This window comes from Nycticebus coucang, chromosome 8 (assembly GCF_027406575.1).
Source record: "Nycticebus coucang isolate mNycCou1 chromosome 8, mNycCou1.pri, whole genome shotgun sequence".
Taxonomy (NCBI): Eukaryota; Metazoa; Chordata; class Mammalia; order Primates; family Lorisidae; genus Nycticebus; species Nycticebus coucang.
The window spans coordinates 70,405,527-70,549,705 of record NC_069787.1 but is presented as its reverse complement, the minus strand read 5'-3'; the positions used below and the strand labels follow the sequence as shown (position 1 = coordinate 70,549,705).

Below are 144,179 nucleotides of genomic sequence, written 5' to 3'. Positions count from 1 at the left end.
TCTAGCCTGTTGAAGCTTCCTGATGTATTTTGTAGCTCCCTAAATGATTATTTTATTTCTTTAAGTTTTTTTAATTGTTTCTTATACTTCTAGTCTGACATCTTTGCGGTCAGAGGTGTGATGTTATATTTTTAGGGAACAACACTGACCTAAAATGATTATCAAATTATCTGTCTTGGTTAACTTTGGGACTGTGCTGTCATTCAACAAAGTAAAAATGACAGATGGAGGAAAGTTCTGGGGGGATGACTAAGTGTGCTATTTCTGTCATGTCAACTTTGAAGAGTATTGGACTTCCATATGGAGCTATCTACTGTGTTTACATGTTAAACATGTTTGTTAAAGAGGCTTAGGATAGATCTTGGCTGGAGAGAGTAGATTTAGAATGGTGTGGTCACCCTAAAACTACAGTCAGTGAGTATGTACCATGGACCAGTCATCATACACTGTACTTTACATGTATTTAATTCTCTGAGCAGTCTTGAGTCTTGTAATAATATAGTGATCTCTACTTTTAATATGAGGAGACTGAGGTTAGTGTAAATAAGGTTCCAAATCTATTAGGTACAGTGATAATGATGCTTATTCTTTAGGGCCCTGATCTTGCAAGGACACATTTCAAAGCTTAGTGTGTTTCTAATAATGAAAGCAGAAATTACTACCTCCAGCCATGTTTCCTGAGGGTCACTTCTGTGCCCTGGAAGTGATCCTCGGGTGGCCACTTTACCTATGCATTCAGTTAACTATGCTGTCATCCTTTGTCTGACACATGTATCGAGTATCAGTTCTCTACCTTGACTCCAAAGAGAAGGATCTCAGACAGACACTACTCCAGCAGGACCTGCCACTCAGGCTTCATGGTTACCTGCAGGAATGGAGAACTGAAGAGCAGAAGCCACTGAAGACCTGGCTGAGCTGGGCCAACTGCTGAGTGGTCATCAGGGGCCATGCCAAAGGACATCAAATGTCTAAAGATGATTAAGTTTCTTCTGGGCAAGAAGCACCTCTTTAACAAAAACAGTATAAGAATTTACAAATGTGACATCTCCAAGAGCATTCAAGAAGCTGAAAGGACATCTTTCTAAATTATCAGAAATGAGAAAGAAAATTTCATGCATTCATGTCAGAGGAAATATTGAAATTAACTTCTAATTTTTCTAGAGATAAATTATAATGCTTTTGCTGTGTGAGAGTGCAGTCAAAGGTACAAGTGTGATGAAAATGTGTCAAACTGTTCATAAAACCAGTGTATGGTGCCCCACGATCACATTAATGTACACAGCTATGATTTAATAATAATAAAAAAAAGACTGAACCCTAGTAACAGATAAAGGGCATGCAGAATAGTGGGAAAATGTAAAAAATAGGTTGAAGTGTCTCAGAGGCTATCAAGTTATAAGTTGGCTTTTTCAAAATGCCTGATATTGGGGATATTAAATAATAAATAAACTTTTCTTAATTGCTTTAAAAAAAAGAACATAAGAAGATAATGTATTAGAGAGCTATGTCAAATAAAATGATGATGATAATATATTTTCTGGATTTGAACATATTTATATTTCACAGCTTTAAATGTGACCTATTTCCTAGGATTTCTAAATTAATTCTAAATAAATATGTGCTTTTACACTTGTTTTCTAGTTTCACTTATATACACTTTATTGAGAAATACTTTGTACAAAATGAAACGTATACCTTTTTTTTTTGGAGACAGAGTCTCACTCTGTGGCTCTTTGTAGAGTGGCCACCTTGGTTGAGTGTGGCCCTTGGCATCATAACTCATATCAATCTCAAACTCTTGAGCTCAAGAGATTCTCTTGCCTCAGCCTCCCAAGAAGCTGGGACAACAGGAGCTCACCACAACACCCAGCTATTTTCAGGCTGATCTTACACCTGTGAGCTCAAACAATCCACCCACCCAGGCCTCCCACAGTCTTAGAACTACAGGCATGAGCCACTGTGCTTGGCCTACATTTTAGATGTATTATATCATGAGTTGGACAAAATTGACAAGTGTTACCCTTTTTGTAGTCAACCTTTATTCCCTTCTGTCCTTCTGAAGTAAGTCACTTCCCATCTCCAGCCCTGTGTAACTAATGGTCTGCTTTCACTATAGATTAGTTTTACCTATTTTAGAGTTTCATGTAAGTGAAATAATATACTATGTACTCTTTATATTTGGATTTTTTCACTCAGCATAATCTTTTTTAAGTTCAGGCATGTTTTTATGTGTATTAGAAATTCTTTCCTTTGCATTGTTGGGTTGTATTCCATTGTGTGAATACAACATCTGCTAAAAATACAACAACATTTTTAATACATCTGCTTTTCAATGGACATTTGGGTTGTTTTCAATTTAGGTCTATTATGAATACAGTATCTGTGAGATTCTTATGCAGTCTTTTTGTGAATATTAGTTTTCATTTTAGGGAAAATTGCTTTGTCATATGGTTATCTTTACAAGAAACTCTCTGTCTGGAGCAGCACCTGTGGCTGAAAGGACTAGGGCACTGGCCCCATATGCCGGAGGTGGCGGCTTCAAACCCAGCCCTGGCCAAAAAAGGCAAAAAAAAAAAGAAAGAAACTCTCTGTCTGATCTTCAAAGTGTTTATTTCTCCCTTCCCATATACCAGTGGTTCTCAACCTTCCCAATACTGCGGCCCTCTAATATAGTTCCTGTGGGTCATGACCCACAGGTTGAGAACTGTTACTATATATAAAATCTGAGATAAAAAGTAAATATTTCATATGTTTTTATTCTTTCTTAAAGAGGCCATTCAAATTACACAAGCATAGGACCTCCCAAAATGTGGCCTCCTTTGTTAGGGTAGTAGAGTCAGATTCCAGATTCCAGATACCCAGACTGTGGGGAGAAAAACAGGGGAAACATAACTTCTTGTTTTTTTTTTTTTTTTGGTTTTGGCCGGGGCTGGGTTTGAACCCGCCACCTCCGGCATATGGGGCCAGAGCCCTACTCCATTGAGCCAGCCTTATGGGTAAATCTCACAGAAGTACTTTGATATGGTTAGTTTTGGGTGTTAATGTAGCATGGTGCTCAGATGTTTGGCCAAACATTGTTAGATGTTTCTATGAAGGTATTGTTTAGATGAGATTTACATTGTACTTTGAGTAAAACAGATTATCCTTCATAATGGGAGTAGACCTCATTTAATTGGTCAAAGACAAGAATAGAAAAAAGACTGGCCTCCCTTGGAAGAGGGAATTCTGCCAAGAGACAGCCTTCAGACTTGATCAGCAGCATCAACTCATCCCAGGGTCTCCAGCCTGCTGTCCTTCTCTGAAGATTGTGAGGCAATCTTTGAAATAGTGAGCAAATCTTTAAAATTTCTCCCCACACACCCCTGGGATCCTGAAGGTCTACTAGCATTTAGAACAAACTTCTCTCTAATTTCCTCTCTTCCCTAACTCCAAGTTATTACCCAGTTAAAAAACAAAAAAAAACAAAAAAAACAAAAAAACAAAAAAAAAGAAAACGTTTTGTGTTTTGAACACTCCTAGAATAGTAAAACTTTTTGTACCTCAGAACAACCTTTCTTCCCCACAGAGGAAATTCTTTTAGTTGATCACATGAAGAACCTTTGCCGCCTTGGACATATTAATGTACTTTCTAAATAGGACAGACTCTCTTGCTTTACACCCTGCCCCTATCCTTTCTTCATCAGCTTTTAAATTAGCCTCCTCTTGTCACTACACTGACCATAAGGTATAGTTGATATAGGCAGCTATTAAAGAAAGAAAAATAGGAAATACTGTTGCCATTCTGTACAAGAAGCCACTGTATACATTGGGTCCAAATACAAAATTGCTACTTACTACTCTGCTCCTAGAAATGGGGCCTGGGACACAGGAAAATACAAAGAGCTCCAGTGCTATTAGACATCAGCTAAAATGAGCTCTGCCTATGGGTAAGAGCTACTGAAATCTTCCCTGAGAGGGTGACTTTTAGGAAGGGAAAAGCCTTTCCCTGCTCTGCAGCTGGCCTCTGAGCACTACAGAATTAGCCACCCACCCAACTCCTATCCTTACCCCACCACAGAATGGGACTCATATTATTTTTGCCTTACTACTAATATGAATGCTCTCATAACTGTGATCTGTAAAATCAGTAAAGCTATTCCATTAGTATTTTCTTGTTATACTAATGAAAATTATTATTCTCCTGTGTCTTCCATTATAATTATCCTCCTCCTCCTCCCCATCACCATCATCGTCAAGCTTCCTAACAGCAGTATTTATGCCAACATGTTTTGTCTGTGCAAAACTACATCCAGTTTTCTTTCTCTAAAAGGTAAGAGTCAAGCTACACAATAGGTGAGAACTGTGGATTCTTTTGGCTTCTTTTCTGGGGACATAGCAAAGGGGAAGCCTGTGGGGAGCCATGTGACTTTCCAACCTTGCTGTGAGGGAGAAGTGGAAGCAAACTGCTAAGGAACTGTTTGTATCTGGATTGATTTTTATCTTCCAGTATTAAAACTTCCTCATGTTTTAAATTCCCAGGGAGAATGTAGACAATGTGAAGGCTGTGGTAGGACGTAAATTGGAGATGGAGCTTCTCCAACAGCATCCTGTTGTTAGGAAGGAACAAGTTGTCTTGGAAGGGAGGAGTAGAGGGAGAGGAAGAAGCATTCCTTTCCCATTGCAAATGAAGCATCTAGGCAGTCTTGCTTTGGCCATTTCTGTTCTCTAAAGACTCTGGAAATGCGCTTAATGAAGGTAAAGTGGATCTGTCTTTGCATAAACAAGTTAGGTGCTAATCCCTTTTCCATTTCAGTTTTTTTTGTTGTTGTTAGTTTACTTAATTTTTAGGTTTTGCTATGTTATACTGTACAAGTTCTCAGGGTATGCATCTGAAAACTTCCTTGAATCCTGGCTTTTCCACCACAGTGTCTGCACGACCTCATTAGTTAACCTTTCTGAGACTTATTTTTCTTATATGTAAATTAGGTCAAATAACTATCTCAAAGTGTTTCTCTGAGATTAAATGATAAAATTCTTCTAAAGCCGTTGCCTGCTGATCTCTGGTGGAAATGGCTTTCACAAGACCATTCTCAGTGTGTGCTTCCCTCACACAGTAATTGAAGGGAAGTTACAATTCATCCAGGAACTCTATTTCTTAGCTCTCTTTCATCTAAAGAGGGTCATGTGCCTAGTTCTAGCTATGATTTGTGAGTGGAAGGGCCCTGTCCCACCTTGGATCCTAACAGGGTAAACATACTTGAATGTTTACTTCCCTCATACTTTCCTTCACTCCATCTTTTGATAGGATGACCTCAATGGATCTTGGAGTGGTATAAGATGAAAGAAAATACTTCGCTAAGTCAAATATCGCCTGAGTTACCCAAAAGATCCTAACCTCACAGGACTTCACAGGAGTGAGTAGAAAGAATAATATTTCATTTCATTAAAGCACTGAGATGTTTAAATTATTTTTTAAATAAAATTAGCATAGTCTAATTAATAAGTGAAATTATTCTTATTTCTGCAGGTGGGTCACTAATGTATTATTGATGTAATCACTAACATCACTTCACATTTTTATTTATACACAATTATCGCCACACAGTTGATAGGCCTTAACATTATTTAGTGTTAATAAAGGCTGGCGAAAGATTTTTTATTAAGTAGGCAGAAACATACCTAAGAACACTAAACTTTTTGAGGGTAGAAATTATGTCTATCTCTTTTTCGTCATTTTATTAGTGCCTAGTATAGTGTAGGTGCTTAATAAATATTTAATGATTGAATGATATGTTAGGCAGGGTTAGATAATTACTGCATAACAAACATACTTAAAATCTCAGTGGCTTAACACATTAGAGTTTTATTGTTTGCTTATATAGAAGTTCATTGTGGTTCTCTGGTATGCCACTTTCCCTGAGGAGATTCAAGGGAGCAAGACCCTTCTACATTCTGACACTATCCTCTCATAGAGTCGTGAAGTTCTCTGCTGCATTATTTTTACTTTTCTAGTGAAAGAAGAAAGATACACAGGATCATGAAAAAATATTTTAGTAGCCTGGTCTGGAAGTGATACATTTTACTTCTGCCACATCCCATTGACTAGAACTTAGCCATGTGGTCACATCTAGCTGCAAGGGAAGTTGGGAAAAGTAGTTCAACTATCTATTAGTATACTGTTGTTGCTGTAACAAATTGCCACAAATGTAGTGGATTGAAATAGCACAACTTATTCCCTTTGCTTTCTGTTTGCATTCTGGTTGTCCGAAATCTTAAAATGAGAGTTGAGAGGACTACATTCTTTTGGAGATTCTAGCAGAGAATTCGTTTCTTTTATTTTGCAGCTTTAAGAAGCTGCCTGCATTCACTAGCTCATGGTCCCTTCTTTCATCTTGAACCCAGCAATATAGCATCTTTGATCTCTCACTCTCTCTCTCATTCTCTCCCTCCCCACCCTGGCTTCTATGGTCACATCTCCTTCTCTTACCCTGACCCTGTAGCTTTCCTCTTACTTTAAGCTCACCCCAAAAATCTAGGATAAAGTTCTCATCTCAAGATCCTTAACTTCAATACATTTGCAAATTTCCTTTGTCTAAGTAAGTCCACATATTCATGGGTTCTAGGAATTAGCATGTGAATGTCTTAGACATCTTTGGGGGAAGCCTTATTCTGTCAACCACAAGAGAGAAACCATGCAGAAAAGAGAAACAGTTTGTGGTAAATATTCAGCAGTCTCCACCCATTGCAGATGAATTAATAAAATATGATATGATAACAAGCATTGCTCTGAGTAGACAGGGAGATCATCTTTAACTTTCTCTAACAGATTATAGTGCCCTAGCAAAGTGGGTAAAATTTTAAAAAGATCTACAGTCTAGTAAATTCACCCTTAATTAGGTAGGGCTTCAACTTGGAAGAGATGTAACAAATGTCCAACTTTTAGAACTAAAAAGTAATACGAGGGTTTATTTTTTTTTATTTTTAATTATTTGGGTACAAAATAATTGTGATATTTTGGTACAATCAAACAATGTAAAAGAGGCCAAGAACAAAAAGACAAATTTAGCTTGTTCTTACTCATATGTGAAAGCTAAAAATTAAAACAATTGATCTCATGGTGACAAAAAGGAGAATGATAATTTTTAACAAGAATGAGGCAGTAACAGCCAGTGGCTAGATGACTTTTGGCTGGCTCTTTTTTTTTTTTTTTTTTTGTAGAGACAGAGTCTCATTGTACCGCCCTCGGGTAGAGTGCCGTGGTGTCACACGGCTCACAGCAACCTCTTAACTCTTGGGCTTACGCGATTCTCTTGCCTCAGCTTCCCGAGCAGCTGGGACTACAGGCGCCTGCCACAACGCCCGGCTATTTTTTTGTTGCAGTTTGGCCGGGGCTGGGTTTGAACCCGCCACCCTCGGCATGTGGGGCTGGCACCCTACTCACTGAGCCACAGGCGCCACCTTGGCTGGCTCTTTTATCTAAAATAAATACAGGCGTGTCTGCCTTAAAATTTCTTCATAGATACAGGCCATGTTTCACATGTAATGCCTCAAGGTCCTGAACCTAAAAAATCAACAGTTTATTTAATCAACATTCCCAGAAGGGCAAACTGTGTTTAACATTGTGTTAATTTTACAAATCATAATTTATAAATACCTGTGTTAGACTTTCCTGACATAAAATAAAGTATCCTTATTAACTTTTGGCATACAACTGCTGTTCTTTATTTGAGGAAAACAGACCTAGAAGAAAGGCTTTGAAATATTAAAGGGGAAAATAGACTTTACAAAGAAAACTACAGAAACTTTATGAATTCTTCAACATTGCATATATATAGCAGCAAATTTACTACAATCATAGGAATAAAAGCTCTAATTATTTCTCAATTTCATAATATTAGAGATATTACATGGAACTAATTTTATAAAAATAATACTTCTTTTTATTCTTTCTAAATATTCATTTCAATATGAATTCAGAGAATTCTTTTTTATTCTCATAAGAATGCCTTATGTGGTACTCTTAGTTGAGCTTCTTAGTCACTGACAACAGAATCCACTGCAGCTATTAATCAGAAAGATGTATGAAATTATATTAAATATTTCACAGGGATTCAGGCTTAGATACTACTCAGTGAAAAATGATGTAGCCTAAATGAACCAGAATAGCCCATGAAGCTCTTTACTCAAAACATTGCTGTTGATACCACCTACCTCTCAGCAATGGACCTGGACTGGACGTGGACTTGGACTTCTCTTCCAAGTCCTGGAACTTACAGTTCTACCTATGGTCCAGAATAACCAAACACATGCTTGCAAAAGTTGCATCTTCTCATGTGGGGAACTCAATTTACACCCTTCTCCTTTAGAAAATGTGGTAGAGTGTCTGTGTGATAAAACTTATTTGCCTATGGATTTTAGCTTCATGAGAGTTTTAAAATGTAATTTTTTGTTTGACAGACTATAGTTTAGGGAGGTATGCTATAATGTGTGCTGAGTCTGGCAATCTACAGGAGATACCATAAATATAGTCAGCCCTCTGCATCTGCAAGTTCTACATCCACAGATTTAACCAACATGAACCAAAAGACAATTAAAAAATAAAAATTAAAAATAATAATACAACCTAAAAAGTAATACAAATAAAAACAATGCAGTATAATAACTATTTACATAGGCTGTACATTGCATTAGGTATTATAAGTAATCTAGAGATGATTTAAGGTATTAAATGCATGGGCAGATGTTCATAGATCATATAAAAATACTGCTTAATTTTGGTATCTAAAGGGGATCCTAGGACCAATCCCCATGGACACCAATCAAGGGACAACTATATTAGACTTCCCTCTATGGAGTCTCCCTCTCTGAAGAAATAATGACTTCACTGGACATGTAGAGACACTTATCTGATACTGCATGCTGTTACCATAAGTTAGTAACAAAAATTACATGGACCTGGACACACTTGACCATTACCAGGCCCATAATAATTTTGTGTCATTTCAGTAAAACCTGGGAACTTGCTACTAGCCTATCCTAAAAAAGTCTATTTTCATGTCAGTACAGTGCAACATTTATCTCAGGACTGAGTTTTAAAAATCAGGAAAGAGTTTAAGTCTTGAATAGTGTAGAATCTATCTATGTGTTACAGGATGGGTAAAGCTAGCAACCCATGGCAGTCTGGGTACTGGGAATCCAGGTGTGTCCTTTTCCCCTCCAGTCCTTATTATGAGTGAAACCTGTCAAGGGAATGGAGGAAAAAAGAAATCCCATTAACACACATCCATAGAATACTTAGGCATTTACAAAGCACTTCTTTAGGTAGCTGTAAGCAAAAAGAGATATAACTATCTCCATTTTACAGACAGTTGCACTGAGGCATTGATTAAGTTGTCCAAGTTCATCTAGTTTAAACAAAAAACTAACACCAAAATTCATGTCTTCAGACTATAAGCCTGTCTTTGGACCACCCAATTTGAATAATGCTGGAAAGAAGGAAAAATACTTGAAATGTTTAGTTAGAATTGTCTATATGATAGGTACCTCACATTAAAAACTTTTCATTTATTATCTCACATTTCCTTGAAGCAGTCCCTGGAATAGGTATTATGACAGATAAGAACACAGGCTCAGGTAAATTCCAGAGTCAGCTTCAGACCCAGTTGTTTTTTTTCCAAATGTTTTGATCTGTTCAAAGAAATTTGCTCCCATTTTTGTAAAAATTAAAAATTAATAGTAATTTATGAAATGGGATCCTAGGACCAATCCCCATGGACACCAATCAAGGGAAAACTATATTAGACTTCCCTCTTTGGAGTCTAATAGACTCCAAAGAAAAGCAGAAGTTCTAAGAAAATGAAGAGGAAAAGAGAGGAAGGAAGAAATTCTGGCCAGGTGTCCAAAGACAGCTCACTGCCCGTGTGATGCATATTAAATTCAGGACTCATCTCATAGATAGCTCCTTTCTTTGCTGAAATTTCCTTCCCCACTGGTTTATGGAAACTGGCATTATTGTCTCAACATGTGAGTGGGGGAAGACTTGGTTATGACGAGGCTTTCTCCATCTGTATTAGTTATTTTGCTCACAACTCAAGCTAATTTCCTCCTCGGTGCACCTGCTATTGATCAAATATGTCATTAAGTTGCATGATTTAAAAAGTGGAAGACTAAGCTGGAACATATCATTTAGGAACAATATAATTAAAATCTGAGTGATTAATCATATACCTACATATACCCCAATATTTCTGTTTTGGCAGTTCTCCAAAGAATTAGAGTTGCCATTTGACCCCCCAATTCCCTTCCTACGTATATACTCACAGAAGTAAAAACAAATGTTTGCACAAAAACCTATCCATGTTCATAGCAGCATTTTTCCTAATAGCCAAAAAGTAGGGAAAAATACCTATCATATCAACAGATGGACTAATAAGAAAAATGGTATAGCAGACAATGGAACATTATTTAGTCATAAAAAATGAAGTACTGATATATGCTACAAATAGTTGAACTTGAAAATATGCAAGTGAAAGAAGCCAGAAACAAAAGGCCACATATTGCATGATTCCATTTTATAAAATGCCCCAAATAGAAAACTCATAGTGACATAAAGCAGTTAGCTATTTGTCAGAGGCTGGGGGAAGGGATAATGAGGATTGCCTGCAAAGTGTTTGAGGCTTTATTTGGAGGTAACAAAAATTCCTGAAATTAGTAAGTGGTGATGGATCCATAATTATATGAATATCCTTTTAAACACTAAATTCTATACTTAAATAGGATAAATTTTATGATACGTAATTGTATCGCAATAAAAATCTTGTTTAAAAAGTTAAAAATAAATGTTGCATGCAAAAGAAAAACAAAAGAAAAAAAGTCTCAATTACCTAGTTATATAGAATTTATCAAACATATGGCTATAAGCCTCCACTGGCATTTAGGAGGAAGTTATGCTCACATTGGATATATAGAATTCTTTCCAGAGAAACCCACATTTTAAGTCTCAGAGTAGTGAAGTAAAAATAAACTCTCGCAAATTTATGCTTTGGAAAGAAATCTATACATTTCTTTCAATGTGATTTAATTGGCTGCTTTCAAAAATTTTTTTGGTTTAAGTATTCATTTATTCATTGAAAATATCTTAAAGCAGCTACTATGTGCAGGATACAAAGTTAGGGCTGTATATCGCGCAGAGAAATGTGAAACGAGGATAATATTTAGACTATATAAACGAGGAAACGTGTGCCCATGCACTCCTAAAATAGTCCTGAGTCTGGAGCTGGGATTCCATTCCAGCTAATGCTCATTAGACCCTTTCCCATTGATCCTGAAATTTGCCTTCAAAATTTTACAGATCCTGCTCCCAACAAGCCCTATTAACCCCTAAACACAAAAATTGAAACTTATTTCTGGGCCAGTTTCATCAAATCCCCTCATAAGATCCAGTATGGTAAAGACTTCTTCCAAATATCAGAGCTTGTCAGTGCCGATTTAGGACTAGAATTTAGGTCTTTTGATGCCATGCTCTGTGCTTTCTTCTGTGAAATATTAATGTTAAATACTAATGCATAAGAAGTAGATGAATGGTAGGAGATGTGTTAAGTGGTCTAGAAGATTAGGAGAGGAAGGGTGAATATGGGCCAACAGACTGAGACTCCTTGGGTGGTATAGGGTTTGAAAAGGTGGGAGGCAGAGAAGGAGCCATGCCAGGCTATAGAAAGTGCATGAGTACAGGGCCTACGGTGAGAATGACCACAGCCATGGAGATACAGTTGTATGCCCAGGAGACACACCTTCACAAAATACTTCCCTATCTTTATAAATGGCAATTGGTACTACTGGCACTTGAAAATCAGGAATTTTAACCTCTGTGCATCTTAATATAATACACAAATGACTTTGATAGAAGTAATGCATTATGTCCCTTCATTTTACAGGTATTTATGGAGCACTTGTAATGTTCCATGTTCTGGACTAGCCTGGGCATTCAAAGAAGAAAAGACTTAATATGGGGACAGGCCAATAGCTGTCATTGGTTGTGTGACTCTCAGGATGAGTATTGTTGTCTTCTGCCTTCTTGAGAATGAATTTTTGTGGAGATATGGGTGGAGGAAAGGGAAAGGAAATATAAACTGGGATCAAATTGTTGAGGCTCTATAAAGCCAATATGATAAATGTCAATTTTATTTCATAAACAAGAAGATAGGGCTCATTAACAAATGACCTGCATTAAGGAAGGAGACTCTAGAATGATCAAGCACTAGTCTCTTTTGTTCATTGAGTGAACTAATTGACAGAGAAGGCAGTAATTTGTCTGGGGCCACACTGCCAGGTCATAACTATAAGTGAAATCCCAGGGCTCTGATTCCTGGGCTTGTTTATGCCACTGTCTCCACATTACTTCCCAAGAGTCTTCATGGATTGGAGCTAGAATTGCAGTGAGGGACATGTGTTTTAGACCTAGCTGGGTCTTCATTTCTCACCATTGTGGCTGTTTATTTGCATAAAGTTTGTGGACAAACACCACACAGAACCACCTCAAACTTGCACTTCCCTTTGCTTCAGAGAACTATTTGATTGGCAGTGTGCCAGGCCTGGACTTTAAGGAACCCAGCTGGATACAGCATATTTGATGATGTTGTTTATAATTAATATCAAGAAGCTATTCCACAGTGGAGGAGTGAGGACACTCCTTAGCAGACAAGTGCTGCATTTCTGCTGAAATTCATGAGAAGGGCAATTCCTATGGCTATAGCCACTTCTTCAGTTTGAAAGAAGAGGCTTTTGTGGCCTGTGTAATGTTGGGCTCTTCTATTCTTCCAGGAGTTTGGATCCCACTGATCACCTGATCATCCAGCATCTACTTCAATAAGAATGAATTAAAAATGGAACCTCCTGAAATCCCAACCAGAAAACTTCAGACAGAAATGAGAAACAGTAATGAGATACAGGAGACTAATTAACATAATTTAACACAATTAGAAAATTTCCTCCAAGGGAGAGGAAAGTTAATTATTTTTTTTAAATCAGGGACAAGAATTCCGATGTGTGCATTAAGACGCAGGTAGGTGTTAGCATCAGTGTGTCAAGTGTAGGAAGGCCCTGAGTGGATTCCAAATCGTAAGGTTCATGCGGCAATCTTTCAGAATGCCTCCTATTTGTGGACAGAAGACACAGGAGTAGTGCTGAAATGCATGATATGAGTAGGGCAAATATGGAGTAGAGGGAAGGTAGGCAGAGGGTGGCTTGCTATGGCTCTCCAACTCTATGGAACCCCGATGTCACTTGTGCCCTTTCTTCCATTGAGATTTTTTAAAGTGTGGTGCTCCTTGACATCCCTGCAACTTCCCGGTCACAATTCCTGATAGCACCTTCCACTTTGATCCTGTCTTAGGGAAATCTTCAATTTAGCCACTATCTAAATCTAGCTTGTAACTCAAGCCCACCCTATTCCCATCCTAACGTCTCCTTAGAAAAATCCAGGCCATGTTGATTAGAGTTTTATGGCATCGGAGGAAAGGGGGGCTCATTTTATTCTCCCCAACTCACCAGTCCCCATGCACAGCTGTGAGATAGGGTGCTGCTTGGCTGTAACAGGATGCCACATGAGATAGAAAACTGATGGAGCTGCCTTTTCCATAAAGGAGCCGCATTGTAGCCTCATTTATATGATGTACAGTGTTTACACTCCTTTCCTCCTGCCCATCTTTGGGAGCTATCACTCTTGAGTGACGGTAAATGACTTCACTCAGTCATTTCTCTGCAGTGATTGACCCCAAAAGTAAGTTATTAAACAGTGAAACCTGCCTGTTCTATATTATTTCAATGTTTTCAAGAGACCTTAAAATGACTTTTGAAATAAAAGATGGTAGGAATGAATGAAAGGTACATAAAATAATGAATACATGTTATGAAATCAAAAAGGAGTATTTCACTCCTCTTCCTTTACCTGCCAAATGACTCTGTAATTAAATATACAAAATATTTTTAAAGTGAGGTTAGTGTAATGTTTATTTTTATTTCTATTGCCTTTTTTCCTCCCCCATCTCCAAAAACACTCAAGGATGCATGATAAATGTTGACAAGCTCCATATGAAAAAGTTAGTCCCAAGAATCACAGATGATATTTTTGTTTGTGGTTTGTTTGTGGTTGTTGATTTTCTTTCTGTCAATACTCTTTGAGAGCTTTAACCTTTTCAAAACTGACATTCTACCCACAATCCTGCGTATGTAAAAGTTTTTCTTTTCTTGGCATTCTACATTCTTGAAGTGCTTTTATATAATTTGAATCTTAAATAAGTTTCTATTTTACAAAGCCATCAGAAAGCGACTCTTCTATCCTGGCGGATGATGAGGATACTACTACATGCCCCACCTATGTAGTCTGTTTCAGAGACTGAGACCTTACAAGAGTCGAGTGTCCTGCTAAAACACGTTTTTGGTGTCTTCAAAGAGTTGTTCTTGAGTTGGGCCTTAGATCACTAAAGCTAATGTCACTGCCATAAAGGCCAGCAGAATTTCTATTTATATGAATTGTGTTTCTTTATTCCTTCACAATTGAGTGGGCCCCAATAATTCTTTCCTCAGGAAAGATTTGTTCATTCTGTGAAAAAATTGTTCAGAGGCTAGTTTGAACCAGGCTGTAGGTCAGCAAGTGGGGATATAAGAATGAGTGACAGTGAAGTTTTGTAGGATCGTTAGAAATTCATGAGGAGAAAAGCAGGAAAACAATATCTCAAGTGGTAAGAGAGGCTGTTTAGTCCTTTGCAAGTATCACTTTACTTGATCCAGAATCAACTCTCTTCTGTCTTGCAAAGATGCTTTCAATCATGCAGGAACATACATGGTTGTGGAGGTACCTTCCAGAAGAAAGACGTGTTTCAGTCTTTCTCCCACAGATGCATGTCTTATAAACCTTGTCTCTTTGGAATATCTTTATCCACTGTTAAGGGCTTCCAAACATCAGATGAATATTTGAAAATATTTGTGGCTGGGTTTTAAGCCCTTTTCCAATCATATAACTCAAGACAACTGATTATTTTTCATTTGGCACCACAGGCCATGCACCTATGGAAGAAATACAGACTGTTGAGTAATTTTTTACATGCCTTTTAACTTTATTAAAATACCAAGAGTGCAAGGCACTTGAAGACATACCTTCATTGCTTCTGGATAAAGTGTCAGTATTACCTCTAGATTGTTCAGATTCCCTTTACTCTGTAAGCCAAGTTAAGTCACATTTTTCACTTCTTGCCACATTTAAAAAATGCCTAATTCATGCCTGTGTCTCCCACACACTGGGTATGTGCCAAGAAAGATAAATATAACATAGTCCTTGACTTTAAATAGTGAACAGCTATTTGCAGGAGAGAGAAAAGCAGAAAGTGATGCTTACAATACAATGTGGTAAGTATTGGTGTAGAATTGATTTATTGCATCTGGAATAACTCAGTTAACATGTTTAATAGACCAGAATAATTGCTTCTGAGATCATCTACATAAAAGGGAGATTGGCTGAATCTTGACCTAGGGCTGAGCTATATAGCTCTTGGCTAAGTTGATCACAATGCTAAATTTCATCATGATAGTTGCTCTTGGACCCAACCACTCATTTTCCTGGGTGGATTAACTCCAGCTAAATTACAATAATTCCCATCTTTGGACACTAAGCTCTTCTTCCAGAAGAGTGCTGTAGAATGCTAAAACATCCAAAATAAAGGTGGTTTGTCCTTGAAAAAACATTATTTCTACAGTACCATCACAATTGCTCTAGTTTTTTTTTTCTCGAGAAAGGAAATGGATCAATCTTTGTCCTCCTTCAACTTCTAAAGTGATAAAAATCACCTACAAGCAGAACTATCAACTAAAACTTTGCAGATAAAAATAGAAAACTTCCTGCCAGTCACAAGTTTTCATTCTTCCCTTCATCTTCAGCTCCAAAGAAGCTGGGAAGTCTTGAATCATTCTATAAGCCAAATACCACATTCCATTGCAAAGGAGATAGAATTGTGTGCAAAGCAACTGTGTCTTTGAAAATTCAGGAAGAAATATATTTCTTTAGACATTTCGTATGTTATATATTCTAGGAAGCTCTGCAGTCAAAGGGGAGAAGAAAGAAAGGGCTGAAAGAAAGCAAAAGAATGACAGCTGAAAAGAGAAAGAGAAAGATAACCGTAAGCATAAAGAAAGAAAGTAATAGGATAAAATAGGCAATTTCAGGGATAAGACAATTTTCTAAATTGTGTGTACCTGCTGTTACTGTGACACCTACAATCCATGGATCTTATTTTTTTCTTTTTTATGCCCAATAAAGCAAAGGTAAACCTTGATCTTACTGATCTTATTTTTTAATGTGGCAAAACCTTAGATAGGATAAAGCTAAATCATGTAGTGTGTTAGCTATCTTGTAGGAAAAGCCTACTTTTTAAAAACAAGAGGGCAAAACATTATGTGGCCAAGAGAGCTTTTTATGAAAGGCTCCTTTTGTGTTTACTGAGGCTTTTCAAATCTGCCCCTAACTGGAGGATTTGAAATCTTCTTTAAAAATGGACCTAATGTTTAAACTCTAAGTCTAGAATACGCAAGTATAATTTGTTGACTGGTAATTTAAGGAGACTACATCAATGGCTTGGACTCAAAATTGATCTCTACTTAAGAATAAAAAATGCTGGTGGGATGGGTGAGGGGATTTGTTATAACTTTAAAAGAATTTTCATATTAATATGAGGGTATGAACGATTAGGCTACATCGTTTGTGTTTGTTCCGTAAAGTCCAAGTTGTAGTTGAGCCCTTTACCCAGGAGGTGTGCCATATACCATTACATTGTGCCCATTAGTTGGGAGCTCACTAGTCCTGGTTTTTATTCTCCCTCCCTTTCCCCCCTCCCCCACTTGAATTTAATTGCATTAGAAAAGTAACTTTTTCATAAATGGTTCTTAGTATCACTAGGGACCCACATATAATAATAATGAAAAACATAGGTTTGGAATGTCTTTCTTAAAAAATAATAATGAAAAAGAAAATGGAGTAGAATATCAGTAGGAAACAATAGCAGCTTTGCTTGTAGGGAATAAGTACAGTATTAAAATAATAGTGAAGTTTAAAATGTTTTTTTCTCTGGGTCAGCAAAATGCTACTTATAAAACAGGTACTTTTGAAATAGGAGAAAACTTGATTATTTTGCTCACTTACATCTCTGTAAGCCAGAGATGTAATTATCCTGCTCACTTACATCAGTACCAACTATTGTTTGTGGTGGAACATGAAGATAAATTCCTAGTTATCTGGTCATTTCAACGAGATAAGTAGAAATTTTTATACCTTGTTATTTGGTTGAAATTCATCAGGGCTGTGAATAACTAAAGAAAGAATTGCCCCAGCTAGACATAATCTATGAACTTTTGCTTCAGCTGAGATAATGCAGAAAGACCACCTCACCTTAGTCATCTTTGCATGAACATAAGGCCCACCTGAAAATTCTGGGACCTGGGCTAAGGCCGTATGTCTGACTTTCCATGATCATCAGACATCTTTAATTCAGTCTTGCTTTTCTTTCTTTGGTTCTGACTGCAGTCTCCTCTTGTCAGTCTTGCTATGATGTGTGGGACATTTTGCCTTCAAGGCTCTTGGTGACTCCTATTAGTAGTACTCCAGTCTTCCATTGGGACCTGGAGTGCATTCAGAGCCTGCCTCTGATTAGATCTGCAGGGACGCCTTTAAAATGTTCTTTCCATCTACTGACAAGACAATGACCTTGTAGTAAGCAATGTAGTCACAGGTTTTCAGAGTCAAAAGTTCTAGGTATCACTGCCTACTGATTCCCATAGCCAATGCATGACCTCTCCTACATCCTTCCTAGTGGAGTCACGTGGTGGCTGCTTGATGTGTATGGGAAGACTATCCGGACAGAGTGGATACTCAACAAGCACACAATAGATTGTTTTCTAAGTGACAAATTCCCATTTGGGCTATTTTTTTTCTGATCCAGAGCTTCCTCACAGGAAGTGTCACCCACTGGTGCAGACCCATATTTCTAGAACTTTCCAAAATGAGCTCTGACCCATTTCTGAATAATCACTCTCCCCATGTCCTAAAATAACAACAAAATTTCCCATAGGTGCCCTTCTTTCTTAAACTTTTCTTTAATACTGAACGTGTTCCATGCGAGCACCAACCTGTGATGGAGAGGGGGACAAATGCACACGGCAGTACCGGCTCCGGAGTCTGCACTGCGTCTGCGGATGATAGCATCAGCTGCAGCTTCCTCGCTCCTAGATCATAAATTGGTCAAGGCTAGAAATCCTGCCTCACTTTCCATACGTGCAGTTCCAGCACTGACTTATTCTAATATTTCTGAGTAATTGAAAGAATAAATGGAAGCAGCGTTACCTATTGACTTAATTCACTCTTCCTCTTAGTTGTAGTATGTACTCTTTTATATTCATTACTGCTATTATAGCAGATCTTCCTATACCTGTAAACAATCACTTGTGCAATTGATTTTCTGAGTCTAAGATGTAGAACATGACATTTATTTATGTTAGAGCTTATAATTTCATTTGATTTCTTAAAATGAATTTTATTGTATATATTTAAGGTTTACGGCATGAGGTTCTGGATATATATAGATGTATAGATACCTAGTACATATGAGAGTAAAATGGTTGCTATAATAAAGCAAATTGACTTATCTATCATTAATTTTAGTCTTAATGTACAACATTTTTAGGATGATTTATCTTTCACACATGTATCTGCTGTTCTGCATATTTTGACCTACATTTCCATTTCCTTTCCTTCCTCACCACCTATGGTAACCATTATTTTATTCTCTATCTCTGGGTATCTGAGCTCTCTTTAAAATATTCTTATATTTTTAATATAAGTGAGATCATGTAATATTTTTCTTTCTGTGTCTGGTTTACTTCACATAGCATAAAGTCCTCTAGGCCCATCCATGTTATGGTAAATTTCAGGGCCTCCTTTTAAAAGGCTAAATAATCTCTCTCCCCTCTCTCTCTCTCCATATGTGTGTTGCCATTCATATGTCCTCTTAAAAAAGATTCAGTTTCATACAGAACCCCCAAACACCCTAAGTAGTCAATGCAAGTCTACAAAATAAAAACAAATCTGGAGGCATGATGTTATTAGACTGCAGATTATAGACTAGTCTATAGTGATCAAAACAGCATGGTACTGGCATAAAAATATAGACATTGATCTATAGAGCAGATTTGAGAACCTAGATGTGAAACCAGACTCATTCACCATCTGATTGTCAATAAACCAAAGGAAAGTATATTCTTGGGAAAAGAACACCTATTTAATAAATGGTGTTGGGAGAATTTGTTAGAACTTGTTCACATGTAAAAGAATGAAACTGGGACCTGCACCTCTTTCCACTTACAAGAATTAACCCATGCTGAGTAAAAGATTTAAATATAAGGCATGAAATGATTAAAAACTCTGGAAGAATGTACCACATTTTCTTTATTGATTTGCCCATCCATGAGAATTTAGGCTGTATCTATTTCTTGGCTATCACTAATAATATTGCAGTGAATGTGGGAGTGCGAGTATCTTTAAGAGGTGGTGATTTAATCTCTTTGGGTGTTTATGCAGAAGAGGGATTGCTGGATTGTATGGTAGTTATATTTTTAATTTTTGGGGGAGCCTCCGTGATGTTTTCCACAATGGCTATACCAATCTACATTTTCAGTAGTGTACTTGTGTTCCCTTTTCTCCATACTCTTGCCAACATCATCATCTCTGGTCATTTTTATAATGGTCATCCTGACTCCCATGAAGCGTTATCTAGTAGTGGTTTTAGATTTGATCTAACATACTATATGTTTTAATTCAAATTTTCTAACCCTTTTCATTGGCTTAAACATTTCTAGACCATCTATTTGCGGTGTCTCTCTTCAATGCCAACAAAGGAAGCAGAAGACGCTATCTGATATGTTTGGGTGTGTTTGTGGGGAGATTTGACAGCTAGAGAACTGTGGACGGCCTTTTAGTTTCCCTTTTATCAGCCACATCTTCACTCTTGCTCTATCCATTTGTTTTCTTTGTACAGATACAAACATATACCTACTAAAAGATGACTTTTAAACTCACTTCTAAGAGTCTATCTGGTCTTTCAGAGAGGAGTTTATTCCAATGGCCAGAGAATAAATAGTAAAAGTAGAAACTAAGGCAAACATGTTACAAAAACCCACCGAGCACAAAATTGTGGGCGCATTTTGTCTCATATGAGCAAGAGTTTCGAACTGTGAATAGGGGGTGTAAGTGTTTTTGTTTGTTTTTTTCATTCGTTATGGGAAAGAAAACAGGGCCTTTCCCTTAACTTCCAAAGCAGCTGCTAATTTGGGATTATGTTCTCCAGTGGCTTTTTGACAAGAAATTAGAGGAAACCCAAGTTACTCGAAGTGTGGTACATTGGCTGGCAGCATCAGCATCACCTGGGAGTTGGTTAGAGACTCTTCGGCTCCATCCTAGACTTAACTGAATCTAAGTCTGCATTTTTATCAGCCTTCACAGGTAATTAAGCTAGGAGAAGCACCAAAGTTATAGATACGGAGCTTGAAATGACCCATCAATCTAAAAGAATACTAATGTTGGTGTTCTACCATAAATGTTGTCAGTTTGGCTTGTGACCTAGTATTTTTTTAAGCACCCTGGGTGGTTCTGATGTACAGCGAAGCTTGAGAAGCACTGCCATCAATAGCATAGTCTCTGTAGATCTGCATGTTACCACAGGAATTTCCTCAAACTCCAAAGATGGCTGAGGAATTAAAATTTCACCCCAGTGATTCACAGTGTTCATTACATATTGGAATCACTTGGGCACCTACTGTGAGATACTCTATAAACCCAAATTACAAATCCCCCCAATCCCTGGAAAAGGCTGGTCAACACTAGACAATGTTAGCTATACAGAGTTTCTAAGCATTATACTCTTCAGATTTTTTTTAATGATTGTGAGATATTGAAACAAATTCATCGGACATAAACAGATAGCATTGTTTGGTTTAGAAATGAAGTTTCTATTCCAAAATAATAAATAGTGGACGGTGTTTGTGTATGTGTGCACATATGAATGTGCATTAAAAATCGATACTTAGAAGCTATTTACATCAGTCCTAAAACCTTTGAAAAGTATCAGTAAATATCCTGTATCTTTTCTATTCACAATGGAGTCGAGATAATTTCTCGAGATACAACAATTTATTTTATTCTGAAGGTTAGCTACTTTTTTTAGACGACTAATGTGATTTTGTCCATTAATCTAGGCTTTTAAAGACTATATTTCAATTTATAATTCTAATATTTTGACATAGAACCACACCCCCACAGTAGGAGAGAGAGAATTTGGCTTCATACCTTTTCCTACAAGCATGACTCCTGGTTTCCTATTTCTATGGTGGGGATTTTTTATAAAGTTTGAAAGGTACCATTATTTTCCTTTAGTGATCATATTTTATGTCACATTTCAACTTCTATGCCTCAGATATTTGTCACTTCAACATTGCTTTGTCAAGTCTTCATTATACCATGGCTCTCTTTTTATTCTGTGCATAATGAATGAGAGCATCAAGGGAAAACTGACACTTTTCATGAGTTTATTTCTGAGGTAGTAATTCACTTATGTTGTATCAATGATATTTTAGTATTACACTGGGTACACTACATTTCATAGATGAGACCATTCAGATTGAGAATATTGCTGTTCAAAAGAAAGCTAAATGGGACAAAATTGCTCTCTCTTTTCATAAACTCTTTAATTTGCATACTTTAAGGATGACACATAAAAGATAATTTATTTGGAAGGCTCATAGGCATTACCTGCAGGACATGTGTCTCTGCACCTGCATTTTTGCTTCTTTCTTGAACTAGGGGGGAAAACACATAGGGTATTCTCAAATGGGAAAGCACAGGCCCACCCTGGTCCCACTCTCAGCTGACTCCTTGTTTTCTTATTCTCTTTTCAGATCTTTTCAGACTCCGTTTAGTCCTCCACCTTCTTTAAGGAGCCAGCAATAACTCTTTTTTCACACACTGAGTTCCTCCTTGATTCATATGTATTTTTTTAATTTTTGGCTTTTGTCTTCTTAAAAATACTGTAATTTCTTTAAGTTTAGGGACTATGTTTTATAATTCTTACACTTTTATTAGGCATAGTGCATAGTAAATTCATTTCACTTTTGCACTCATTCAATCAATAATTCATTCAACACATGGTCGACAGTCCTCTTAATATGAGGCATCATATTAAGTGCTGTGATAACTACAGGGAATAAGACAGTCAGTACGTTTTATTTAGTGTAATGATTGAAACTTCAAGAAGTAGTATTCCTCAGGAAGCATGTGCTGTCTCCATCGCTAACCTTCTAGGAACTCTCATAGGTCTTCTCTGAACTCAGGCTTCTCCTTATCCACTTGGGACTTATGTCCAGCCTCACAGGCCAGGAAGTTCCCTGTATGCTAAGATACTGGCAACAACTCTGACATGCTTCTGGGGCTTTCTCATAAGATCACAGTGGACAGAAAGATGCTAGAGATGCTGTGATAATTATGGTCACTATGAAACCTGGCTTTTTATTCTTGCTTCCTGTATATTTTGGGTCACACTGAACAGGAATCATGTAAGTTCAAAGACTGCTTGGATTCTCCCCAGTTGTAGCCCTGGAGCACTTCTTTGTTCTACCCCCAGGATCCAAATGTCAGCTTTTGAGGAGCAAAACAATAGAGGCTAGCAACCTCTCACTTTGGGGAAAAGCAACTAAAGGGTTTTCTGAGAATCTGGAGAGCAGTATTATTTTTCTTGAAAATTATAACATCCTTTATGATTATTATTCATAATATGGAGGGTATTTGTGTGATGATTTCTTCTTCATGTTATTAAGAAAGGAATTCTTGCCTTAGAGTTATGGGATGGCCAAAGGACACCTTACACTGGACAAGTGAGATTGACAGCCATTTACTAGTCACATGTATTCACATCTTAGAGGAGGAGAACATTGCACACCATGTGGGGTTACACCGGGTGGCACTCAGGACCAAAGTAAGCAATGAGTAGCTGTGGAAGTTAGGCTTTGTAGTATCAAGAAGGTGAGATGCCTCCTGGTTTCCACAGGAGGACGTGACTGGCTTGTTTGAATAATTTTGTGAGCTTACAGGAAGCTGAAGCCCACTCACAGGCATAAGTTAGGGCCATGCTTAGTCACCATGACACACGGGGGTGTGTAGACCTTATTCATGGGAACAGATGGAGGGTAATAGACCTTTCTGCCCCTCTCAATTTCACCAGATGTCAAGGCAGCACATAATGCTAAATCTTAAGCTATATTTATCTTAAATCACTATATTGTACTATTCCTTTCTGTAAATTACATCCACATTATATACAGTATCTCATTTAACCTTCTTAGTAACTCCACCGAAGAGTTATTATTACCTCTTGTTTTATAGTCAAGAAAACTGAAGTTTATATTTATTAAGAATAGAGTATAAATGTCTTAACACAATAATTAAGTAAATGAGATGAGGGATATATTAACCTGTACGATGTAAGCATTCCAAATTGTATATGAAATCAGCACATTGTATCCCCTAAATGCATTAATGTATACCTGATCTACTTCTGTATGATTTAATAAAAAAATCCTGATGTTTAAAGAATTTAATCACCTAGTTCTCAACTTCAGCAGTTCCATCGCGTGGAGATACCAGTTGTCTCAGTAGCAGTCTCTGTCACACTGTGACCTGTAGGTACTGGGAGATCTGTAGGGAGGACACCGGGAAATCTCTGAAGCTGGGAAATGCCACTACAGAAAAATTTACAAAAATGTATTCAAAGAAAGTTAAATTGGAGGCGGAGCAAGATGGCGGCCGAGTAACAGCTTCCTTGCATCTGGGCACCGTGAGTCTGGGGAGATAGGACTCCAGGCATCTCTGGCTGGTGGGATCTGCCTATCATCACCCCTGTGAGGATACAGAGAGTCAGCGAGAGACTTCTGGACCCCAAGAGGAGGACTAAAACAGTGGAAAAACGGCAAGTGGTCGCATGTGTTCAATCCGTCTAAACCCACCCGCAACTGTAAGTTCAGTAGCAGCGAGACTGCCAACCAGAAAGGCCTTACCTGCGAACTGTTTTGGTGTCTTTGGACTTGGCACTCAGTTGAACTGCCTTGGGGACAGCCTGAGCGGGAGTGTGGAGAACTTTGGCCGTTGTCTAGGGCCCCAGTCTGAGCTGCTGAGCCACACGGAGCTAATAGTGTTTGGCTGTGGGTCACAGGGAGCCATTGTGAGTGATCTTCCCCGGCAAGCTCAGCCCTCAGGGTTGCAGAGCTAAAATCGGGTGGGAGCTGGTAACCCAGTGACCAAGTAGCCTAAGGGTGGGGTCTGAGCCACCTTACAGCCCTAACCCTCAGGGGCAGAGTGAGACCGGTTTTGGCACACTGGGTAAGTGGATAGCCACTTTAGCAGTGATTCCAGCGACAAGCACTTTCCAGGGAAAGCTTATGCTCAGCAAGTTTATAAGTTCAAAATGCCTTTTAAGTGGGCTGAAGAGAGATTTAGGGTATCTACCTGCTGGGGTTTGAGAAATCAGCAGCCTCCAATCGTATCAGAACTGTGATTAACATCTCATACCCCAGAAGACCACGTGTTGCCCAGACAATATTCAACAAAATATACATACTGCTTTGTTTTTGGTTGTGTTTTTTTTTTGTTTGTTTTTTTGTTTGTTTTGTTGTTGTTTTTTGTTTATTTTGATGTTGTTGATGTTGTTTTGTTTTTTAATATCAACCTTTTCCATACAGATCCTTTTTCTTTCTCAATTTTTCTAGTTTAATGATAATTTTCCATTAATGCCTTTTTCAATAACTAGAACTTCATTTTTGCTAGTGTTTCTACCGCTATTATTTGGTATTTCCCCCAATTTTATCCCCGTAAAGTTTTCTGTTTGCTTGTTTTGGTTTGATTTATAGCATTTTTGTCTTTCCTCTCTACTTGGTGGAGGTGGGGTACTGTGTCTGATCAGGTTAGCAAAGAGCTGCTGACGTCAAGGGAACCACCCAACTGGGTACCCCCAGAAGGTGGTTTTTTTTTTAAGGTTGTGTCAAAGTACCCTACTGTACACCTATATTTCTCTGTCTCCCTCTTTCTGTGCCTCTCTTCTTTTTGTCAATATTCCTTTTACCCAACCCCTCTCCTTTCTCTATTTTTCTTATCACTCTGTCCTCCTTTCTTTCATCCCTTTTTTGCTCTTCAAGCTTCTCACCCTTCTGGTCCTGTAACCCTTAGTCCACAGGCACGAGAACTTAAAGAGCAAGAGGAAGTGAAAGGAAAATTAGGGCAAGGAAACGGATAAAAGAAATCACTCATGAGAAAGAATCAGCAGAAAACTCCAGGCAACATGAAGAACCAGTCCAGAACAACCCCGCCAAGGGACCATGAGGTAGCTACTGCAGAGGATTCCACCTATAAAGAAATGTTAGGAATGACAGAAAGGGAATTTAGAATACACATGTTGAAAACAATGAAAGAAATGATGGAAACAATGAAGGAAACTGCTAATAAAGTGGAACATAACCAAAAGGAAATCCAAAAACAGAATCAAATAAGAAATGAACGATATGAAGAATATAAAAAGGATATAGCAGAGCTGAAGGAACTGAAACAGTCAATTAGGGAACTTAAAGATGCAATGGAAAGTATCAGCAACAGGTTCGACCATGCAGAAGAAAGAATTTCAGAGGTAGAAGACAAAGTTCTTGAGATAACTCAAATAGTGTAAGAGGCAGAAAAGAAGAGAGAGAAAGCAGAACGTTCACTGTCAGAATTACGGGACTTTATAAAGCGTTCCAACATATGAGTTATAGGAATTCCAGAAGGGGAAGAAGAATGCCCCAGAGGAATGGAAGCCATACTAGAGAATATTATAAAAGAAAATTTCCCAAATATCACCAAAGATTCTGACACACTGCTTTCAGAGGGATATCGGACCCCAGATCACCTCAACTCTAACCGAGCTTCTCCAAGACACATTGTGATGAACCTGTCCAAAGTCAAGACGAAGGAAAAGATTCTGCAAGTTGCCAGGAGTAAGCGCCAGTTGACCTACAGGGGAAAATCCATCAGAGTGAACTCAGAATGAAACTCTCTAATGAAACTTTCTAAGCAAGTTTAGAAAGTTAGATCATCTAAAGGTAGATGGTCATCTACCTTTAATCTTCTTAAACAGAACAATTTCCAGCCCAGAATTCTGTACCCTGCTAAGCTTCAAAATTGGCGGAGAAATCAAATCATTTACGGATATACAAACATTGAGGAAATTTGCCACAACCAGACCACCTCTACAGGAAATACTTCAACCTGTTCTGCACACTGACCACCACAATGGATCAGCAGCAAAGTAAGAACTCAGAAATCAAAGGACAGAACCTAACCTCCACACTGATGCAAGAGATAAAACTAAGCAATGGACTCCCACCAAATAAGACGAATACAATACTACCACACTTATCAATTATCTCAATAAATGTTAGTGGCTTGAATTCCCCACTGAAGAGACATAGATTGGCTGACTGGATTAAAAAACACAAGCCATCCATTTGCTGTCTGCAAGAAACACACCTGGCTTCAAAAGACAAATTAAAGCTCTGAATCAAGAGTTGGAAGACAATTTTTCAGGCAAATGGCATTCAGAAGAAAAGAGGAGTTACAATCTTATTTTCAGATACATGTGGATTTACAGCAACTAAAGTCAAAAAAGACAAAGATGGTCACTTTATCTTGGTCAAGGGAAAAATACAACAAGAAGACATTTCAATTCTAAATACTTATGCACCCAATTTAAATGCTCCCAGATTCTTGAAACAGACCTTACTCAGTCTGAGCAATATGATATCTGATAATACCATCATAACAGGGGACTTTAACACTCCTCTTACAGAGCTGGACAGATCCTCTAAACAGAAATTAAACAAAGATATAAGAGATTTAAATGAGACCCTAGAACAACTGTGCTTGATAGACGCATATAAAACACTCCACCCCAAAGATAAAGAATATACATTCTTCTCATCACCCCATGAAACATTCTCCAAAATTGATCATATCCTTGGACACAAAACAAATATCAACAGAATCAAAAGAATTGAATTTTTACCTTGTATCATCTCGGACCATAAGGCACTAAAGGTGGAACTCAACTCTAACAAAAATGCTCGAACCCACACAAAGAGCATGGAAATTAAACAATCTTCTGTTGAATAACAGATGGGTGCAGGAAGAAATAAAACAGGAAATCATTAACTTCCTTGAGCATAACAACAATGAAGACACAAGCTACCAAAACCTGTGGGATACTGCAAAAGCAGTTTTGAGAGGAAAATTCATTGCTTTAGATGCCTACATTCAAAAAACAGAAACAGAGCGCATCAACAATCTCACAACAGATCTTATGGAATTGGAAAAAGAAGAACAATCTAAGCCTAAACTCAGTAGAAGAAAAGAAATATCCAAAATCAAATCAGAGATCAATGAAATTGAAAACAAAAAATCATTCAGAAAATTAATGAAACAAGAAGTTGGTTTTTTGAAAAAATAAATAAAATAGATAAACCATTGGCCAGACTAACGAGGAATAGAAAAGGAAAATCTCTAGTAACCTCAATAAGAAATGATAAAGGGGAAATAACAACTGATCCCACAGACATACAAGAGATCATCTCTGAATACTACCAGAAACTGTATGCCCAGAAATTTGACAATGTGAAGGAAATGGATCAATATTTGGAATCACACCCTGTCCCTAGACTCAGCCAGGAAGAAATAGAGCTCCTAAACAGACGAATTTCAAGGACTGAGATCAAAGAAACAATAAAAAATCTTCCAACCAAAAAATGCCCTGGTCCAGATGGCTTCACTCCACAATTCTATCAAACTTTCGAGGAAGAGCTGATTCCTGTACTGCAGAAATTATTCCAAAAAACTGAGGAAGAAGGAATCTTCCCCAACACATTCTATGAAGCAAACATCACCCTGATACCAAAACCAGGAAAAGACCCAAACAAAAAGGAGAATTTCAGACCAATCTCACTCATGAATATAGATGCAAAAATTCTCAACAAAATCCTAGCCAATAGATTACAGCTTATCATCAAAAAAGTCATTCATCATGATCAAGTAGGCTTCATCCCAGGGATGCAAGGCTGGTTTAACATACGCAAGTCCATAAATGTTATCCACCGTATTAACAGAGGCAAAAATAAAGATCACATGATCCTCTCAATAGATGAAAAAAAGCATTTGATAAAATCCAGCATCCTTTTCTAATTAGAACACTGAAGAGTATAGGCATAGGTGGCACATTTATAAAACTGATTGAAGCTATCTCTGACAAACCCACAGCCAATATTTTACTGAATGGAGTAAAACTGAGAGCTTTTCCTCTTAGAACTGGAACCAGACAAGGTTGTCCTCTGTCACCTTTACTATTCAACATAGTGCTGGAAGTTCTAGCCAATACAATTAGGCAAGACAAGGAAATAAAGGGAATCCAAATGGGAGCAGAGGAGGTCAAACTCTCCCTCTTTGCTGACGACATGATCTTATACTTAGAGAACCCCAAAGACTCAACCACAAGACTCCTAGAAGTCATCAAAAATACAGTAATGTTTCAGGATATAAAATCATTGTCCACAAGTCAGTAGCCTTTGTATACACCAATAACACTCAAGATGAGAAGCAAATTGAGGACACAACTCCTTTCACCATAGTTTCAAAGAAAATGAAATACCTAGGAATATACCTAACAAAGGAGGTGAAGGACCTCTATAAAGAAAACTATGAAATCCTCAGAAAGGAAATAGCAGAGGATATTAACAAATGGAGGAACATACCATGCTCATGGATGGGAAGAATCAACATTGTTAAAATGTCTATACTTCCCAAAGCAATCTACCTATTCAATGCCATTCCTATCAATATACCAACATTGTACTTTCAAGATTTGGAAAAAATGATTCTGCGTTTTGTATGGAACCAGAAAAAAACCTGTATAGCTAAGGCAGTTCTTAGTAACAAAAATAAAGCTGGGGGCATCGCATACCAGATTTTAGTCTGTACTACAAAGCCATAGTGGTCAAGACAGCATGGTACTGGCACAAAAACAGAGACATAGACACTTGGAATCGAATTGAAAACCAAGAAATGAAACTAACATCTTACAACCACCTAATCTTTGATAAACCAAACAAGAACATACCTTGGGGGAAATACTCCCTATTCAATAAATGGTGTTGGGAGAACTGGATGTCTACATGTAAAAGACTGAAACTGGACCCACAACTTTCCCCACTCACAAAAATTGATTCAAGATGGATAAAGGACTTAAATTTAAGGCATGAAACAATAAAAATCCTCCAAGAAAGCATAGGAAAAACACTGGGAGATATTGGCCTGTGGAAAGACTTTGTGAAGAAGACTGCCATGGCAATTGCAACAACAGCAAATATAAAGAAATGGGACTTCATTAAACTGAAAAGCTTCTGTACAGCTAAGGAGACAATAACCAAAGCAAAGAGACAACCTACACAATGGGAAAGGATATTTGCATATTTTCAATCAGACAAAAGCTTGATAACTAGGATCTATAGAGAACTCAAATTAATCCACATGAAAAAAGCCAACAATCCCATATATCAATGGGCAAGAGACATGAATAGAACTTTCTCTAAAGATGACAGACGAATGGCTAACAAACACATGAAAAAATGTTCATCATCTCTATATATTAGAGAAATGCAAATCAAAACAACCCTGAGATATCATCTAACCCCAGTGAGAATGGCTCACATCACAAAATCTCAAAACTGTAGATGCTGGCATGGATGTGGAGAGAAGGGAACACTTTTACACGGCTGGTGGGACTGCAAACTAGTACAACCTTTCTGGAAGGAAGTATGGAGAAACCTCAAAGCACTCAAGCTAGACCTCCCATTGATCCTGCAATCCCATTACTGGGCATCTACCCAGAAGGAAAAAAATCCTTTTATCATAAGGACACTTGTACTAGACTGTTTATTGCAGCTCAATTTACAATCGCCAAAATGTGGAAACAGCCTAAATGCCCACCAACCCAGGAATGGATTAACAAGCTGTGGTATATGTATACCATGGAATACTATTCAGCCATTAAAAAAAATGGAGACTTTACATCCTTCGTATTAACCTGGATGGACGTGGAAGACATTATTCTTAGTAAAGCATCACGAGAATGGAGCAGCATGAATCCTATGTACTCAATTTTGATATGAGGACAATTAATGACAATTAAGGTTATGGTGGGGGGAAACAGAAAGAGGGAAGGAGGGAGGGGTGTGGGGCCTTGGTGTGTGTCACACTTTATGGGGGCAAGATATGATTGCAAGAGGGACTTTACCTAACAATTGCAATCAGTGTAACCTGGCTTATTGTACCCTCAATGAATCCCCAACTATAAAAAAAAAAAAAAAGAATTTAATCACCTATGTAATTTCCCAATAATTCCCAGATTCAAACCTGCATCACTCTCATTTTATAGTTGTAACATTGACAGTGACACAGATTGTGAGGTATTCACCATGAACTATAGCAGGACATTCTTTGAATTAATAATGCATTTTGACACCAGGATGTGAATGAGAATGTGTAGTGGAAATTTTTGGTGACCCTACTACCTCCTCTTCTTAATGAGCTGCAGCTCAACTGAGTTGAATACAGTGAATACCTTGGTCCTAAAGCAAAGTACTAATCATCTTGTGAAACCTTGACAGCTTCCATTTCCCACAGATTGTATTTTGCTTGAGTTTTATAAAGTTTTCAGGACAATCTCAGGGAGATATTTTAGATTAAAATTTAGTCACATGACTTGGAATTGTTCTAATTAAACTTATTTATGGCCATTTTAAAAAGTGAGCTATAGGATTGAATGGAAGATCTATTTTTAGATCTCTAAGTGTTCTCCAAACATCCTTCCGAAAGGAATATATTAATTTGCATTCCCACCAGCAGTGTAGAAGTGATCCAATCCTATAATTCCTCTACTAGGTCCTAGAAGACCAAAAATCACATTATAACAAAGATATTTTTAATATGTTTATTGCAGCCCAATTCATAATTGCTAAGTCATGGAAAAAGCCCAAGTGCCCATTAATCCACAAATGGATTAATAAATTGTGGTATATGTACACCATGGAATGTTATGAAGCCTTAAAGAAAGATGGAGACTTTACCTCTTTCATGTTTACATGGATGGAGCTGGAACATATTCTTCTTAGTAAAGTATCTCAAGAATGGACGAAAAAATATCCAATGTACGCAGCCCTACTATGAAACTAATTTATGGCTTTCATATAAAAGCTATAACCCAGTTATAACCTAAGAATATGGGGAAGGGGGGGAGGGAGGGAAGGAGGATGGGCGGAGGGAGAGTGATTGGTGGGATTACACCTGTGGTGCATCTTAAAAGGGTATATGTGAAACTTAGTAAAAGTAGAATATAAATGTCTTAACACAATAACTAAGAAAATGCCAGGAAGGCTATGTTAACCAGTGTGATGAAAATGTGTCAAACGGTCTATAAAGCCAGTGTGTGGTGCGCCATGATCGCATTAATGTGCACAGCTATGATTTAATAATAAAAAAATAAATAAAAGTGAGTTAAACATTAACAGAGATTCATGCCTACCACTACCTTTTATGTCAGAATCATACTGAACACATAAAAGCATTTTAATACTAATGGTTCACCTGAAGAATTTTATGAAGTAGAAGCATAGGTTATTTTTACACACATCACATACATAATGTATTTCCTTTTAAAATAAAGTGGTTGTGCCCTCTGGGCTCAGAATGCAGTAGCCTTGATTGATTTCTCCTCATTGATGTTGGGGATCATTATAGTAGCAGACAGAAACCTTGAGGATACACTTTTGCTTATCTCTTTACCTGTAGGAGTACTTTTAAGGTTATTCCTTATGGATTGCAGCAGTCAGCTACTGCTGCCATAATGCTATATAACAAAAACCCCAAACATCTTAATGGCTTAACCAAGGAAGTAGTTATTTCTCTTGCTCACCGTTCTGGAGGTTATCAGGGGTGACTCTACTTCAAACTTTTTGATTGTGCAATTCAGGGGCCTCAGGAAGTCTGTTTCCTGAGTTTTTCATCCTTCTTAGATCAGTGTCTACCTGATGTATAGATGAATAGCAGGGGTATAGGAGGGTGAGTGGAAGCATTTGACATCTAGGCTCTGAATTGACACATGGTTACTTTTGTCCAGAGAGAGGTACTGCAAGTCTCCTGGCACTGGGTAAGAAGTGATGGGAGCAGGATCCAATCAACTACAGGGGTACGTGTTCTCCTTCTCTTGAAACTTACCTGCCTAATCCTTTTTCTATACATCTCTATTGATGACCATATATAAAATCACAGTAAACAGCTATATGTAAAGACTCTTTAAAATATCATTTAATTTAAGCAAGGCTAAACCCTCAGGAAAGAAGATTAAAATTATAGAGAGGATGCCCTCAAAGCTGGTATTTTTCTTATCCTTGACGTATTTCCAGGATGAACCAAAAAGTCATTTTTGGAGATCTTTCTCTTGTTTAGGACAAATTGGAAACTAAATTTATTGCGTACTTTCTCAAAAAATGTGTGTGTATGTGTAAATGTATGTGTATATTGGGTAAAGCACCCAATTTGTATTAGAGAAGAGTAATACCAGTATTCATGAACTGGAATTCAGCATTTGCCCAGAATATGAAACATTCTGATTTATTGTCTTGAGTAAGACCTTTTACTTTGATTTCAGCTGTCAGCTCTTAAATGGTTGATAGATTCTCAGTATTTGTAATGTACTGTAATATAGGTGAAAATCAGATGTACATGTGGTTATTAAATTGTTTATTCCATTACTTAGGATGAAAAAAGCAAGAGTTCATGTCAAAACATATAAATGATTGACTCTGATAAAGTCAAAAGGCCTTACGATGCCCAGCTACTCTTCCCCATGACAGGCAGGAGCTAAATTTAGGATTGACAGCACAGCCTTGGAATGAGATTATGTGACACTGGCACAGGACAGAGAGCACAGCACACTGTGAAAACTGAGGTTCGTGGTGTTACTCACTTGTAAAATCTAGTGAGACACTAAAAATTGGGGGTCATAGAGGATAACAGTAGCATATAATATCTGTTCTCAGGCTTAAATGAATTAGAGCAAGTGCTATCTAAAGGTCTGGTACACAATGGTTATAGGTACACAATGCTGCCCATGCTAGGAGATGCCATGCAGACCTGGGATCTCCTAGCATGGGCAGCATTGTGTACCTATAACTTGGCAATGTAGCCTCTGGTATCAGACTGCTTGAACTGAGATCCCTGCTCTACCATTTGAAGGTGGCATGACCTTAGGTGGGTTTATCTTGCTCTGCAAGCTTCAGTTTTCTCATCTGTAAAATGTGAATTGAAACAGTATCTATTTCAGAGGGTTACTGTGAAGAGTAATCAAGGGAGGCATAATAAATGCTAAGCATGATACCTGGCATATAAATTGCTTAATAAATGTTAGTAGCTGAAAATTATCATTTCTGTTATTTTTCAGTGTGTGTTAAATCTATGCAATGCAAAAGAGTCTCAGAGAGGATTTTATTATATTGATTCTTAAAAAAAATACACTTCTTGATTAAATGACTTCTTTTCCTTTGGGTAGCTAGCCAGCAGTGGGATTGCTGGATTGAATGGCAGGTCTACTTTTAGTTCTTTGATTGTGTGTTATTTTCATCAGCAACCTCATAATCATTAAACTTAAGGGCAGAGCACACCAACAGTAAACTGTCAAAATTATGATAGATAGATATAGATAGATAAATAGCATCTAACACAGTAAACTATCAAAATGATGACAGATATAGGAGATAAATAGCATCTAACACTTGTCTATTGCATCTTTCAAGCATCTCTCAAGTTCACCTACTTTCTGTCTCCACTGATATAACTCTAGTTAGGTCATTAGCTTCCCCACCCCCTGGATATAGTGCCACAAATATTTGGGCTTCTCATCTCCAACTTTTCCACTACCCCTGACAAATACAAAGTTGACCAACCTCCCATCCTAGCTTAGAACTCTGCAAATGATTGTAGTGGGTGGGGAAAGAGAGGGGCGATGTGAGTGTTGTTTCCAGGAATTCAAGGTAGGAGAGTCAAGAACCTAGTGGTTTATAGGGATAGAAATAAGATATTATTCTGGAAAACAGGATAGGGTTGTTCAGGTAGGGATTTATTAGCATTAAGAGGTCTGGCCTGAACATGATTGAGAGGAAAGGTGGGAGTCATTATACATATCTGAACAGTGTGCTTATTATTTCCAAGTCTCTTTCATATGAAATTTTATAGATGCATGTACACAGAGACAGAGAAGTCTAGGAGAAAGTTTAGAATAGGAAAAAGTAGTTGCTTCTGAATTGTGGGCTTTGGAATCATTTCTTTCTCCTTTGTGTCTTTTAATATTGCTGTCATTTTCTAAATAATTCTATTTCCTTATATTTTTAAACATTGAAGTTATTTTTACTTTGCAAGCAAAATAAAACAAGTTCTGTGCGGTACCTGTGGCTCAAGGAGTAGGGCGCTGGCCCCATGTACTGGTGGTGGTGGATTCAAACCGGGTCCCGGCCAAAAACTGCCAACAACAACAAAAAATAATAAAAAATAAAAATTAAAACAAGTTTTGTGCTCTTTTTTTTAACCACGTGACAAGGCAAATTAAAACCCTTTAATTGAGACTCTTTGCACTTGTGTCTCTCAACATAGCTGAATCTGTGGCACAAAAAAAAAACAAAAAACAGTTTTCTAATAGGCTTCCTACTGTCTCTGGCTTCAAAGTTCCTTGCCTACAGGAGTCTTTTGAGCCTCTTACTGGCAGAACCATAGCTCCTGCTAGTTAAGCTGAGCCGGCCATATGGATCTTTGACCAAATGATTAGCTGATTCTAATTATAGTGTTTTTGTTACTCTTTGAAAGGGCAGAGACAAGAACCATCATTTAAAATCCTGGTCAGAGATTTTAGAGCCCCTAATCAGAGAAGTGATCATTGGTATTACAAACTGAATCAATCTACTGTGAAAATTGCTGGAAGGGAACTGATAAAGTCTTCTTCTTTTAAAGCCCCTGTTTTTAAGAAAAACTACATTAACAGAGTAGACAGGATTTTTAGCTCTGAGGAAAATTCCTAATGAAGCTGGGACAGGAATGGAGTTAGAATTTGGGTGTAATTAAATATGGAGCAGGAAGATAATTGTATCATTCTCCCAACTGAGATATTTTATTACCTATGGCCATCTTCCCCTTGAAAATAGTTATCTGGAAATGAAGGCAGCATAATCTGATTATTTATTCATTTGGTCTTATTTGCTTTTAGAGCTATATGAAAGTGCTTATTTCTCAGAGTTACTATACTTCTCAGCACAATGCATTTCCAGAAGGCTGAAGTAGATCCATTTCAGAAGCAAAAGTTGCCCCTAAAAACTAAGGGTAACATCAAAAGATCCAGATATAGCACCAAAATGTGATGGAGTTGACTGATTTTATTTCCTAAAATATTCACCTATTATCTTCCAAGAAAACCTTTTAAAATGCTAGCTGGAGATCAAGGGTAAATATGGTGTATTAGTTTGCTAGGAATGTAGACAGACCATGTGGCTGAAATATTAGAAATTCATTTTCTCACAGCTGTAGATACTAGAAGTTCAGGATAAAGATGCCAGCAGGTTTGCTTTCTTTGGAGGGCTCTCTCTTTGGTTTCCTTCTCACAGACTTCACATTGTCTTTCCTTTTACTCAGATATCATTGGTGTCTTTGTGTCCTATTCAGCTGCTCTTATTGAGATACTAGAGAGATTGGATCAGGGCCAGCCTATTTCAATTTATCTCTCTAAAGGCCCCCTGCCTTTAAATGCAGTCACATTCTAAGGCCCTGGGGGTTAGGGCTTCAATATATGAGGTTTGAGGGTCAAAATCCAGTCCATAATAGGTCCCACAAGTTGGAAAGATTAAATTGAGAAAACAAAACAATGAAACAACTAAGATATTACTTGTTCTCTCATAATACCAGCAATAATGATGAAATAATCTGAATATGGGCCTTTTCATACCTTTTGCCAAAAAAATCCCAAGGACTTGCTCAAACCAGATCATTACCCTTCTCTTTGCAATTGCCCGGAAGCCTCTCCAAAAGTGTTCATAGCTCACAAAGGAGAAGTGGATGGTGTGTGAGCTTTGATGTCTAACAACCTCCCTAAAAATCCTAATTCTCTCACTTATTTCCTGAGGACAGCTTGGGCAGGTCGTTTTGTATCCCTGGGTCTCAGTTTTCTCATTTGGAAAATGATACTCTCATTCACTCTACCTTTCTCCTTGTGAGGTGGGTGTGGGATTGGGAGGCTCGAGCTTGTGTTTGATCTGGAATGATGGTGGTTCAGTCATAGCATCATGGCAAACGTGGTTGGATATATGACATTTCTGGAGCATGAAACCAAGTTTGTGGAAACAAATTATAAGAAATAAGAATATAAGCAATACAATATGTGAAATAAAGAAAATGTAAAAGGCAGCAAATAAACAATTTTTCCCTATCTCATTACATAAAGGTCTTGAGAGATCTTAAATACTTATAATAAAATGGAAACATGCAAATGATAAATTTAAAACTGTCAGAGGAACTAATGACATGTATAATATAAATGGTCAAAAGTAATGGAAATTAGACTGTAGCTAGATGGGCTATGAGATCATATATACTAACCATATTTGAAGCACAGGTTATTTTTCCTCTGAATTTCCCAGTATGCAAGGCAAAACTAGAAACATTACTATGGGCACAAAACTTCAAAGGAGAAGAGAATCAATAGAAAAGAGAGGTCTGAACCCAACCTCCAGAGTTTTCCAGTTTGGTAGATCTAGGTAGAAATTTATATTTTTCTAAGGCTGTCTTAATCTGTCTGATCATTAGCTAGGTCTGGAAAACATTGATAGAAAGTATAATCAGATAGCTTAGTTTGGGTTCCCCTAATAAGTGGGCGTTGAGACAAGATTTGAATGCAAGGTGTTTATTTGGGAACACAGCAGTAAGGGAGTGGAAAAGCGAAAGAAGGGAAGGAAGGTGGTAATACTGATGCCTCCCAAGCCCATTCCCCTGGCGTGTGGGCAGAGTTTTGGCGTGCTGGGGAAACTGCCCTGAAGAGTTGAACGCTGCTAAAAGTGAGGGATCTGGGTGTTTATACACCAACTTCTCAGCAGTCGTCAGTTGAAGGCTGCCCACAGAAGGTGACAGCTTTTCAGCATTCCCAACCTACTGTGTGAGTGGCAAAGGGTGTTATGGTACCAGCTGAAATTTTGCTTGTGTTCACTGAAATGGAAGGAGTGAGGGCATGAGGGCAGATGTGGCTGGCCAAAGCAATGCATTGACACCACCCTCACCACTATCCCAGAAGCAACCTTGGAACTAAGGGCTGGAATTCCCATGAGTAAGAGGTATATATACATCTGTCCAGCCCAAGAGCCTGGCTTACATTGGAAATATACGAGATTTCAGAGTTGGGCCTAGTGGGATGGGTGTATAAAAGGAATAAATATCGTGGTCCCCAAATGCAAACTCTACTAACTATTACAGCAGATGGAGCTAATGCTCCCTTTGTTCACCTAAACCTCATTTCTCTCTTAACCCAAACTAAGGAAAACATTTTTCCCTATCCTCTTCCACTTATTTTTATAAGCCTTAAGATGAAACATGATAAAACTAAAGGATGATGCCTACACTAGGCGATGTGATATAGATGGAGCAAAGGACTGGGAAGATAGCTGGACTCCACTATTGCATACTGGCTGTGTGATCCTGGGCTTTCTGACTCTTAGTTTCCTCATCTGTAAAATGGAATAATAATATCTACTTGATAGTAAATATTGTGAAAATTACGATAGGTAGGAATAGAAACTTGTACCATGCCAAGTAAGTGCTGATAGCTTTTAGGGAGAGGTAAAACTATTTAGTAAAAGCTTCTTAGTGTGACTTCTGCCCAGGGATTCCTTACTTTGTGTTTTAATGTGAATATGAAAGGTCTTGTCAATGGTAAAATATTGAAACTGTCAGTTTGGATAGATCCTCGTTGCCCCTCCCCCAAAGCCTTGCTTCAGGTCTACTTTACCGAGATTTCCTCCTTGTTTTCTCATCTTACATTTGCCTTTTGTCACTACAGCTGGCTCCTACAAGAGGCCCGGTGTTGGCAAGTTGTCTGTACGGATAAAAGGCTTTGAGAAAAGACCAGCATCTTTCAGATACTTCCCTTCAGAAGAAATGTAGACAGTTCCAAGGAAGAGGGATTTGTATGAATTAACCCCATCCCACTCCCTATGGGCCATTTTATTTAAAAATCTATTCAACCGTCAATGCCATTAGCTCAGCAGATTGCTTGTTAATCCTTAGGCCAATAGCCAGGTTTCATATTGCCTTCCATTTTATAAACTCTGCTTTGAAAGAAAAAATAAAATAAAAATAGAAGAAGCAGCATGGGGGTTTTGGTCCCAACCCCAGAGAGACCCACTATGTATTCATTTTAGGCCTACCTTCTAAAGTCAAATTCACAGAACTTCCATCATTTGGATCCCTGGACATCCACAGGGCAAGAAAGTAAATGCAATGATTCTGTTGTGAAAGTGGTGAGCAAATTCAGAACATTGATCAGCCAAATGAGGAACACAGCTCATGAAGCTGATCAATTCAGTTGCCATTAGTGACAAGTATAAATATTTTCTTTAAACTTGGAGACAATCTTAAAAATATATCTAATAATTTCCCAAGAAATCTGACACTTAGGCTATCTCTACCCAAATTATGAGCAGGTATGCTTTCTTTTCAGTGTTCCTACAATCTCTTTTCCCTGTGTTTTCAGAACCTAATTCCCTATGTCACCCCAACATACATGTGGACAAACACACATATACTCATGGGGATACTTCTTAAGTGGTTCACAAGAACTCTGGCTCTTTTAATGTTGAAGTTATGGCTATAAAAATTGGTGAATTTCCTTTTGTCACCCACTGAATGAATTCATGGCACTCTATGTCCACCTTGTTGCCTCAACAACATAATTTCCCTGAGTTGGAAAGAAAAAGTCTTAGGCCTGGAGTAGTGTATGTGCCGGATGGGTCTCTGTGATTCACTAAGTCATTAGGTGCTTTTTTGGGGACTATCCATGTAATGAGTGTGGGCAAATATAAAATAAAGAATGCAGGTCTTCCTTTTTCTCAAATTCTGATTCACCTATTCAGATTTGCAAAAAACTGGACAGGGCATGTCCAAATGTGTAGTAATTGAGTCTATCTCTGATTTGCTTTGTCTGGGTCAGACCCAGCCAATTTGATGAATCAGTGATACTATTTTGAGAAGCCATGCTGAAAAAAAGCTCTGGAAATAGAGAAGAGCAGAATTTAAAGCTATCACCCTCCTCCTGCCGACACTGCTGTACTCATGGTTTATGTTGTTACTCAAGCAAACAAATGCTAATCAAGTCTCCCTTTCTCCATGATCACTTTCTCTATCTCTCTCCTTGGAAGCCAGGACATGCTCTGCATTCAGCGTGTTATCTGGGGCTATTTGTAAAGGCAAACAGATTCCTTCATCATGTCCTGAAGGAACAAGAAAGCTTTTCAAATCATACGTACTCTTTATTATGATTCTGTGTTAATGTAGGAGCCTTACATGCCTTCTGAATCTAAAAGGAAATTTGCTGATAATCAGTGACATTTTCATGGTGTTATTCTATTTCTTTGATAACTAGGAAACAATTTATCAGGAAAGGCAAGTGGTGTCCTGTTAGGGACATTGGAGAGGAGATATGGATGCTAATACCCAAGCCAAAGGTTTCAATTGCAACACCTGTAAAACAGGTACCCTGTTTCCCCGAAAATAAGACATTCTCCGAAAATAAAACCTACTTACAGGAAAGATAAGACGTCCCCTGAAAATAAGACCTAGCGCATCTTTGGGAGCACACCTTAAAATAAGACACTGTCTTATTTTCGGGGAAACAGGGTAGGTGAGATCATCCTTAGGACTTTTCCAGTGCTCACAATGAGCCCACCTATCTTTAGTAAAGAACATTTAATTAAGCAGAATTTTCCATTTCCAACTCTTCCAGATAGATGAAATAACTTACTATATGAATTGATAGTCTTGAGCCAATAAGGAAAACCTACCCACATCCCAGACTGCCTTATGCTATTAAAGTTGACAAAAATTGCTGTGAGGAATCAGAAAAGGATGTAAAAAAGAACAACGCATACCTGGCAGAAGTTGTATATCAGTATGTTATATTTTGCCAAAGTGTTCTTGAAACTTAAATCTTCCATTACATAACTTTTCATCACTTTGTTAAAAATGTTCCAGTTGGGTTGGCTGTTTTATTATTTTCCTTGCATCAAAGATAAGCATGTTGTCAAAAATTAGACTAACATTCCCAGGTATTTTTTAATTTAAAAGTTGGTGGTAAGCAAAGAAGGTTGGAATAAGGAAGTTATTAAGATATTTAGAAAGTAAGATGGCATGTGCCTCAAAGAGATGATAGCTAATTTCAAAACCCTTACAGTCTGAAATTGGCTAGCTCTCCATGAATACAAACACATGCAAGGGTTTGGAAAATTAAGGAACAATAGGGGAACAAACTGGAGTGTGCATGTTGGATCCTTTTCTGTACAGAAATGAACCTCAGTAAGTTTTTCTACTGAATGGCAGAATATATGGTTGGTCTGCTGGGATAGAATATTTCTACAAGCCAACAGGAAGAGTACTTTCCTCCAGTTCCGGTCAAGAATGGGCCCAATAACCTGTTATTTGTTTTAGATCAAACACAGAGAAAATTAATTTTCTCCTCTAATGGCTTAGACACAATTCACAGCAAACTAACTTAAAGTTTCCTTTTTTATAAAAGACTTCAGGCACTGTTGACTGGTAATTTATGCACAGAATTCAGGCACGGGGATCATTAATCTATGACACATCTCTCAACTCTCTGTATATGGAGAATTTCAAACTAAATATGTGAAAATTTAACTTTCCTACATCCGAACAGGATATGATTATACTTTCAAAACTCTTAAGAGATTGATTCCTTGAGTACTTTTACTTGACTGATGCTATTGGCCATTAGGAAAATAAGCTCTTATTTGTATGGATACAAAGATTATTTGGAAAGAAGCAGCCAAGAATGGGTTATCTAATTTGTGAAAGCTTTTACAAAACGAAAGTGACTCATACACTCAATAAACGCAATCAATTTAACTTTTTAAAAGGTTGTCTGAGCAAAGACTCAATTTTTCCTATTCTTTGGGGGAAAAAGTATGTGTACTCAGTTTAGTTAGGCATCACTCTATGGTAGTACTTACAGAGATATATTATTATAACATTCTCCTCCAGGGGGCGTTAAATCTTCAGCAAAGCTTCAATTGCACTGGAAAGACATTCAAATTCAGTTAGCAAAAGCAGACACTCTGGTTTCCTTTTTTTACTGGGAAGCAGGAGTTCTAGGGCCAACATCCCGAATTTTACACATGCAAGTCATCTTCTAGATTGGGTCTTACACTTTTTAGTAAGTCTACAGTGGGTGAGCAAAGCCCATGGCCCTGGGGGGATGTGCTGGGAGCCTGGCGTAGCCTCCTTACTCTGTGTGCCTTGTGATGGGTCTTGGATGGACTGATTATTCTTTCCTGCAAACCTTTAAAGAGACTCAGGTTTGAGGGCTTTCCCAGGGCAGACATGGATGCCTGGTGATCCAAAGGTAACCTAAAATAGGTTAGAGAAAGTCATGTGCTTCAAAATGGCAGAGAATCCCTCCTCCCTACATCAGTCATACAAAGGGTTATTTTTTCAATGAAATCATCACTTAGGTTGGTACCAGCAACTTTAGATAGTAAAGTCTATGACTTTAAGTGCAGTGGGTAAGAGGTCCATAGGTTCTGGAGTTCACTGACCAAATTTCATCATTTGGAATATTTCTTATAAACTTGAGGGTCCTGAGCTAATATCTTCACTCTATGTCTCTGATTCCTCATTCACAAAAGATTATCTCCTAGGGTGGTTGTAAGGACTGAGGCAATTCCCAGTAAGTATTTACTACTTGGTACATAGTAAATGTTCCATAAGTGCTGCCTGTTCCTATTATAGGCAGTCCCTGGGTTAAAATTGAGATAGGTTTTGTAAGTTGTTCTTGAGTTGAATTTGTATGTAAGCTGGAAAGGGCATATTTACCTGTTGCATATAATAGCTCCTATTCACAAGTGTGAGTCATATGTCAGTCCGATGTTTGTAAGTTGGGGACTTACTGCAACACCCTCCATTCATAAGTGTGAGCTGTACATAAGTTGGATATTTGTAACTTGCGGACTGCCTGTATTCTTTGGTCTGGAACTGACATCCTCACCATATGCCTCCAGCCTTGTCTCACTTCTTCCCTGCACGGACTCCTTCATCCCAATCACCTTCCTATACTTGTATTTATTTCTTTGCTGCTTCTGCTTCTTCCTTCCCTGCCTGCCTCATCGCCTCACGAGATCCTACTGAAGTTTCAAGGATTATTCATCATAGACCTTAAAACAAACAAAAGCCCACAATTCTGCATTCCAAGAGCCAAATGTGCTTTCTTCTACTTCTGACAAGTGACAGGGACTTGATATCTTGATTATGTGGCAAATGTACGGGTTTATATATTTTTCAAAACTCATAGAACTGTACACTTAACATGTGTGCATTTTCTAACCTATAAATTATACCTATATAAACCAACCCAGTAGGAAAGCAATGAGAAGACCTATTTTTAGAGATAGAAAGACCTGGTTCAAACTGAAGTTCTAATACTTTCTACCAGGCAGATCACTGAACCCCTTTCATTTCCAGTTTCCACCCATGCAAATAGAGTAGTTATCATTTTCTTTTCTTGTAATAAGGGTGAAAAGACTCGGTAATAGTACAGAATGCCTCACACACCATTTGCACTCAGTTGGTGCCATGTGATTATCAGGACCTTCCTTCCTGGCATAGCTGTTTCTGTATTTGTCACACACCCCTGTCAACCAGACGGCAATCTCAAAGACAATATCTGCTGTTTTTTTCTTTTCCATTTTCTCTAGCATAGCAAATAAGCACTTGCTTTCTGTAGCTAATCATACCTCTTTTTGAAGAGTAAATGCCAAAAAGCATCCTGACTTAAGCCTCTGCAGGATGCCACACTTGTGTATAATCACCTAGTAAGGCTCAGTATTTTAAAGTCTGACAGATACTTTATTTGGCCAATAATTCAGCTATGGCTCCCCAGTGTACAGTAGAGCTTAATAACACATTTTTCATTATGATAGTTCTTTAGTTTCAGAAGGATTGTCTGTTTTTCTTTAGAGCAAGTGGAATGACTGTACTGTTTTCTTGTCTAATAAGTCACTCTGTTTTCCATGGTTCAAAGTTAAACTTTTATTTGGTTTTAAATTAAAAAAATAAATTTCATTATTAAATAGTGAGATGGATCTAACTAATGTTCAGATAGTAGCTTACTCAGGAATATACCACCAGGGGTACAATTTAAGGGGGTGGATCACCTAAACTAAAATTATCTGTTATGTTGTAGTGTTTGTTAAAAGTTCAACAGTGGCATAATTCAAAAGAAACTGAAATACAAAGTTTTAAATGTTTACAATAGATGGGAGAAGAAAACCACTTATTCTACTTCAATCACAAACTACTTTCCTTCTCATTGCCAATCAGCTTGGACACTATACCACAGTGCTAATGTCATCAGGTTCATCTGCTTTCTTTTGCCTGCTTGGCAGGGATTTCAAGTATTCCAGGTGTCTCCGGGCATCCTCTTGATTTTGCCTCACATAATATACCACATATGAGATCACCATGGTGAACCAGCCGAACATGGTGACCAGCATGGCATAATCAGTAGTCTTTTTAGGGAGGTTACAAAGGTCAGCATCGTTGGCAGCATTGAGGAATGGTCTCCCGGCGTGTTCATCCAACACAGAGGTTTTACAGATCACATTGTGGGCTGTCTCGTGATTGGACGCCATGCTCCGTAGAACTTGCTGTAGAGTGCAGTCACAGTGCCAGGGGTTGTTGGCAATTCTGGCCCTGGCCTTCAAGTTATTGAAGGCATTTTTGTGCACACTTTGAATCCGATTGTCGGACAAGTCCAAAGTCTGCAAGGTTTCAGCTACTCCTTTAAATGCATGCTCATCAATAAACTCAATGCCATTTTTGGACAGGTTGAGAACTTTCAGTTGATGAAGGTCCTTAAAAATCTCATTGGGGATAGATGTGATCTGATTGGAGTCCAGATACAGTAACACCGTTTCAGGAGGAAGATCTCTAGGTATTTCCTTGAGATTTGCATTGCTACAAGTGACATTTAAACCCCCAGAGGAAGAACAAAGACAGCCCTTGGGACACATACTGGCAGAATGAAAGCACAGTATCATAAGAACAAAACTTTGTAGGAGGAGACACATGGAGAGGGAACGGGTCAACCACAGGTCTACCAGATTCATGCTGGAATGTCAGCATAATCACGAGCCCATTCCTCATTGACTCCAACACATGGGGCAACAGTTCCAGTCCCGTCTGCAACGTTGATTTCCTTCTTTGGTGGTTAAAAGGCTGCAACTAACACACGTGTCTCTTCATTATTCCTGTCCTTGGTTGGGCACCTAAAGGAAAGGGAAACAGATGTAATTAGCTCTTTTGCAGAGGGAGATACCTTGCAATTAAAAGTGCTCTCAGGTGTCTGGCATTCTAAGTGGGCAGGAGGGTTAGTTATGTAGGTAATTTCCATCAACACCACTGGGAGTTATCTGCGAAGCAGTGGAGTCTCCAGCTCAAATCCCAGGCGCTATGGGAGAGAACTGTCAATAAATGAAAACATTTCAGAATTCTATTGCTTTGCTTTCAGCTATACAGAACTAGAGCAAACACTCCCTGTTTTTCTCATCTCCACTGCTTCTCTCCATATCCTGGACCCCTTCTAAATTCTACATCAATAAAACTTAATTACATCTTTATTCTTTTTACAATAACAGATGCATTGATGCAATTTAGCCCCGCACTTGGGCAGCAACGAGAAATAATGCCAATATTTCATGGCTAATAACAGTAGACAGGAATATCTCTCATGGCTTTTGAATGGATGTCCAGTTTGAGATATTAACTCTAAAGAAACACTATATTTGAATTAAGAAAAAAATAAACACATTCTAACCTTCATGACAAAATATTGCTGGAGGCTGACCACCAAGAACCTCCAGAATAGCTGCCTCCTTTGTGACCTTCTGAAATTACATTATACCTGGGAGGATTCTTTTAACTGAATTTCCAAGGATTCTTTTGTTTTCTAAACTAATCCCTTCCTAATATATCTTCAAATATGACACACACTTATAAGACTTCTTTATATAAGATGAGAGATGAGATATGAGAAAGACTAGTCTCTAAGCCGTCCTCAAAGACTAATTTTCTCTTTTCTCCCTATCTACACATACACACACAAACACACACAGAGTGCCTTGTATACACATGTTAAGAAAGGAAAAAAAACTATATTGAAATTATAGTTATCAATACTGATAACAGAAGATGAATACAAGTCATGTTGAACATATTTTGTCACTGCAGATGTCAAATGTGACTTGAGTATTAAAAATTTAATTCTTAATATGTGTATACATTTTTCAGGCAACTTCTGTATATATAGCATTAATATTGGCAGGGACTATAGAAAGTACAAAATTGAGGTGATATAAGCAAGGTTATAAAGCTCACTCAAAAGCAGAGAGCAGAGATGAGATATAAGTTAACCTTCAAAGCTACCCTCCAATATAGAGAAGATGGCATATCTGTGGGACCAGTTCACAGTGGGGAGGAGTGGATCTCAGAGAGATTATGCAACATGCCCAAGGTTAAACAGCTTTCAGGTGTAGAGATAGGACCCTACCCAAAGTCCTTTTTCTGAGTCATTACTCTGTTAGCTCTTTACATTGTCCTCACCTTTCTCATCTGACCCCATCTGCTGCCTGGGATAATCAGGCCCAGCAAGCAATGCCTGTATTTCTGATGTGGTTATGTTGAAGCCCAATCCCCTGTGCTGTGAATATTACTCTAAGATGAGGATCCCATGGAGTTCAAGAGGGGGCCTTCTGCATTGTAGGGGGAATCCATGCCTGACTGAGATTTCCTCCCAGGATCTGAGAAACAAGGAGACAATTCACATTCCTCTTACAGCAATGAGCAACAAACAACTTTCTGCATGAGCAACAAATGGCTTTCTGCAAACTTATCTTTTATGAACATCCCAGATGGATAAATGCAGAGGGAAATGACTCCAAATGTTACCAAACTCACAGAAGAGAAGATTAATGTGAGCTGAAAACATAACGGGTTGTTAATCATGGAATAAATGAGATTAGCAACAGCAGAGTGGAGTGGATGTGCTTTTAGAATCCCGAGTCTCTTAAATGCCAGAGAATGTTAAAGTAGGACCTAGGCTTACTAAGCCATCCATCAACAGTTCTTTCCATTTGCAGTGGAAGTGTCCTCTCTTTCGTGTTTTCCTTCAAAACTGCATTGCATGGCATTTGGGGACTCTAGAAATTATCTAGATCAGAGAGAGAAAAAATAAACAGGTATGGAAGTGAAGACACTCAGAGAAGAAAGAGAAGCAGAAGGATAAGGCAAAGAATGCTAAGAGGAGGGCATGAAAAGATGCAGGAGACAGAAGAAATGAATGCGACTGGAGAAAATATGGGGCGGGGGGCATCAACCAAGTGACTTCCATTCACTGAGTATATATAACCAGCCTAACACCTGCCGAAAGGTGAGAAGCCTTTTCTGGAGGTCACATGTACATTTCTCAGAGATGGATTCAAAGACTTTTGCCGTAGCAGTGTTCTCTAACGCAGACTATAAGCTCCCTGAGGGCAGAGACATTTTTCTGCCTCGTGCAGAAACAACAGAAAACAATTACAAGTTGGAAAGTACACTGGGTTCGTATCCCAGACTTAATCCTTATTAGCAGTGTGCTCTTGAGGAAGTTATGCAATTTCCCTAAACTTCATTTTCCATATCTTTATATAGAGATTGTAAAAGTATCTAATTACAAGGTTGAAATGAGAATTATATGAGATAATCCATGTAAAGCACTTTGCATAGTGCCAAATAGGTAGTAAAATCTCAATGCTTGTCAGTGTAGTTACTATTATTATTCCTGAATACGTGCTCAACACATAGCATAATGTTTTGCATATAGTAACGGCTAAATTATCCATTGTATGAATGGAGCAATAAAATATTAAAGAATCTAGCTGTGCCTTTTCTTCTCTATGGTAATTATTTTTATCAATATTTTTGACATAAACATTGGCTCATCAAATGTCCATGGCTTTTACATGTCAACATAGTGAACTTTCTTTGGAAATGTTACACAATCATCTCTTAGGAGATAGGGGGAAGAATGGAACTCTTTTTCAGCAGACTTAGTCATGGTTTTTCCATCAGGATCAGTCCAATGGCCATGGTTACAAATTTGAAATGTTTAAGACATATATTGAGTTTTCTACCTCAAATTACAATCCCTCCTGAGAAAGAGGTCCATCATGCCCCAAATGGTTCAACTATGCACTGGACGGGATGTTTGTTAAGAGCGTCAATGCAAAGCATTCTTTGCATTCAAAGAAGTTGGATTCAAACTAAGTATTCACTTTCTCTCTGTGATGTTTGAGAATAAACCTTCTGGGACTGGCTAGATTGCTACCCACTGTGACTCAGCTACTAGAGCTTGTTGTCCCTTAGCCAGTGTGCAAAATGTAAAGACCTGAGTCTTTGGGTGTTGCTATGGTCTGAATATTCATGCCTTATACAAATTAATATGTTAAAATCTAATCCCCGGTGTGAAGTTATTTGGAGGTGAGGCCTCTCAGAGGTGATTAGGTCAACAAAGCAGACCTTTCAGAATGGAATTAATAGTCACATAAATGAGTCCCCAGAGAACTCTCTTGCCTCTTCTGCTATGTGAGGACACAGGCAGAAGATGGCCAGCTATAAATCAGACATTGGCCCTCACCAGACAGCACATTTTCTGGCAACTTAATCTTGAAGTTTCCAGGCTCCAGAACTGTGAGAAATAAATTTCTGTTGCTTTAGTAGCACATCCATCTTAGTAGACTAAGACCAATGTCCAGGAGGCAGACAGCATGATCAGAAATATCAAATCAAGGTCATCTTCACCAGGGAGGCTGGAAGAGCAGCTCTTTACTTCATGATACTGAACCACTGATAAGTATGACATTGCCTTGAATTACTGGATAGGTCAATAGTGGCTATTGAAAAAGGAAGATATGGGGAGATGTGCCTCAGAGAAGAGTAAGGTGGACATTCTTCTGACATTGGTAATCATCCAGCAGAGTAGAGCCTGAAAACCTAAAACTCCTTCCTGTTCTATTTTGAATCAAATCTACACACAGACCCAAAGAAGGTGCCAGGCAAAAATAGTGCCTCCTTCCCAACTTTAGAATGAGTATGTCTAACATAAACAAAGGCTTGGGGTCACACTGACGAGGGCACAAATAGCAGTAGCAGTCACTGCCTATCCTTCTGATAAGGACCAAGATCCCCTTGAAGAGACAGACCAAGATAAACAGTGTATTTTCTGCCTCCTAACTCCCCCTTCACAATTCTCAACTCATTAGACTACTTTGTTCTCATCCACTCATTCCCATGTCTGTGTCAGTCAGGAAGGCACAATATTTCTGGATGTGCTATTTAGCTACTGGCTATGCCACAGAAGAAGACCAAAACTCATGTCTTACTCACATCTTTTCTTTTTTCACCACACAGTTTTCTGAGCTGTAGTAGTTAATGCTGGGATCGGGTGGCAACCATCAAACACGGTTTACAGAAGAAAAAGAAAGTGCACTTAGAAGGGTGTTCATTCATTGGAAGACAGTTTGTCAGCTGATTAATACCTCTGTCTTGCTTCTTATTTCTTTGTTCTCATCATTAAAAAATACTCAGGGATACACCAGGATTCTAACTGCAAAGCTTTTATTAACCCTCTGTACCAGATACACCAATTTCTTCCAATTTTATAGCTTATGTAACTTTGCTACCAAATACAAAAATTTGATTAAAGAGCAAAAAAAATAGCAAAACACAAAATTCAAACCAATGTGGAAAATATCCCTCATATGTTTTATTATTTAAAATTTAAAAATTCTGCATGCCAAAAAGGTAAGGCCATACACAAAGTCAAAGAACAGACGAAAAACAAAGGGCTTAGCAAAGTATCTCAAGAATGGAAGCAAAAGTAGCCAAGGTACTCAGCCCTACTATGAAACCAATTTATAGCTTTCATATGAAAGTTATAACCCAATTATAGCCCAAGAATATGGGGAAAGGAGAAAAGGAGGGGAGGGGAGGAGGGAGGATGGGACAGGGAGGGCAATTGTTGGGACCACACCTGTGGTGCATCTTACAAGGGTACATGTGAAACTTACTAAATGTAGAATGTAAATGTCTTAACACAATAACTAAGAAAATGCCATGAAAGCTATGTTAACAAGTTTGATGGAAATATTTCAAATTGTATATAAAACCAGCACGTTGTATCCCATGATTGCATTAATGTACACGGCTATGATTTAATTAAAAAAAAAAAAAGAACCCATGTTAAACACACACACACACACACACAAAAGAAAAACAAAGGGCTGATATTTTTGTAAAAAAGTCCTCATAAAGGAATAAAAGACTAATCCAGAAGGATCATTTTAGGATCATTTGAGCCTAAGAGTTCAAATCCAGCCTGAGCAACATGATGAGGTCTCTTAAAAAGGGAGAGGGGGGAGGGCAGAAAAACAACATACACAAATGATAAATAATATACTTATTACAAAGTATATAAGGTATGCTTTATATGGAAAATAAACCACATGAAAATATTCTTGACCTCACTGACAGTAAAATAAATTCAAGCTTAAGTACCTATCATCTTGGTTAAAATTAGGAAGACTATCCAGTGTCAATGAATTGGTGAAGTATAAAGCACTCTCAAATACTTGATGAGAGAATAGAATGGTGTTCTGTTTCAAATGGTGTATTTGAACATTTTAAGAATATCTATCAAAATTTTTAAATATAAGAATGTTTGCCCAAAGATGAGTCCCAAAACCATCTTGAAAAAATAATAAGCATGATCAAAATTTTTAAATTTTTTTGAAAAGATAAATATGCGAATACATGTGTGTACGTGTGTCTATATAATATTCTTATATATACATAGATCATTTCCAAAAGGATATGGCTATGTACAAAACTACTAAGAATAGTTAACTTTAGGCTGGGCGAGGTGGATCACTCCTGTAATCCTAGCACTCTGGGAGGCCGAGGCAGGTGGATTGTCTAAGCTCACAAGCTAGAGACCAGCCTGAGCAAGAGTGAGACTCTATATCTAAAAATAGCCGGGCGCTGAGGTGGGCACCTGTAGTCCCAGCTACCGGGGAGGCTGAGGCAAGAGAATCACTTTGAGCCCAAGAGTTTGAGGTTGCTGTGAGCTATGACACCACAGCACTCTCAAAGGGACGAAGGGAGAGTCTGTCTCCAAAAAAGAAAAAAAAAAAAATATATATATATAGTTAACTCTGAGCAAGTTGTTGAACTGAGGGGCTGTACAGATAAAAAGTAGAATTGTTTTTTATTTTATATCCTTCTATATTTGTAACTTCTTGTGGTATAAAGATGTATTTTATTATAAATTTAAAAAGATAATAACACAAGGGTACTAATGATTAGGCCAAACTAACCCAAATATTAGCCCAAATAACTAACCCAAATTTAATGGCTCAGAAATAGGCGTTCAGTGCACATCAGAGTTGGACAATGTTGAACAAGAGGGCAAAGGCAAATGGGAAGACAATGAATTTTTAAAAGCAGAACATGTTTCATGATGAGAGACTGAATATACAAATGGACAATGGGCAAACCAGGTATAAAAATAGAACTCTGACCCACAATCTATAGCAACTGGCATCAGAAACCAAGCTACAGCCTCTGTGGCATTGGCCAAATCAGCCAGGAGCTGATTAATAACTGCAGCTTCCCTAATTTTTTACCTTTGATTTCAACTTAGGACCAACCAGAGAAAGGCAAATATGTACCCATAACCAATTACCTCGGATGCTCGTCTAGCTGGCTTGTCTTCTGTGTCCTCACGTCAACAGCCTCTAATGAGGGCACACCTACGTCCTTCCTTTCTTCCCCCACTGTAAGGCCTTTAACACTCTCCTGCTTGCCTCCTTTGAGTCTCTGCCAAATGCAAGGGATGGTGGCTGCCTTCTTTGCTAGAGGAAGCTCTGAGTGAACAGTATTTGCTTGTTCTCATTTCAGTGGTTTTGTTTATTTCCACAAAACCTTAAAGTTTGAGTACTTGGGCTTTCTCATATAAAGTTTATACTTTCCTATAAACTCAGTATAGGTTGCATAAGACATCAATCTGTGTAGTTGTAAATAACTAAAGACAGCTGAGACCTGAATAAGTCTCCCCACTGCTGCTCTTTGGCATCATGTTCAGTGATATGATACAACTCCTTTATTCACACATTTAGCACTGCCATGAATTTCGGTTTTGTATTTCCATGCATGATTGCCTACTATAGGAAGAGTCCCTTGGGACCTCAAACTGGACATACCTAAAAATGAAATCATAACTTTCATCCTTCAGCTCCACCCAATGACCTCCCATTCCTTGATAAACTATCCTTTCTTCCTTCTTGGTTTCTTGAAAAGTTTCATTTTCATTCTCCCTTCTGTCTATCCCTCTCTTTGCATTCACATTGTCTCTTTCCTAGTTCAGATTTCCATCATCTTGTCTGGAAAGAGCACAGGCTTCCTCCCTGGACTGCTTCTGCACTCTCGCTCTGTTTCCATTTTTTTTCTACTGTCAAGTTACAGTAATGCCCTACGCATGTCATCCTGCTGGTCAGAAGGCCTTACTGACCCACTATGGTTCCTAACAATCTTCTTTCCCAATTGTACCTCCCACCTTACTTCCATACACAGGTAGAGAAAACTAAGCATAGCTCTCTGACAAAGCTGATGATGAAAGGTACTTTATACCCCAACCGCAAGATTTATCAGAAGCCACCCCAGCCGAGAGTCTCTACAACTTGGAATAGCTTTCCCATTAAAATCCAATTACGGAGATGTGGCCCATGAGTCATTTAGGTGGCTCATTAATAACAATAGCTGTGATCATTTAGTCCGGGATGGCAACTGACAAGGCAGGCAGATACAGGAGGAAGAGAGGATCCTGATAGATATATTTAACAGAAACATAATCTGGGTTCAGATCCAAAATTATTTAAGGAAGGGAGATCCTGAAATCTCTAAACTTTCCTTTCTCTAATATGCTAGCCTCCACTATATTATATACCATTTCTACTTCAAATTAAAGACCTCAGTTTATTTTCCCTACTACTTGGCCATGAGGTTCCAGAGAGTAGAGTCAGGGTCTTGTCCATTTTTATATTCTCACATTCCCTTGGTAAGAAATATAATAAATATTTATTGAAAAGAATAAGGATCCATTCTCATTTCATCATAAAACAGCTATCATTTACCTGGCACTTATTATATGCATTTATTAAGTGATGAACTCATCTAGGTTCCTGGTTAAATGAATACAAAGTTCCAAAGGGTAGGGTTAAATTACCACAGGAAGCTTGGCTGACACATGTTCTGTGAATCTAACATCTCCTTTCCTATTTTGAGGATAAATAGGGTCAAAATGTACCCACCCTGTCACCTCCCCAAACAAGGCAATAGGTTAATTTTATGACCCCAGCTATGGAAAAAGATATAGCTCCTAGAACAGTACCCGGAATAATCTGTTGTTTGAAGATGAAGTTGGTAAGGAGTTAGGAGATGTTTTGACGTTGGAGTGAGCCTGCATCTCCAGAATTTGTCAATAAGTGGTGAGAAACTACTTCCTATGGGTTAGACATGGTCAACAGGGGGAGCGATCCCCAAAGGAAAAGCATGTTGGGTCTCAGCTCATTATGCCATAGGATTCCTTGGTAGGGCAGAGGGACTCCAGAAACGATAGGGCTGGTGTTGAGATTTTGGGGAAATGATCACCCAGACTGTGTCTTCTACCAGAGTCAGGGGATCCACGTGTGGTAGAGGCACGAAAAAGCCTCAGGAGAAAAGCACCGGGCCCAGACACCATGAATGCTTTCATCCTATTCTCTCTCCCAGAGCAACTGGAGCCCAGTAACGCCCAGCTGTGCCAGGGATGGGAAGGGAGGGCAGAGGGGAGAAATCAAGCTGCCCACTATACTTCCTTTCCCTTTGAGCCTGAAACAAAGGGAAAGAGAGAATATTTGAATATTAAATGAAATACAGAGTTTTGGTTAATCTCTTGAACTAGACATTTAAATGATATTTAAGTTTTACTTTGGTTTCAATTAACTGAGTTTGTGACTTAAAATAACAGTAGGACAACCTATTATCTAAGATGCACAAAATTATGGGGCTGATTGAAGTCTGCATTTAGAGATTAGGGAGGATGACCAAGAGAATAGAGATTAAAGGAACAGTGGAAGCAAAAACTAAAGTTGCATTTTATTCTGGTTACGTACATGTATATAACCTCACACAATCCTCACAGCATCCTAAAAGTTCATAATTTGGACCCTTGCACAGATGAAAAAAATGAGGCTTAAAGACATTATGTAATCTGTCCGTGGTAACAGTTCCTGAGTGATAAGACCTTAACTTTGGCTTCCAGAGCATGTGTGGTCAAATATGGCACCATCCACCACTTTATACCTAAATTCTCTATATTTTTTGTTCTCAACTCGTTCCACTAAGATGTGGAACAGGACCAAGATAGATCTTTCATTCGGAGAATTTCTGAATGCTGAAAAGGAAGACTAGTTGGTTAGTGAGAGGAAAGAGGAAAGGCTGAGGTATGCTTCTAAGTCAGTGGTTCTCAACCTTCCTAATGCTGTGGCCTTTTCATATAGTTCCCGTGGGTCACAACCCACAGGTTGAGAACTGCTGTTAAGTGAAAAGCTCTAAAATTATACATTTATGAACTACTTCAGATGCTTGTGATACTCTCTTTTGATCACATCTAAACATCCTTGTGACATACACATTGTAGACATCATTAGTCCTATGCTAGTATAGTAGAGGAAGTCATAGGATGGAAACTCCTCAAAGTCACATATCTGGTTAGCAAAAGGGCAGAACCTGGCTTTCAGATGTCTCAACAGGGCCCATTCAAGCACTGGTTCAATTAATCTTTTTTCCAGGCCACTTTTTGAAATGGAAAGTCTGTAAATACAAGTGTTGAGTTTCAAATGCCAAATCAGCCCTCTATTGACCTTTTCTTACAAAGTTCGGGAAAATCAAAGGTTTGGAAAATCTGTTAGAATTTCTTAAAGGCCACTCTGATACACAACTTTTATCAGAATCACATGAAATCCATTTGGTCCAGATCTTGGTCAGTTTAGGGAATGCTTTTCCTTTTTTGAAACTTATTTCACAAAATAAATCTTTAAAAAAACTCTCAATGTTTTGGGAAAAAAACTGACACTTCCAAATGTGCTGCTTCCTTCCCACATATTCTAGTGGCCATATATATTTAGGGTGGATTTAAAAGTTCTTTCTACCTATTAACCCACTGGAAAAGCAAATGAATAAATTTTAAAAATCCACTTTCATTTGCACCTAGCAGTCGTTCTTCTATGGGTACTGATCATAAGATAAAGATACCACTATCTTTGCCAACATCTGTATTTATTATGCAACATTCTGCATGTTTATAGAGAGACTGAGTGGGAATCTACCTATCTTGGTATCTTTCTGCTTCTCTACTATTTTTTCCCAGCAAGTGCTTATGGCATTTACAACTTGAGAGCTTTGCAAACTTTTAACACATAATCTACATAAATGTAGGCTCCCCAAGACTCATCAGACTCTAAGATAACTTCAGACCTGCCTTTAGAAAGCCCTAAGTTAAGATAAAATCAGCTGGATTTCTGAGTAGAATGACAGACTGCTACCATTTTAAAAAATGTGTTTCCTGATTAACCCTGCATTACCTTTCTTATAGCAGGTAAATTATGATGACATTCATTGGCTTGGTAGGAAAAGCATAGGATTGAGATCCAAGGTCCAGAAACTAGATTTAAACCTCAGCTTCCCAAGAAATGAATTTCAGAAATTGAGCAAATCACTCACACTTCCATGCTTCAATTGCCCAAGGACTATCATTGGTCACTTATATCCACCTCATTGGTCTCATAATTATGAGTATAAAATAAAATACATATGTAATATACCTCAGAAACTCCCAATGACCATTCAAAGATGGTCTACCATAGGTTTTAGTACTAAGTTATTTTTTAAAATATCAGATCATTCAGTTTTGAGATCCTCATTCTTCTTTGTCTCAAATATAGCCAACTAGGAAGTGGTTCTCACATTACCTAATAGTGTTCAAGACAAAATATATTTAACCTGAATCTAATCAAGAAAGAAGAACCATCATACTGAATAATTTCACTGCTCCAAAAATTCCCTGTGCTTCACCTACCCATAGAATGTCTGACCCAAAGAGTGAGCCCTAACATAAACTGCAAATTTCAGATGATAATAATCTACCAGTATCGGTTCATGAATCATAACAAATGTACCACTCTGTTATAGGATATTGGCATTGGGAGACTGTGAGTGTGCTGGGGGCAGGGGAATTAAGGGAATTCTGTACCTTCTACTTAATTTTGCTGTGAACCTAAAATGCTCTTAGGAAAAGTATGTGAAAACCAAATAGGAGAAGAAAGGACCAGATTAATCTGGAACTTGGGACATTTTACAGAGCGACTAACCCAGACTCACTCTGAAAGGTCACTGATGGAAAAGAAAAACAGCAAAATACAAACATATAAAAGCAAAGAAACAAAACAATAAGACCTTAGATAAAAAAACAGACCTTAGAACTGTTTTAGATTCAAGGAAAAGATATGTCACAACTAAAGATAATGGAAAAGATCAGGTTTTGCACTTAAAGAAAATGTGAGAAGGGGACATTACTGGAGCAATTAGGGAAATTTGAATGTAGACAATGTGTTAGATATTATCGGATCAAATTTATATCTCTTAGACATTACCATGATATGAATACAACAGGAATAATCTTTATTCTTAGGGGGTACATGCTGAGTATTTTGGGTTAAAGTGTTGCAATAACTATAATTTTCAAATTACTTTGCAAAACAAACTATATCTGCATATATACAGAAGTGGCAAAAGAACAATTTGTAAAGGGAAGGTGATAAGATACATAGTGTTCATTATACCAATTTTTCAACTTATCAGAAAGTGTCAAATTTTTTTCAAATAGAAATTTGGGGTAGGAGAGATTCTATTTTTTAAGTTTTATTTTTTATAAAGAACTTTAGGCTGGGCACGGTGGCTCACACCTATAATCCTAGCACTCTGGGAGGCCAAGGCAGGAGGATCCCTTGAACTCAGGAATTGGAGACCAACCTCAGCAAGAGTGAGACCCCACCTCTACTAAAAATGGAAAAATTAGCCAGGCATTGTGGCAGGCACCAGGAGTTCCAGCTACTCAGTAGGCTGAGGTAGGAGGATAGCTTGGACCCAGGAGTTTGAGGTTGGTGTGAGCTACACTGGCAGCATGGCACTCCTGTCTGGGCAGCAGAATGAAACTCTGTCTGCAAAATAAAAAAAAAAAAAAAAAAAAACAGAATAAAAACCAAAACTTCAAGAGGAGAAGGTATGCTTTTTTTGTTGAAGCAAAGTCATAGGAATCCTAGTTGGCCTTGTACTAACACAAAATGGAAACTCAAGGTCAAATGAGCAGCAATTCTCTAAAATTGCATTTTGCAAGCTCCAGGACTGGTACATTGTTCTATGTGACACGTGCAGGGTACACTTGGTGGCAACATGGAGAGCATGGCATGGCCACTTATTAATTGTGTATTTTCTCTATAGGTTTCTCTTCTGAACAGGGATTAATAAATGTTCCCACCTCACAAAGGTGTGGTGAGGATTCATTGAGGTAACACATGTAAAAAAGCCCTTAGAAAACATTCTGTCCATGATAACTTCTCAGTAAGAGTTAGTACCACCACCACCACCATCATCCTTTCACACCTTGTCTTCTCTCTGCTGTGATGATGAGCAGCCAATAGTCTACTGTTTTTGCCCTTATTTTGATGGTCCCTTTCTCCCTACTTTTTCTAGAAAGTCAATAATTGTATTTTTTTAATGTACTATTAACGTTTCCATGTTATTCCAAGGGGGATCTAAATGGTCCACATTCAAAGACACCCCAACAGCATAGTCATGGAATGATAAAGAAAATAAACCATGTAGTGAGGGAAAAGGATGAAAGGGACATTTTATGGGCACCACTATGTGCAGGGCACTGGGCTAATACTTTGCTTTGAAGATGGAAAAGAATTTTCCTCCAGGAAGGCTCATACCCAGAGTCTTTCCATATCTGATTTAAATGATGAAATACAAGCCTTTTAAGCTGATGATACTTGAATGTTATTTTAAACTTTGAATTGACGCTACGATGAGTTGAAAGTTTTGGAGTATGTTGGGATGTGATGAACGTATTTTTTTCATGGAGAGTAATTGTGAATCTTTGAAAGCCAGAGGATAGATTGTAGTAAACTAAAAAAAAAAAAAAAATCACCCCTAAAATATCTAAGTCCTAATGTCTGGAACCTGAAACATTTTATGGAAAAAGAGACTTTGTAAATGTGATTAAGTTAGGGATGTTAAGATGGAGAGGTTATCTTGGTTTATGTGGATGAGCCTTAAATATAATTTCAATCATCCTTATAGGAAAAAGACAGAGGGAGATTTAACAAAAAAAGAAAGGGCAATGTAATGACTAAGGTAGAGATTGAAGTGATGTAGCTACAAGTCAAGAAATTCTGACAGCCACCAGAAGCTGAAAGTAGCAAGCAATGGATTCTCCCTTATACCTTCAGAGGAAGTATGGACCCAGGCCCTCAAATTGATTTTGCCCATTTACACTGATTTCAGATTTCTACCTGTAAGAGAATTGATCTATTGTTTGTAGCCACCAAGTTTGTCGCAATTTGTTATAGCAGCCATAGGAAATGAATACTGTAGTATGTGAAGAATAGAAGCGGAAGTCAGTTCTGACTCCCCATCATACTAGTTAAGAGTTTGTGCTGCAATCAAGCACTTCAACTGGCTCTGAGTTTCCTGGCAGCCAAAGGAAGAAAACAAAAACATTACAAGATGGTTATTATGTAATAACACAAAAGGAATAAGTTAGTAACAGAGATAGTTTTTAAAAGCTCCTGGGAAAGGGCCATCACAATGCACAATGTCTTTGAGGTTTCACCAATGATGAGGATGTCTTCTTCTTTCACTTTAGACATAACATGAAATCACTGATCTGTATTTTCTAAGTCACAGAAAACTAAATTATGACCTAGGGATTATGTATGCTACCTAGGCAGTATAAGACCAGGATGGGATAGAAAATGTGTCAGAACAGGAGAGTCAGTATACCCTTTATAGTAAGATGGTCTACGAGTTTATTCTAAAAAGACGCATTTGAAAGTGAAAAGCAGCACTGGTGACAACAGGTTCCAGTAGGAACTGTCCCAGGCAAAATGAGATACATGGTTACCTCACTTATAAACAGTGTCCTTAAGGGTCAGAGGAGTGTCCTTAAGGGTCAGAGGAGAGTCTAATCAAGTCTACAGAGTGCCATTTAAAAAAAAAATGTAGATCCCTAACTGAGACTAAAACAAACCCCTCTGGATAGGGCCCATGGTCTTCTAGATATCAACAGAGATTGGCTTCTGCAGGCTATTAATTATAAATATTACAAATAGCATTATACAACGGTTGAATTTCTTTAAAGAATTCAATCATATAACACAAATATTTTATCCTTCTAGGCCTTACATGTGTATACATACATCATTTTTATGGTTTCCATTTTAGCATGGGTAGCAATCTTGTCTCTTTCAAGGTTCTAAATTGTTACAACATTTATCATTTTAATGCTTGCACAGCACTCCAGTGAATGGGATTGTCTATTAGATCTATGTACATATCTTTTTTTTTTATTAAACCATAGCTATGTACATTAATGTGATCATGGGGCACCATACACTGGTTTTATAGACTGTTCGACACATTTTCATCACACTGGCTAGCATAGCCTTCCTGGCATTTTCTTAGTTATTGTGTTAAGACATTTATATTCTACATTTACGAAGTTTCACATATACCCTTGTAAGATGCACCGCAGGTGTAATCCCACCAATCACCCTGCCTCCACCCATCTCCCCCCTTCCTCCCCTCCCTTTCTCCCTTCCCCCTATTCTTAGGTTATAACTGGGTTATAGCTTTCATGTCAAAGCCATAAATTAGTTTCATAGTAGGGCTGAGTACATTGGATACTTTTTCTTCCATTCTTGAGATACTTTACTAAGAAGAATATGATCCAGCTCCATCCATGTAAACATGAAAGAGGTAAAGTCTCCATCTTTCTTTAAGGGTGCATAATATTCCATGGTGTACATATACCACAATTTATTAATCCATTCGTGGATCGATGGGCACTTGGGCTTTTTCCATGACTTAGCAATTATGAATTGGGCTGCAATAAACATTCTGGTACAAATATCTTTGTTATGATGTGATTTTTGGTCTTCTGGGTATATGCCTAGTAGAGGAATTATAGTATTGAATGGCAGATCTATTTTTAGATCTCTAAGTGTTCTCCATATCTCTTTCCAAAAGGAATGTATTCATTTGCATTCCCACTAGCAGTGTAGAAGTGTTCCCTTTTCTCCACATCCACGTCAGCATCTCTGGTCTTGGGGTTTTGTGATACAGGCTAATCTCACTGGAGTTATGATATCTCAAAGTAGTTTTGATTTGCATTTCTCTGATGATTAAAGATGATGAGCAAATGGTTGGGTTGTCTCCCACTTTTTGCTAACATAAATAATGTGGAATTAAATTTATTTCATTCATAGTCTACATCATTGGAAGAGCCACTGAAGAACAAAGTGGGCAGTGTCTTTAAAGGGGGGAAAGATTGGTTACGTCTGTCTAGTTTGTATAGAAAAGATTGGTTACGTCTGTCTAGTTTGTATAGAAAAGATTGGTTACGTCTGTCTAGTTTTGTCTAGAACCAAAACTAAACTACACAGAGCTATTCCATGGGGAAGGTAACAGTTTTAAGAGTTGGAGTTGCCCTCTCCTGGTTTTAGCAATTGTGGATTTTGGTCATAAAGATATCTGCTATAAACCATCATCTCATTCACTTTGTTCTTTGGTTAGAATAGAGCAGATCAGGATTCTATTTTTTGTCAAAAAATTGTGTTAAAAAAACACCTTTATTTACAGTTCCTATAATATTTTTTGGCAATATTTTATTTCTCCTAAGCATAGTCACTAGGGAAAATTAATGTCCTTTATGTGTTTTCCATAAAAAATTAACTGCAAATATGATTTCATGTACATATAAGATTGTTTTTTCACCGAGGCACTATTTATTATACCAAACAATTAAAAAAAGAAAATATTTTTTAAAACTAAAAGTAATCTAAATATTCAACATAATGAAATTGATTTAACAGATATGATCATCAACAAAAAGAATGAAGCAATCTGCAAGTCTTAACAAGAAGATGTCAAATATATGTCACTGAGGGAAAAATTAGCACATATTACCCTACCTGTGTAAGACAGAATGGAAGGATCTCTGCATATGCACACAGACACACACACGTGCTAAAGCTTTAGAAAGTTGTGGAAAATAATTTAAAAATTGACAATAGGCTTAGCTTTAAGAAATGGTTCTGGAGGATGCTGGAATAGAGGAGAACTTTTACTTTTTACCTTATCCCATTTTCCAGAATTGTAATTCTTTTACCATGAGAATAATTATAATAATAACTAGGGAATAAAAAAGAGGTTTGGCCAGTAGGCACTGATTGATAACCTATTCTCTGTTAGGAGCAATAGAAGATATAAAAATATATGCCAGATGCATCTATCCTCCCCAGCTGAGCCATCCTTAACAATCGTTTAAACTTTCTAAATCTCAGCGAAGTACACAAGAAACACCGTAGGCCTGAAGCGAGATAAAACCAAGTTCAACTCACAGTTCTGATACCAACTGGGGGTCTTGGAGTCTCAGTGTCTTCAACTATATAATACACAGCTCATGGATTTCTGACGTGGTTCTGATAATGCCTGTCTCATAGAAGGAGAGTTGGCATATATTATTGACTCTAAATATGTGTCTTCAAAGGGGTCAGAATCACATTCAGATTTTTGAAGAGGTCTATGGAAAGCTAGATTTCTGAACGTTTTACCAAATTAGTATTCTGAAATCGTGTAAGTCTGAAAAACACTCTTTTTGAGAGCCACAGTGGAAGTCAGACTGTTAAAGGTTCTGAGAAGTTGCAGCAAAGCAACTAGTAATTTCCCTGATTTCCCAAATATACTTGGGACCACACTGAATGCCTCCACATACCTCATTATTTTTGCAGGGTAACCACCCACAGAATAAGACGTCGATAAATTCAGACCTAATTGAACATTTTATAATACCTCTACTACTGTAACAACTAAGAATAATAACAGTCTCACTTTACCCAAATATTCTGGAGAAGTATGACGTAACAAGTTTTGCAAATCAAAATTCTAGTTTTTACTTGATTGCTATCAGCTTGCATAATATTATCATAAATGCCCAACATCAAATAATGTCTATTGTAGGCAGAGATGAAAAAATTAATAGTTCATAGTTATTAATAAGGGTAATTTTTATTTAATTAAAGAAATTTCCCTTGATTAAAACTATTCATGCCTATAAGTAAACAGAGCTTAATGGGTTATTATGCTTCAATTTTATACTGTGGTATTTTCTCATCATCAGATACCACTTTTTTCTTGTCTTTTTTTTTTTTTTTGAGACAGAGTCTCACTTTGTCACTCTCTATAGAGTGCCATGATGTCACACCCCCCAGCAACCTCTAATTCTTGGGCTTAAGCTATGGTCTTTACTCAGCCTCCCAAGTAACTAGGACTATAGGTACCCACCACAACGCCTGGCTATTTTTTTTTTTGTTGCCGTTGTCATTGTTGTTTAGCAGGCTCGAGCCAGGTTCAAACCCGCCTGCCTTGGTGTACATGACTGGCGCCCTACCAACTGAGCTACAGGTGCCACCATCACCTTTTATTTTTTATTTTTTAAGGGTGTGCATTATATTTTGATACATGCTGCACACAATGTGTAAAGACTAGATGAGAATATTTAGTATACATGTATACATTACCTCATACATTATTAATAGTTTTGTGTTGGAAATATTTCAGATTTTCTTTTCTAGCTGTTCTGACATATACAATACATGGTCGTTTACTGTAATCATCATTTTGTGCTATGGAAGACTAAAACTTATTCCTTTTATCTAATTGAGTTTCTGTATGCACTGACCAACCTTCCTACGCTACTTTTATTTTTGAAAAGATCATTTAATGATAGGACCTTTAAAGCTATTAAAAACCTGAAAAATATTGTTTTAAAAGGGCTTTTGAGTTAGGAATTTCTATGTTTGTCTGTCATTCAACCTTTACTACTTAATGCTAGTAATTTTTTACTTATTTATTTTATTTTTAGGGCATATTACTTAACACTAGACATCCATGTTTCCACCTATAAAACAGGAATGATAATATATCTATTTCACATGCTTGGTAGATGGTTTCCAAAAATGGCTTTCACGAATACTCATCTTCTATTATCCATGCCTTTTTGCAATGTTACCTGAAAAGTTCTTCCCAGGAAGAGGTGGAGTCTATTCTCACACTCCTCAAATCTGGGGTGGCATGGGACTTGCTTTGACCATACAGTAAGGCAAAAGTGACACTATGCCAGTTCTTGGAACCCTGATCTGCCACTATGTGAACAAGCCCTGGCCAGCCTGTTCGATCATATGAAATCATATACAGGAGATGTCAGCTGTTCTGGCTAAGGTATCCCAGCCTACAGCCAGCCATATTCCAAATATACGGAATATTTGACTAGATCATCCTACCTAGATCATCCAACTAGCAGATCTGTTGCTGACCATAGACTAATGAGTCAGCCCCTCCAAGAACAGAAGAACCATCAAGCCACTCCTGGAGTTGTGAGCAATAATACATGCCACTGGGTTTGGGGATATTTGTTATGTGACAAAAACTAATTGATACATGACTATTTTCAATTAATATATTTACATTTCTCATCACTAACCCTGATTAATATTTTACATATAAACCTTAATAACTAATAGAACAGTATATTTCCTGATAAGGGAGATATCATTCAAAAATATTATAAACTGCCCAACATTGAAAGACATCAGCAGTTCCTTTGCCATTAGAAAGAAAATTATTTAATTCTATTTGTTGAATATGGCACTCAATAATGTTCCAAGTTATTAAGATAAACTTTAAGCAACCTAGAAAACTGATACACAAGTAAAATATCTTCATGTCAGTGCTCTATTAGTGTAGGCTGCTAATTCTGAGTGGGAACTCAGGAGATAGACTGAATCTAAATCTCAGTTCTTTTATTAACCTTGCCTTGCCTTAGTGTTCTTATCTGTTAAATGAGTATAACCATAGTACTTATGTCTTGTCTTTGTAGTAAGAATAAACTTAGATTATTTAAGTAAAGTACTTACAGTAGGACCTGCCACTGCCAGTGCACAATCAATGTTAGCTGTGTCTTTTTGTTGAATGATTTTTGTTTTAAACATAAGCTTGGAAACCAAGCCAGTGTGGTAGTTCTAGGCATATGTGTATAGCCATCCTAGTGCTTGCAGCTCTCAAAAGCTGTTGTGCATACACAAAGAGAAACATCAAAGACATAACTACAAAGGAAGCAAAGGTTCTAGAGATTCTGTGAAGAATTTAAATGCCATGTCTTGGCAATCCGGATAAAACAGAACTGAAATCACATTTTTGTTAATTCAGGGGTTATTGCCAGGATATGGATAGTATGAGGTTCTCACCCAGTGCTTTTTCTGCAGAGCCCACTCTCCATTATCCAGGCCCGACTAGAGAAATAATTTTCACTCTGCTTATTCTTCCCTCCAGTTTTCCTCCTAACTATAAATTCAAAAATCTGGTTCCAGAGTCAGTGAAGTAGGTATGGGACTTAGTGTTGAGACAGATTAGACAGATGATGTATAAAATGCAAAGCCAAGAATCATCTCATAACCAGAGTAGCTCTTTTGAATCTCCTATTTTTTCTTTTGCAGAACTACTATCCATCAAGCCAAGTAGAATTGCTACCCCTCCAATCTGTTATCAGAAGCCAAGTGGTGTATAAATCATCCCTAACCTCCATGTGATTTTCCCTTGATTTCAGATTTAGATTCTTCATTCTGTGAAGCATTCTAATATACTTTTTCAAATTTCATCATCTCAAGGATCACATGGGGAATCATGTAAGGGCAAAGTTTTCCTCATTCACTTTGAGGAATATATCTTGTAATATATTATTACAATTGTAATATATTACTACAATTTATCTTGTAATATCTTACAATTATCTTGTAATATATTTTCTTAAAAGAAAAAAACCGTAAGCTCCCCTTAAAGGAGAAAACAATGGAAAAACCAACAAACTGTATCTGTAGAATTATGAAGTCATACAAAAAGCTTGGTACAATACTGCCAATGTCAGTTTAATTCTAACAGTAAGGTCATTGGACAGGCTGCCTCCTGTTTAGCTAACTATGCCAGTGGACAAATGAGGTGGCCCTACTTTAAACCAAAGGCTTGGATATAGTCTAGAAATGTTCTTTCCTCTCTGTTCTTCACCTTTGTCCTCTACCTTCTCAGTTACACATAGGTTTAATTCCAATTAAGAAAAATTCCCCTTTTTGCAAGAAAAAATAACCCTTAAAAACAAAAAAGCAAATCAGAACTGAGATTATGGTCCATCTTTTTCATACTATACAGTTCACTGAAGTTCCATAGGAAAATAATGTTGCCCTGAGTTAGCTTGATTTTCCTCTGGGAACCAACCGGAAAAATTAACAGCTACCCAGGGACTTAGCTTTTGTCAACAACAACCAAACAAAACTTTCCAAACCCATTAACTGTCTGCAAGACGCAGTATGACTTCCTCTATCTCCTTGCATAACATGCCAATTTAAATAAATATTCTCCATCTTGACATTTGTGGTTCTTACTGAACAAACCAGGAGATAAGATACGTGAAAAGGATAGGAAGCAGTTCAGGTGAAGCTAGGAAAGTTAAATGAGAGACAGCCATTTCCAGAACAAGATAGTGGAAACCCCCATCTAGTCACCTCTAAATGCTTACATAAATTTTAAAAAGTAAACCATCATATTAACATGTAGTCACAAATTTCCTTGCCTGTGAGGTGGTTTCAGAAATTATGACTGAAGTGCTACCCATATTAAACCACATTTTAAATGCATTCAGCTCAACAAAGCCCTGTTTGGTCAAGTGCAATCCCATTTATTTTTACCCCACCTGTGGCTTTTATTTTGTGTAGTCACAGCATGTAAGAACAGGAAGGTGATGAGCCTGGTGGGATCTCCCTGTTTCCCTGATTTAATAACACTTGGTGTAAGAGGAACGCAACCTACCTAAGCATTTCTTTCTTTTCCTGTTTCCAATTCAGCAATTCCCCAAATCACAGATGGGAGGATTGGACGGAGCAGAGCAAAATGCTCATGTGTGGGTGGGCCTGTGAACCATCTGACTGTCACAGCTGTGGGTATCCCAAGAGCTGCATTCGGGCCAAAAACACAGTATGTACTCAGGACATGTTTGCTCAATATGGGGCTGAATGGCGAAAACATGACGGGAGCGTCTCAAGAACATAAGACCCTGATGAGTTGAGGGCTGAAGTCCTAGGGGGAGGTCAGCCCACCCTTAACAAGGCAGACCTTGCCACCTCTTCATTTGTATGGCAGTCTATATGGAAACGGAGGAGAAGGAGGAAAGAGACAGAGACGCTAATTGTGAGCTGGTTGTAATCAGGTTCAAAACCAAAGCAGCAAGCCTCCCGCCCGGGGGAAATGCAAAAGGCACTGTCCAGTTCATGGAAGCTGATATCTAGCAGAGCAAGAGGATGCTGCCTCTGCTCTTCCGGACAGCCACCTAGGGATGCTACTGTTAGAGGGAGGTCAGGTTGTTGAGGGGCCAGTGTTGTTTAACATGTTGACACTGGTCCTGGTGACCCAGATGCACTGTCATGGACTGGCCAGCAAGATTTAGGAACATCTAGTCAAAGTTGAAGATAAAATACTTCATGAAGGCAGAGTGAGTCAGGGAGAGACTGAGTCTGTACTAAGCACTTTTTTTTTTTTCTAAAGATGTGCCAGCAATTCTCTCTTTTCTCCTACTTGGGAAGCAATGACATCATTATCAACCCTTGGGGGGCTGGTGTGTCTGAGTCTACCAGGGCTCCTTGTACTCAGCTGCTGGAAGTCCCTGGAGTTGAGGTGAACATCACAGGGCTGCAGACACTGAGGCCTTTCCACCTGCCATAACAGGTGGCACTCATCTCACGATGGGGGAAACTGAGTCCTTGGCCTTATAAAGAGCTGATTCTTTTATTTTCCAGATAGTGTATTATTGTCCATTTAGGGATCCAGGCAGGTCTCTTTACAACTGATAACAATAATCTGTGGCAGAGGTTGTGCTTATGATTCTACGGCCAGGACTAGGAGGGAGTGGCTGAAACATATAGCTAAGCAGCGATTCTGGGGGTGGGACAGGGTTTACTGATGCTGGCAAATATTCCCTGACCTGGCTGAAATTTCTTCCCTAGGACAAAGCAGTAGCAAGTATGATTCTTGCCATAGTTCTTTCTTTAAAAAGTGTTCCTGTGTGAACACTTCTCTGTATGAACAGATGTTCTCTGTTGACCAGACCAGAACAGATTTCTGGGTGTCCTGAAAGGGCTGAGAAGGTATTTTTAAAGGGTCATCCCTTTCTTCTTTATCACAAAGCTTCTTTATCATAAAGCTTCCATGTTACGTCCTCACAGGTGCACCAGGGATGGCCAAGTCTCTGAGATGACTGAGATGGAAGCCTCATTGAAATGTCTCTCTGGTGCCAAAGCAAGGAAGAATCTAGCAAAAGTCTTTCCAGAGGCCACCCGTGAAGCATCTTTTGTTTGGCAGCTCTGTCCAGAGGCTGCTGTGGGATGAGATAAAGCTGCAGAAGGTGGGGGAGCCAAGGCTAATTCTTGATTATTCAGACTCTGGATTATCTCAACCCCTGATCTCTTCCCATCCCATCTGCCTCCTCAGCCCTGGGTCATTTTCACCACTCATTATCACCAGCACCGGAGGGAAGGCAGAGGAAATGAAAAGAGCTGAAATTCAAATGAATCAATTTTGCCACTTGTTCGCAGCTCAGCTCCCAAGTACACAAGGGGAGGAGGCTGCAGCTCCTGTGGGTTTTAGTTCTCTGTGCTATTCTTGTCCTCCATGCTGCCAGGCAATATCGAGTGGGCTGTATGGAAACGCTCTGTAGGTTGAAAAAAGAAGGCAGGTGGTGGGGGTGGTGGCGGGTGGGGGGGAGAGCTCCCTGTAGCAGCAGCTTCTTCAAAGGAAAGCAAAAGGAATCGTATGCTCAGCGGCAGCATGCCACACAGAGTAGCCCAGATTTTATTAAACAAACTCATGTTTGGAAGCACACCATCCCCTCAGAACCAGGAGTAAAGGGATGCTGAGATCACATTTAGAGCCATTGTAATGCAGAGGATACACTGATTGTCATACCAGCAAAAAGATAATGAGGAAGTCTCCTTAAAAGATGATGCCAAGGACAGCAAAAGCAGAAGCAAGCAAGGGCTGTATTAAAACCTGAAAAGATAATGAAAAGGAAGAAAAACACATTACGACCTTTAAAACCAGTCACCAACACAGGTAGCACGACAGGGAGAGAGGACAGAGCCCAGAAGCAGACAGGATTGTCGTGTCTCTCTGAGCTTATAACATAGGAAGGGGTTGGACTATGGTTGCCACGTCCTGGCCTGTTCTGTCTGTGGTGGACACTGAGAGGCACCCTCCAGGTGTTCCTGTGACTGACCTTCCCCGGCTGCTGGGAGCACTCATGGCAGACAGCTTTTGACAGTTGGTCCTTTTGGGAAGTTTCTGTGGCAGACAGCCATTTTTCTCTCCAGAAAGAGCCCAGTGCAGTGACTGGTCAGTAGGGGATAGGATAAAAGTAGGATAAAAAGCTGGCCATCTCGGCTCACTGTGGGACAGCTTTGAAGGGTCAGTGTAGAATCAGAGCCACCTGTGAGTTGTGTGAGACTGTTGCTGAGTCCACATCACAGCAGACCTCCTCCTTCCCTCCCTTCCTTCCCTTCTCATTCACCAGTGTTAATCCTGAGAGCCCCACTTCATACATGGCTCTCATGCCATCCCATCTCCAAGTCATCTCCCTAGAATCCCAACATGGAATAGATGATGGTTGCTATTTGTCGCTCACCCTATCTGGGTTATCACTTTTTCTGAGGTGAAGATTAACTTTTGTGTAGGAAGTTGGTGTATGCCACAAGAAGAGAAAAAATACAAAATTGGGGAGAGAGAAAGGCAATGTATTATCCAAATGGGAATTGAATAAAAAAGTTGAGCTTCAAATTAAATGTGAAAAGAAACAGTGCTGAAGTCACCATATGGAACATGGCTAACTAAGACATAACTGTTTACCTGAGCAAAGCAAGGGGCACAGTCTGTGTAAATCCTACAAGTAACTTTATATGGCTAGGACTGGGAAGATGGTACTTTCTATAGGGGAAAACTGTAGGCAATACAGTCCTAGAGAATATTTTCCATCAGACACAGATAGCGCAAGTGAGAGACTGGACTGAGTTATCAACAGAGCAGGTCTGGACTCCCTCCCCTACTGAAACACGAAATGGCACTTGACTCGCCACGTAGACCCCAGGTCTGAGAGGAGTAGAGCAAGAAACTCCTCACCCAATGGAGACTCATGGAATTTCCATCAATTGAGCTGCCTAAGTAAATTAAGGTATTGTCACAGAATAGTAGGTAGTTGTTTTTCAAAATGAGTAATACAGCAATATTTGTATGTATGTAGAGAAAGGGATAGAAAGGGACACACACACCTAGATATATAAATGAAATGGGTAAAAATATGAATGAGGGGTGTGTACACATATATGTGAGGGATAGACATGTTATGAATGAGGTATATCTGTGACTATACAGAGAGAAAGAGAAGATCTACCACCTCTTAAGATTAAAAGAAAAAGATGCCAGCTACAGAACAATGTGTGTGGCAGCCTCATTCCACTTTAACCAGCAGACACATAGGCAGCATCAGGTACTGCTCTGATAATTTCACCATTACTAACTTAATACTGATAAAAGTATTCACAATTATTGTTTCCATTTTCTGGATGAAAAAATTGGGGGCATAGAGAAGTTAGTTTTCCCAAGATCACAGAGAAAGTAAGTAATTAAACCAGAATTTGAACCCATGCAGAATCCAGGCTAACCACCATATTGGGCTTTCTCTGACTGCTAATGCTTGTGCAAATAAAGAGCATATTAACTGAGACAATTAAAATATCTCCCCTCTCTCTCTCTCTCCATCACAGGGAAATTTAATTGCCATTGCAACAATATTAAGAGGTGAGGCCTTTGAGTGGTGGTTGTGGGATTTGTGCTGTTCTACAACAGCAAGTTTGACTCCTTTTGTCTCTTTGTCCTTCTCCACATGATAACACAGCAAGAAGACCCTTGTCAGCTGCTGGTACATTAATCTAGGAATTTTCAGCCTGGTCAAGAACTGTGAGAAAACCAGTTTCTGTTCATATATATAAATTACTCAGTCTCGAGTATTCTGTTACAGCGGTGTAAAATGGAGTAAGTCAGCAAAAAAGCTGAAGCAAAGAACCAGAAATTGTCAGAGAAGAAATAGAAAAGAGTAAATGTAGCTGCAGCACCTATCATGGTAAAGGCCAGGGTACCATAGTTTTCCAACCAACCTGCCCGATTCCTGATACTGCATAGTTCTTTAAATGCCACATATACTGAGACTGACTTGATTTCATGGGAACCAGCTGGACCGACCAGTCCCATACAGTCTGCTTTTCCCTTTGTTTTCTTGAACACTATTAGAAAATGCAAAGCCTATGCAGAGAAAACTGGAACTGTTCCAACTCTGTTGTCAACTGGGGCTGGTGAGGGAAGTGTTCCAAGGAATTGTTTAACTAGCCTCAATCCTGATTAAATAACTTGAGCAAATCATAGAATTTGGCTGATTCACCAGAAAAAAATTGGATAAGTCCACAGCAGACAACTCAGCCAGAAGGATCCTGAGAAAATATTGCAAGGAACAAGCCCTGTGGACTAAGGTCTAGCTTATGTCAGACATGAATACTCCTTCTACTCAAAAAGAGCCCAAAGAGCTGGTGCCAAGATTTGTTCAGCAAAGTGCTATAAGGTAAGAACAGTAGTCTATTCCCAAGGAATTCTGTTGCAGATATCTTAGGGAAAGGGGGCATCTCAGCTCTGCATAGATAAGTAGGGGTGTGGAAGGTGGATACAAAATGGACATGAGCAGGGATGGGGAAGACCATCTAACACTGCTGTCTCGGGTCAGAAGAATTGGTAACTAATGAGCTGGATTGAATACTAGAAGGGGTCCTGCTTTGAGAAGGCAGTATTTTGGGAATAGAATCTGGGATGAGTTCCATCACTTCAATGAAGTGCAAATTTTAGGCACCTACAGGTCCTCCCAGCCACAGCCCTTCCACCTTCATATTGGACCAGGACATTGAAAAAGGCCATGCTTTCATTTCTCATCTACATTCAACATCCCCTGGTGGGACCCTGCCCTGAACCTCTGCTCCTTGGGGGTCCAACTCTCAGCATATCTTTGATAACCCCTTTCATCATTTCCCCAGACTTTGCTGGAGCTTTGACTACATTGATGGGCCCCAACCAACTGTATTGCCTCAACTGCTCAAATTTGAGTTTGCCAATATTTGAAGATTACAAGTACCACTGCCACAAGGCATCCAACAGGTCAGATGGCTGTGGTGTTGGTGATACCATGTCCTGTAGATGTGATTTGAATGGCTGTTTCCGTCTTCTGCGGAGCAAGGGATACCCCATAGCCTTAGTTTCCCTGTTCCTGGTCCCGACCTTTCCTAAGCTTCTCCCATTCCCAAACTGTGGCCTGGAAGTCCCAGCATGTCCTGCATCTAACTTAGCATGACTGGAATGCAAAATATCTTACAATGAGCTGCCTGGGTTAAACTTGTGAAAAAACAAAGATGGGATTGTTTGTGTGTATCATTTTTACGTGCTGCAGAATGCTTAGATAGAGAAACAAAGGGTGTAAATGAGGAAATCTCAGATCTTGCATTGTTTTGGATAAACAATATGGAAAAGTGAAGCAGGAAATGAGAGCTAATTGATGTAGAAGAAGAACAAACAGCAATCCTTTGACACTAACGTGCTGCGGCTGAATACCACATGTGATGTGCATTGGGAAGGGGAGAACTACCCCTGGGGTCTCGCAGCCCTGATGCGAGAACTCTAAAGGGAGAAGCCACAGAGAAGCCAAGTGGATCTTCAAAGTGAACAACAGTCACCATCAAAGGAGGCATGTGGTCTTTCTCTAGACCGGGAAATGTCTTTCTGGCGGCGCTATGCCTGGAAACCTATTTTCCCACCTTAGTGATGGAACCTCCTGGGAGAGGGAAGATAAATAGCTCTTCCCACCAGGAACAAAAGGAAATTAGTTACTCTGTGAACCAGGTGACTTGATGAGAAAGCAAGTACAGAAGTTCTGTTCTGCAAGTGACAATTTATATGAGTATGTGAGTGGAGAAGCAGGAGTGGGGGAAGGGAAAAACAAAGGAGATGGAGGGTGTGAACTTGAGAGTTTGCATGGGAAAGTGTGGCAATAAAGACATGAAAGGTATGTGTAGAGGGCGACTCAATTTTAGGTAAAGTATAATTAAACAAAAAGACCATAAAACAATTGGACAAGAGAGCAGAAGCTGGTTACAATGTTATTGCCAAGTCCTTTGTGAGATGTGATTGGGGGTTAACTGTAGTACTTTTTATCCACAGTTTTGCTTTTTAAGGTTTCAATTACCCATGGTCAACTGCAGTCCAATAATGGGTGAATAGAGTATGATAAGGTATTTCAACATAGAGAGAGGGCGAGACCACATTCATGTAATTTTTATTAGTATATTCTTTAATTGTTCTATTTTATTATCAGTGATTATTGTTAATCTCTTATGGTGCCTAATTTATAAATTAAGTATTATCATGAGTATGTATGTACAGGAACAAAAGCAGTATATATATTTTCCATACTATGCAGTTTCAGGCATCCCCCAGTGATCTTGGAATTTATCCCCTCCAAATAAGGGGGGAGGGGCAACGTATTCAGCTTGAGAGGCTTTGCTCATTTCAGAAATGCTTTTATTGATACCATGTCTATCAACAACCTGTTTACTACTTCAGTACCTGACAGTGATTAATATTAATGGTAATTAGTGTTAAGAATAATTATTATAATTATAGTGGCTGACATTTATTTAGCCCTTTCTTACTTTGGACTATATGCTTTATACACTTCATAGCATCCTATTCTGTTGGCTGAGGAAATCAATGCTCAAGAAGCTGGCTAAAAATGTTGCAAAGCCTGGATGTCAAGCTGCCAACTGCAGGGCATGAGCTCATAGACATTATGGAATATGTCATCTCTCGCTGAGCAGTAACGATGGTGTTAATGTCTATTCATCCCTAATAGACTGTGAGGAAGAGGGGTTTCATGTACTAGCAATATGTTCTCATAAATATATTTAAGTGTACCTTAGTTTTTTTCTTTCTTTGTCTTTTAGAAACAGAGTCTCATTTTGTTGCCCTCGGTAGAGTGCCGTAGTGTCACAGCTCACAGCAATCTCCAGCTCTTGGTCATAGGTGATTCTCTTGCCTCAGCCTCCCGAGTAGCTGGGACTACAGGTGAACACCACAACACCTGGCTATTTTTTGTTGCAGTTTGGCCAGGGCCGGGTCTCAACCTACCATCCTCGGTATATGGGGCCGACACCCTACTCACTGAGCCACAGGTGCTGCCCCTGTACCTTAGTTTTCAAATTAAATGACTGGTTACAACTACATATTCAATATGACACATTTTCCTTCCACAAATTTATAGTTATAATTGTTATATATCTGTAAATATAATTCAGCAGGATCCCAAAGGTTTGATATCATGTTAATTAGGTCCAAAAGAACTTCTATAAACACAAGAGAAAAAAGAAAAAGGACAAGCAAATGTCAACAAAAACAAACTATCTATTCTTATCTCCCTTCCAACCTATCCTTCCTTCCTTCTTACTTTCTGAAAAGCTTCTTCTTTTGTTTTTTTTTTTTGTTGAACCTGGTCCAGATGACAATAATCAAATTATGTTGTGCAATAGGTATGTGACAAAAATAAACATTTGAGAGAAAAAAAGAATAGTTTTTCTCTTCTCTGTTTGATGTTACTTTTGGTCTTTGGCTTCCCCCCAAAATCCTATGATTAACAATAAAACAAGAAAGATAAAGCCATCTTTCTAGATTAGGATGTTTCTCCAAAGTATTTAGAAAACTGTTTTAGGAAATGCCTAAATAGATCCCCTAATTATGCTTCTTTTGATAGCAAAGAAACAAAAGTTGTTGGAAACCACAAGGGGAAGACCAGCTATAAAGTTTCCTCTACTAAAAGCCATGAAAAATAATCTTTGTGTATCACCCATAGGCTTTACGCACTCTGTGCAAAGATATGGATGGTCAACTATTTGGACAACCTGGGCTGCCAAGTGGGGACTGCATGCCATGATGGGGGTGATGGAGAGGCCTTGCAGAACTACACCAAGGTATCTTACGTTGGCATTTCTGGGCTAATGGATGAAATTAAAAAAATCATATTTTTCGGGCCTATCTGGAAATTTGCAATCTCTTCCCATGGCATTAGTCCTTAAACAGAATAAATTCTGTCAGAACTTTCTTTTACTTTATTTGTAAAATGGAACTATATGACACTTCCTAAATAGATTAACGGGGCTTATATTCCAAAAATGCAATTTAGCAGGATTCCTGAACACAGAAACTTCAAGAAGAAAATTTACTCAGTGAGTATTTTTGAAAAGTTTTTGAGCTCTTGGGACAATAATCACAATTTATCGATACCTTTGAATTAATATGACAAGAAAAAACTTTTTAACATGGCAGGAACCAGGAGACTCAGCTGCCTGTAAAAATTTTCCTGAAGAGCTTCCATCTATATCAGTTGATAATAAACCTCTTTGGATCATTTTCTCAATTAAAAAATACAATGCAAATAGGTTTAACTATAAAACACACATTTGATAGTTCTTCCATAAAAACAAAATTGTCATCCCAGGCTTGAATCTGCTAGCTATCGGCCATGCAACTTTCAGCAAGTTATTTAACATTTTTGTATCTCAGTTTTCTTATTTGTAAAATGGGGACAATAATTGTTCCTACCTCGAGATTTACTTAACTGATTCTGCAGTCAGTGTACTAAGGCTCAAGTTTGCCCTTAGTTGGAGTTATAAAGGCAGGTGATCCAAGCCTGCAGATGAAATGGAAGAGAATCACATGCTGGCCAGGAACTGCTGATATTCTTGCAAAGGGAATGCTCAGATACTCCTAGAATAAACAATAACAGTGCAATGTATCCTCAGGTCACTCATTCTCTCCTGAAGCCTGTCAAATACAGCATGGATGTTACCTCTATTAATTGAACCCTTGAAGTTATAAAGTTACAGATTTCCATGCCTCATTTTGACAGGCAGGCAGTAGACTGGTATCTAATTTCTTAATTACAATCCTCACTTAGGAGGCCTGGCTTTGGGCTGGATCTTGCTTCTTTTCTTTTCTGACAAGGAAAGGATCGTGGTAGAATAAGGGCCTCAGCTGTTTAATAAGAAATACTGAATGGGAATCCTAGGGATGACTTTGTCTTTTTAAGTGGGAGTAGGGGGAGTGGGTGAGAAAAGATGTGAATAAACACTTAGAAAACAAAGATGATATGCAACACTACTAAGAGGAAAGAATGTGGCCAATGAAACACAGCCCCAGTGCAGGCTGCTTAGCACAGATGCCGCTACATTCTATGCATTCAGAACGATTCTCCATAAAATGGGATATTCATCTTAGCACATAGCACTGGCATTCACTCATTCGTCAACTATTTATCTGGGGCCTACTATGAGCTGGGCACTGAGTAAGGAGCTGTGGATACAGAGCTAAATACAACAGAGAGCTCCTGCCTTCGTAACAGTTGCTGCAGATGTCACACCAGAAAGATGGCTACCTGTATATTAGAAAATAATTCCTATGTCTAAATATTAGTGACAACAAAGGATCATGGGGAGGAAGAGCAAGCTCAGGTCTTACAGACTTGCAGTCCGACCTCTGCTGCATGATTCTGGACAGATAACCTAACTGCCCTGAGACTCTGTAAACTTCTTTACAACATGAAAGCAAGGCCATATGGTCTCTCGTGTGTCTTCTTTAGTCTCCACCTGCCATTTATAAACAAAATACAGAGAGAAGCTACTTTCCTGTTCTAGCAAGATCTTCAGGAAGATTATAGATTATCAAACCTTGTTAATTAACTCTGTACCAGATTCATAGCCAGACTATCTTTTTCCACTGTCAGTAGAAACAGTGAAAAGATAAATAACTTTATGAATAGATATCAAAATCCATTAAGGAACTATCCAACTAAAAAGCTCTTATGTTATTTTAACTCTTCAGCAAAGATGAGACATGTGGAAATTGAAATTATGTAAGTTTGAAAAGAGAGAAGACCCAAGGACAAGCTTTTCCTTTCCTCTTGAGGTGCAAAACAACACCTGGGAAAACAAAGTTTACTTTAAAAAATAAATATAGTAAAAAGAAATGTAAATCCCAGAATTCTAGGCAGTCTGGGTTTTTATATTTTATAGTTTCCTGCTATGATTTTATGGTTGCATAAAGCATGGACTCACCTTATCCAAGTGAGGATGAAAAAAATTCAGTGTTGTCACAATAAAGACTTACAATGATAAAAAAAATAAATAAATAAATAATAATTTTCTTAAAAATCTAAAATGGCATCGACTGAGATGCTCATGAGAACTCAATCAGGAGCAGTTTGTCCTAATTGCCTTGGGGTGGGAAGCTGATTCGTGTCGGGCCCTTCCCGTGGCCAATTTCTCCTGCTTTTCTGTCTCTGATCATAACTGCACCTCACCTGAGACCCAAAGATGGGGAGAGGGGAGCAGGCAGGAGGCACCAGGAGGCTGGGAAGTGCCAGTGCCCCTGGGGAGGCCTGAGAATACTTGTCCTGTGGACAATACCCAGCTTATGGACCAGCAGCATTGACGTTACTGTGATGAGTCTTATAAATTCAGAATCTTAGGCTCCTCTAACCTACTGTGTCAGAATCGCATCTTGATACCATCTGGGAGATTTGTTGTACGTGAAGGAGTGATTCTAACTCTCTTGCTATTATTTTTGTACCAATTAACTCCCTCTTTATCTCTCCATCTCCACTACCCTTCCCTTCTCTGTCTCCATGAGATTAATTGTTTTTAATATTTAGCTCCCATAGCTGAGTGGGAAGATACAACATTTGTCTTCCTGTTACTTGGCTTATTCACTTAACGTTTTCCAGTTCCATCCATGTTGTTCGGATGGCAGGATTTCATTCTTTCTTGTCACCATATATTAATAATACCCCATTATGTATGTGTTCACAATTTTTCTCTGCTTAGGCATCTTCTGCAGGCTAAAGAGGAAAAACAAATGAGCTCTGCAGAGGATGGGACAGTGGCCAGTGGGGAAAACAAAGCTCAGGGATTCCGTGCTCTCCTTATATGACATTCGTTTGCTTCCCCCACCCCAATCCTTGTGTCACTCCCCTCTCATTCATTCATTTCTTATTCAACTAATACTTTCTTACCAGCCTCATAAAAGTGCCAGCCACTGCCCTCAGTGTTTCAGATAAGCAGTGAACTCAACAGACCAGGTTTCTGCCCTCATAAAGCTTCACCCTCTAGGGGAGGAGGGCAGAACAGACAGACAAATACAGAGATGAATGAGTCAATGTCAAGTGGAACATAAATACAAAGCAGAGTAAGATGGTGCAGCAGGCTGTGGTGTGACAGTGTTTTGTCAGATAGGAAGGTTATTAGAAGCCTCTTCAAGGACACATTAGGTAAGCAGAGAACTGACAGAACCGACGACTGATCCATGAAGATAATGGGGGGAACAGTGTTCTGTGTAGGAGGAAAAGTGTGTGCAAAGATCTTGAGACATTCCCAGCTCCTCGGGGAAGAATGAAAAGTCCAGTGTGATCAAAGCAGAGTAGACAGAAGAACTGTCGATTTGGAGGGGTCATCGGAGGCCAGACCATGGAGATCCTCAAATACCATAGCAGAGAGTTTGGAATTTATTCTCAACCTGATTAGAAGCCATGTTGCATGATCAGAGACGCAAACAAATAGCAGCTTTGCCATAGGTGTAAACTCGCTCCTGTAATTATTAAATCAAGAAACAGACTACACGAAATGAGATGGCGTGTAGCAAAAATCTTTATTCCAGGTTTTGACTTTATACTTTTCTAGTCACGTACACACTTAATCTATTATCTATTAGTTTCATCATTATCTTATTTTACCTATCTGAAATTAACTTGAAAGGAAATATTTTGTTATCATATCAATATAATCACCTTTGTAGTAAACCTCTTCTTCTAAACATTGACTAATTCCTGAATAGGTATCTAAAGAAAGATCACAAAGAAGAAAGTAGCCACAGGGGAACAGAGTTAATAGAAGAATATCTTCAAGCATTCACTTAGTTTACTCAGTATAAAGTAATGACTGTGTCTTTCCTTCAGGGCAGAGTACCTATAGACCTCTGACTATATGTCGTTACATACGTCAACCCTATGGCCCGTATCTCTGAGAAAGGGTGGCATGCCCTTTGATCTCAGGCTTCACGGGGTGCACAGCTTCAGAGAATGGACTTGTGGAATGTTTAACTCCAGGCAAGCCAACAACTCTGTGTGTGTCCCAGGGGGGTCCAGGTCCCTTAAGCCTCTGGAAGAAAAGCAAGTCATTTTTAACTTACACTGAATTTACTTTGTGTGCTTGATGTAGGATATGTTCATTTCTAAATATTGTCCTACAAAATCTACTGGATTTTTCACCATGGAAGTGAGAGGATCTTATTTACATAAGCAAAAAATCACTCTAGTTGTGACCACATGAATGCTGTCACCATTACCTTTCCTGCAGAAGTACCCACATGATATAGACTGTCCAACCTTTAGGATTTTTACATTTCTGTTCAAGTGTGTGTGGATGGTTGAGTGAAAAATGGAATAAATCGTTGAACGAATGTTTCCAGTTGCCTGGATTATGCCTACTCATAATAACCCTATGCTACATTTGTTAAAATCCTTCGCATAAAATATTTTTGTATTTTTTATGTGATAGCTAACCTGTTATCAACAAAGAGTCTACCCAAATAGTCCTGGAAGATCCAATCTTCTTAAAGAAGTTTTTTTCTAACGTGAAACAACAAAGTACACAATTTTCTCATGGAACGAACTTAAGAAAGACTTCATAACTCTTCCTCCCAGAAATCCTTTGTTCCTTAATTTATGTCTATGAATACATTATTTTATACCCTCCTATTGTACTTTTCCAATCTTTCTTCCACAGTTTCAAGAACCAGCATTATACTTTTTCAGTGGTTTTGAGGGTCCTGTGGCTCTTACATGCAAACCTTAGGATATACCTCAGGATGCAAAGTCTGATTCCTGGGGTGCCAGCACTGACCAAGAACCCCATTACCTCTGCTAGACATTTACAGGTTTCACTGTAAGGTCTCTTGGACTTTTGTATGTATCCAAAACAACTTTTAAAAATTCTAATCTATTTATCATATTGGTGTTTATTTTGGCTAACAGTAATAACATGTTGTACCTATTCAATGTGTGTGGTTATTATTATTTTTTATTTTTGGAGTTCTCACATTATCATTCTTCTATACTCTAAATAGCCTTCAAATGTTTATGGCATTGGTACAGGGGTGCTCCCAGTGTCCTTATCAAACTGGCCCACTGGCCAGTCTGCTTTGATTCACACAGATCATCTCTTTCTCATTTACAAGCCTGCCATCATCTCCAGAGTGGGCGAGAACCATGGTAGAGGAGCCTGTTCTCTGGTAGCAGCTATAATAGCCAAATGTCCACCTCAGATAGTGCCTCCTGCCCAGGCTATGAGCACTGCCTGTCACTAGCCAGACCTCCCTCACATTCATCCCCACATGGGAGCTTATGGGAAGTACAGTCTCTGTAGCATTGGTGATTAAATATTTTCTTTGTCAGGACCCTCCCCAACATTCCTACTCTCTAGAAGTAAACATGGTTTCTTTGTATAATTACAGCCATATTTTTATATAATATAGTTCAAATATAGAAGTACTCCATGCATCTGATTTTCTTTGATTATTCAACATCCTTGTGAGGTAGAAGAGTACAGTTTTGATCTCCATTTTGCCAAGGAGGGGACGGATGACTCTTCTTCTGACTAGTCAGTGGTGGATCTAGAATAAGAATGCATGCTCTTAACCCCTCCACTAGTGCCATTTCTAGTCCACCATAGCAGCTCACCCAAACTCTGCTTCCAAAGTGCTATTCCAAACCACTAACACCTCCATTTACACTGTCACCTAAGGAGGATCCAGAGCGAAGCCTGGACCCCTTCCTTACAAACCATACTGCCAGACACCTTCTGGGGGCAAGACATGATCGCAAGAGGGACTTTACCTAACAAATGCAATCAATGTAACCTGGCTTATTATACCCTCAATGAATCCCCAACAATAAAAAAAATAAAAGTTTCAAAATGAAGTGAATGCGTAGGATTGCCACATTTTATTTTACTAACTACTACCATTATTTCATAAATGAAGTAACAGTATTAACCATAAGAATAGGAAGAGAAACATTCTAGGATAACGGCTAGTTTGTCCCAAGAAATAATCATTAAGGGATTTTATATCACCTTATTTTAAAAAATATTGTATAATTATTTTCAAATTTAAAATTACAACACATTTTCTTTAATTATGCTGGCTGTATGAGTAATTATTTAATTAACACATGTTTGTTAACCTGAGTGTACATTCAGCTTTATACATGTGTGTGCATATGTGTGTGTATACGTATAAATATGACCTGGGATGTTATCCAATACTCAGTCGAAGGTCTCAGCTACAAGCTGACATGGAAGCCTTTGAGAGTAAAGAAGGAACAAAGGATTTCTTGGAGGAAGAGTTATGAAGTCTTCCTTAAGTTCTTTCCATGAGAAAAATATGTACTTTTTATTTATTTATTTTTTTCAGCTTTTGTCCGGGGCCAGGTTTGGACCCACCTCTGGTATACAGGGCCAGTGCCCTACCCCTTTGAGCCACAGGTGCCACCCGAAAAACTGTGTACTTCGTTGCTTCACATTAGAAAAAAGTGAAAACTGGAATTTCTTTAAATTTATATAAATATATGTGTATGTATACCTATATTTTAAACATAAAATATATATTATATATTTATATGCAAATATGTATAAATATGTGTGTATATGTATATTTTAAATATAAAAATATATATTCAAGAACATAAGACAAAACAGTTATTTCAATTAACTTCTTTTTTATCAATACCATTGTCAAACCTCCAGTTTCACACACTGTTAGGCAAAAATGGAAACATCACTCACCGGGACTTCTTCACACAGCTTGGAATATTGTGCACAAACTGAAAGGGGTTGAGTATTAATTGTTTCCATGCCACCAGCTGCTTTTCCCACCTTTCTCCCTCCAGAGTGCCAGGAAGACAGTGGGTATTTGGCTGAGTGTGTGTCTGGCTGAAGGTAACAGATACTGCAAGATGTCACCTGGAGCCACTGCTCAAACACCCAGGGCCGATGGCTTGGTCCTAACACAATTTCAACTCTGTCAGTCAGGAAGTCATCATCAGGCTATCACACATACATTATATTTGATTTTAAGAATCATTAGCTTTGTTTATATGCTATCCCTCAACGTACCTATTTTATTTTAAGAAAATGACAGAATTTTCTGCCTCTATGGTAACTATTTACCCTTATGGGTATACAGATGGGCTTATATGCAATAAAAATCAAGTGGGAATAACTATATAGGGAAGACATACTCCTAAGGTACACAGAAAACAAACATCAAAGACCAGAAAATGTCAGAAGGATTTCTTGTCCTTTCTGCTTGTGATACCCAGAGTGTGTCCAACTATTTAAGGTCAAGTCTATTGCCTGATAAAAAATGATTTTGAACCCACTTTATATTTGAGTACATGCTATTTGAGAAATATTCAGGGGGGACAGTGAACAGGTCTTTGTCTACACTGATGTGCAGGTGTCCAGGTGTCAGGTCACGTGACTCTTCACAGAGAAGGAAAATGTGGGAGAATCAGCAGATTGAGGCTGGAGCATCTAAGGAGGGTGGGGAGAATGAGCACATTTTTAGAGATGCTCAGCTTGAGATGATGTGAAACTTCCAGGTTGTGATGTCTTATAGCTACTGATAAATCCATTTAGTTATCTAAAAACATTTATTAAATATATTTACTAATGGTTAGGTGTTCTAAGTGTTCTAGGCAAGAAAGAACATGGGTCCTGCTTCCATGGAAAACCTAGATTTTAGTAGCGGCAGTTTATGGGGTAATTGATAAAATGTTTTTATTCCTTGAGGAAACTTGTTTTGAAATATATAATTCACTTCAAAATTTTAAAGAGCATCCTTCTTTCTTTTTTTCATAAGAAAACAAGAATAGAAGCCAAGTACTAAGTCATTTGCATAATCCAATATTTTACTTTATTTTGATTGGGCTAAAGCAGTGAAAAGCTTAAGTTTTATTTTCATCTGTTTAATTTCATCTGAACATTTTTTCACATTCATAAGTAAATGTTTTGCTTTTGTCCTAGGACATCATGACAAAAAATATTTACAAACTATCCTGGTAATTAACCTGTTGAACTGGAGATAATATATCCTCCCAGAGACTTCAAAACGATCTTCTTCATTAATTAACTTTTGGAGCTAATGAAAGTCCTCAGCACATTTTCTATAGTGCAGCCTCATTAATCTGAAAACTAACCCAACATAAACCCCTCCTAGAAAATGCAGAGAATCCTTCCTCCAAAAATTCAAGCTGTTCAAATGATTTCTCATCAAATCTTGAAGTTGACCTAGTTCAAAAACTCCTCAATGACAAGTTTATTTGTTTCTTTGTTATTTATTTGTTACTTACAATCCCACAGGAGATGAGGTCAGGAGAGCAGAATGGGCCTCCAGCAGCCTGCCTGGCTTTCCAGTGTGGTCCATGAATTACCCATTCAAAATGCATAATCTGAATTATGCCTCTACGGTAACTAGTTACCACTATGGGCATATACCTTTACTTATATGCTTTTAAAATATGTTTCAAAGATACAGAAACAAGAAATTCAGAAGAGTGGAGTGGAGAGGGCGAGTGTGACTCACCAATTCTCCTGGCTACCCTGGGAAATTTCCTAGAGCTGGCTGATTGTGTCCAGACTTCCTCTCTCAGTCAAGGGGGCTGCTGCCCAGTGGGCTGCGGTAGGGAAGGAGACAAGCTCAGGGAGGTGGCGGCTGAGACCTCACAGGACATATTACACAGTGAGAAGGCAGAACAGTAGCAGACCCAAGCCAGGAAGCAAGATAGAGGGCACTGTTTCTCCTCCATCTTATGCCAGTGGACTGGGGTATTTTCTTTTTCTTTTAGAGGCTAAAAACGGGTGTGGGGCAAGCAAGCACAATGTGGGGTGGGGTATGTTCACCGCACCCTATTGTACTGCCCCATTGCATATGACTACTACAAAGCCCTCCCCACGCAGCTGAGAAAACCTTGATAGAAGTGTGTTTTCATTGTTCTGTGGCTTAACTCTGTTTCCATTTATTCTCCGTATCTACATATCTCCCAAAACCCTGTCCAGCATCATTTTTATCTCACATTAAGTATATCTAAAGGCACAGAACTACAACCATTATGGCCTGAAATGAAAACTTTACGATAAGAGAAATAAAAGACTATATAAGCTCAGTTTTAGATACGGCGTGTTTTCTTTTTTTAAAAAATACATGATTTCTAGAAAAAAATGAAAGCAATCTATGAACAGTTTGATTTTCCTTGATTTGCCGTTTGTGCAAAAAGGATTGCTCGCCACTGTAGCAGACCTCTGTTTGGACTATTTGAGAGTAATTTCTAAGATTCATTTCATGTGGCAAAGTTGACATTTACCGAGGCTAGAATTTGAATCCCAGGTGCTAGGAAACTAGGCTAGTGGAGGGAGACTTTGGGGCAATGGGTAACCCTAGCCTGCTCACCTCACTTGCAATCTTGCTGTTCTCTCACAGTTCTCTCTTATACAGCTGCTCTGCTGGAATGGTAAAAAAAGTGTTACTGTCCCAAAAATAATGTCCCCTAAGAAAAAGTGTGCCTATGGAGTTGTTTCTGAATTAAGGTGTTCTGGAAAGACTCGGATACACACTGTCCCAAAAGTCATTCCTAAAGTCATCATACATGGGGAAAATAGGAAATTGTAACTAAATGTACCTTTACTTAAAAAATAGTCATTATAAAATTTTACAAAATATTTACAAAATAGTCTCTATGTGTCAGCCACCTCTTTGTAAAATTTTGTAATGACTATTTGGTAACAAAAGGTACATTTAGGTACAATTTCCTATTTTTCCTATGTGTGGTGACTTTAGGGGTGACTTTGGGACAGCCTATATCAGAAATGTATTTCAAAGACATAAAAAAGGGGAAAATCAAATGTATCAAATTTTTAAATCTTAAGCAGCCACATAGTATAGCTTACTCTAATTTGAGCAATAGATTTGGGACTGAGATTATAATTGCTGATGGAAACTGGGTAATAAACTTGAGATTTTATGGTTAATAATAAAAAATGGTGCTACCATTTTTAAGTGGTGCTAGGCTGACTAGGTTATAGGCTGGAAGGAGAGATCAGTACGATCTACAAATCCAGGAAGAGGGCGATACAACTCATGTTCTTTCTTGAAAGGCAGATGATCATCCCAGTATTAACACCTAAGTGGAAGTCTCCTTCTTTTGGATTCTTTACAATTAACTTGCAGTTATGGGGAGACAGTTCCATATCTTTGTATCCTGGCCAATGCTTATCAAACAGTTAAGGGCTGACCTAGCAACTGAGGAGTGAAAATAAGAAATTAAACTGGCAACAGTGCATGGTCTATTGCAAACTATCACTACCTTCCTCTCCAATAAAATGCACTGACTATGATTTCTGGTATATTATATAATTTAAATCTGTGATATTTCTTTTTTGTATCTTCTGCTTTGCCTTTTGAAAAATAGAAATTATTTACTTCAAAATTAATTTTGTCAATCAAAATGTAAATATAGAAACACAGAGTTGCATATCCAGAAATCATATTTTAGAAAGGGATGAATACCTCAGTTCCTGGACAATTTATTTTAACTGGTTGATCTGGAGCTCGGGGTGTGGGGGGTGCAGAGAATAACATATTTTTGAAAGGTCTTTAAATAAATTTAAAGTAAGTTTAACAATGAGTCTTTGTTACTTTATTGGGGTTTCAATTTTCTGCTACCTAAATAGATTTTGTGTTTAAAATCCACATTTTAATTTTTTATATTTCTGGGAGTTTTCTGCCAAGGGAAGATTATCAACCTCAAGTTTGCAAATATATGTATCACGTGATGAGTCTCAATTTCTTCATTTGCAAAATGGGGCTAGTCTTGATCATTCCTTAAATAAAAATTATTTTTATAAGACACATGAGAAAATGGACTGTGCCTGCTTCTCCCAAATGCTCAGAACATTATTATGCAACTGGCATAGTGTATAATGAACACACATTAAATGAAAAAATAAAAATACCAGAATTCTCCTCAATAGTTCTCCATATATAATAAAGCCATTAATGGTTATTGAGCTTTTAGTATGTTCTCAATACCCTACTGAACTTTTATGTAGATTATTGCTCTCCATTTTCCTAACCTATTAAGGTAGTAACTATGATTATATTATGCTTGAGAAAATTGATACACAAAGAAGTCAAGTAACTTGCTCAAGGTCACCCAGTTAGCTTGTAGAACAGGGATTCATATCCGGACTCATTACTTCTCTCCACAATAAAGAAACAAATGACTTTTGCCTCTAGCATGTTCATGGAACCTTTCATTCAGTAATAATTCTTGACACTTTTTTAGCACAAATTTCACGAGACTCCCAAATGATTTGGAAATATCCTTAGCTCTATTTTATAGATTTAAAAACCCAAAGCTCAGAAAGAAGAAACGATGGAGGTTATCTACTGCAATATTCTAGCAAGTAATGGGGTAGGAGGAAAGGGACTCAAAGCCAAATCCCTTTACTTTCAGAAACATACTACTGATGCATCTATGCTCCAGGAGACTCCTTTATGTCTCTCATTTCTGAAAGACAAAGTGATGAAATGACTTCTCTTTGAAACTAAGCATCCCCAGGAAATGCACATCCTTTCCTAAATCATGCTCACTTCTTTTCCTGTGATGAGAGAACTAGATTCATTAATGGTACCCACAGAATAAAAATGAATGGGGCAGAAAAATGATTAGAAGGAGGCACTAAACTGATAGTAAATTCAATCAGTTCCAGAAAGCATTAGGATTATTAATTCAGTAACTTACAAAGAAAAAGTAAAGCATTGGATACTTTTTCTTTTTTTTTTTAAGGGTTTTTTATTTATTATTTTTTTTTATTAAATCATAGCTGTGTACATTGATATGATCATGGGACATCATTCACTAGTTTCACAGAGCATTTGACACACTTTCATCACACTGGTTAACTGTACTCAGCCCTACTATGAAACTAATTTATGGCTTTCGCATGAAAGCTATAACCTAGTTATAACCTAAGAATAGGGAGAAGGGGGAAAGGGAGGGGAGGGATGGGGGACGTGGGAGGAGGGAAGATGATTGGTGGGATTACACCTGCGGTGCATCTTACACGGGTATATGTGAAACTTAGTAAATGTAGAAAGTAAATGTCTTAACACAGTAACTAAGAAAATGCCAGGAAGGCTATGTTCACCAGTGACGAAAATGTGTCAAACGGTCTATAAAACCAATGTATGGTGCTCCATGATCACATTAATGTACACAGCTATGATTTAATAATAATAAAAAAAAGTAAAGCAGGGTGTAGAGAGGGGAAAGAACATTTTATTAAACTCAAGAAAATGTGATAACCCTCTTAGTAAAGTATCTCAAGAATGGAAGAAAAAGTATCCAATGTACTCAGCCCTACTATGAAACTAATTTTTGGCTTTCATATGAAAGCTATAACCCAGTTATAACCTAAGAATAGGGGGAGAGGGAGGGGAGGGAGGGGGGAGGATGGGCAGAGGGAGGGTGATTGGTGGGATTACACCTGCGGTGCATCTTACAAGGGTACATGTGAAACTTAGTAAATGTAGAATGTAACTGTCATAACACAATAACTAAGAAAATGCCAGGAAGGCTATGTTAACCAGTATGATGAAAATGTGTCAAATTGTTTATAAAACCAGTGTATGGTGCCCCATGATCGCATTAATGTATACAGATATGATTTAATATTAATAAAAAAAAGAAAATGTGATAAAAATTAAAATGCAATAGGATGAATGAGGAGGGCTTGATCTTTCACCTGCAAGCCAGCCCTTACCCCTAAGGAAGTAAACTCAGCCAAACCAAACTAAAACAAACTAAAATAACATAATCAGCAAGGAAGGGGCATTTGTTTGCATGCTACTTATGGAAAATGCAAGAAATCATCTTTCACGAGCAATCGTATGACTTTAAGTAGGCTTCAACTTGGGGAAAGAAAAGTAATGAAGTGTGAAATAGTTTTTTTCTTTATATGAAAAATGGGAAACTTATTTTCCAAATTATTGCTTTGTTCTCTTCAAGTAGGACAGATTTTATGAAGGGAGTAAATCTTAAAGAATAAGAATCCAGCAATTAGTGAAAAATGGGGCTCTGCTCTCTGCCTCTCAGGGTTATCCTACGGTAAAATATTCACCATCTCCTTATTTTACAAATACTTGTAAATTCAGGCACTATTTATTTTATTTTTTTATTAAATCATAGCTGTGTACATTAATGCAATCATGGGGTACCATGTGCTGGTTTTATATGCAATTTGAAATGTTTTCATCAAACTGGTTAACATAGCCTTCACGGCATTTTCTTAGTTATTGTGTTAAGACATTTATATTCTACACCTAATACATTTCACATGTACCATAGGTGTGGTCCCACCAATTACCCTCCCTCCACCCATTATCCCCTTCCTCTCCCCTCCCTCTTCAGACACTATTTTTGATTGAACAACCAAATCTTTCATTTTATGGATCTACCAAAGCCAGTTCAGTTTTGTTAATACAATGATGGAATAGCAACCACCCAACAATGTGAGCAATTTGGCCCATGCCTTGGTGAGAGGAAGGAAAGGGGGAAAATCAAGGGAAGGAATTGTTCTGGAAAGACACAACCAGCACAAGCTCAAGTATGACGTGGTAGAAACAGCAACAACAATGCTGCAAATCACTCATCGGCCCATTAAATTTTTTGCTTTCACCTTCATAAATACAAGGGTCCTTTGGAATATTAGTACATCTGTGGACCTACCATTAAATAGTTGAATTGACTTAATGCTCATTGACTGAAATAAAGAGCTAGTGGCAGTATGCTCCTCTAAACTCACTAGGATGTTTGAATGAATTTACATTTATTAATCTCAGGGAATAAGGGCATCTTTGTCTATAGAAAATGTTCGACAAGCATGTGGATTTGAGCACCTTTATAAGTAATCCATGGACCCCTGGGGTTCTTCAGCTGCCATGTAGGAACTACTGAACCCTTTTGCTTCTACTAAAGACTCCATGACACAAAAATAGACTTTTAGAAGGCCTTCCAGCATGTCAAAATTTGCAAAAATTTGGAGCTTACAGGCATAGAAACAGAGTCAAAGGATCATACACTGCAATGGTAACTGTTTGTTGCTGTCTACAACAGTTTAGGAAGTTTTATTTGTTTTTCTGCACTTTACAAATTTTCAGCAGTTATCCATTTGGTAGTAAAAACAAAAAAAATCAAGACAAAAAAAGGAACAAAAGGTCTCAGTGCTACTACATCTGGAAGGCCTTAATGGTTCTCTATAAACACAACAACACGGATTCTTGAAAAATGCCCCTAATAGTTGCTTTTGTCTTTTCCTGGGGACTCATTCCTGCACAAGGGTGTAGGAAACTGTGGAAACCTAAATGCATATTCCACAACTATGACACATTCCACAAAAACTATGTTTCTGATCAGAGAGACTCTATTTCCATTGCAAAAATCCTGTCATGCTTCCTGAGGCCCTTCACAGTTCCCTTACTGAGCCTCAGGGCAATTTCACAGCCCCATAAGCCTTCTGATCCTGTCCCACGGACCTCTCTAACTTCATGCTCAACCTTAACCATTTCCTTCAGTAACTAGTTCTTGGCTCTTCACAGCCATCTTACCTGCTACTTCTCAGAAGAATCTAGTTATTCATTAGGTTACATCCTTTGGGGAATGTACACCATTTCTTTTAACAGGGATAATTTATGCAGGAAAAATGACAATTATTTACTCTATTAATTCCAACATAGAGGAAAAAGAGAGCAATTAATTTTTTAGTAATTATTTGCAACCCAGGTGTGCCCCATCATGTAGTCTGAAAACCACATGTAAAGATGCAAAACACTGGCCATACAAAAAGTAATAATAGGCTCAAAACAATGTTGAGTCCAAAACTTCATTATGGATGGCATTCTGCAAATTGTTGGTAATTCATTCACTTGTGTCTGTATATTCAAAAGGAGCTGGACAACATTGCTAAGTGTGGTAGTGACCATGACTGATCTTCCAATTTTCTTGTTTGGTAAAAGAGACCCTAATTTTGAAGGCATATCACCATCCAGAATGAAGATCACATTTCACAGCCTCTTTTGTAGTTAGCAGTACCCATGTGACTAAGTTTTGGCCAATAAGATATAAAGAGAAAGTACTATGTGGTATATCCAGAAAAAGGAGAAGGAGAAGGTCCATCTGTGCATGGACTGTGGATGGGACAACAGGATTTTTACCAGCCCTTCCAAATCATGAGGCTGACTATTCTACCATACTGTAGGGATGGTAGAACAGTGAGCTGGGAAGAGTTGAGGGCCATGAATAGTCTCTGTGATTCTCTTTCTAACTCTTGACTGCCTACTCTGAACTGTTGCTAGGCAAGAAAGAAAAAATCATTACTTTCTTTAAGTCTGTATAAACCCAGGCTGATTTTTTTTTTTTTCAAATCACTGTACTTGCAGCTAAACCTAGTCTTAAATGAGATATGGAACTTTGCATAACAACCCAGGTATTTAAGCAAAATACAGAATCAGAACCATTAGTATACCTAATAATACTCTAAGTTTAGTTAGTGAATATCAAGTGTTAATGATCCTTAAAAATTTATTTAGAAGGACAGCACCCTTCCAAGGATCTGTCAGGGGCCGAAAGGACATAAAATTGGGCATACAAGTCTGAAATAAGGCTTTTGTTCTTGAAAGTAAGCTTTACTAAAAGTGAAAAAAATCACATAGCGACAATTTACCGGAACTCAGGGAGTCCAGACATCACTATAAAACAGCTAGTTTAAACTATTTTTGCAGGCAAAAGCTATTAGTGATATCCTTCTTTTTAGCCAAGATCCCTGTATTTGATGAAAACGTAGTTGACATATTTATATTAAAAATAACACTTTCTATTCTATAAGATATCTGGACAGTACTCCTGAGAACTGTCAAGGTCATGAAAACCAAGGAAAATTTGAGAAACTATCACAGAACAGGGACACAAAGGCAGCAAATGACCATTAAATGTTATGTAAACACTGGAAATGAAAAGCACTTTAGTAGGAAAATGGGAGGCATGAAAACAACGTCTGAAGTTCAGGTGATAGTGATGCATCAAGACTAGAGTCTTAATTGTGACCAGTGCACAGGCAACTATAAGATGGGAACAGCCAGGAAAACTAGTGACAGCATACAGGAACTCCCTGTTCTAGCTTTACAACTTTCTGTACATCTGAAACCATTCTCAATTTTCATTCTTCTTAGTAAAGTATCACAAGAATGGAAAACCAAATATCCAATGTACTCAATACTAATATGCAGCCAGTATATGATCTATTACACGCCCACATAGAAGTAAAACTCAATTCAAGTTGGGAAAAGGAAGAAGGGCAAAAGGGGAGAAGGGAGGGGGATGGGTGTGTTCCCCTTAGTGGGCACAATGTGGGGGTATATGGCAACCTTTTGGCTGAGGGACACAAATACAAGATGGACTCTACCTAACACATTCAAATATTGTGACCTGGATTGTTTGTATCCTCACATTAACCTGAAAAATAAAATAGTAGTATTATTGCCAAATAGTCTGGAAAACTGGTTGAGCTAATAGGTACAAACACCTGAGCTTGTAGTAGGGATTCAGTGAATCTTCTATCTTCCAAGTACATTCTTGAAATCCCACCAATCTTTAACATTTCTGCTCTCAGATAAACTTTCCTGTCTTCACATGGCTGAAAAACTCATCTTATGATGAACTCCCATCTATGTGAAGGCATTTGTTCCTTTTCCTGTCCTTTTCTTCTCCACTATTCATACATACTTGTCTTTACCTTTTTTTCATAATTACTCTTCATTCTTTGAAGTCCTTGCTCTCCATTGTCTTTCTAAATTCATTTGACTAAATTTAGAGTCCAGATGTGCTCAGCACCCTCACAAAGGCATCCTACAGTAAACTTCAGGACATAAATCCTCTTATCCTTGATGCTCCCTCTCCCTCTCTCTCCTTTGCTTTTATCAATACACAGAGTAGGTAGTCAGTATGATTTCATCAAACTGATTTCAGTTAATGGACAATCATTTCATAATTCTTGAATGATTTAGCACCTTTGCAAAAATAAACATGATGTCATGTTTAAATACAACACTGAACTTTTAGCTCTCTCTTATTTATTTCAAAGCACCCAGTTAAACAGAGCTTTTGGTAAAGGAGCTACTCCAGTGAACATCAGATGATGCTTCTGGGCTCTCCATGAACTTGTTCAAAGAACCAGGATTAATACAGTGAAGGAAACTCTCTTCTAAAAACAATCAAAGCACGCCTGAGATTTGATCAGAATTCTCAAAATTGTCTATATAAATAAGATTTCCCATTTATTTGCAAAGAAAACATGGCAAATAAATAATTATTTTTAAAATTCCAGGTTCCTTGTTGCTCATTGAGCCAATTTTAGTGTCTGTTTATTTATTTCTGGTATTATATTTTTATGGTTTGTTATCTCAACTCTCTTTTCTATACATGTCAATACTGAACTCCACTCTTTTCTGACTAGACAGAAACATTCTGAAATTTGCTTTGGTACATTATAATAAAAGAGAACACAGAAAGAAGTCAGCTGGGAATAAAAACACATCAACAACACAAAGCAATGGTGCCACCAGGAAATATTTTTGGCAGATCTGAGTAAAAACAGCTAGACGAGAACAAAAATGATAAGAAATAGTTTAGTAAATGTGATTTTTCAATCACAGCCATGTGAAGTTTGATTTAGTAGTTAAATCCTGGGATAAAATGGTCCTTCAAATCAGGAGTCTGGCCTGGCAGTAGATTGGGGCTAGCAGGCCTCTACTCTGAGCAGTTCAGATCCTCTTGGGGATTAATCAGGGCCAATCCTCAAAGAGAGAAAAGACTTCAAAGAAGAATGGAAATTAATAATGAAAAAAAGGTAAAGACAAATATATATGAATAGTGGAGAATTAAGAGCAGCAATTCTATGAGCTGGGAGACCAAGTCAAAAGGTTATCTTGATAATTCAAGCAAGACACAACAAGGCATGAATCAGGGAAGAATACGGAACCCAGGAAATATGCAGAAGCCAAAATTGTCAAGATTTTGGCTGAATGAATCTGCACAGAACTGAATGACAGAGAGGAACAGGCGAGGACAAATCCAGTTTGTGGCTGGAGTGATGCAATTAACTTAGTCATTATCTTTTCCATTTTGTCAGTTCAGAGTGAGGACCAAAACAGTCACACTGAGAATTGCTCCCTTAACGTGGAAAAGCTAGACACAACTAATATTCTAAATCAACACAGTCAGTGGCAAACTTTGTCAGAGCTAAAGAATGGAGCTCTGATTAGCACTAATACAGAATTGCCTAATCAACAAAATCATCAGGTTCAATTAATACACAAGCTCTGTCAGTTAAACATAATTTAGTCATGATTACTTTAGATGGCAAGCTTATGAAATTTTCTACTATTTCCTAAGTAATTAGTAAAATTCTAACTCTTAAGAGATTTAGGCCTAAAGATATGCAAAATTTTACTATTTTATTCACTATTTTATTCAAATAGTGAAAAGAAGATGTATGTGTGTGGCGGGGCGGGGAGACCAAAAACATCATTAATGTGAGCTTTCAACAAGGCGAACTGCAAAATGAATTCCACCAATCACTAGATAGCCAGACGCAAACACAATAGCTAACTCGGACACAAAAATATTTTCATTCAATGTGCACCTTTCTCAGATGCAGAACTCGGTCGAGCTAAACCTTTCTGCAAAATGGGAGAAATCCATGGAAATGGCTTGGAAGCGAATTTTACCGGTGACATTGTGCCCTGAGAGGCCCAAAGCACAGCCCTGTCTACCCCTAGCCTCTTGGACCTGATGCATTGGGAACAAAGGTGACAGAGTAGCAGAAGCTGCTCAAGAACCCAGATCCCCTTCTGCCCAAGTATTTAGTCTCTTGTTTCCTAGAAGGCTCCCTTCCCTCCCCACTTCCCCCCAAGAACACAGATGTACAGTGTCACATGACTCCTGCCCCATTTGACTTTGAATAGTTGGTACCTAAAAGAAAAGAATTAACAACAGGAAAAGAAAAGAACCAGTTTCAGGCTTTCCTAAAAATAGGGTCAATGGCAGTGGACTGTATCCTCCCATCACTAGCCTGAGAAAAGACTGCTCACTAAAGAAGTGGGCTGAGCCAGCAAGAGGAGGAGGCAGCGTAGGAATCAAGAGATATTCCTACCACCATATACTCCTACCCCCAAAGTAGCCACACTCTTTCCAAGAAATTTAGGTACATAGTCAAAGCCCAGCTTGAACAAGGCAAGGGTGGTGTGAATTTTATACTCCTCCCTCCCACACATGTCTGTCTGTCTATACATCTATCTGTTTGAAGATATGAACACCAGTCAATCAAAATGAGCAATGCTGTAGCTTCAGTAGGCTAAGGAGTCATTTGACGTGAAGTTGTGAAGTTATATTGCCATTAAAATGATGCATATACAGACAAGTGATAATGGTTACAAACATTTTTAAATATAGTAAGAAAATAAAAATATAAAATAGCCCATACAGTATGGTCACAATAGCAACTAAGCACCTCAAGAAATATCACCAAAATATAAAACTATTTGCACCTGACAAGACTTTGAATGGCATTTCTTTATCCTCTGATCTGTTAGCATTTTCATTTTCCCAATTTACTTTAAATACACATGTAATAACAATATGAATCCAAAACAATAATGAGCTTTGGAAAAGTGTGGGTATCTACACTCCTACTGCAGGTAATAAATCTGGTCTTAAGAGAGGAAATCACCCTGCTGGCTCCATACTGGGAGCCACACACCTTGAATTCCCTTTGCACAAGACTCTTCTCTAAACAAAGGTTAATGTCTGTTTATATGTGTACCTATGTGTGTGTGAGTGTGGGTGTGTGTGCATGTGTATGTTATAAAGGGATTTCAGCCAGTAATGTACATATCTCTGAGGTCAATATTTCCATTGACTGATTTGAAAAGCACTTATAATCCATTTGGGATATTTTTAAGATTGTTCAACTATCTAAGAAAAATTATTGGACCTGTCATGATCACACATGGATTAATTATATAATCGATGTGTCAAAAATAAAATCATTTAAAAATTAACTCTTGTACTGACACTTTGTATTATTTTAAGGAATACTTACTACATGCTACACACCATGATTGTAAAATTCACACCACAGACCTAATGATAGGTACTATTGTTATCTCTATTGTAAAGATAAAGAAACAGAGGTTTAGGCAAAATACGTAACTCCTTCAAGGTCATGAAACTGAGAAATGAAAAAGGCAGAATTTAAACTGATTATACCCTGACCTCAAAGTCTGCATCTTTGACCACCAGGTTTATTGTCTGCATTTTTAACATCAGAAATACACACCTAAATACCTCAGAAATCAGGAGTCCTCACAGAACACCTTCTTTTGTGAACATACGCTCTAGAACAGTGATTCTCAACCTTCTTAATGCCACGGCCCTTTAATGCAGTTCCTGTGGGTCGCGACCCACAGGTTGAGAACCGCAGCTCTAGAACAACAGCAGAGAAGGCAAGCAGTGCTCTGTAAGACACAGACACACAGTGACTACTCGAGAATCTTACACTGGCCATTAAAAAAAAAAAGAAAACCAGATGAACCCTATTATAGAAGCCACAGTTAAAAGTAAATGATGATGTTTGATAATTTTCCTCTTATTAAATCAGCTTTACAATGGTACCTACTTACATACAAAATTCACTCTATCTTTATTCTGTTTTGAATTTGATAATTTATTTGAGAGACTTAATCATATCTAATTCTAACATTTACTCTGAAGGACTTATAGTCTGTGGCCTAAACGGAAACAAATTTGAATCTAGGTAAATGAAATGAAATAAATCAAGTCTGGTTTAAAATTCAATAGTTTTCTATCATGTCTTTCTGACAAAGAGAAAATAAAATTAATCCTTGATCAGGGGGCATCCAGGAACCAGAGACATAGCAACACAAGCAACCCCCCCATAACCCTTCCTTATCAGAATTCTGTATTTTTAGGTCCTCTCAATTCTCGGACTGGGTAATGTAATTATGAGGGAGCCCTGTATTATTTCCTGCTAAAATTTGAAGAGAGCAAAATGAATGCAGCTGAAAGATTAAAACTCTAAAAAAAAGTGAGGCCTTCTGCAAAAGGAGAAATTTGCTGGGACTAGGCAAGTCAATAAGAAAAAATATTGAGAGATATTGAGAAATAGTGATGAGTGCAAAATTCTATATTGGGATTGTTTTCATCAAAAAACACCTTTCCAAATGAAAAGCCAAATAAGGAGGCATTAGAGAATCGTTTCAACCCATATGAGCTAACACTTCAGAGAAGTATCTAGAGAGAATCTAATCTTTCACAACATACAAATGAATGAAATCAGTTGGTTTCAAGAAGTTCCAAGGCATCGTTAGGGCATTTCACAGATGATAGAATGGAGATAGAGAAAAGGACTTGTTTAAGGACCAAAGAAAAGAGAAGGATTTGAATTTAAATCATGTGTATGAGAGTATGGGGGTCCCATGTGGGAGCATGGTACGAGGATGGGCTTGGCAGCCAGCCTGCCTAGATTGAAACTCTTAGCAACGCTGATTTGGGGAGTATACTAAACCTTTTGGTGATTCAGTTTCTTTATCTACAAAATGGAGAAAATAATAGCACCTACTTCATAGGATTGTTGTGAAGATAAAATATGTTAATATTTGCAAAGTGGCACCAGATGATTAATACAAATAGAATACTTGTTTTCACTTCTTCTTAACTTAAGAACACATTTATGAGATTATGTCTTCAATGTTTATATTTGGATATCCCAAAACTCTCAATACACTATGCAGAATTATTAGGAATTTAGCACCCTAATCCCAGCCCAGATCCTTAACTGTCTGCAGATACCCACACATTTCTTCTCTTATAGTTAGTCATTTCTTCTGGCAGGTAATTTGTTGGAGTCATGCCGACATCACCAAACAGAATAGGATCAGTTATTTTCCTGTTCCTTGTCAGGGTAGATGCAATCTTAGCTTTGGAGCTGCCTAAATGATGCGAACTCACAATGACCTAGAGGTGGCATTTTGTAAAAATACTGTAGATTGAAAAAATATAAAAGATCCCACTCTCACCCTGATTGCAATTTTTATCTGCTTCCATAAGAACAGCCTGGTTATTGCTCCTTATCACAGAGAACACATTGTCTGAATTCGAAAATGTTTTATATAAAGAATAAGGCCTTGAGACAAATGGGACCAGCCTCATCAACTCTTTCCTCCTCCGTTTGTAGTTATCCGGACCAGCAGCATGCCTGGGGCACTTGTTAGAAATGTCAAATCCTTGGCTCCATCCTAGACCTACTGCATCAGAATCTGCATTATAAGAAGATCCCAGGTGATTCCTATGCCCATGAAAACTTGAGAAGCATAGGGCTATGTCTCTGCAGGTACTTGATTTGCAGATGCTTTTTCATTAGAAAGGTCGTTTAAAGAATGACACCCTCCTAGTTGTTCAGTGGATAGATAAAGCCAAGATTGTCTAAATTTGATAGAAAGTACTGTGGTACAATGCAGTAACCATTCTGGAACCACAGGTAGCCAGACTTTCCCTGGCTTTCTCTAATATCTTCTGTTATTTGCTTATTAAAGCTTGAAAAGGCAGATGCAGCCTCACCTGCAACAACCCAGAAAAATAGGAATGAGTCATTCTCTTCCACGATTAGAACAGGCTATGCTTGTGGATTCAGAGCTGGGTGAGGCAAGTGCTTTTACAGAAATGAATGAAAAGCCAGGCCAGACAATCATCCTTCTATCAAATGCTGCTCAGAGGGCAACCTCGACTGTAATAAGTGCCTTGGCAGAAATTAAGAAGTTTACAAGAGACTTCAACAAGGAAAAAAAGAAGAAAAGCAAAATAACTTAATGAATCACTCTAATTCTGGAACTACTCAAAACATGAAAGCAGGCATGAATCTGTTTAAATGGCGATCAATTGGAAGATGTGACTTAGCAAATAAGAAAAGTGAAAGGTGATCACTTAAGACAAACCTTACCCTCAAAGAGAGACATGGAAGTCATAAGAGCTCCACGTTCCCTGAATGTTTTTGTCATTGACCAGAAAGTTATTTTTAAGTTTAATGTAATTCAGCACGTATCAATTAGGCATGAACTATATACTCAGAATGCTAAGAAGTTCAAATACGGAGCTAATTCAGGCTGTTCTCTCACAGATTTTGCACTCATTCATGGTGTGTGTTGAGAGTGAGCAGCTATTTCAGTTCTTCGACAAAATTTATTATTTTCATATATAAATGCTATACTTCATTCAGGAGGAGAGGGTGAATCCAGGAGACTAGAGTTTGGAAAGCACACTCAGGCCATAGGTAGACCCTTCAGCAGGTGGCTGTGATGATATTAAAAACAGAAATCTTATTATCTCTCTGAAATTTAATGATTTTCAAACTTTCTCACAGGCTACTGATTTGGATACTCTGAACTCTATCAGTAAGGTGAGGCAAGTGGTTTTACTAATAAATTATCAGAAAAGACTTTGCAGCTCAGAGAGCGTGAATGAGTGAGTCATGATTGCATAGCTATGAAGTGGCAGAAAAGAGAATCTGAATTTGAATTTCATCTTCCAATCTAAGTTGCTTTATAAAGCATACCCACATATCTAACTCACTTTAATTTTGATCTTAAATTATCCTGTGGAGTAGAAAGCAACCAGGTCCCCAGATTTTGAATTTCAGATGAGAAACTTGTCAAGTGGCTCTCCCGGCGCTCAGCAGGACTGAGACCCCAACCTGTGCATTTCCAGTCTTGGGTGTTTTCCTCTGCTTCCCTGATGTAAGTACTCTCTAAAACCCATTTCCTCTTCTTCTTGGACCTTGGCTTGACTATATTTCACAGCCTTCCTTGAGATTTGGCGTAGCCATGTGACTGAATTCTGGCCAGTGGAACAGGAGTACAAGAATGGTTGCCTCTTCTGAGGCTTGGTCCAGAAAATCATGTCATGCGTGCTCTTTTTTTTGTTCTCTGGCTGACTAGACTAGAGATAACAATTGCAAACTTGGAAGCCAGGGATGGAAAATAACAGACCCATAGTCAGCCTACAACACTGAATGACTGCTTGGTGCAAAGTCCTCTTCGACTCCCACTTCACCACCACCCTCAAACTGCCCTAGTCAATCATGTGATAGAGAAGTAAACTTCTGTTGTGTTGCCATTACATGTTTAAATCAGTTTGTTAGCATGATTGGACTGTGTAAGCTGTAATAGACAACCAACCCTGCATGTCAGGTCTTCTGGGAAAGCAGTAGCAGCAGCAGCAACAGCAATATGTCTAGTGTTCTGACTTACAGAATCCACTCCTGCAGTGATTCTTCAGAACACTGATAAATCATTTAGCCAAAATAATCTGGGGAGATAAACAACGAGGCACATTCATTTGGAGGCAGGATAGAGAAGTAGATGAGGCAGGCTTTGCAGGTAAACCAACCTCAGTTTGAAGTCTAGCTTTATCATTCACTAGCTAGGCAAATTCCGGCTAGTCCCTTGGCCTCTGAGTCTTGGTTTCCTCATCTGTAAAATGGTGATAATAAGTGGTGAACTTTAAACCACCTCCAATGTATGTGATATGCTTAGACAGACTTTGGTGCAGTCCCTGGCATTTAATAGATACTTGGTAACTCAGTAGACATCATTAATATTTAGCCCATGTACTGAAGAGCCTTTCTTTATCACGAGACAGCTAGAATTACAGCCGAAGGCAATATGGGTTTTTAATAATGCAGAATTAGAGATGTGAGCTCTTCTTCATTTTCTATTCTAAAATAAACATATCTGTGAAAGACAACTAAAAAGATAAAGGTTAGCATTGTTCATGCGAACAGGAAAGAAGAGTTAGTAAAAATGAACAGAAGAATATTTTCCTCAAGCACTACTGGATTTTACTAATAATCTTAAATCAATCTTTCAAATAAGACCTGTTTTTTAGTAAAATGCCTTAGTCATGCCAAACAAAGGAAGGTTCTAGATTGGCTTTTACTAATAATCTACATAAACAAAACAGCGGGTTAACTCTAGATACAAACATTATCGTGCCTCTCAGTGGCTTCTGGAGAATGAGAGAGAATTATATTTCTTTCTTAGTTACTCACTGGCTTTAAAGATATGATCATAATGTTTGCTCTATGACTGCAAGCCTCTCTTTCCAGTAATACCTAGTAACTTTGAAATTTTACAAAGTTCTCATTTGCTTAGTACTTAATGAACATGACACAGACACACAGACACATATATGGACACATAGTTTTCCCATTAATTCAAACTCAAATAATCACCAAAAAGTGTCCTGTAAAACAATAGCCATTCAGGATACTAATTCCAAATTCCACAACATTCCAAATGTTTGTGTTATTTAAAAATGGCAATCTCTAAATCCAAGTGTATTTGTTTACATTATATGTTACCAGTTAAATTGATTCGCATTGTGAACAAGTACATTTTTCCAAACCAAGGGAATTGCCCTTTCTGTAGGCAGAATAAGAGGGAATGGTTGGATCTGAAAATACCTTCAGAGGGTTTTCAGCCACATCCCTTGTAGGTATTTCAGCACCGAAGTAATCACATGGCAGATTGGCCGTGGTCTTTGGGGAAATGCTAACAAAATGCCCATCTCCCCAGTGCTGAACCAAGAAGGACCCTGAGCCAAAGGCTGGAAGTGTCTCCTCTGAGCTGTCCTGCTTGCACTGCTCTGCTGTTAACACCACTTGCAGGTCTTTTCTTTCGAGCAGAGACCAGGCCTCGAACTTAGAATTTGGAGCAGGTGACAGTATCTAATAAGAACCAACTTTGTTTTATTTTTACAGTATGAATTGCTAAGATTTCTATCTGTGAAAAGTGATCCTAGTTTTCCAAGTATTAGATAGATAAATGGATGGGTGGGTGAATGGATAGACGGATAGATATCCATTATACATATAGTTTAGTAAAAATAAGTAAATCTATTTAAAGATAAATGCTAGGAAGTGCCATTCAAATATTCTGAGGACGGTAAGATAATAACTCACGTTAGGAAATATCATTTTAAAGCAATATAAGTTTTAAAGTGACACAGCTTTACCCTTTCCATTTTCTTTCTCCCAGATTACTTTTTAGTTCACTGCTGCTATGTTTCTTTTTTTTTTTTTTTTTGTAGAGACAGAGTCTCACTGTACCGCCCTCGGGTAGAGTGCCGTGGCTTCACACGGCTCACAGCAACCTCCATCTCCTGGGCCCAAGCGATTCTCTTGCCTCAGCCTCCCGAGCAGCTGGGACTACAGGCGCCCGCCACAACGCCCGGCCATTTCTTGGTTGCAGTTTGGCCGGGGCTGTTTCTTTAAAAAAAAAAAAAAAAAAGCAAAAATACAAAAAACAACTACAAAAAACTCTTCTTTCTTCAATGACTATTTTTACCTATGAAACAGCAAGTGAGATTTTCTCCACCTGACATCCACGTCCGCCTGCCACGTATCCGATACTCTGACACGCTCTCTTGCCGTCTCTTTAAGCCTCCAGTGTATAGCCGAAAGAACTTTGCACTGCCCCACTACACGCTTTCCCATTTATCTGTTTTTGCTAATGCTGTTCTCTCTGCCTGTAACATCCTCCCTATTCCCTGCCAGAGAAGTCTTTGCTATAGCTCATCTATTTGAAGTAATCCTATAGTAGATGGGTATTTCTCACTAGCCTCACTAACATTTGTTACATCATGTCTTATTTTACAGCTGTATATAAGAACTACTTGGGAAATGTTTGAAAGTTCTGATGCCTTAGCCTTAGCCTAAGTTTTGGGTTAATTTGTATGGAATGCAACCTGGCCCTTTTATGTTTCCCAAAGCTCTCCAGGAGGTTCTCTCCAGCAAAGTTTGAGACTCATTGCTATATACACTCTCTAAGCCTCTGTATTGAACAGTCAGTCATTATTTTTGATTTTCTTGGTATAGGGGGAATGGCAGTGGAGAAATATTCAAGCAGCCACTTTGGGATTTTTCTAAGTCTGTCTTGGTCTCGTTCCAGGATCCCCAAACCTCTGACAGATTTTAAATTATGATTCTACTCCATTATTGTGTAGGTTATTAGAAACAGATCACCAGGAACAGGAAACCATCACAGCAATTCAGCCAGGCTTTGGACTGCTTCCCCATCTAGGAAATGTATCAAGCAGGCTATTTTAGGTTGTTAATTAGACATGGAAAAAAACAGCCATCTGGTGCCACCAGGTATAGACATTATAAACGTTTTCTTCAATATCCATGTAGCATAATTCACTTCTTTATAAACTAAATGTCACTGATTAGATGAACTATTGTTTTCAATATGTTGTCTTTCAGGCTGGCCATGCTAATTACTTCAGGACACACTGACAGGCACAATTTGCTTGCAAAACCAATAGTTCACAGTGAGTTTAAAAATCTAAAACCTGGCTCTGAGCTGTAATCAGAGAAATGACTTAAGGTCTACCACACCCAGCATGATAAAGAGCTTTCAAAATCTCCATCAGGCTTCAGGTTATCTTACTGTTATTTATAGGACACGATCAGCTTTCTTTTCTATGAGTTCTTCTTTTTTGACAATTTACATGTTCCACCTCTCCCAGCCTCTTAACTTGGTGAGAATTGACATGTCAGCTTCTCCTCAACCATTATTAATGACAAACCAATTTTTGCAGCATCTGAACTCGCACGTATATCCAAGCTCATCTTTGAGAATATTTCAAATTAGCCTTCTGAGTCTTCATTCCTCTGTCCGTAGACAAATGACAGATATTCTAAATTTCATGGAGGAACTGTTCAGGCATAGGCTGTGACTAACACAAGTCAGCTGAACTGAATGTCAGGAAGATGCAAGTCATTTTCCCACTAATTCACGCTAGTATTTTCTTCTCCCCTCAATTTTCTCTTTCCCCACCTATGTCTATTCAATTTTTGGACAGTTCTTCAGACATTTTTGTGTCCTCATCCTTAGCATATTTCCTGATACTTCATTCACTCTTTTTATCCCACAAGCTTGGCCTAAGGTTTTGGGGCCCTCTCTCCTTAAGCATGAATGTACCAGGCAAGGGGCACTGTCAGCCCTGTGCTCTCCTCCCCCTGACCTGGGTGCCTTATGCTGGTGGCAGCTCCCCCCCAGAAATAGGTTTCAGCATACTGAAGAAATGGGTTTACTCCATAATAAAAATGTGCACAGATGTGAACGAGAACTGGAAAGGGAAAACGGCACAATAAAGCAAAAATATTTTTTAGCATGATAAAAATTAGGGAGATGCTTTGTTTCCTCTCTTTAGTGCTATTATACTTTTGTTCATAGAATTTTAAACTTTTAAACTGAAAATTATACAATTTTTAAAAAGTTAACTTACAGGCTCTAAAGCATCTGTGGATTATTTTTAAAAATTAATAAAGGGAGATTTTGGAGGTGGGCAATCCAGGGATTAGACTGGAAATAATGAGTACTTCTGCAGAGACATAATTAGTTCATGGACATAGGAAACTGGCCCCATCTCTAAAGACTAGAGGACTCCCATACATTCTTCACCCAGAGGACCGTCTCCTTTATTCTTACAGGATTTGAGCTGACACTCTATTCTCCTACTCCTCTGCAGCCTAGCATTTAGTTCCCCAGTTCCTCTGTGTGATTCCTTTGGCTTCTGTCTTCCGCCCCACTTCACAGCTGTGTGGTGACATCTAACACTTCCCGGTAGCATATGCTGGCAGGAGCAGGTGCCAAAGCAGCGGAGACTGTGAGAAACGGAGAGGATTCCATAAAGGGTTGGGCTTTGCCTTGCAGGCTCCAGCTGTCCTTCCCTCCCAGTCTCAGCTACGGGGTCACTCCAGTTGATCGCACTAGTGTTATTTCCACACATACATATGGCATTCTTTCGAGCTTGCAGAAGGCCAAACATCACCTCAGCTGGCTGAAACCCCTCTGGCCTTTTTTCCACGTCACAGGGAGTGTGCTATGGGATCACAAACTTTGTACCTACCCACCCACGACTGCCCAGTAAAAATATGGTAAGCAGCAAAGCACCAAGAGTGTGTCATAGTTAAGAGCCAGGCTCTGAAAACCAGAATATTTTTTATTAAAAATTTCAAAAAAGAAACAAACGCTGGTGTCGATGCTGAGAGAAAAGAACACTTACATACTTGTGGTGGGACTACAAATTAGTACTACTTCTATGGAAATCCGTACAGAGATTCCTCAAAGAACTAAAATTGACCTACCATTTGATCCAGTAATCCCACTACTGGGTACTTTACTCTAAGGAAAAAAGTCATTTTTATCAAAAAGACACGTGCACTTAAATTTTTATTTGCAGCACGATTCACAATTACAAAGACATGGAATCGGCAGGAGTGCCCATCAGTTCATGAGTAGAATAACAAAATGTGGTATGTGTATGCCATGGAATATTCCTCAACCACCTAAAGGAATGAATTAAAGCCTTTGGGGACAATTTGTGCAGGGATGGAGACCATTATCCTAAGAGAAGTATCTAAAGAATGGAGACATGTGCTCACTATTAATTTCTGACTCACTGATGAGCACACATACCCACAGAGGGAAGTAAAACACGGATCAAGCAAGGGGGAGGGAAGAGGAGGGGTTGGGTGAAAACTTACCTAAGGGGTATCATGAACACCCCTGAGTGATGGGGACACTTACAGCCCTGACTCAAGCATTACAAAAGTGATCCATGTACAAAAACGTTGTACCCTTGTAATATTTTGAAATTAAAAGAAAAGAGAGCCAGGCTCTGCAGTTAGACCTATGTTCAAATCCCAAACTCTGCTGCTGTGAGCTCCAGGATGCTGGGCAATGTCTAGTGTGATAAGTTGTCATTTTCTCATCTATATAATGGCTATCCTCGAGGCGCCATTAAAAGATAATAAATATTATGTATTAGCTATAATACACTTTCACTATAGGGTAATTTTTATTATAGGGTAATCTTCTGAGTTAGGTTTTCAGACTGAACAGTACAGGCAGGGAAACTGAGGCAATTTCCCAAGTATAAATACTTAAAGAGTATCGCATTCTTTAGATCAGAGAAAAAAATACAACTGAAACCCAGCAGAAGTTTAGCTTCCTTCTCCTCGCTTCAGATTAGCTCCAAAGAGAAGAAAATAGACGAGAAGACTCTTTAGGATATAGTATGACACTTCTCCCATTCATTCATTCAACAAATATTTATTGAGCATTGACCTCGTGCCAGGTTATTGGATGGGTGATCAGGAGGCAGCATTGATAAAGCAAATTTTCTGATCCCATTAAACTTAGAGAACAACAGAGGAGACAAATGCTAAGCAGGTGAATAGACACACACATGTGCGCACACACGTGCTCATTTATAAAGGTTCAGGTGGTGGTGAGCATGTGGAAAAAACAAGCTAGGGTAAAAATGATAGGGAATAGGCAGAGAAGGGAGGGGAATAATTACATGTTCAATAGGAATGATTAGAGAAATTGAGCAGAAACTTCTTTGGTGACCTCTCAGGAAATTGCTCTATAAAATAAAAGTACATCTCACACACAAAAGTTCCTAGGATATACGACTCTCAGAGTAAGTCATTATTAATACACCCCTTCTCTACACAAGGACCTAATTTTCAATGACAATCATGAAATGGACAAATATATTTCAAGTATAAACTAAAAGGTGCACTCAGCAAATAAAACCAGCCACTTTGCAATATCCAAGTATCAAACACCAATAAAAAACACAAGTATAGTCGTAGGGAACAACAGAATGAATGTACTTCAAGGTTAATTTCTTCATTTTTACAATTACATTGCTCTCTTTATTTCAACTCTATTGTTTAAATGCTGGAATACATGGCACCAACAGGGGCTGATGATATGAGCTTTGCCTGAAGCAAGAGAAGAATCTGGAATTGTTATGAGCTTACATATATTGTTATTATTATTAAATTTAACATTATCCACCACAACAAAGCATTTTGGGCAGGAAAGAGTCTTCTATCACTAACCTTGTTCAGAAATGTTAGTGTTTACTGATAACATAAGGAAGAACAACTTTTAGTTGGTTTCATGAGTTTTAAATTCTCTACACACCTGCTCACTACCTGTCTGGATGATGACCTAGGGGTGGCACTGATTGGGGGAGCTGTGTGACCCTTCTCTCTTTATTTCAAGATCTAGCATGATCTCGTCTTCTTCCAAATGCATTTTACACTCTCTGTCACGGAAATTTTACACCCACCCTGTAATATAATAGCCCAGATCCCAGGAGTAAAGCAAAGTGACACTGCTGAGACCCAACAGAAAAGCCTGCTTGATGCCCACAGAAATGGGAGCCAACCAACCTTCCTGTTTGTTGAACTAAGTATACCCTCACATTCAAGAGCAGATAACAGATATTTACTGAGTACCTATCGTGTATACGATGACAAGCTAGACAGCAAATGGGGATACACAAACTTACGAGACATGTTTTTATCAAGTTTCAGAGACAAAACATAGAAATATACACAGCTTTAAAAGGTAGAAAACATAAAGCAAATAAAAGCAAGAGATAGAAGTTTCTTTAAAAAGGGAAATTACTTTCATCAGGGAAAGTCAATGCGAACATCTGTATTAGTATTTGTCCTGGATCTTAAAAGGATGAAACAGCATTGGATAAGTAAAGAAAAAGAGGAGGGAGAAAGTTCCAAGTGGAGACATTGGGATGTAGGAAAAGCAGAGTGTATTAAGACATCACACGACATTTTAGATAATGTTCAATGTGAACCTAGAAAAACAACATGAAGCACATTAGGAGGAGCAGGACGGGCCCATTGGAGGCCTTAGATGCCAGGCTAAGGAATTTAGCATTAGAGACAGTCCAGGTTCACCAAATGCCTTTAACAGGGAGCTAACCAAATTAAAGTCGTATTTTAGGAAGATGGATGTGGTGGGAATGTGATGTATGAGGTAGAGGTTGAGGGCAAAGGAGGAGCAAATTTGCACACAGGTGTAAAGGGTGAAGATGTGAGTGAGTTGAGGAAATGCACCCTCAAATATGATGGAAATGCGTGACAGTGTATACCACCACAAAATTAAAATTCAGAGTTTGAATTTATTTTTAATTTGGGGAATGTGAAGAGAAGGGCCTGGGAAAGACAGTCACACACTGGCATGTAGCAAAGTTCAGCTCCTTGATAGAGTATTCCATGTTAAGTATTCTGTACTAAAGCTTTCCAAAGAAGCAGTATAGAGAAAAAAATCCGAAGGGCAAAGAATTCTTTTTGAATGATAGAACTCAAATGTTGGTTTCTCCACAAAAGCTGGTCAAAGCTGCCTATCCTAAAAATTAAGCAAGCAAGTGAATGGACCCGTTGCATGATGTTCTAACAATATTTGGTCCAGTGTTTTTACCCTACCTGGAACAGCCTGGCCTTGAATCAGATCATACAGTAGGAAATCCTTGTGCCTCTTTAGGAATTTGAGATCTATCCTCTATTTCGAATTCTTTTTTTAAAAACTTAAGTAGCTTCTATTATAAACACTTTTTAAAAAACTGTGTTTTAATCCTCTGAATGGGCTGTATTTCAGGCCTGCACTTAATTTGTGATTTCTTCTGTGCTAGTTAATCCACTTCTCTTCCTTAAATAAAGCTCTCTACAAGAAATCTACAGCTCTCCAGCACAGAAAAAAATGTCCCATTCTTATTTGCGAGTTGCCTTGAGGGAGAAATGTAAGCTTTGAGAGCTGAAGACAGCCAGTATACTTACTGTGTTTATTTCAGATCATTTGCTGATGTTACAGCACAGTCCATGTTACAAATTTGGCATTGCAATTGTCCATTCTTCAAGTTATTTTAAAATTAAAATTAAAAAAAATAAAATAAAATAAAATAAAATTAAAAATGTGATAGTTAAAGTACTACAAATCAAGCATCAAAATCCTTGAGCTATACACATCCCGCCCCCAGCCCTTTGGCACATTTAAGCATTTGTGTGAGGGTTCCTCTCAAGAGTTAAACAAAGAGACCCTACGTCCTAGGAAGTGTGGCAAGATTCTGTTTCTCTGGGGAGGGAACGGGGAAAAACAGTCTGTATACAAAATCTTTATATTTCAGAAAAGGGGGAGAGCATACATTTTGAGAGCCCCAAGCGAATGATTATTTTTCTAGATCCAAGAGTTTCATTTTCTTCAACTGGAGATTTTCATTTCCACTGAAACAAAAAGGACCTGTGCTCATTTCTTGTAAAAATGGAAAGACTAGGGAACAAAAAGCCACAGGGCTCCTCTGGGCCATGTCTGCAAGGTGGAAGGAAGGAGGGGCTTCCACCACCTGAAATTAGCGCCCATCGCAGCCCGATTCATTCTTTATCAGGATGATTTTCACACTTCCAAAAAAACCACGTCTTTCTAAACATCATGAATAATGGATTGAGATTTCTGAAATCCCCTTTCTATCTCTCCACAATTTAAATCAAGCTCTTTCAAAGCCAACATACTATAGCTTGATTGAAGCCTAAAAAGGTTATAAATAGTAAAGGCCAAAATTTTTCCACAAAGGTAAATAGATGAAAAAATAAAAATTCTTTATACCATACATGGGAGAGATGTACTCACCACCCACGCTGCCCCTCATCACTGCGCTGTTGTCTGAAGGAACACAATTCACACAATGGACTATGGCACTGTTGTGTTTGCTTCCAAGGCAAACCACCGGCATATATTTCTGGCCTACCCTAAACCAGGCACATAATTCCCATTTTCTTTAAGCAAAACTCGGCACAGGGAAGCTATATGTAACTTAAATTGTTAATGTAGTCTCCTTCTGAGGCTGGACATTGTTTTTTTTTGTGTGTGTGTGTGTTTTGTTTCATTTTTTTTTTTTTTTATTAAATCATAGCTGTGTAGCACAAGACTATGGGGAAAGGGCCAAGGAAGGGGAAGGGAGGGGGGAGGTTTTGTTGGAGGGAGGATAATGGGTGGGGCCACACCTACGGTGCATCTTAGAATGGGTACAGGCGAAACTTACTAAAGGCAGAATACAAATGCCTACATACAGTAACTAAGAAAATCCCATGAAGGCTACGTTGAACAGTTTGATGAGAATATTTCAGATTGTATATAAAACCCGCACATTGTACCCTTTGATTGCACTAAGGTACACAGCTATGATTTAACAATAAAAATAAATAAATTTAAAAAATAAAATAAAATAAATCATGGCTGTGTACATGAATGCTGGACATTGTTGAAATGGTGTATTCCGTGTGTCTTCAGTGGAATTGGCGTTTACACCTATAAACTATTTGTTTTTTTTTTTTTTTGAGTCTCACCTATCTGCTTTATTTTTATTTTTTTTTTTATTAAATCATAGCTGTGTACATTAATGTGATCATGAGGCACCATACACTGGTTTTATAGACCGTTTGACACATTTTCATCACACTGGTTAACATAGCCTTCCTGGCATTTTCTTAGTTATTGTGTTAAGACATTTACATTCTACATTTACTAAGTTTCACATGTACCCTTGTAAGATGCACCACAGGTATAATCCTACCAATCACCCTCCCTCTGCCCATCTTCCCTTCTCCCTCCCCTCCCTCTCCCCCTTCCCCCTATTCTTAGGTTATAACTGGGTTATAGCGTTCATGTGAAAGCCATAAATTAGCTTCATAGTAGGGCTGAGTACATTGGATACTTTTTCTTCCATTCTTGAGATATTTTACTAAGAAGAATATGTTCCAGCTCCATCCATGTAAACATGAACCTGTAAACTATTTGCTGAGTAGCAATTTCCAAGCTGGGTATTGCTGTTATTTTTTTTTTTTCTTGCCTTGAATTCCTTTCAATTTCATTTGAACCTTTTGCCAGTGAGTTGTATCCAGAGTTTAATCGTACAGCAGAAACACCTGGTCTTTACGATGACACATAGTGCAAGAAGGTGAAGAGGACGCTTCCGGCTGGGACAGTGGAGGACAATTCTTCATAGACAAGATACAAAAGGCTTATTCATAGGTCTTATTCATACAGTGTTTTATCATTTCCAAAATGCTCTCAGAAACGTTGTGTTATCTGATCCTCTGAACTGCCTTGTAATGCTATTTCATTTCTTATAAAGTTCCAAGTAAGTTCCACTCAACAAATACTACGTGTATGTGTGTGTCTGGGAGAGAGAGAGAAGGAAAGAGAAAGGGAAGCAGGTGGAGGGAGAGGGAGGGGAGCAGAGAAAGGAGAGGGAGAGAGAGAGAGCAAGAGGGAGAGAGAGTCTTGTTCTGTTGCCAAGGCTGGGGTGCAGTGGTGTATCATAGCTCGATGCAGCCTCCAACTCCCCAGGCCAAGCAATCCTCCTGCCTCAGCCTTCTGACGAGTTGGGACCAAGGATGTGGGCCACCATATCCAGCTAATATTTTTATTTTTGTGCTTTTTGTGGACACAAGGTCTTGATATGTTGTCCAGATTACTCTCAAACACCTGGCCTCAAGCAGTCATTCTGCCTTGGCCTTCCAAAGTGCTGGGATTACAGACATGAGCCAGTTGGCCATCGAACAAACATTCACTGAGCGATGAGTATGTGCCAGGTGCTGATGTGCATGTGAAAGTGCAGTAGCAAGGATCTCTGCTCCCACAAACTCAGGGCGGAGGGGGAAAAACTAACAGTAAACAGAAAATACAGACCGATCGTCAAAGTAATGTCAGACAGTGAGAGATGCCATGAAGGAAAACCATCAGGGTCACATGCTGAAGAGCAACTACGGCTAGGAGAGCTACTCTTAGCAGTGGCGTCAGAGCTATGAACGGAGAGAAGGGGGGAGCAAATAGTGGGTGATCTGAGGGAGGAACATGCCAGGCAGAGGGAGGTACAAGCTTAGCAGCTTGGAAAGAGGAGTGTTCCCGGTGTATTCTACAAACAGAAAGAAGGCCAGCATGGCTGAGACTGAGGGAGAGAGGGACAAGAACTGAGTTAGAAAGGCAGAAAAGAACTATCTACTTGCGTAAAAAGAACCGAGACAGAGGAGAAGAGGGAGTGGGGCTCATGTTCGTCGATTACTCTCTATCGGCCAGGCCTGGAGCCAAATTCACAGCCGTAGTGCTGGGACTGGGCCTCAAACCAGGTTCTCTGACTCCACACCATGTCCGTCTTCCCCACACCATGCTGCCTCGCCCACACCCTGCCATCTGGAGGCCGGCTTGGGATGACCCAGGTGGAAACAAGGGAACTGGAAGAAGCATTGCTGTTACGAATCCCACACAGGCTCCTCTTTACCTGCTGGCCTGTCTCCGGAGTGAATTTACATGAGCAGTGTATTTCTTGCCTGAATTTTAAAATCGGTAATTTCCCTAAATGCTAAGGAATATTGCCTTTACCTCCTATCCTTAGTGGCCTCTGGGCTGAAAAATCAGCTGACTAATTCTATACTCTGGGGTACGTTCAAGCACTGCAGATAGAATATAATTATCAGCAGAAACTGAAAAGGTGACTGAAAAGGGAAGATAAAACATGTTTAATACCTCCAGGAAACGAATCCAAATGAATCTTGACCGGTGTTGCAAGGAGAATGCAATATAAGTTCTTTCCCCGACTCTCCTTCAAGCAGGTTTGAATACTCTCTCTCTCTCTCTCTCACTGCTGCTTTTACCTAAGCCCAAATTGCTTTAGAAACCTGTCATATGGAATTAGCAAGAGCTGATAGTAATTCAGAGGGGTGCCAATGTGGCATTATTGAAAATTGCTGGTTGGAAGGCTTCCTGCAGCATTATTCAGGGATTATAACTCACTTTCATTACCATGTGTCAGTAGGAACAAATGATGGGATTTCTGTGGTTTTTCGATTAAACTTCTTTAAAAGTCCATCATGTACACTGTGAATGATAAATGCACACAGAATATCTGCAGTCATCAACACGAGTACGAGGGATTGAGAGCACACCCTTGAGTTGGACCCACTCCATAGTCTATGTATGTACATATGACATTATGTGGATACGTTCATGTTTTGGCTTAGTTAGTTGTAGACACCGATGCACTTCATCCGTACATACTCCAGTGTAAATTTCCTACAACCAAGAATATTTTCATATATCACCATTATCACTCAAAAAATTGAAAATCGACCATTTTCTAACAAGTGGTTGGTTTTCAGATTTCTTTAAGTGTCCCCAAATGTCCTTTATAACTTTTTCTTTTTAATCCAGGGTCTCATCAAGGATCACAAATTATATTTAGTTGCCCTATCTCTGTAGCCTCCTTTAATTTAGAATGGTTCGCCAACATGCTTTTTTGCTTGTCCTTTTGACACTGACATATTTGTAAAGTCCAGAGGTATTTTCATTTGTCAGACTGTTTACAGTCCCACATTTTCATTTGTCGGGCTGTTTATAACCCTTGATTATATCCAGGTTACAGTCTAACATTCTAAGTACCAAACATACCCAATATTAAGTGATGTGAGATAGTTCAAAGTTCCCAAAAGGAATATTTAGGCTGACAATTTGACTCACACTTACCAACAGGGGCTATTACAGGTAACAAGTAAATGTACCTGTTCCAACTTACACACAAATTCAACTTAAGAACAAACCTGCAGAAGCTATCTCGTTCTTAACCAGGGACTGCCTATACTTGGAAACCCTGAGCATAGTGTGGCTGAATTCTTCTGTGTGTCTGTGTGCGTGTGTGTATGCATGCTTGCATAGGAGCACGCATTTGTGTAGAATCAGCTTGCAAAAAAGGCCTTCTCAAGAACTATGGAAAAAAGCAGGTGCCAAGGTTCCCAGGACAAACTGAGGACCACATCCAAATAAATGACAAGACCTGTAACTCCTGAGACACACAGCTGCTGTATCTAGTCCCCCAATATCAGATGGACTGTGTTCTCATTCATTTCCAAATTATTTAATGAACAAGACTGACAAGGGGCTCAGGAAAATGCTACTCAGACAACCTCTGGCAGTGATGGAATCTCGGTATCCTCCAGAAGATCACTCTTTGTGGCCTGTCAAAAAGACACATTAGATTATGGAATTCCTGACATTTCATACCCTCTACATTTCCCAGACAAGGAGATGAATGAAGGCCCAGAATCTTAGGGAGTTGTTCAAGGTCACACAGCTAGTGGGTGGTAAGCCAGGAGTTGCATCTATGAGTCCAGATGCCTAGGCCAGCTCTTCCCATCACTCTGCTCTGAGTCTTGGGCTGACACAGACATTAATGTATAAAACCACCTATACACCTACACAATAATCATGTAGAATACACAGACACACATATATAAGTATGTGTGTAAATGTACATGGTTTTATACAGATACATTTCCACATACAACCACATGCCTATGAGTATAAATAAAAATAAATATTAATATATACAAACACATAAACATTTACCTTGGGTATGTATATGTGAATATACTCGTGTGTGTGTGTGTGTGTGTGTGTGTATATACACATACATATGCTGGCAGTGCCAAAAAAACTTAAACAGATCTTGTTGGAAGTAAAATCAATCATTCCCCCAAAGTGCACAAATCGCAGGTGAAATGGATGTGCACATCATGTCTAGTTACACTTGACCGGTAACAAGACCTTCAATTCAACTTTGAGAAGTACCACATAGGTAACATCTCTTAAAATGTGTATACATTTTTGACACCCTCTGTGTGTATGTGTATGTGGGTGTGTGGGTGTGTGAATAACCACATAACCATTGTCGTTTCCTGAGTCCCTCTCAAGTTCTCTTACAACCATAAATACACCTATCCCTAAGGAGAAGGGCATTCTGCAAACTTCACTTCTCGTTGTCGTTGCTGCTCACCACCCAACCACTTTTTCTTGTGTCCCTGAATATGTGAACCAGGCAGACTGGTGCAGCCCACCCTTGAATGCTTCTGCCCATTTGTATAACTCTGCCCGTCTTAATTCCTACCGATGTGTAATCACACAATAAAAGGTCAGTCATTGTTGTTCTAAGGCCAGACTCCCCACGTCCTTTCCACTTTGGGTCAAGCCTGTGGGCAATAGGTCTATCTGGCTCTGGGAGGTTGGAGGACACGCCTGTGCCTGCATTGGCAGCTCCTGGCAGACATCTAGCTATCCTTTGGCCAGATGTTCTCACGGATTCCGCACCCCCCATTCCCATACCCTACTGGTTACTAAGTTCTGTGATTTCTGTCTCTTTAGTTTCTCTCTCTTCATCTCCTTCTTCTTCCCTGTGGATACGCTTTGGTGCAGGCCCTTCTCTTTCTCCCCTAAGCTTCTACCGGTCCCCTTCCTGGTGTCCCTGCTTGCCTGCAGGGCTACTCTCTACACCACCCCCACTGGCTCTCAAAGTGTGGTCCAGGGACTCCAGGATGTCCCTGAGATCTTCTGGGGGGATTCCTGAAGATGAGATGATTGCCTCTTCTACTCTAATTCTCTCACAAACATACCGTGGAGTTTTCAGAGGCTTCCTGTCTAGGACATCACAGGAGTAAATGAAAACGCAGATGTGACAATGCAACTGTCTACTATTAAGCCAGGTATGAAAGAGACGTGCAGAGATGGACAATGATGGTTCTCTTATCACTAGATTATTTTTATTCTGGAAAATATAATTATTTTTCATAAAAATATTTTATGTAAACATGTCATGGTTTTATTATTGTTTTTAGTCAAATAGTAAACATTTAAAAATCAGTTTTAATTTCCAATATGGTTAATATGGCTAAACATAAGGCACATCAATAACATCTCTTCCGTATCCTCTATAATTGTTGTGCATTTAAAATGTTTCTGACACCAACAAGTTTGAGGGCTACCCCTGAACATGGGTATCGGAGTGTTTTTTTTTCCCCCTAAAATAACAGAAATTTATTCTCTCACAGTTCTAGAGGCTAGGAGTGTTTTTTTTGAAGAAAATTCATTTTATCAAGTTACACCTCCATTTTAACCCACTGACAGACAGTGCCCACAAGACCATCCTTTGCACTTGACCTCTCCTCATAGGCGACCATCTGCTTTCTACCTCACACCTCCACCTCACCTCCCCTGTGCTCTGTATAGCATCCAGCCACCCCTAGCTGATTTGAGTTGTTCTGTGCTGTGTTGACCCAGCTACATGGGACTATGTTTCGCAAATTTCTCTACCCTTTAGGACTCCAGTTGAAGTTGGCCACAGAAGAGGTCTGCTTGAGAGTCAAGGCAAGTGCACTCCCCACTATTACCTGTGGACAGCGCCATCCCAGCAGACACACATTGTTGCTGATCTGGTGGCTCACTTCCTCGGCGAGGGCACAGGCCTGGGTCTCCCTGCTCAGTCTACGTGTGCAGCTTTGGGGCAAAAGGCACCAGTCTTTTCTTCAGGCCACCTGAGCTACTGGTTACAGGCCTCAGTTCCTCTTGACAGGTTCCAGTTTGTCCTTGCCTCATGTCAGCCCTAACCTCTGAACCTACAGCAAATTCAGGACCCTCAGGTTAGCCCTAACCTCTGAACCTACAGCAAATTCAGGCCCACCCTCGGTAGCAGAGGCACCAACTTCCACTCATCTTTTCACTAGCCCTCCTTCACAGTCCCTGCGCTGAGTCCCTGCTCCCTCGCTCTCCACCTGTTCCCTGCCCAACCTTTGCATGTTGAGTATTTCTGATGGTGGAAAGTCAGAGTCTAGCATAAATCTGTTATTCCATGTCATTCATAGTGACTCTGTGTCTCTGTTCACATCTAATTCATATGAAGCCTCCAGGTATACTTCCCTGCCTCCATCCATCTGGAAAAATACCAATTTTATCTTTTCCAAATCAATTCAGGCTACCCGAAACCATTTCACCAGCTCACACCCTAACAGATAGGAGTCTTGCCTTCTTTGTGTCTTCCCCATACCCAGAAGGCCTACGAGCACTCCACCCACCTGCCAAAGCTTTATTGAACCTAGTTTACCACAGGTGTGTCCCTTCTTCCTATGCCTGCCAGCTGTCTGAGATCAGAGACAGGATCTCATGATCAAGGGTGTCCAATCTTTTTTTTTTTCTGCCGTACATTGGAAGAATAAGGGTTGTCTTGGGTCACACATTAAATACACAACACTAACAAAAGCTGATTAGCATAAAAAGACCTGTGCATACTTTTCAAGATATCCAACACAATAGACAAGCAAAAAAATCCTCACAACATAAGCATGCAGCCTGCGGGCTGCAGGTTGGATACTCCTGATTTATACTATTATATCCCCAGTCCTGTGTGTGCTGAGTAGCATGAATCTCATTGCTATCCTGCCTTCACCTGCTATGAACCAGCCCTCAGGGTAGCAAGGGACCTGATAAACCCTTTCCAAAGACAAGCCTCAGGAGTTTCAAGTCCCAGGCTGGAGTTTACCGACCTTGATCACCCTCGACATTTAGCGGCCTTACTTCATATGACTTTGGCTTGCTTCAAAATACCAGGCCCACTCCAAAACAGTTTAAGAATGGAAATGGATGAACATATTTAATAAAATATATCACTGATTCTCAAAGAAGACCCCAAACTATTTAGAATAAATTCTACAGCAACTTTCTCCAAAAAGTCCAGTTATTATTTTTTTTTATTAAATTATAGCTGTGTACACGAATGCCATCATGGGGCACCATACACTGGATTTATAGACCGTTTGACACATTTTCATCACACTGGTTAAGCCTTCCTGGCATTTTCTTAGTTATTGTGTTAAGACATTTACGTTCTACATTTACTAAATTTCACATATACCCTTGTAAGACGCACCGCAGGTGTAATCCCACCAATCACCCTGCCTCCGACCCCCTCCCCCCTCCCTCCCCTCCCTTTCCCCCTTCCCCCTATTCTTAGGTTATAACTGGGTTATAGCTTTCATGTGAAAGCCATACATTAGTTTCATAGTAGGGCTGAGTACATTGGATACTTTTTCTTCCATTCTTGAGATACTTTACTAAGAAAAATATGTTCCAGCTCCATCCAAGTAAACATGAAAGAGGTAAAGTCTCCATCTTTCTTTAAGGCTGCATAATATTCCATGGTGTACATATACCACAATTTATTAATCTATTTGTGGATCGATGGGCACTTGGGCTTTTTCCATGACTTAGCAATTATGAATTGGGCTGCAATAAACATTCTGGTGCAAATATCTTTGTTATGATGTGATGTTTGGTCTTCTGGAGATATGCCTAGTAGAGGAATTATAGGATTGAATGGCAGATCTATTTTTAGATCTCTAAGTGTTCTCCAAACATCTTTCCAAAAGGAATGTATTCATTTGCATTCCCACCAGCAGTATTGAAGTGTTCCCTTTTCTCCACATCCACACCAACATCTCTGGTCTTGGGATTTTGTGATATGGGCTAATCTTACTAGAGTTAGATGGTATCTCAAATTAGTTTTGGTTTGCATTTCTCTGATGATTAAAGATGATGAGCATTTTTTCATATGTCTGTAGGCCGTGCGCCTGTCTTCTTCAGAGAAGTTTCTCTTTAAGTCCCTTGCCCAGACTGCGATGGGATCACTGGTTCTTTTCTTGCTTATATGCTTGAGTTCTCTGTGGATTCTGGTTATTAAACCTTTGTCGGAAACATAACCTGCAAATATCTTCTTCCATTCTGAAGACTGTTTGTTTGCTTTACTTACTGTGTTCTTGGCTGTGTAGCTTTTTAGTTTGATCAGGTCCCAGGAATGTATTTTTGAAGCTGCTTCAATTGCCCGAGGGGTCCTTCTCATAAAATACCAGCACAGACCGATTTCTTCAAGGGTTTTCCCTGAACTCTCTTCTAGTATTTTTATAGTTTCATGTCTTAAGTTTAAATCTTTAATCCAGTGAGAGTCTATCTTAGTTAATGGTGAAAGGTGTGGGTCGAGTTTCAGTCTTCTGTAGGTTGCCAGCCAATTCGCCCAGCACCATTTGTTAAATAGGGAATCTTTTCCCCACTGAATGTTTTTAATTGGCTTGTCAAAGATCTACATTTTGGAACATATTGAGTAATATAGGTACTAATCCTCTTTAAAGATTTGGTAGAATTCTGACGTGAAGCCATCTGGTCCCGGGCTTTTCTTTTTAGGGAGGTGTTGTATGGTTGATGCTACTTCAGAACTTGATATGGGCCTGTTCAACATTTCCACTTGATTCTGGCTAAGTCTTGGAAGGTGACGTGCTTCTAATATTGGTCAATTTCCTTCAGATTTTCATATTTCTGAGAATAAAGTTTCTTGCAATATTCATTAAGGATTTCTTGAATTTCTGAGGAGTCTGTTGTTATTTCATCTTTGTCGTTTCTGATTAATGAGATTAGAGATTTTACTCTTTTTTTCCTGGTTAGGTTAGCCAAAGGTTTATCTATTTTTTTGACCTTTTCAAAAAACCAACTTTTTGATTTATTGATCTATTGTATAATTCTTTTGTTTCCAATTTCATTTAATTCTGCTCTAATTTTGGTTATTTCATTTCTTCTACTGAGTTTGGGGTTGGAAAGTTCTTCCTTTTCCAGTTGCTTGACAATTGATTTGGACCTTTTGAAATGAGCCAATCACCCGAGGACTATTCAGGTGGTGCCCTTGGTGTGGGGTTGTAGGAAAGTTTGATTTTCCTTTCCAATTGTTGCCTGTGGGAGGCAGGGTGACTTAATTGCTGGTATTTCTCCACAGCTGAGACTTCAACCCAGAGTAACTGTTTCACTAGGGTTGAACAAAGACCAGCTGAAAACAAGACAGAACCACTTAGTCCCACCACACCAAACAGGGCTCCAGTTTCTCAGGCCACAGCACTGTATGGGTCTTCGACAAGGAGATTAAAATGATGACCACCCTCTTCTGGCTTGAAAAGTTTCAGCAGAGAGATCTGCAGTCATTCTAATATTCTTCCCTTTGTAGGTAATGGATTTCTTACATCTGACTGCTTTCAGAATGTTCTCCTTCACATTAACTTTAGTGAAGTTAATTATGATATGCCTGGGGGATGTCTTATTGGGGTTGAGTCGTGCTGGGGTTCTGAAGCTGTCTGCTATCTGAATACACATACTTCTCATCAGCCCACGGAACATACTCCAAAATCGATCACATCTTAGGTCACAAGTCTAACCTCAGTAAATTTAAAGGAATAGAAATTATGCCCTGCATCTTCTCGGACCACCATGGAATAAAAGTTGAGCTCAGTAACAACAGGAATCTGCATACTCATACAAAAACATTGAAGTTAAATAACCTTATGCTGAATGATAGCTGGGTCAGAAATGAGATTAAGAAGGAAATTGCCAAATTTTTTGAACAAAATGACAATGAAGACACGAATTATCAGAACCTCTGGGATACTGAAAGGCAGTCCTATTCAGTTTTGTTGGGATGAAATGTTCTGTAGATGTCTGCTAAATCAAAATGTTGGATGGTTAGGTGTAAATCTAAATTTTCTTTGCTCAGCTTCTTTTTTTTTTTTTTTGAGAAATCAATTATTTTAATGGAAAAATTTTTACATATCAGTAAAATCCATTATATTTAAAACTATGTATACAGTACATTTCTGGCAAAAACCTTATACATCTTTCGGTTGTCAAGACAAAGTAAAAATGTGGTTGCATAAAATCACAAAAAAATATAAATTGCTGAAAAGATAATAAAAAAAGATTAAAAATCCAACACTGCCAAAGGAGTGTTGAAATCTTCAACTATTATGGAGCTGGAGGAAATCAAGTTGCTCCTGTCTGTTAGAGTTTCTCTTATAAATTGAGGTGCATTCTGGTTGGGTGCACAGATACTAATAATTGAAATCTCATCATACTGAGTATTACCCTTAACTCTCTGAGAAAATGATCTGTTTTTGCTCTCCATTTCTCTTCCTCCTTGAGAGTTTGGGAGCTTTCAAAGGCTTTGTGGTCAGTGTCAGAAATCCTTTCTCCTGCTTGCTCTACTTTGTTACTGAGGGATTGTACTGTATTTTTCAGATCTTTGAGGGCTGCAAATTCTTGCTTTAGTGTGTCAAAATCTTTGGTGGTTTTGTCTTTAAATTTGTTAAATTCTTGAAACAACTTTTGAATTTCTCCTCGAATTTCTAATTCCAAATTTTCCTCCCTTGTATTAATCTTGTTTGCAATACAAATTCTGAATTCGATTTCTGACATCTCAGCCAGCTGTTTATGAATGGGATCTTCAGTTACATCTGCCATATCTTTCCTTGGTGGGGGTTGATCTATTCTGGTTATTCATGTTACCAGAGTTTTTCCACTGAGTCCACCCCATGATTGTTTTACACCATTTGATTTTTCCCCTGGAGCTTTGTTGAGGACCCGTACAGTGCTATGGCCTGAGAAACTGGGGACCTGTTTGGTGTGGTGGGACTAAGTGGTTCTTTCCTGTTTTCAGCTGGTCTTTGTTCAACCCTAGTGAAACAGTTACTCTGGGTTGAAGTCTCAGCTGTGGAGAAATACCAGCAATTAAGTCACCCTGCCCCCCACAGGCAACAATTGGAAAAGGAAAATCAAACCTTCCTACAACCACACACTCAGGGCACCACCTGAATAGTCCTCGGGCAATTGGCTCAGTTCAAAAGGTCCAAATCAATTGTCTCAGTCAGCACCTGTCTCAGGTGGGAGAGTTTAAAAGGTCTCTAGCAACTGGATCGCAGGGGTCTGGTGACTACTCTGATATGGCTTGCTCCAGTGCTCCATGGAGTCAGGAGGACCCACCCAGCAAATAGATCAGTCTGCAAAGTTTGTTGCCTCCTTCCCCACCTTGAACCTCTGTCACACCCAGTCACTGAAAGTCCCACGGGGCTTTGACCCAGTTGCCTGTAGTGAACAGATACTCCAGGGGTTTGCACCTGCCTGAATCACAGGAAATCTATTTCTGCTCAGCCAGGCCGCTGCACTTTGCCTCTATCTAGCAGGGGGAGGTGAGGCCTGACAACCTTGGTCGCTTGATGGAGGCTGGGGGTGTTCACTCAGTTCCAGCCCCACCCCTGATTGCTGTTACTGACAGAACAGAACAGAAGAACTTTGCACGAATTTGTTTCTGTCCCTGCTAAATTCCCCTGCAGAAGAGAAGCTGTTTTGAGTTCCCAGATCCTGTGCCTCAGGCCCTGTCTTTACTTCTTGAGGTTTGAATTCGGTTAGCTGTCAGTTCTAGCCTCCTATCTTCCTTTGTCTATAGGCTGACGATCCCCTGAGGGATGGGTGCATCTTAGGCTCAGTAAAGCTGTCCTCTGGGTCAGCCCCGCCCTGGGAACTTCCCCGGTTTGCGTGTGCATTTCTAGTGCCTGCGCTCCACCCAGGTTGGTACTGCCTTAGACAAACCCTTTATTCACAGGGTCTGAGTTTCTGTCCCAGATCTGTTCTGTGGTGGTTGCCACCTGAGTAGATGCCCGGCCTCCTCTGGTTGCCCAGGGAGACAGGGGGTATGGCTTCAGAATATCCAGGAGTGAGCCCTATTGTTGCTAAAAGACAGCTGCTGCTCTGCGCCTCAGGGCACTGCTGCTCTAGTGTGGTTCTCTCTCAGCCGACCATCCTCTCCTCACTCCCGTGCTGCAGAGTCAGCCCTGACCAGCTGCAGTTTAGGCCCTGTCCACACCCTTCGAGAAATCACCCAAGAATCTGGACTCCTGGGGGACAGGCCTCCAGACCTCAGTGTGAGAGTGGAGGGGAGTGCTGGGAGCTCAGAGTTGCAGGTAGAGAATATATACAGTTTTATACAGTTTTATGCCTGGCAGGAGAATGCCGTGGCACCCTAGTAGGGGATGTAGGTCCAGTTTTTAGAGTGTCTCTCCCATGGAGTGTAGTGGGAGGACCTTTGAACTCTGCTCGTTTGTTTGTGGGGCACTCCGAGCCATTCTCATGGGGGAGGGGACTCCCATCTGCTTGGTGCTGGATTTTGTGCCTTTTGTTTGTATCCTTGGGGTCGCAGCTCACCTCAGCAGGGTTGATGTGCGTTCTTCAACCTTCTCTCTTGGTGCAGCTCAAATCCACCCATTTACTTGCTAAATTTATGTCCTTTAACTCTCCTTCTGGACAGGCGCCTCTGTGGATAGCTGGCTTTAGTCAGCCATCTTGTCTCCACCCCCAAAAGTCCAGTTATTAAATCAACTGTAATCTCTGTTGAATTCTGACAGAAATTGACATGATTTAAAATCCATACATACTTCTCATGTGTCTGATAACTGATTCAGTTGTTATTTTCCATGTCATCAGTTGTTGATTCACACTTTGAGACAGAGGTTTTTAACTTGGGATCCAGAGCCCCACAAGGCTGTGGCCAGGATGCAGGGGACCCACAAATGTATAGGATCTTCTTTGATATTTTTCCTCATTGACCTTCAACTGAAATTCAGCATTCCCTTTCATTTTAAAGGTAGACAATAGACTACACTACCATTATCAGTACTTGTGACATCACCAACAAAAATCATATGGCAATGTAGTTGTTCCACAAACCCTGAAATATCACTTTTGCATATCACAATGTTAAAATATTGATAGTCAATTTCTCCTGACTGTACAACCTGCCTCATGATACAAAAATGCACGTATGGGTCTACTCTTCACTTGGTAGTCACTCAGCCACAGGAGGTGGAAGATGCATCATCTTGCTCCAGTGACCCAGATATCCAGGACACCTGTTGTCTTCCCTAACTAGTTTGTTGTTTGTCAATATATGGAAAGAAATCAATCATTTAAATTAGCTACTCTATTTTTGCAAAACTGGACAGTTCAAATGAGAATTTTTTACTCTTTCAAATTCCCATCATCTTTTGAAACATAATAGGCATATGAGCTCCAACTTTAGACCAGACAAGTTCAAATACATCTGATGGTTAAGCAAGTTATTAAAGTGTGTTATTTAAGGTACGCTGGGCAATGATATTAGTCGTGCATAATATTGTAAGTTCTCTGATAATCAGTATGTTTTGTGTTATTCGGTTTGCTCTTTGTAGCCCTATGTACTTTATATTTTACACTTAAAGATACTATTCTGAGAAGGAGTGCATATTTTTCACCAGAGTACCAAAGGGGTCCATAGCAGGAAAAACAGCTGTTCTAGACAATCCACATGTAATCCAGGATGCTGGACTTCTGTGTAATGCCAGAGACACCTGCTAAGCACAGAATCCACAAATGTTACTCAGCCCCAGTCACAGTCACGCTCACGGTTCCCACTCCCCTCACAGTGGAGGTGAAGAAGGACTTCTGTACTGCTCTCGGCACAAAGGAAAGGGAAAAGGAAAAATAGAGAAAGGCACATGATTTTATAAAAGATGAAATGGCACAATTTCACCTGAGAAAGCCCTAAATGGTGACTTTAAGGGGTTTGAAGCTGGGAAGGCAACAGCACCTTCCTACTAACTCAATAAATTGCCACTAATTTTTCTAGAAATCAGCTGGCCCTTCCACCTTCAACATGAAAAATGAATTACCTGTTATTACTGAAGCTGTTTCTCTCGGTCAGTTGAGTACAACATGAACATATATTTAGAAACTCTACAGCTCCCTTCAGTTAAAAAGAAAGCTATATGGGGTTTCCACAGTAAACCCAGGGTGGGCAGAAGAAAATGACGCATATTGGAGGCCCATATTTCTCAGCACTGTTGTCTCAACATTTAGAAACACCCCTGGCATAAAGACAGCGCTATGGCTTTTGCAAATTTTTTTCTGTTTTTTTTTTTTTTCTTAAATACCATCAAACAAGATGCAGCTCACAATTTAATATTGTCAATACGTATTCTTCATTACACAACTGGCATGCCAACTGTTACCTAAGCACTTCAAGCTCCTCAACTCCCACCCCCACACACTGTGAACTCGTCTGTATCCAGATATGAATAAAGATGAATAGCATCTTGAGGAAATAGCTTCTCCATTCTCAAATGGCAAAAGCCAAGCAGCATACTCCTAGTAGCGTCTGAGGAATTTCTAAGAGCAACAAGAAAGAATCCTAAAGCCACGATTTGGTCAGAAAAGTCACATTCTTCTATAACAACCTGTTAGGCACTTTAAATTTAAAAAGACCTCAGAAATCCCTTCCTGCGATTTTGTTATTTTTAAAAAGACCTTTTTTCTTTTAAACTAAACTCAAGTTAATTAGGTTTTGGCAGGTCACCAGCCCAACTCAGCATCTCTTTATTGAGAATAGTTTTAGGAGACCTTGATGAAATTGCAAATGCTTAGATACAATCACTTGCTTGCGTGCTGGGTAAATAGGAAAGCATGCTGACTGTATTTATTTTACTAGCATTAAGTCTCCGTGGGGTGAGCTAGTGAAAAAAGTAGAGGCAGTTAACATCTTGGTATGTATGTATGACATATACACATCTACCCTAAAATAATTTATTTCTCCTTCATCTTGAATCTTGATTCCATGATTTCAGGATGTTCCCCAAACTAGAATAAATTGTTCTCTAAATGTTTGTTTATAAATTGGATATTTGTCCCTCTATTCATTTTTTTTTTAATTTTTTTATTAAATCATAACTGTATACAATGATATGATTATGGGGCATCATACACTCACTTCATAAACCATTTGACACATTTTTATCACAGTGGTTAACATAGCCTTTCCGGCATTATCTCAGTTACTGTGCCAAAACATTTACATTCTACATTTACCAAGTTTCGCAAATACCCCTGTAATATGCACCACAGGTGTGATCCCACCGATCCCCCTCCCTCTACCCAGCCCCCCTTTCCCACTTCCCCCTATTGTTAAGTTGTAGCTGGGTTATAGCTTTCATGTGAGAGTCCCAAATTAGTTTCATAGTAGGGCTGTTGTACATTGGGTATTTTTTCTTCCATTCTTGGGATACTTTTGTCCCTCTATTCATTACTGTTCATTCATTCATTCAACAGGTGGCTGCCGAGGGCTATGACATGCCAGACAGGTAGTACACACCAGATACAGAAAAACAGGCACATTTTGAGCCCAAGAGTTCTTTAAAAGGTGACTTGGTGCCCAGGCTAACCTGTAGTAACTTCTCAGCTTAGTTAGTTAGGCTGCCATAACAAATTAGCCCAGACTGGGTGGCTTAAACAATAGAAATTTACTTTGTACAGTTCTGGAGAAGATGGGTTGATGTCTGTTGTGGGCTCTTTCCTTGTGCTGCAGATAGCCGCCTTCTCACTGTCCTCACATGGCCTTTCCTTGGTGCATGTGGGTAGACAGAGAGGAAGCAAGCTCTCTGGTGTCTTTTCTCGTAAGGACATTAATACTACTACAAAGGTCCCACCTTTATAACTTTATCTAAATCTAATCACCTCTCTAAGGCCCTGTTTCCAAATACTGTCACATCAGTGATTAGGACTCTAATCCTTCCTGAACAGCAAATGTGCTATTTACCTATAACGTTACAGACCAAGGTGTTTCAAATCCACATCAGAAGAGTGAGGCCTTGGCTCCTCCGTGTCTTTTACAGTGATTAGGGGGACCGGGCTGTAGATACCAGCCATCGCTGGGAGCTATAGAAGCATCAGACATGTCAGTCCTGATGATGCAGCTAGCTTGGGGCTTGGAGGAGAGTGAGACAGACTCTAAGGCTCAGGTTACCTCCTGAAACAGGCAGGGTAGTAAAATCTCTGTGGTGGCACCACAAAATATGTGATAGATGTGCTTTTGTAAGTCAGGTATCCTAACTTCCAAGCCTGTATGCATCTTTGAAGCTTCTTATGATCAAGTTTAATCAGGCAATACAACAAAACAAATAAAGATAACACAAATAAGACAATACCAACATTCAATGTATTATAATAAGCCTAAAGTTTTCACAAAGCTGCTATTACAGTGAGCTTTCAACTAAGCCCAATGAAGCAGGCTGGTACATAGCCAACTCTCAGTAGTACCAAAGCCGACATCCACCCCACTCAGCCCCTCAAACAGAAATAATTTGACTTTTCGAGTTTGATCATTTCCTTAAAAGCCTGTATGATGAAAGCCAGCTTGGAATGGAAAGGGATCAAAAGACAGAAAATTACACAAATGCACGTGCACATTTTGACATGACTCTGACGAACGACTCGTGCAGGTGGATTCTTTTCAGAGAATCCTCCCTACATCTCAATGAAACAATCAACACAAACCACACAGAGCTGGAATGCGTCTTTTCTGTCATCCTGAATCCATGCAGAATCAATCAATAACTCTAAGTGGGATCTCTGACATACAGACTTTCAAATTGGAATGTCAAGCTACTTGTGATGTTTTTAAAAGAATTAAGGTGAAAAATACACCTACATTTTTCTTCCCCCATCTATGGTTAAAATTAACAAGGCAGGTGAGGACATTCAGGTTTCTTTGGGTGACTTAAACCATGCTTGAGCTGTACTGAGTGTAAGGCTCCACCACAGCAGGCTAGAGCTCAGGAATAATTGCAATGCTTACTTGTCTGGGTTTTTTTGCAAGGATTTTTGATCTCCATCATTCAAAAAGCTCCCAACACCAAGGTATGAAAAATAAGAAATATGATAGCCATCTGGCAGATGAGGCTCAGAGAACTTAAGGTACTCTCACATGTGGTCACACAACTAATGGCAGAATCATATTCAAAATCAGGAAGTTCAATCGCAGATTATTTTTAAACAAGCTCTGGTACCCAGAGCTCCACTTTTCTGCGGGAGGCCAAATATAGTTTGCAGATGTGTTTTGTTTTGGTTTTATTTTTGTTTTTAATTTAATTAGTTCTAACATGTCTGAATTGGATTAGTTCTACTAAACATCAGGAGCTTTCTCACATAAAAATCTAAATTTCTGACATTTTTATGAAAATCCAAAGCTCAGACCTATACTGGTAACAGACAATAGAAAAACAGGACTTTTGGGCGGCGCCTGTGGCTCAGTGAGTAGGGCGCCGGCACCATATGCAGAGGGTGGCGGGTTCAAACCCAGCCCCGGCCAAACTGCAACAAAAAAATAGCCGGGCGTTGTGGCGGGCGCCTGTAGTCCCAGCTGCTTGGGAGGCTGAGGCAAGAGAATCGCTTAAGCCCAAGAGTTAGAGGTTGCTGTAAGCCGTGTGACGCCACGGCACTCTACCCAAGGGCGGTACAGTGAGACTCTGTCTCTACAAAAAAAAAAAAACAGGACTTTCGAAGGAGACTGCAGACAAAGACTACCTCTGTCATTTCAAACTTAGCTACCCCAAATCCTAACATGCCATTCATTCTGTTCCCTCCTCTGACCCTAGGCTCATGTGATTTCCTCCTTCTGGGATCTCCCATCTGCCTTGTCATTTTGGTGAGTACATGTGGGATCACCTCTCAGGATTCTGTTCAAATGACCCTTATGTCATGAAGTCAATTCTGATATCTTTAATACCTACCTAACCAGGTTTTGTTCAGGTCTCTTTTTTTTTTTGAAGTTTTTGGCTGGGGCTGACCCACCACCTCCGTCATATGGGGCTGGCGCCCTACCCCTTTGAGCCACAGGTGCCGCCCATGTTCAGGGCTCTTGAATATTTTCTTGTTCTTGTTTTAGTGAACCTCCTTTCACATGTGCATACTCAGTGCCAGCCGCACTGTAAGCGATCAATAAAGTTTTGCTCAGTACTAACAGTGATGATTTAAGTAGTCATTGTTTACCATGTTCCAGACACTGTGAAAAACACTTTATACATGTTAATTCTCTTACGCCTCATAATTACCTGTCATCATAGCCATTTCGTATAAAGAAAAGACACATCAAAGGTTAGGAAACATCTTCACAGTCACTCACTCAGCTATTAAATGGCAAAAGAGGAGTTAGAACTTGGTCTGACTACCTCTGGATGGATGGGTGGACAGGAAGGTGAATGAACAGCTAGAAAGAAGAAAGGGAGGGAGAGAAGAAGAGAAAGCGAGAAGTAGGGAGGTAAGAACAGATGAACTATCAGGAATAGAAAATGGTAAATGGAAAGAAATATGAAAAAGTACTTTCTCTTGCAGGAACTGGAAATCTTTTGGTGAGGCAGGGTCTAGGGTGTGTGCTGGTGAATTTTACAACCAGCCTTCTGGGGGAAAGGGCCTGCTTTGTAATGTCCATGATGTAAATTCTCCCCCCAGGACTGATTTCAAGCTACCGGACATCACTTAAGACACAGTCAGAGAGAGAAAATGTGAGCAAGAGTCAGGACAGGCCAGTTCTAACACAGCAGGACATAGAGTATGCCTAGGAAAATGACAGATGAAGAGACAGCAGCCAGGTGATAAAGGACCTATTAAACCTCCTGAATGGAACTAGGAGTGATTTAAAGATTTTTAGCAGAGTGGTATGACCATACGGTTATGATGAGCTAGACACAGGATGGGCACACAGTCAGAACTTTAGAAACCTTCCTTCATCTTTCCTATATCTTGCCTGGAATGACAATTATTGCTGCAAGGAAAGTGATCAATTATTTCACCTCCTTCCTACCCTGTCTCTTTATCAGCCAGCTATCTTCTTTCTGTAGTATCCCTACCCCCATCCCTTTATTCTAGGCTCCCAAAAGTGCTGTAGGTGTCGCAAACCCTCAGGAGGCGGTATGTCTTACTTCAATGCTAGATCTGTAGCATGTGAGGGCTGGAAGGTCTATGCAAAGAAAGCATCTCAATCAACATCAACAGAGAAGCCTCCCCATGGAGGATAGATACAACAGCATCAGACACATCCTTGACGCTATAAACCACTTAGCTCCTAGCCATCCTTTTATTAAGGGAAGTACAGCCCAGGACACTCAATGTAGCCAGTCCAATGCCAAATAGCTGGTTAGAATCAAAGCTGTAACTAGAACTAGGCTGCCACTAGGTTCCCACTTAAGTAGTCTGCACACACATAAAGCAGGTGTTTCCTGAAGGTTGCCTCCCCTTGCAAAATCAAAGGCTTTCTTAGAAGAGTTCTTCTTCTCTTAAGGAGGGTCCATTTCACTAATTAAAGCAGGCAACAACATGCTGATTTCTAGGAGCAGGGACATCTATCATCTTCCCCAACACTAGAAAATCTGATCTGTCTCTTTGGGAAACACTCCAGGACCACAGTTCCATCTTTGTCACTCGAGGCCTTATTTTCAAGTTTAAGAATTCTTCAGATTACAGCCTTTTCCCATGGGTCTCCATCTACCTGCCTACACTGAGGCCATTTCCTGATAACTAGGAAGTGGGCAGAGAAAGGAAATGTACTTTTAGAAACAACTGTGGCAGCTCTGATTTAAAAAAAAGAAAAATTGTTGGAGGGGAAGTAGAAATTTTTGGCTATAATGCAATGTAATTCACCCTCACTTCAGGTGCTATTAGCCAAGACTCCAGGGAGCCTAGCCAAGGGGCCCATTGGGAACTAAACTGCATGCCAGTGTTTGTCCAGCCAAAATCCAGGAGGCCACTACTGCTCCAAGGAAGCCCATTGTCCAGTTCTCAAAAAGGCATTTTATAGTCTGACTGTGGTCCTGAAAGGGGACTCTCTTTCAGATAAAGGTCTTATCTACTTTTGCATGCCCCAGGATCCACAGCCTTGCTCCCTATGAAAAGGGAAGAAGAAGCCAATTCCCTGAGCCAGGGAAATCAGTGTTGTAAGGAAGACCCCAGAAAGGTAAAATAGCTAGAAAGATGCTATATTACAATTTTCCCAAGTCCATCCCAATTTATACCTACTGTCTGGGAGAAACAACTAAGATTCTTTTTATTCCTCAAAGCATCCCCGTGTTAGATGATAAATTATATGGTCACACTAGTCTAGACTTCTTGGAGTCATAGACCTCCCAGGCATCTACCAATGGAATTGAAGGAATTCATGAACTTGATTGTGAAAAAAAGTCACAACTTTGTTCATTAACATTAAACAGCAATACACATTTCATTCCATTATGAATGCTGGCCATGAGCCTCAAAGGTAATGGCAACACCAGTGATTTTTGTCACAGTGTAATTCAAGTATTTTTGTATCACAGTTGCTACAGTTATCTCACAGTAGCATTCATGCCCACCCCTACTTCAAAACGATTGCAGTCATTAGCCCCCCCACTAGACCTTGCTATGCACACATTACGTAAGGCACACGTGCATTAGTAAGTAACAGACATATATTTTAGAAGATAAAAAGATATTTCAATAACATTAGTTTGTGTTATAATCTTATGTATTGTATGTTAATATCTTTAACGCATTTAAATGCATCATTCTGGCCCCTAGGCTTTGCCAGATTGCCTACCCTCGTGGCATAGGTAAGAGAGAAGCCATGTTCATGAAGTGTTCTGGGATGTGAGCAAGAGACCATGCCCTCTGGCTGAGAAGCTAGCCTGGCTTTGAGTTGATCTGGACTATTGGGAATCATGTAGCACATGCCTTTTCCTTCTATACCTCTTCTTCTGAGGTCTTTACTACTCCCATTCTCTGCCTCAGCCTTCTCTTACTCCTATGCCTTCTTATTCTCTGGTTTAGGCTGACTATAAGATAGCTCAGTCTTCCTATGCTAATTGTTGGGGTCCCTTCCTTCTGGTGGTTGGTTAACCCTGTGGCATTGCCTCTCTTGCTCCCCTTTTTCTCCTACTCCCACCCTTCTCTACTACTCTTCTGCTGTCTCTCATTTGGCCTTCCTGTCCTGACTGGCCACATACCATCCCTTAGTAGACTTTGTAGCAGATGTTATGGGCACTGACAATCTATGCTATACCTTCCGTTTAGAAATCATATTCACTTTAGTAATAGAAAGACTTTCTGAGATATTAAAAAAAACAGCTGGCCACTGTAATAAATAACTCTACAACACTCCACTGTAGGAGGATGAAAGCTTTGAAACCCTAAGCTTAATAATTGTGAATAGGGTGGAAAGTGTTTTGCTTGATAATCCCTGATGGTTGGACATCTAGGGAAGATCAGCAGCTAGACCAGAACTCTTCTCCCTGTACAAATTCCCACTGAAGCGCAAGGAAAGCATACTGCTTAGTCACTGCTAACAAGGGGAGCCTTCTGTAAGCAGGCCTGTACAATGTTTATTTCTCCAAATCAGAGCTGAGGGTAGAAGGTTCAGGGGAAAGCCAACAAGACCACATGACCTTTGTGCTTTAGCTTTGGACAAACATACCAGCACACTGTGCCTTCACCTCTGCCCTCACCAGGGGACACATTTGTCCTGAAATAGCAGGCTCTCCTAGTAAAATACTGAATACCTAGTCTAGCAATGACCTAAAAATGGAAGAAAGGAAGCAAGAAAGGAAGAAAGGAAGCAGAGAGGGAGAGGGAGGAAGGGAGGAAAGGAGGAAGGGAGAAAAAAGGGAGGGTTGTTTGAGCCCAGGAGTTTGGGGTTGCAGTAAGCTGATTGAGCCACTGCACTCTAGCCAGAGTGACAGAGGCACTCTCTCCAAAAAGGAAAGAAAAGAAAAAAGGAAAGGAAAGGAACCCCTGAGAACAGATTCACATACTTTTGATAATATCTTTTTCTATTTTATTTCTAACAAAAGGCACTTAAACCACTTTTTAAAAACTGTCTGAAAATGTACTGACATTTGCACTGGACATGTATTAACATAAAACGTAGCTTAGAGAGCTTAGGGTACAATGAAACCATATAGTTCATAACCTTTGCTAATCGGTTCATTTATCCTCTTAAAGAATAAAATCTGTTTTTATTGGCAGTGGTTCTTTTTTTCAGTATTTATACATTTCTTTGTTTTAAAATAATTAATTTACCACCTGTGCAGAAATGCTGTGTTTTAAGCCTATCAGCTGTTGGGAAGATTCTAGAGTTCATTCTCATATGAAGTGGTTATTTTATATGTCTTGGTGAGATATATTAATTCACAATATTTTTGTAAAGTATATGCAGATATATACTAGTATCTTAGATACAAGAGTTTCCATCATGGCTCCAAACCATTTATTAAACAAAGTTCATCAAAGTTAGAATCTGCAGGTGAAACAAATACTAAATTTATTTATCATATGGATTACTCAAATCTAAATGTGGATTAAGCTATCATATGTTTATTCAAAACAAAATCCACGAGAAAAAGCTTCTCAGGTTCTACCGTAGCCTTTTTTTATTGTTTCCAATATCTTCTTCCAACTCTTTCCACAGAAACTTATTATTTGCCTTCTCTTGTTATCAAAATAGGTAGGGTGAGATGCTCAGGACCTTTACTCATTTTTTTTATTTTTTACAGCTCACAGCAACCTCCAAATCCTTGGACTTAGGCGATTCTCTTGCTTCAGCCTCCCGAGTAGCTGGGATTACAGGTGCCCGCCACAACACCCAGCTATTTTTTTGTTGTAATTTGGCCAGGGCTGAGTTTGAACCCACCACCATTGGTATATGGGGCCAGCGCCCTACTCACTGAGCCACAGGCGCCGCCCTTATTTTTTATTTTTTTAACACAGAGTCTCACTCTGTTGCCCTGGGTAGAGTGCTGTACCATCATAGCGCACAGCAACTTCAACTCTTGGGCTTGAGCAAGTTTCTTGCCTCAGCCTCCTGAGTAGCTTGTACTAACAGGCACGTGCCACTATACCCGGTTAGTTTTTTACATGGACGTCTCACTCTTGTTCAGACTGGTCTTGAACTTCTGAGCTCAGGTGATCCACCTGCCTCAACCTCCCAGAGTGCTAGGATTGTAGGCATGAGCCACTGCACCTGGCCTATTTTTAATTCTTAAATATCTCACCAAAAACGAGAATGTCCACTTATACTCCATATTGCATAAACACATCTATTCATTGCGACCTGAATAAATAGTTATTTTTCATACCTTTTGCCTCAAAGTATGTTGTTTAACATGATTTGTTATTCTAAATGTCAATAAACTCTTATTTATATGATTTAAGATAAATACCCACTTAAAGAATTGTCCCAGAAAAATGTCACGTGCTAAACCACACAGGAGCTACAGTAAAGTAAGTAAGGGAGTTGGATCACATACATAAGTTGCAGATATAGCTAAGTCCCCTACCTCCCATGAAAAAGCTAGGAGTTGGACCCGTATGTCTACCTAGGTTCTAGCAGAGCCTCCTTCCTGTGAACAGAGGACAGCTTCCTAGAACAAAGAACATTCCTTTTGGATTTTATCACATCTGATTTCCACGTTACATCTTTTCCTTTAACACTGCTATGCTCCAACCAATCCAACAAAACCAATGTCCCCACCTTCAGGTTACCTTTCATCATGATCTGCTTTTAAATGACTCTCCTTAAAGAGCGTGCAATGTTTTTTCTACTTTCATAAAAACAATACTCATTTCTGTTAAATTCTCTAGAAAATGAATGCTTCCTATTGAGATAACTGGGGGCTCTGAGATTCAGATCAGTCAACCTGATGCAGATGGCAGCCTGATGTAGAGGGGAAGGAAGGAGGTAGAAGACCAGCTCATAGTGCATGCTGCTCTCTGAGGGCATTCCTACCACAGTAGGGCCCCACAGCAGCCAAGCCTTACATCCATCCTCTCTCAGCCCGTCCCTCCTCTAACAACATGGTGGTTGCCTCACTCTCACCCCAGCTCCTACCCCAGGGCCTCGGTCCTAGTGTTTCACGCATTAAAGATGGAAATCCAGTTCCAGGTGACAAAAGGCACCAGGTTCATACCAAGTACCCATAGGTCTTACCCCTTGAGCAACGGACTAACCCCACCACAAGTGTTTACTCCAGCTGTTATTTCCTTGGTCTGTCTCCAAGAGGAAGACAGCCTGATACTACCACTGTGTGTTAGAAACCACAATTCTATTCCACAAGAAGGCTTCAAGGGGTATGAAATCCCCAAGTGACTGCAGAAAGTCCCCTGTGTTGAAGGGCCTCAGTGGGTAAGGAAGTGGCAAAGGATCTGTCTCTTCTTTCTGAGCCACAAGCACATCCACCGGAAATATATTGTTTTCCATCAGATTTGCAAGAGCATAAAGTTTAACCCAAGGGTCAAAAACAGGAGAAATAATTTGCTCTTATTTAGGTTGTGGAGTTAATTTTTGTTAATTTGAAAGCTTGTGGATATGTCACTGAAATTTTGTTTTTTTGCAAAAAAAAAAAAAAAGAAAGAAGCACATTCATGGTGGCTTATTCATTATATGATAACAGACTTTTTCTGGTTATGTTGATTAACAAATACTCATGAAAAATAAACCAAACAGTCTTTTTAAATAAAATGTCTTTTTCCTAATTAATTCTAAGATGCTGAAAAACAGCATCATAACATAACTTATTTATGTATAAATGCAGTTTCTTTGACCAATGGTTAACAGACCGTGGTTCTAGCACTAGTTACATTACAAACACACCCAATGGCCTTAAGCTCAGCACTGAATCTGCTCTCCTAGTCCGGACTGGGAGGGAAGATATCTGAGATCCCTTTTAGCTCTAACATTCTGTGATTTAATCCCCAGAGAGGTACTTACTTGCAGAATACCGTTGATACCTAAAAAGGCCTCTTGTGTTTGACCACAGAGAAAAATCTCTCTGCACACTTGGATCTCTCTTTCCATTTCTCCTCTCATTTAAAAAATGAGATGTCTACTAAAAAATTCAGAAGAGAAGTCAAATACCAGTAGCCAATTCTCTAAATTGGCTTCCAGTACTAGCATTCCACCATACCAAGGTGTATCCCAACAGACTCTGAAGCAAGAGATACCCAGTATCGGTTTCCTCAGTATTCTAGCCAAGCGGGCTCACGGGACCGGAACATAGAGTATGCCCCCAGATTTGGAGTAAAGGGTTAGGGGACTCTCATGTATTAAACAGGACTGAGATAATGGGCCGCTCCTGGTGTTCTCTACCCACTAAATGAACCAGCTCCACCATTTACCTGTTGGCTAACAATGAGTAAATACATTTCTCCCTGGCATGATTCCCCCACCTAAGTAACTTTACCTGTCTTTCAGGGTTGTTGGGCTGGTTGAAACTGACAAAAGCACATAAAATAGCTATGGCCGTCCTGGTACACAGGAATTAAGAACTCAGTAAATGCTAGCTAGCACTAATTGTTATTGTTACTACTTGTCTCCCCAGCATAGCTCGGCAACCTGAGAAAACTACCTGGCTGTGAATTTGTAGTCTTCTCTCAAGTTCCCAAGGGACATGTTCCAACCTGTTTCTACATGCAAAAGGAAGTAACCAGAGCACAGAGCTAGATATAAACATCCAGAAAGAAATGGGCCCTGGGATGGTTGGATGGTGAATGCTATGGAGTGTGGGGATGAAGGCTGAGATCCTACCTCCGGAATCCAGGTAGTTTAGAAGCAAGCGCTATCACCAAGGAGGCCTGGCCTGTGAAGGGGTGGCCTTTGTGCTCAGGAGCTGCACCAGGAGCTGTGCGGAGGGAATCCCCGGTCTGCTCCTTGGGGCTCTGGAGTTTGCCACAGTGAGACAGAGAGAGGCAGGGCGCTCGGTGCTCCAGAGGACCCCCAGAATGGAAATGACTGCCCTCGTGATTCCCATCTGGCAGCCCTGGAGATTCTATCACTCCTCAAGTGTGGCCAAGTTAAGGGGCCAAAAAACGGAGAACTTCCCTGACTTAGAATTTCTTCTAACTTAACCCTTTTCTCCCAGCTCTACAGGAGAGAAGGAGCTGTCCACACAGCACGGACAGAAAAGGTTGTTCTGCCCCACCAAAGCCTATGTGTGGGAGGACTGATCAGGGAGGACTGAAAGGTTGTCTGGGGCTCCACTCCTATGCAAGCTCTAAATGCTTCTGTATTGGGCTAGTAGAGACTCTCAGCCAAAGGTATGAATCTTCTTGGGGAGAGAAGGGGTGGTCAGGCGTTTCCTGGCCTTGCCGCCTGGAAAAGGGGGGCTTGGAGCTTAAAGGGAAGGAGGGTGCTTCTTCTCAACAGCAGACTAGGCTCCCTCCCACAAATGGTCTTGCCTTCCAGATGGCTGGGGTATAAAGGAGAAAGAGCCTCACCTTCCCGCATCTGCCAAAGCATCTGGAACAACTAGAGGGTCTACCTGGGGACTGCAAGGTGGACAGACCCAGCTCTGCCCGGGATCCCGGGTCTGGAAGCTGGGTCTTCCCTCACCGGATGCCCACACCCTTTGGCTTCTCATTTCCTTCTCTCCCTCCAGCTCTGCGCTCTGAGCCTCCCAGAGCAGCACAGGACTCCCCCACTCCCGTGCTCCGCCTAGGAGCGATTTGTGGAGGGGCGGGGTAAAGTGGCTCCCACTGCAGCCTCCCCCTGTGCAACCTCCTGCAACTAGTTCGGACCCCTGCCTACCTGCTGGGTGCTAGGGACTCCCCCCGCCCCACCATGCACACTCGTCTCCTTCTGGGATCAGGAGTCCCCTCTCTACACTGCGGCTGTGGAGACATCCTTGACTCCCCAGCGCCTGGCAGGGAAGGTGGGCGTGGGTCTACCGACCTGGCAGAGGAGGTGAGAGGTTGTAGAAGAAAGCGGGCGCCAAAGAAGAGGGAATTGTAGTCCCTTTAGAGCTGGGAGAAGCTTCCCTGGTCCATGATCTGACCATCAGTCACCGCCCAAGATGCCAACGCATTCAGATTCTCCCGGAGAGGTTTGTTGGTTTCTGGGGAGGGAGATCGCACCGTCCCAGGCACCTAGACACTTGCTTTCCCAAGTCCCCTAGGCCCCCACATTCCAGGGCTCTATTCCGAGTCTCCATCTCTGCGCCTACCCAGGTATCCAGCCCCTCCCCCATCTGTATTTACACACTCGGGCCAGTGCTTTCCAGACTAAAATCCCTTTTCCTCCTCCTCATACGGCCTCTCAGGGTTGGCCCCTTGCCCACCTTAGCACAGCCTTTCGGTCTCCGCCGACCATGGGCAGATCTACTCCCAACCCTCACTTTCCTCCGCCACCCCCACTAGTAACCTTTCCCTCCCTGAACCACTTACTTCACCCACCCGTATCTGCACTTGCCGTTCCCCACCGCGTACAACCGCAAGCCACTCCAAGGGTTTCATTACCGAGTTGGGGGTGGCGTGCGCAAGGGTGGGCAGACTCTCACTGCTCTGGACAAGACCCCAGGAGTGCCTGTAGCCTTTCCCCACATCCCACTTCTCCTATTTCAGCTTCTCTATTCCTACCCAGCTTCTATAGGTAGGATGAGCACCGCTGAGTCCCCAGCCCTCGCCTCTGGAGCGGGAGCTGCGGGGAGTGAAAAGTCGACTGGCAAGAATACAGAGAGAGAAATGGGCAGATGCAACCGAAGGGGCGCTGGGGGAAGGGCGCACGCAAAAACTAAACGTGCAACTTGTACGGGCACCGGGTGAGCATCGTGCAGGGAAAGGGTCACAAAAGTTTGCAGACTATTTTCATAGCAGCCGGCTGAACCGGAGCAAAGAGGATCGACTCTGTCTCACTAGGCGGGGTCTCTCCATGGGTCTGCGGAAAGAGGACTGGGGGCTTAGACAGACGTCCCTCAGAATTGGGGTAATAGTTCTCTTACACTTGTTCCCGGAGGGATGGCCTAGGCATCTGGGCAGAGGAACGATCCCGCGCTCTGCGAAAAGCAACAGGCGGCTGCACCTTACCTTGCGCCAGTCCGGGACCGGGGTGGCTGCTCCATCCTCGTAGCGCAGGGAGGAGGCGTTGGGTGCGTATGCCTAGGGGTGTGCGCGCTGCCAGAGCTGCAGAGGCCGCCACCTCCAACCCTCTGCAAGCCGGGCTGTCCACCTGGGACCTGGCGGGCCGGGCGGTCTCGACTCCCCAGCTACAGCCGCGACCGCGTCGGTGCGCCGCGGCTGGGGCGCGGGACGCAGGCAGTGCGTGGCGCGGCTGGCGTCTTTGGGCGCCGCCACCGAGCGAGGGTGCGGCTACCAGCGGCCGTGCGGGGCACCACTTGGCTGGCGTTGCTGCGGCGGCCGCTGCAGACCCTGCTCCGGGCGCTGAAGCCTGGCGGGAGGAGGAGACGAAGACGCCAGGAAGGAAAAGAGCCACTCGCCCAGATGCAATGGCTCAGTCCCTAGAGGGGAATCGCCTCCAAATCCGGGCTGGGGATGCGGGAGGAGGGGTGAGGCGGCTGGGGACTAGACGAGCAGGAAGGAATTAACGTTGACAGAGCCTGCCACCGCCTCACTGGCGCTGCGCTCTCTCCTCCAGGTTGGGGGGTCCGGAATGCAGAGAGGGGGCGGGGGCCCAGCGTTTGCCGCGGGAGGAGACAAGCTGAAGTAGGAGCATTAGCTCCCTCCGCTGCTCTCGCTTGCCTTCCTCACACCCACAGCACAGCTCCACTTTTGGGAAGCTATGGCCCCATTCTTTCTCCTGTTTTACTAACTACTGAGATCCGAGCTGAATCAAGCTGGTGGAAAAGGCAAAACCATGGGTTGATTGCCCTAGATAGGGAAAAGCGGATGCTCACAATTAACCCGACAAATGATTGACCACTAGGTACCAAATACTGTCCTAGCCTATTGCGAGGGAGGATGAATAAGGTGAGCCTGCGCTCCCCTCACCAGCTCCGCGCCAGAATCCCCCGATCGCAGGATGACTTTCCCTACATTTTTGAAGCCCAAAGTTTTGAAGTTGAGTTGTGGCCCCTGATCTCGACCCTCCATCAGTCCAGCTTCTCAAGACAGAAAGTGTTAGAATTCCATTCTCTCTTCTCCTTACAGGGATTACTTGAATGTGCAGCTGAAGGGGAGGCTTTTAAAAAAAATCGAGGGTGTGCATGTATGTCTGGGTGTATTTTAAGATAAAGGCAAATTATTGGTTTTATTGATGTTCTTATATTGTGATTTTACTCATCTATCAGATCCACACCAGAAACCAATATGGAACAGAGAGACCTAGCCTCTGCAAATACCATCTTCTTTTTAAAGCCCTTTCCCACTGCAGGCAGATTAATCTTTCCCTTCTTCTCTTTGCTAGCAGAACTAACATCTTTATAGATTCCCATCTCTTCACTCACCTATGAATATTCTCTCTGTCTTTTGGGTGTTCCCATTACCACATCCAGCAATGTTTTGTATCTAATGGGTACAGTACTCTAACCAGTTGAAGATCATTTTCTCCTTTGGGATGAGCTAAATGCCTGTGTCTCTAAGATTAAAGAGACTCTGGGATGAAACTATTAAGAGTTTTGGATGAAGGGCCTCCACTGCAACTTGGACTTTACCCAACAAACGCAAACAATGTAACCTAATTGTATGTACCCTTAAATTAATCTGAAATTTTAAAAAATGGGGGCGGTTGGGGGAGGCACATATAGTTACACTCACAGCCCCTTTGGTGGAAAGGTAAAACTTTTTAATTCATTTTGTTTCTAGACAATGTTCTCCCACCCCACCTATGCTTGCTAAATTCTCAAAGATGAAAGAAAACCAAGCTGTTGAGCAACTGCATAAAGCAAGAGATGTGTATTCAGCTGCCAGCACCTAGAGCAAACCCATTCCAGGTGGAGAATGACCAAAAAATCTTTCTCATTTCATGACCTATGTCAAGTATGTTGAAAGCCTGCCAAAAAATTCCTTATTTTCAGTGAGGCTTTCTTCTTCTGGATGCATTTTAAAACAGTTTAAACAGTGTTTCAATGCTGGGAGATGAAGAAATTTTCTTTGCAGTTTAAGGAGATTTTAAATCATTCTTTGTTTTCTGTCCCACCTTTCTACAAATTACAGAATAGATACTCTAGATCAGTTATGCTCTATGAAAAGTTCCATAATATACATTAAGTTTTGTGGTATTGTGTTTTTAAAGACGGTGATTTAAAGCATTTTTAAAAATTGTTGGGTTTTTTTTTTTTTTTTCAGTTTTGGCCAGGGCTGGGCTTGAACCCACCACCTCCAGCATATGGGGCCAGCGCCCCACTCCTTTGAGCCACAGGCGCTGCCCAAAATTCTTTTGTTTTTAAAGATATCTTAGGACCCAGAAATAGGTACATTTGATAGCAGGTATGAAATTTGGTATAATTTTTCTGAAAGGAAACTTGGTATTACTGTTAAAAACATAAAATTTTTGCATACCATTCTCCCACTGATTCTAACTCTACAAATTCTTCCTTTACCTACAAGCATATTCAGCATAGTGGTGTTTTTAGGAGTGGAAAATTAAAAGGAAACAAAAGTAAATACACTTGTTTAACAAGAAAGGAATAGTGAAATATGTTGTAAATGTATACAATGGAATAACTTGTAAGAGAATAGATAAATATTATAATTAATTATGGTTAAATTTCAATTGAAAATTTCAGAAACACAAGGTGATACATAAAAGAGAAAAATTAAAAACTAGAGTTAGCAAATGATATAGTAAAAAGCAGTAGAATTTGTTTTTAACTTAATTGTCTTTTAATGAAAATGCCAAAACGTTTCTAAGGATCAACGTGGGAAACCTCTGGGCTTCGAGGCTTTCTGCCTTAGTCGTTTCATCAAAAAGTCATCAACATGACTTGCTGGCTGTTGGTGTCACCCATGCTATAAAAAGGATAAACGACAGGGTATGGAGTTTGTCACCACTGATATAAACTTAGATTTGTTTTGTAGCAACCAGGAGTCAAGTCCAGCTCAGCAAAATATGCTCTTTAATATAAGGAGCTGATTGGTTGCTACCCTTGCCTTGTCTTGACAGCAAATGCAAAAAAGAAAAAAATAAGAGAGAGAGAGATCATTAGAAGCTATATTTGTAACTTTCAATTAGTGAACTAAAGAAAGAAGCCCAGTGTTGAAGAGCCATGACCTTTACATCTAAAGTAAAAGTTGTCAGTATATATTACAAATGTTATGAAAATATAGAGGAGAATATGATTGATTGGCATTTTCAGTTTAACATTCATTAGAGACAGGGATTTGTTATTTTAAAATCAATCCTTTCCAAGAAACTTTTGCATGTAGAGGAAATTCCTTGACTTTTGAATTGCATTCTCCTTTTAAAACTTTACAGAAATGGAAATTCCTCTAAGCCCAGGGATTGATTTTCTGAAATTTGAATAGTTGATGTCTAGAATTTGGACAAGGCTCACTGAGGAAGGCTCATCTCTGCCTCACTCAGCATCAGTTTGGGGCCCCTTTGACTCATAAGTGGAGGACATGTTTCCCAAATAGCTTACTCATACGCCTAACAGGCTGTGCTGACTGTTCATGGAACATTTAACATGAGCTGAGAACCAAGGACTTTAGTTTTTCTCAACCTAGGACTCTCCACGTGCATCTATCCATAGTTTCTCACTGCATGGTAGTTGAGTTCGTAACTAATCCCAAGAAGTATTCAACCTTCCCTGGGCAATGAAAAGCTCCATAATTTAGCCTTGCCAGTTATACAAATTTAGCCAGTCTTAATATCATATTACAAATTTTAATCCCAAACTTGCCAGGCAAAGTGGACCGTGTAATGGATGACTTAGGCAAATGGAACAATTTTTCTTCTGTTTATGGAGAAAATTTCATCAACAATTAGAGGACTAATCAATGACATAAATTTATATAATTTTTATATATTTTTAAAATTCTAATGATGACTTTATAAGTGAAGACCAGTTTCCTTTTCATGGATTTTAAAGGCCTCTGTAGTTTAACTCTCCCTAGCCCTGTCTTATCTCTACCTGTAGCTTCTCCTGTTTATTCATCTTATTGAGGCCTTGTTTTGACATGTAGTAGGGCTAGCTACTGAATGTCTGCCTCCCCTACTAGACTCTAAGTTCCTTGAGAGCAGACTCTTTCCCAGTTTATGGCCCCAAAACCCTCAGGCCAGAACAGAAATGGAGTATGTGCTTGACGCATAGTTATCAAAAAGATGAATAATTCAACACCTCTTGCCTTTTTAAATAAATCATTCCTTCTCCATAATGGCAATATTGCTCTTGTGAGCTACTCCATAGGGGAGCTAATTAGTTCTCTGAAACTGGAAAATATTTTGAAGTTTCACAATACTATAGAAGCTCTCAAGAACCTTAATATGTGCAATAAAGACGTTATTATTACTTCCATGACACATAAATGGTGAATAATCCCTTTTCAATGTGTTTGTTTTGGATATACTCAACAAATTTGCAGAAAGTAATGTATTGTTGGCTCATTTCTACTAATAAGACTCCGTATGTGGACTGAACAAGATGTGTCGTCTTCTAGCTCTGTTATTCATTTCTCCAGCTTTCAGAGCTGCTACTTATATGTGAGTCTTGCCGTAAAAGTGATCATAACAAAAGAATCAGCCTTCTGTGGGGTCTATGTTTTCACAGGTAATATGGGTACCTATGGGATTTCTAGAAGTTCTATAGGCATATAATTACTGTCATGTAAAACTGCGTGATCTAATAAAGGACCCCTGTCCCAAGAAAGGTTTGCCTCTTTCCTGAGAATTTTATATAAGAAAACAGGGAGAGCTGGGTTGACCCTTCCGGTATCCAAAGCTGCATGATGTAAATTGTAGGAGCCATGAGCAGGGATATTGTCTGCTGTACGGAGAAAGCCATACCGAAGCATGAGTGATCAAGCTGCACACTGGGACAGGTGTGACAGAGCAATTCCCTGTGATATCTGTGTCCCTTTAAAGGTCCAGCCATAGCTTTTCCCACAGGCTTTTATCCATCCTCTTGTTTAATAAATTCTCTTTTACACTTGAAGTAGTTCAAGTTTGATTCCTGACCTTTGGGAACAAAACAATTCCAATTAAGGCAACATTGAAGAAAGATTTGAGAAATGACACTCAGAAAAATGTTTGATTATAAGTTTTTCTAAGTTAAAACTCTAGCAAACAATGTCAGGTAAAAGTGTTTTTTCCAGACAATAAAAATAGAACCTTAAGTGTAAAAGCAGGATCCCAATGTCTGTGATTTGCTGGGATCTAGCCTTCCCGAGGACAGAGATTGAGATCCTTTGCCACTATACTCCAGCGGGTAGAATTCTGAATACAGTAGGAGCTTAATAAATATTTGTTGAATGAGTTAATATGTTTCTTTGTTGCATCTCTTTTTTATTCTCGGTAGAAATATGAAAAATTATCACTTATTTAACTCATGCTACAAATTAGCTATTGTGCTAAAATGTTGTCAAAATTTCATTTAATTTCTTACCAGACCTTGAGGATGGGGGTGGGGTGGGAACAACTGTAGATTGAGAGAGGACTTGTTCTCATGAGCAGTTTGCTCAAGGGCACACAGGTTCCCTATGTTTCAAGTCAGGACTTGAACCCAGGATCTCCTTTCTCCAAAACGTGTGGTCTTTCTGCCTAGTACAATGATGTATTTTTCTCTTCAGTACAGGTATCTTTTATGGGCCAGCAAACTGAAACAGGGTAGAGTTGGATGGGCATTTTACTTTATATATGATTCCAATTCTAAATATCAAGGGCTTACTGAACACAGAATTCACCCCCATTTTATGAACAAGTAGGGAGAGGTCGATGGTGCTGCTCCAGTATTCATCCGTCACTATTTCCACGTGAAGTCTCTTTATCAGGATGGAAGCTGTGCTCTTTTCCCTCTCACTTTCCAGGAGACTTCAAAACACCATAATCCAGGGATGGGGACTTTTTCATGTCAGAATGTTGCGTTAATTTAGTTGTAATCAAATAAGGCTACATTTAAGAAACTTCAGTTAGATATACTTAAAAAGTACATTATTTTATAAAAATCTAATGACTATGTACTTAATTTCAAAAAATAAAACTATTTCTTGATTTTAACGTTAACTAACCTTTCAATGACTTCATTCTGTTTGATTTTTGTTGGAAAGCATTTGAATATTTGTTTGAAGCATGGAGGTCCACAGTTTCGCTTGGCATCTTTATTTAGATGAGGTAGGAGAATGTTGATTCACAGCAATAAGAAAAGCAAGAAAGGAGTTTCATGGGCAGGCTGGCCAACTCATGGGTGTTTAACTGCATTTCTCCATATTTCCTTTGGATCTTTCATGCAAACCGTGAACTTAGCATCAAACCATGACTTTAAAATGTCATCTACTTGCCTTGCAATCAATGTAACCTGGCTTATTATACCCTCAATGAATCCCCAACAATAAAAAGAAAAAATTCAGTTTATGTGAAATAAAATAATTGCATATTACAGTGATAAAAAAAATGTCATCTACTAAGAGCTAAATCAATTCCATCTGTAATTCATTAGGTGCCTTGGTGATATCAACTAGGTGAGGCTGAATGCTAATTTGAGTGTGATGGTATGATTCTCAAAGTCAGTGAAGTTTCCATTGTACTCTCCAATTAATAAGTCTATAACAGCTGCGTAGTCTTCAAATGTTTCACATATATTATTCTGCTCATCAATGACCTTTGCTAACTGGGGAAAATGTTCATTCAAAATTTCCTTTTGAAAAATAAATGTTAAAAAATGACAGTTTTTTTTTGTTTGTTTGTTTTGTTTTTTTTCTGAAATGCTTGGACTTTTCCCCCACATATATAAATTTAGTTTTACTTTGCAATTAAATACTCAATAAATCCTTCATGTTTTTCTGTCATGGAAGGTGCACCATCTCTCCATACAGTCACTAAACTTACCAAATTCAATCCAGCTTCACGTTTATCTTGAAAGTTGTTGACAATAGCTATTCCTTTGTTGTTTGCAAGAGTCCCCAAAGCAAGTCGCTCTTCATAGCAAAGAAAATCTTCTGTTATGAAATGAATGAAGTATACAACCTGCACCTAGTCAGTAGTATCAGTTGATTCATCCAAAGTGATTGAGTAATATATATTTTCCTTTTGAAGTTTTACATGACGTTGTTCTATGAAGGGTTATATTATGCTGCCCATCGCTACGGTTCTCCTTGAAAGAGACAATTGTTTGTAGTTTGAAACATTATCAGTTTCTAAGCATCCTAAAACTTCTACAATGCATTCTTCCATAACTTTTACATCACTGAATGGCTTCTCTTTTTTCCCAGGTGTATAAAGTACTTTGTAAGTTGCTTCAGTGGTAATATTTCCAGATCTTATTGCTGCTTTAAAAAATTGTCTTTGCTTTTGATTTCTGCAATATAGCCTTTCACACCTCTCCTTCGATTATAATTTAAAACATCTGTGGTCCTTAATGAGTTTTAGAATGCTAACAAGCATCGAATTTCTTTAATG

The 144,179-nt window shown here is 39.3% G+C and overlaps 1 protein-coding gene across 4 annotated transcripts; it reads right to left on the bottom strand.

The window, feature by feature from the left end:
* Positions 1 to 43,509: 43,509 nt before the first annotated feature.
* Positions 43,510 to 137,169, bottom strand: LRRC3B (leucine rich repeat containing 3B). 4 transcript variants are annotated; one of them, XM_053599719.1, is made up of 2 exons: positions 136,697 to 137,169; positions 43,510 to 44,772 (listed from the first exon to the last, which is right to left on the bottom strand). In XM_053599719.1, exon 2 carries the CDS (start codon positions 44,611 to 44,613, stop codon positions 43,834 to 43,836), a length of 780 nt encoding a protein of 259 aa, XP_053455694.1. In that variant the 5' UTR covers positions 44,614 to 44,772; positions 136,697 to 137,169; the 3' UTR covers positions 43,510 to 43,833. The 4 variants fall into 4 exon arrangements, with proteins under 4 accessions (XP_053455694.1, XP_053455695.1, XP_053455697.1 ...); XM_053599720.1 differs by lacking the exon at positions 136,697 to 137,169 and adding an exon at positions 135,567 to 136,007; XM_053599722.1 differs by lacking the exon at positions 136,697 to 137,169 and adding an exon at positions 135,113 to 135,169.
* Positions 137,170 to 144,179: the final 7,010 nt, after the last annotated feature.

What these genes read in the sequence shown, in the direction of transcription:
- LRRC3B (XM_053599719.1), bottom strand. Translation starts at nt 44,613, where the DNA reads ATGAATCTGGTAGACCTGTGGTTGACCCGTTCCCTCTCCATGTGTCTC.